This window comes from Adiantum capillus-veneris, chromosome 6, assembly GCF_014529385.1.
Source record: "Adiantum capillus-veneris isolate H3 chromosome 6, ASM1452938v2, whole genome shotgun sequence".
Taxonomy (NCBI): Eukaryota; Viridiplantae; Streptophyta; class Polypodiopsida; order Polypodiales; family Pteridaceae; genus Adiantum; species Adiantum capillus-veneris.
Window position 1 is genome coordinate 167,899,529 of NC_140936.1, and position 143,071 is coordinate 168,042,599.

The window sequence follows — 143,071 nt, forward strand, 5'->3', positions numbered from 1 at the left end:
TACTCGCATCTACCGGAGGAACATTGGGCAGTAACTACAAAAGTTGTGTCCAGGAACCTCCGCTATGAGCACCATTTTCTGACATCGGATCTATTAAAGTACATCACTCTAGAGAAGCTACAAGAGGAGGTTCTTGAGCCAGAACTTCCCTATTCACTACTCAAATGGCTAACAATAGAGAAGAAGAAAGAGTTGCTACCAACTATTGTGCCATATACTAAGGGGACTTATAGAGACGCCGATCTTTTCGAATGGACCATAGAACAGATTAAAGAAGCTAGACAAGAATGAAAAGATAAATTCATGGGGGAGAACAAGCAGGACATCAATGTAAATTCCTTTGCTCCCACCCACATTCAAATTGACCCAACATATTGCCCAATCATTAGGAGGAGAAGGTGGACGGATTTCAAGAAACTACTTGTCTCTCACCCCACATGGCTAAATTACCTAGTTTTTTTTAAAGCATGAGAGGCATTTTTATTCGCCTACATGAGGAAGGCCATCAAAAAAATGATCTGCATGGTTCGAGGAAAGCCAGATATAGCATGCAGATGATGTTGAAGATATGCTACATACTCTCAGCACATGCATCAACACTTTCAACAACACGGAGGCCACCAAAGTCAAATGGACTTCACTCTTGGAGGTCTACAAAGGCCTGCTATTCAGTTTAAATAATACCACCAAGATGAAGGTAATTTATGGATTATCATGTTCCTGCCCAACCACTACATGTAGACCTTTGAGGAGGCCTTCTATATGGGCTACTTTGAGATAGATTCCACAATGTTCATGCCCAGGTGCAAAGATCTTAGATTAAGGTTTGTGGCATACACCCTTCATGAATGAGAAAACCCCTTAACTTGAATCTACAAGCCACAAGAAGAAGACCAATACAACAGATGATGCTGGCTTTTCAACTGTTCGTAGATGAACAAAATCAAAGAAAGCCCTTGCTCAAAGATTGAAGTCTTGTCAGGGACGACAAGGAGCAGGGAGGAGAGACTTTTGAAGCAAGGAGCCTAATCTTGCCAATCCAGACAGGCCTACAAAACCTTTTTTTCTTACTCATTTATTTTCCGCCTAAGCTGGCGTTGTAAATCCTAAACTCAAAAGAGTCAAATTATTTCCAAACCATTTTGTACTTAATGAAGAGGCTAGATTCCAGAACCCATCACATTTTTTTGAAGCAACTATCCCTTTCTATCCAAAAACCCAAGCTTTTACCTTAGGTATATAAGCCAAAATTTGTGATTATTAGGAGATCTGTTTTCATTTTGGAGCGCACGTAGTGAAGAGTGCCCCTACGCTTGCACACTCACTACTTTTTGTATGGGCAAGCAATGCTAATGAAACTTCATGTGTTGCTTCCCCATGCCCTTGGCATCATGTACATGTTCAATGTGCTATGTTTGAGTGTGTGTGTGTGTGTGTGTGTGTGTGTGTGTGTACGACGCATGAGTGATTTTAGCTCTAGTTTTGCCTAATGTGTTTAAGTGCTTTTTGATTGTGTTTTAAGTGAAACTAAGCATGGACATAGGTAAATAGGCCTTAGGAGGAGCCAAACCGCCCCTCATTCATTACTTTTTGTGAATTTGAGAAGTGGCAACAATTACGGTTGCTCACCTACCCGATTGTGACATTTGGAGGTTTTGATGTTGGAAACCTATTGCTTAAAGCCTAGAGACCCCCAATCTCAAGTTTCATGTAATTTGGAGTTTATTTGACCCCTCTACGGCGATTTGAGTGTTATTTAGGCCGCATGGGAGACTTAGACATTTTCCACTTAGTTGCTTCCTTGCTTGAGAGTGACACCTCTCTCCTCAGTCCCTTGCTACTGGGGCATTGCACTCCATGTTTCCATGCACTATTTGGGTCAGCTACGTCCTCGGATTGACATATTTACTTCTCTATAGGTTACATCATCCAATCCCGTCGATAATATTACAGGTTGCTTCATAAATGCCAAGCAGCCCCAACTTACTCTTAGAAAAAAATTCCATGCTCCCTTTAGCTTGGTGAGCTTCAAATTTTCTTTGTACTAGTGCTAATTCCATGATGGTGAAGCTTTTTTCTCATTGGTGTGTGTGTTGGTTTTTTTTTTGGGAGAGAGAGAGAGAGAGAGAGAGAGAGAGAGAGAGAGAGAGAGATGCATGTAGATGAAGTGCACACATGAGTGCATTTGGCGAGAGTCTTGGTGAGACTGAACAAACACTTCACTAATCATGTTCTTGCACACACGGATGATGAACGCTTGCAATAGTTGCAACAAGTGATGGGAGCTTTTGCAAACACTTTTGCAGGTTCAGTGGCATGCAACTGAACTATTGCTTCATATTGGTTAACAAGCTCTCGAATGTGGTGAATGTGTTTGAACGTAGAGAGTGGTCTTTTTTTTTTTGTGGGGGGGGGGGGGGGGGGGTGGACTCATTATGATAAGATAGTTCACCATATGTCACACGTGAAGCCAACATAGGGTGGCCTAGGGTGGTGAATCTCAATCAAGCAGGCTAGTCCCTTTCTTCATAAGAATAAGATATTTTGAAGAGAGGTCCAATGCACAACAACTACCTTGCCATTTTCTAGAGTCGCTAGAGGACAACTTGAGAGGTTGCACGTTAAGGAAAGGAATCAAAAGATGGACTACCGAAGGTAGCATATGTCACATAGTTGAATTAGAATAGATCCCATCACTATTTAGATTTTTCTTCGTGCAATTTCAACCAGTCCTTTTGATGTTTGAATTCCTCTCTTAATCGTCACAAATGTCCTGTGTGTGTGGGTGCTTGGACCCACAAGCCCTTAGTGTTCTTGGCACATACTCCTTAGGTCTAATATAAGGAGGTGCTTCCATGCGGCAAGACACGATTTTTCTCTCTCCCTTACTTGGCACACCACAATATGCACAATGTTTAGTGTGTGTGTTATTGGGTTTCATTGGCCAATTAGGATTTTAGAAATTAAGTTGTTTCAACAATGGATTCTCACATTGGATCTCAAGCAAACGCACTAGTTTAACTTTGAGAATTCCTTCGCAATCATTAGAGATTCTCTCTAAGTGTTTGTCACTGTGTTAAGTCAATCATGCTTAGAGGAAGTGTGTGTGTGTGTGTGTGTGTGTGTGTGTGAGAGAGAGAGAGAGAGAGAGAGAGAGAGAGAGAGAGAGAGGCGGGGAGAAGAGAATCTTCAATCTCAAAGGGTAAATGGTATCAACTAAGAAACGCCGAAATTGGACTTTGTTGATCCATTCCAAGAAAACTTAGGCTTTGCTTAAAGTTGTGGACTTGAGTTCAAGGCGCCATTGCCTGGCGGGTGCATTTTTGTTAGATTGGAAAATTATGTTCTGTTTGTTGTTTTTGCTATATAACCTTACCCTAGTAGGAGCAATCCCGAGACCTTAAAGATCCGTTTTGATAAGTTTTTTTTTTTTTTTGGCAAAGCTCATGACGGTGAGTGAATTATTTTAGCATAACCAAAAGAATACAAATTCTAGTCATGCTCATGCGGAGCCATGACGTCTCCCAAGAACCAAAGATACATCAACTGGTAGGGGAGCCACCCCAAGACAATGAAGAGGGACAAGCATGGACCAAACCTCGACCTCAACAAGGCCTAGTATACTTAACCATAAAAGTCCGTCATTGTGGAAATATTTACCCTATTCCACTCATCAAAGTTCCTCCGTTTCCCAATGGCAACAAAGCTTCCTTGCTTTCTTGTATAATCTCTGTGAACCTAGCTAGTTTCAGGGCGTTCTCGAAAACTCGACAATTTTTGGACTTACAAACATCCTTGAAGTAGCATAATCTAGCAATTTGCATATGGCACTTGAACACCTTCCCACCCAGAAAAAGATCGTTCTTTAAGAACCCTATCATCTAGGTCTTCTGAACCCATTTGCAAATCTTCCCTACCAGGCCACATATGAATGGACACTCCTTGAATAAATGAGAGATATTCGTACTAGCCGTTTTGCATTGCAAGCATCTATCTATACCAATACCTCTGGCTAGAACCTTTACAACAGTAGGTAATCCCTCCACAATATCTTCCAAAGGAAAACCTTCATCCCATGCGGCCAATGAGGGTAACAGATGTTCTTCACGATTGTCACCCATCCTAAATTTGGTCATTGCCTGCCCCACTACTTGTTAAGGGGGGGAACCAATCCGGTAAGGCCATAAGGGTGTTGTACACATCCTTGGTTTGTGGTTTAAGGAAATGTTTGTTCATGGGCCACCGCCATGCTTTCCACTCAAAGTTGGACTCGCACACAGGCAGGAAACACCTGTCTAACCGTTCTAAAGCTCTATTGGCAAGCAATATCTCAGTTCCACTAAGGTGAAACTAGGAGGCTAGGTGGTCTATTCTTTTACAGCTTCTACCACTGTTATCCCAAAATTGATCCAAATATCATAATCCTTTGTTATCAATATTTTTGGCCACTTACCTCCAGAATGGGTTCAGCAAGACACTTCCTGCCTTAGAGGGGACATTGTGTCATAGAATTGTGAAAGTACCTTGTTACCTCTCCCCATTCCAAGGCCTCCATTTCTCTGTTGCATTTTTTAACTAGATCGCTCGTTATGCCCCCAAGGCTAGAACACCTGGGGGCAAACAACTTATCATGCATCTCAAACCCTTTCCACTGGCCACCTTACGAGTACAATATGGCATTGTGCATCATGGCCTTTGTCATAATAGCCTATGCCTAATCTTCCTTCGTCATTGCTACCACAAACTTGGCACACTAAGCCTCCGCATGTGTACTAGGGTTCAGGATCCCAATACCTCCTTGCTCTACAGGTTTGGCAATGGACTCCCATTTCACCCATTGCCAGGGAGTCTAGTCTTTAGTGTTGTTTTTCCATAAGAATCTTTGCACCAGTTTTAAGAACTCTTTCTAGCTGCATTTGAATAACTTTAGCAGTGCACCGTTGAATGCTATCTAAAGGAGCATAAATGAATTGACCACTTTCACTCTGCTCAGGAAAGGGAGAAGCACATACCTCACCTTTGTATCTTGCTCCTTACTCTATCCATGACCCATAGAAATATTTGCTTGAGGGTTATGTCCACACCCAAAGAAGGGGATCCCAGGTGCTGAAATACCTTCCCTTTTGACACTATCTCCCCCGTCCACAATGACGGATTGAACGAGCCATTTTTTGAGAGTAGATTAAATCTTGATTTTTCAATACTACTATACTAATACTATTTTTGCACAATCTCCAAGCCTTCCTCATCACTTGGGGGTAAGCTTGTTGGAAGAGTAGGGAATCATCTGCAAATAGCTTCGCAAGAAGCTATTTGCAAGAAGTTGGTCGCTGTTAGGCAAAGACAACCATTTCCCCTCTAGCTGCACTGTCTTCGAGCAATGTCACAAGAGGATGAGATCCAATGACGAACATTAGAGGAGCAAGCTGGCAACCTTGATTGATTGATCTTTTGACCTCAAATGCCCCCACAATTCTCTCATTGAATAGGAGCTTAGATTGGCTACGAGCACCAAGGGTGCTGATCAAGTGACACATCCGTGGCACAAAGCCCAACGATTTCATGAAATCTTTGATAAACGACCATGTGATCCTGTCATAAGCTTTATCTAAATCCAGTTACATCAAGATACACTCTTGCTTAGTGAATGATGCATACTCTATGCCGACCATTGTTGCCAAAATGTTATCATAGATTGACCTTCCCTTGATAAAGCCATGCTAGTGGGGAGTGATGATTTTTTCTAGGAGAGAAGAGAGCCTAAGAGCTACGGTTTTGGCAATAATTTTATAGGCCACTAACATCATAGTTATGGGACGCCAATGTTTAAGCTGTGAGCAACAAATTTGTTTGGGGATAGGTTTGATGAGGCCCCTTTTAATGCTTAAGCCTAGGACTCCATTGACTAGTGTGCATGGTCTGGCTTCATCCACCTGTAGAGAAAGAGCCTCAAGATGTTCTATGATCTTTCGTAGGTGATCAAGGTTAGTTGATTCATTTCATCAAGGTCCTTAAACTCATTTCCTTTCCCATCGGTGAGTGAGTGGACAAGGCCCATATTTCTCTTGACCTTAAGGGCCTTGAAGAAGTGAGTTTGATTAGTCTCGTTCGGTTGGAGGAAGGTTTCTTTGGATAATATTATGTCCTTCCTCACCTCCTCGAGTTGTTGCTTGGCCAAGTCACACTTAGATTCTAGTCACCTTTTATGCTCAGCTTCAGAGGCTGACCCTTTGTGTTTTTTAGTGGTTAATATCTCTACTTTGTCAGCGAGCTACTTTAGGTGCTCCTCTCGATACTTCTTCCTTCTAGGAACTATAGTTTTGACTCTTTTTTAAATATTATTGGCAAAGATATTTGTAGATAATGGGAACGGCCCTTTTGTAGAGGATGATGGAGGGTTGGATTGGAGGCTTCTAGAAGTAGTAACTATGAATAGTTACCATGGTTATTAATACAATGTGCAGTCAATCAGAACCCAATTGGGAAGACTACAAATATGACCTATTACTTCATTTTTGGAATCCAAACCCCGAGTTCCCAATCCTAAGCATAATATTTTTGTATCTTGAGTCACAAGCATATTTACTTTGTAATTCTCATTAATTTGGAATCCCATTCATCACTAACTCCAATTGTATACGCTTTCCGATTCGAATAATACAATTCCAATTTTAGTTCTCTTTTAAGTTCCAGTTCTGTCTTTCAATATATTTAGTTTGATATGAAGTCTCTGGTCTGATCTGAATTGTCTCTACCTGCTGCCAACATGGAATACCTCTTTGAAAGTGTCCAATTCATTCCATTTTGGCAATCATGGTGGCTTGAGCCAAGTTGATCTCAAAAGACGAACTATCTCCTAGTTGATGTGAGCTATCAAATATCATATATACCACCTAGAAGAGGTACAAGTGGTCGATGGTCAGCTACCAAATTCATGGATGATTCAGGTTGGCTCGAAGAAGTAGATGATCTTGTTCTTGGATAGTCCTTACTATAGTGGTCATGAGGCTCATGGCAATGTTGGCAAGGAGGGCACCCTTCAAGCAGAGGTTATTTGCTGTGGTAATGCCCATATTCCCCGCATTGATAACACAAAATGGGCCGATTGGATGGGCAACTCGGAGGAAGAGGCGGTCTTTGCTCTTGTTGCATGGAGGTGGAGGTGTAGAAGCTTTGAGGGGCTGAGGGAGCATTCACATTATAGAAGCTCTGAGATGGAAAAATGCTTTGCATACCTTGCATAAGAGGGGTTGTCAACAAAGGTGGCATGTGGTTTGGATGGCCGTAGGAGGAAACCATGTTGGATGCAAGTGCTAACCCATATTGGAGAGTAGGACCAAGACTTTGTTGTATTTGTTGTAATTCCTTTAGATAGTAGCAATCCTTGTCCTCATGTCCAGAATTTTCATAGAAGTGGCAATAAGCTCCAAGGGGCATTCGTGTGTGGAGGGTTCCCTGGAGAGTGGCATGAGCTACACTAGACCACAGCCTTAGACTGTTGTTGAGTTCTAAGGTCTTCTAGCTTGCGCTTGATCTTGTCCAAATCCTCTTGATGTGGTGGCTTTTTCTATCAAAGAGAGAAGGATTTCTCCTCCTGAAGAGCTTGTTGTAACTTTAATGCTTCTAGTCCCTGTGTAAAGAAGTCAAGGAGCCAGATGGACTTTCCAAGAGTACAAAAGGTAGTCTCTACCAAAGGGGAGTCGTTGAACGACTTCCTTGCCCCCTCTATCCTAGTAGAAGCATCAACAAACTCCTCCAGAGTGGCTTTAGGTCGGACACTCTCTCGGAGCTTTTGTTGAGAAGTCTTAGGAAGAGCCTTCTCTACCCACTTCTTGACCATAAATTCACATGGCTGCTAGGGAAGCTTGGCAACCAGATACTTTATTCTAGTCACAAGTTTTGAAAAAGTCTCATTTGGATGGAGCATCAGGTTTGCTAACTCATCCATAACTTTCTCTTGGAAGTCACCTAGTATGAAAGCTTCACAGAATTATTGCCTTAGTGTTGCTCAAGTAGTGAAGTGGTTCTCAACAAATAGACTGTACCACTTATCGGCTAAGCCATCCAAGGTTGATGAGAAGAGCACTAGGTAGGCATCTTCTCTATTGAGGCCACGACCCCTGTAGTGGGAGACAAATCTCCTAGCATGGTCATCTGCATCCTCTGTGGAGAGTCCTTTGAAAATAGGAAACTATATATTTACCTTAGCCAGGACGCTTGTGAGCTCCTCCATGGCTACTTGTTCACGAGCATGTTGCTCAAGAGCTTGTTGTAACATAGTGGGCGAGAATTGTACTGGGGAAGGTGACGTGGGAGGTGAAGGATTGTTTGAGGGAATGGAGGTAGACATGCGAGAAGGTAGGAGTAACGGGGCTGGTGGACTTCTACTCGACACTAACAGTTGGCACTTCCGATGGTAGTACATCACATGACGCAGTAGTGGGCTTTGTCAATCTGTAGACTGCCTTGTATGTGTCATGCAGTAATAAGAAGCCCACCCCCAAGATTTGGGCATGAAGACCTTTAACTTATAGAACACTGGTCCAGCCTCCTCTAGACCAAGATGAGTGACTGGACCACTTGGCTAGATGAAGATGAGAGATGACTAGACCAAGACGAGAGGCTAGACAAGCTGGTCAAGGATTAAACCAAGATGGATCATACTAGTTGAAACCAGTGGACTAGCACAGGTAAGAGATTAAACCAGCTAGCTCCTTGACTTGACTCTCGACGGAGTGAGACTTCAGTTGAGGTTCCATTGGGCATGCCAAAAATGAGAGCACCTGTAGCGGGAAAAGTATGTCGTGCTCTCTCTACAGTGGGTTCTCCTTAGTGCAGTATACAAGAAACCTCACTCCAACAAAAATAAAATATCACACTAAAGTGAAATGATGACTCGAAGCACAACAGACTCAAAAATTAGTGGAACCCGACAAGCTCAAAGAACCATACAGACTCTAGCTTGGTAGCAGGCTCAGCTCTAAGCCCAGACTCAAGGGCACAATGGGGGTGTCGAGACGCAAATGTGCAGGGACAGTGTAGACGTGTTGTGCATGAACTCAATAATCAAGACTCAAGACGCTCGAGCATACAAAGTAGATGATGATGATAATGATAAAAGTGGCACGTTGGAACCAACCACACATGTATGTAACACACAGGGCCACCAAAAGCTAGCAAGATATCCCAATCCAGCTAAGCCTTTCTCCAAACTTCCGTGGTGGTGATTTGGCCACGATGTCTACTAGACCACCATCCATATCACTTACCACATGTCACTACCCAGGCATGAGTCCATCCATTGTAAACTCCCGACCAACTGTAACTAATTGCCAGTCCTATTCGTGTGACACTAACTGCCCTTCCTATGCCCAAGACACTGTAGCCTTGCTACAAAAAACCACACAAGTGGGACACTAAGCTTCAAATAGAACTATGGGCTTATAGAATTGCCTACAACGTTACTACTGGCATGACATCTTTTAGAATGGTGTATGGAACAAAGACGGTAGTCCCAATGGAGTTTCTATTCCCAGTCTAAGATGGTGGTTGAATATGGAATGGACTTTAATCGGAATCTGAAGTAGAGATTGGGTGAGTTGTTATAGTTGGATGAAATTAGATAGATGGCCATGCTAGAACAGAAAGTAGTCCCGCAAAGGAGGAAGCACTAGCATGATAGTAAGATTAAGGTAAGAGAGTTCAAGAAGGTGATTTGGTATTGCTTTACCAGTCTAAGTTGGGACCAAAGAAACCAAATTTGAAGATAGCTTGGTCATACCCCAAAGAGATTGGGTGTTCTCCAATGGTACGGTAAGGCTCAAAGATTCTTTGGGATTGCTATTACCAAGAGTATACAATGGGGCCAAGATCAAGTTATACTCTGTGAGGACAGACAAAACCCCAATAGAACCAATACCAGATGTACACTTTGAGTCAAAAGATGAACACTTGGATTTGTTCCATATCATACCAATGGGACTAGTTTCAAATTCAGTGCAGTACCAACCTCTCACTAGTCACAGACAACACTCAGACTGCATTTAGATGTGTGCCAAACCAAACAAGCCAGTTTAGAACCAGTGGGGAAAACCAGTCACATCAATATCACATAACGGTCACCACCAAAAAAAATTTGGCAATCATAGAGAGGATCTCACCAGTAATAACAATTACAACATGCCACTGCATGAGTGACATGTCACAAACAGTGTGCATAATCTTGAGACAGACAAGGTGGGGTGCATTCATGGTGGGGGCCCATCCTCACTTTATTCGCATCCTCTTGTTCCACTTGCATTGCAGCTTGCAAAATTTTTCTCAATCTCACATCAATAAACCTCATCATTACATACACCCACTCCTTCGACAATCGCACAACAGCTCTACCCAAAACTCCTTGGTGCTCCTTGTTCGAGTCATTCACCACCACAAGTGAGTACTCTCTTCTACATAGGATCGGTCACGTTCACTGTGCATGGGAAGAAGAAAATTGTTAGAGAAAATGAAAGACACCTTAGATAGAATGTCGACAAAAACTGAGACCTTGATAGCTTTGATGGTTGAGGCAGTAGGTGTGGCAACGCATAGTAAAATTGGTAAATATGTGTTTCAAGACAAGGATCAAGCTCTGTTGAAGCTATGGAATTTGAGGGTGATAGTGGAAGCAGCCAAGCTAGCCTTTGACAATGTTCCAGGCAGACAAAGGAACAACTGTAGTGAATAAAAGTGAGGAGCGGTATCCGCCATCGGACCCAATATGGGTGCCCAAGATGTTGACTGGCAAGAAGTGCAATTTGGTTCTTGATTTGAATGGCCTGTTGGTGGTTAAATTTTTAGAGTCAAATCATGGTGAATCTCCCCTTGAATATGCAAGGGAAATGATAAAGTATTGTATGCAAGATAGGCGGTATGTATTTTGTCGCAAAGACAACCACCAATTTTTGGATTGGTGCCTCTAGTTTTTCCATGTGTACATATGGAGCACCAACATGTAGTGTAAAGTATTTGCAATATTCGATACATTATTCAAACCATAGCGGACAAGGATGGCAGGTGTTTTTGCACAGGAGCATTGTGGTAAGGTGCCTTGGCTGATACATAATAAGCATGTTTTCTTCAAGAACTTGAGTATTTTTTGGAGGGTCTTAACGTAGCTTGAGCCCAAAAAGATTCTGATCATTGATGACAATAAGTACAAAGTGTTCCAGAACCCTGAAGAAAGTTGCCTTATTACTCCCAAGATAGAGGACCAAACTCTTGTGAACATCGGCAACAGTTTCTGGTAGACACTTTGGCTCCCTGGCTATTTCTATGTTTACAATCAGAGGACCATGTAGCATATACAACTGACAATGGGTTTGATACTGGCCCAGAGGTGTTTTTGGATGTATTTCTTAGCAAGCTAGAAGCAGATCTACGAGAAAGCGATGAGGCCGAGTAGAGGCAGAGATCCGTTAGAGACAAAGGGAGGGTGACAAAGAAGTTGAAAGGCATGAGAGGGTAAGATTAAAGAAGCAGCAACCATTTGAAGTAGAAAGGAAAAATTCAGGAACCAAAGGCTCAGTAAAGCCAAGAGCACAAGCACACTAGGTACTACAAGTACAAGAACCCTAGGTAGCACAAGCATTTTGAAGAGTGGGAGACTCTTCGCATACTTGTAAAATTATATACTATGATGGAAAGTTGTAATATCGTGATAAGATCGCCTTTTCAATGTTCATACCTATTCGGACTTTCATTCTAGATAGTACTGTTTACAAATTTTGTACTATTGTATTTTTTGGGGCCATACATTGTGCTATGTTGGCATACTTTTTGGTCTTGTTAACATTATATGAATGCAATGGTAGCATATTGAGTGCTTCTTTTCATACTCAATAAGCTAGTTGACTTACCCAGTTTGCTAATAGTATAGATAGTTGTAACCATCATAAATAGGGGGTATGATGTCTAGCATATTGTGTTTAGTTAGCATACCCACTTATGCTATTTAGCATACCTACTTATGCTGGTTAGCATAAATACTACTCTATATGCTAGTTAGCATACATGCAACTATGTATGCTAGTTAGCATAGTGGCTATGGTGGCCAACATACCTAGTTACTATACCCAGTTATGCTAGTTAGCATACATGCTAGTTATCTATGGATGCTTGTTAGCATAGTTTGTATGCTAGTTAGCATACTCAATTCTGCTAGTTAGTATACCCAGTTATGCTAGTTAGCATACCCAGTTATTGGTTGTTATAAACATCAAAGCCATATATACCCAGTGTGCACAAGAGACACAGAACCAACTTTATGATAAGACTACATTATCATAAACACCAGACCAATATATATACAGTGTGCACAAGAGACACAAAACCAACTTTATGATAAAACTACATTATTTGTAGCAAGAAGTATATTGAAAGGGAATGCCATTATAGATTTCTTCAAAGATATATGAGGTGATTGTGTACACCTGCCTTCTCCTTGGGATGTGCTCAATAGGTATTTTGATACATCTCAATAGATGTGAAAGTAGGTGGACAATGGGTTGCTTGTGGTCTAGCTTGAAGGTGTATGCATCCAATTTCTTGTAATACAGTCCTTGCACAACATATGAGCTTATGTCAATTACATTGCTCCATTCATCGATGTACCCCTTCCCCACCTTCTCCTTTGTTGCAACACACTTGAAGAGGTAGAAATCCGCATCCTCGACATTGGTTGAAGCAGCTGGATTTATAGCAAAAGTGTCTCCAACACATAGAGCGCTACTCAGTACATCATGATGACCTTTGTATGTGAAGCTATCATAGCCAAAGACTTCGTCTGTCAGAACTTCATTTGTTGGCTTAGAATCTACCAAAACCTCATCAGTTAATGGCAACAGAATATGATAATCCCAAGCATGTAAGTGAGCTTTATTGTTGTAGTGATTCTACCTTCCGTGCATGTATGCATCACAGAAGCATGCCAAGTTTCTTGTTGCAAGGGCAGTTGGATCATGAGGGTTGTGACCATGAAAATCATGCAGAGAGCGAGATTTTTCCACAATGGAACAATTCCACTTGACTTCCCTGTTCACATCCCCCTCTTTAACCTCCCAGAAAACATGGGCACATTCCCTTTCTTTTGAAGGATATGATGTAGGTGCTCCCCACGACAAGTTGGCTTGGAAATAAGCAACCATACCTATTGCACACCACAAAATAGCTCCATGCGGTTTTAGTTGCTCGTGGGTCGAGGTTCTTTTCCCAACTGCTCTTGCACCATCATGCTCCCCCTTGCATTTTCTTGATCCAAAGAAGGACCGGCTTAAGCCAATACTTGTGAGTCCACCATATCTTGCAACAAAATAGAAATGATTGGCTCCCTTGAACTGCGAGGCCTCACCATTGGACCACACCTAATGTTGCTTAGGAGTGGCATCCTCTTGTTGTAACCAGTCACGGTGTAGCATGTTGCACAAACAATGTGTCACTGCACCTTGTCATCTTATATGAAGAAGTGGATTTTTTTGACTACCTCCCCTGCCTTGCGGTAGTACGCCATGTGTAAAAAAATGGTTACTTGACTAGAGTGCCAATGCATTGATTGAATTTCGTTTTGCACCTTGAAAGTGTAATTCTCGAAAAAATCAACAATTGAGTCAACAACATCATCCGAAAACCAAAGGAGACAATCCTTGAATTTTTGTCCTTGCCATTGAGCTACATAGTTATGAGTGATGAAGAGCTTTAACTTGGTTTTCAAGACTCTTACCCGGCTTTGCTATCTCCAAGCAACATAATTCTAACCTCTTGACTCCACATATCTTACAGTCTCCCATCATCTGGAAACCAAAGGAGACAATCCTTGAATTGTTGTCCTTGCCATCGAGCTACATCATTATGAGTGATGAAGAGCTTCAACTTGTTCTATAAGACTCTAACATGGCTTTGCTATCTCCTAACAACATAATTATAACCTCTTGACTCCACATATCTTACAGTCTTCCATCAGGAATTCTCTTCCATGGAAATCTGCATCTACTGGCTTTGGACAGAGAACCGACTCCCACATTTCTGTGACACCTTTGAACGTGTGATGTGAAGCCAAACAACCCTTGCTAATATTCTATCATGTGGCATAGATATTGCATGGACAGTGGCAACCCGCATCATGCAACCGAAAGGCACGAGAGAGCATGTGGTTCAATGAGTCCTTTAAAAAGGACATCTGCACATGGCATTCGCAACAACATGTGCATATATCCTTCAGTTGCCTACAAAAGAATGGCTTTAACATCTCAAATATTCTCATGCCAATCTTGGAATTTGGATACTTTTCTTTGAATCTATGAAAGAGCTCAATCTGTAATATCCAGATTTGATCATCAATATGTTTACTAAGAAAAATGAATCCAAACAAGAATATATAGATTGTTACCTAGGACATCCAGCATGTTCATGAAAACAAAGCAGTGTGTTAAATAGCACATTCAACATCCTAACATGCATGTAATACGGTGTGTTGACTACCATATATAGTGTTTTCATTAGCATAATAGGTATGCTAACTAGCATACTCAGTGTGCCAACAAGCATTTGTAAAAATCATAGCATGTGTGCTAACTAGCATACAAGGTATGCTAACTAGCTCCTTAGGTATGCTAATTGGAATAGCATGTATGCTAACTAGAATGGACAATGTTATGATCATCATAACCATTATTCTAGTTAGCATACTAGCTATGCTAACAAGCATAATCAGTCTGTTGTATGCTAGTTAGCATGTGTGCTAACTAGCATACAAGGTATGCTAACTAGAATGGACAATGTTATGATCATCATAACCATTATTCTAGTTAGCATACTAGCTATGCTAACAAGCATAATCAGTCTGTTGTGTAGCATATGAGATATGCTAAACTACATAGAATGTGTGATAAGAAGAACGGAAAGTATGCTAACTCTAGCATGGACTAGGTACTGACCAGCATTCCCTGAATGCTAAGAAGAATAGTAGGTGTGTTGATTAGCATACCATTTATGTTGTTGATCATACCCAACATGGTAATTAGCATACTAGGTATGCTTGTGCTAACCAAAACCATTATTCTAGTTAGCATACTAGGAAAGGTAGCTTGCATACTCATTATGTTAAACAACATACTTAGCATGCTAATTTGTATACTAGGAATGCTAACTAGTGTAAACATCGTGTTAAAAAGCATATGCAACATGCTGGTGAGCATACTAGGCATGTTAACTAGCATAAATGGTGTTAATTAACATACATATTTTGTTAACTAGTATACGTTGTGTGCTAGGTAGATTGCTAGCCATGCTAAATAACATACTCATTATGCTAAACAACATACCCAACATACTAGGAATGCTAATTAGCATAAACCTTGTGTTAAATAAAAGACTCATCATGCTAGTGAGCATACTAGGTATGCTAACTAGCATAAAGGGTGTTAATTAACATACATAGTGTGTTAGGCAGCATACTTTGTAAGATTACTAGGCATGCTAACTAGCATACTCATTATGCTAAATAGCACACCCGACATACTAGGAATGTTAACTAGCATAAACCTTGTGTTAAACAACGTACTCATAATGCTAGTGAGCATACTAGGTATGTTAACTAGCATAAAGGGTGTTAATTAATGTACTCTATATGCTAGGTAGATTACTAGCCATACTAACTAGCATACTAATTATATTGAACAACATAGACAACATACTAAGAATGTTAACTAGCATAAATGTTGTGTTAAACAGCATGCTTAACAACATACTAGGTATGTTAACTAGCATACTTTGTATGCTAGGTAGATTACTAGGCATGCTAACTAGCATATTGATGACATGCTAACTATCTTACCTTAGCATGTTAACAAGCATTCTGAGTATTATGTATAGTGTGGTTATTAGTATCAGTCTATAGATGAGTATGCTATTAATTAGCATATACAAGTTATTATGCACTAGAGATGCAATACATAAAATACATAAGTTATGGCATAAGTATTTAATCGATCACCTGAGGCTTTTCTAGAAGTGCACATGGTGTTTTATGTAGCTTTTCCTCCCCACTGTCTTTCAACAAACATCCTTCTTGTTGGGTGAAATGGGAGTCTCCTCTCTCCAAAATGTGTAGACCAAAATTCCTAAATTTTAAATGTGATAGGGATATGACGGTGTTTCTTGTGACATGCAGCCAATGAAAACAATCGACTATCGACACTAGGCTTCACCTACCGTGATTTCACCTTGAACAAGGTGCGACGACCGACTTTTAGGACCCTAGAGAATTTTGCAATAGGCATGTTTACCTTTGAATTCAACATCATCTGCAATGTTGCATTATTCAAAAACAACTCCTCATTAGAATGTGACTTCTTGACGGTAGTCAGTGTGTTGTTGACATTGGAGACAATTGCACTCTATACAATAGTCTCCTCCACTAAAGAATGATCATGGATTGCCCGAACAAGCAAATATTGGGCAACAAGATTCTAGATTTTCCACTTTGATTTTGTACTAAAACCTTCAGTCATACTCTTGAAAGGTCTCACAATCTTGAAGCAGATTTTTTTTCTCCTCATCATCGATGGCATGATGTACTCGCTCAGTTTTCATCTGTTTGTTGCTCTCGCTATTTACTCTTTCTTTCTCTCTCATATTTCTTGATAACAAAAAGAGCTGGATACTTAAGTGAATAGCTATCAACAGTTGATGCTATAAATCCAAACATGCCAGGTCCAAACATGCAATGATGTGACCAACTAAATGAACGACTTCATTTATAGTGAGTGGGCTACCCACAAGATTTGCTTACCATCATATTACATCAAGCCTCCATTTCTAGCATTGGACTAGTGGCAATAACATTGTATGCTAGTTCTCAATATTTGTAGGTCTTTGCCAAAGCAAGGAAGAGAGCTCAGCTTTGAGAACTCAAATCCGAGGTAGGATTCTTGATGCAAGGAACAAGCACAACACACACAGAAGAAACTCAACAAACCACCTGCTAGAGAGAGAGAGAGAGAGAGAGAGAGAGAGAGAGAGAGAGAGAGAGAGAGAGAGAGAGACTCCAATACCCCACGTCGTCTTTACTAATTGACAAACCAGGCCACACCCCAAAAGGGAGAGAAAGAATAATATTTTTATGGACATTTTAAATTGAAACTGCACTTGCTCTTTGGTTTTTAGTATATGCAAACAAGCACAAGTAACTAGTATTGTCCATGACAACATTTTTAGTGACACTTTAGCATGCTTATACCGGAATGCAAAAGAGAAGACTACAAAAGCAGCTGCATTAAAAGCATCAAGTGGTGAAGCAGGACATACTAGAAAAATATATATATCATTCTTTAGTACAAATCATGGACAAGGATGGCAATTTGAAACTCAACCTCCAGAATTTGGAACATGTGATTTAATCTATCTAGTCGGATCTACAAGACAAAGCCATGAGTTCAACACAACACTAGTCAATGAAGCCCTATCAGAATATCTGGACAACCATAAAAATAAGGATGATGATTATGAAGAAGACAAGCTAGGGGGGCAACAACCGCCCAGCAGCCGCCCAATGACAACGATGATGATGATGACACCCCATGGTCGGCTACAAGTGAGTCAGCACACCTACTGTAAATCAGGCTTCACATCAGGCAAAGGACGATCATCATGAGGACCAAGCGCCACCTGCAGACGACTCTCAACAACAAACTCCTCCTATGAACCAACAACAAGATGGGCAACATATATCTCAGAGTTAGAAAAAGGATATTAAGGGCAAGACCATCACAATTGAATCTGACTAAAGCCTGACCATACCCATTACATTGAATTGCTCACACTCAATAAGTCCCTGAGGAAGCAAAAGAATCTCCAAATTTAGATATATCTAGATGATGAAACAATTTACTCAGATTTGGAGAGATTTCATATGCTATATGTGGGGGCCAGGCGGATGACACATGATTGGAAATCCATGAGCTATCATAATCAGGCAGTATGTAAATAATTACCTCCACATCCAAGCTGCGTGCAAGTATTAGACAAAGTGTCTGATTGATATGTTACTGCTGATGATGTGGCAGTAAATCCACTTCTGAAGAACTTAGTGACTGACAATTTAAAATCATAATTTAGGATTACAACTGGAAATGCTACTTGGGACTAAACCCACATACCAGTGCATGAAATACATTAGGGTCCAGTTCAAAGAAATGCTCATCTAGATGCAAAGTGCCAAAGGGATACTGGACTAGAGAATAATGCCACAAGCAGTAGAGGGCCTATAACTCAGATGACATTTAGGGAGTAGGAACTCCATCTCCAGAATTTGTTTCATATAGTTCGGATCACCAAAAAGAGGATGCAGCAAGAAAATCAAATGGTGATGAATTTTTTGAAGTTTGTCCCGGATTCCTTAGTGTTGCTCTGTGCCATTCCAACAATAGAAGCATAGATTCCTTGATTCTTTCCAACGCTTTATCCCCCATCGACTCAAGACATTGAATCTATAAAGCCAATTTGTTAGTTCAGCTTTGGCAGACACCCTACCCATGAAACCGAACACCAAAATGTGGAGTTGGCAAGCTCGACAAGTTGCCTCTTAATCAGAGCAAGTGGGACGACGACAGTGAGGACATCCTCCACTTCCACCCTTTGTGGGAGCATTTCTCTAAGAGTTTGATAGGCCATATCCCCTTTGGAAGCATCATGGATCTGTGCCTCCATTTCGTCAAGCGATCTTTTGTTCAAGGAGAGTGCACTTAGAATCTCCGCCAGTTTTTTCTCTATCTATGCTTTATGACCTCTTAGTTCGTCTTTATTAATCTCGGCTAAATCATTTTGATTGCATCCGTCACTGGTCGTTCAGCCAGCCTATTGTGCCTTGTCAGCTTCAACACCTTCTCCACTCTGGCGTGACGACGGGCCCTTGGATAACCCCGTTACTCTCAGGACCGCATCCGCACGCAATGGTTTGGATCTTTTCTCCATCACAAAATCGTGCACGGAGAGTTCAGTGTGATCCACAAACCTAACCCCGCAAGTACTGGAAAAAACATGCTCACTATGTAGATAATTAGCACGCCAACTAATAGCACAAAAGAGAGAGCTAATAAAAGAGCGCTTATTATTGGATAGTAAGCACGCCGAGTAATAATTGAGGGAAGCCCTCGGCGGCCTGAAGGTCTCACGACGCCCTCCCAAGCATGACCTTCTCAGCCCTAAAACGCAACACTAGAGGGGACATGCAATGGACACACTACCTTCTCTGTGAACAACATCACCAGAACGTAGCACACTCCCACTAGGCACCCACTCCCAGACGTGGGAGATCGATCTCTACAGAATCTCAACTTCCCTCGTCACTGTATGACACGACTCCAGCCAAGGGGGATCTATGGTAGGAAAGAGAAGCAAAAATCGCAATGCAATCTCAGTCGTCCGTCGACTCGATGAACTAAGGGGTGAACTCGGGGCAAAAATGGAGCCCCGAGTTCACTCCTAGCTCACCCCCCTAGTTCACCCGCCTCACGAGGTGTGGGTCTAACCCGGGACGTCTCGGTTGCCACACGAATGCCCTACCACCACGCTAGTGCGCGTCGCTGCCCATGTTGGCATGACACATGATCACACCCTAGTTACCCGCCCCTAGTTTACCCTTAGTTCACCCCCAGTTCAAGCATCCCTAGTTTACCCGCCCCTAGTTCACCCCCAGTTCACTGCATGATCCGATGGCTAAAATTAAAGCCGCCTCGCGCCCCCCCCCCCCCCCCCCCCCCCCCCCCCCCTCCCCCCCCAAAAGAAAAATTTGGGCCCTAGATCCCCCCTAAGCCATAGCCGTGCCATATAGTGACGAGGCTCAACCTCCTCCTTTTAAACTTAAGAGATCTACAAGAAGGTTGTCCTCTTCTTATTTATTCTCTCTCTCTCTCTCTCTCTCTCTCTCTCTCTCTCTCATATATGGTTTAACCCACGACAAAGATTAGCACTAAAAATATTAAATTTATTAAACAGCATAAGAAATGTCAAATCATTTAAGATGACTCGCTTTTTGAATAGAGGCTTTAATAAATGAGCACGAGGGTGAAGGAACAAAAAAACCGTTTAATTCTCAATCTATCTAAGCAGTGTGCGACATGTACATCTATGTAAGGGTTTTCTCGAGCTCAATGCTTCAAGTTTGGCATTAAAAAAGAGACCAATGATTTGAAAGATCACCACTTCAAAGTTGCACAACTAAACACTATGGCCTTCGCCATAGATACGTTGACCCCGAATCTACCAAAGGTTTAGCATTGCTCTTGCCTTCTTCAAGAGGCACACGAATACACCACCTAACAACATTACTTCATGCGATAAAGCATTGCAAATCATGCCATTTTTTTCTTTTAGGGTCTTTTGGATTCTGTACATTTGCATCGATGCTTGGATTTTGATTGTTTGACTTGTTAAAGAGAGGATTTTCTTCACGAAAGCTTGAAGAATTCCTTTCTTCTTCGAGAGTTACAAATTGCTTTGATCGTCCTACACATTATAAAAAACCAAAAACCATCAATTGTACCACATAAAAGAAACCATCAACTTGTCTACACAATTTTAAAATACAAAAGTATCAATTAAAACAAAAAAATTGGAGAATATACTCGTTAACCGCTTATCTTGCCTACCTATAGAAGACTATCATTTCCCACATGTTAATATTAAGGGCATACAAAGCCTTACATTGTTGCCATTTGGTCTTTACCTATTTCATAAAAGAAAATTACGTAAAATGAAGGAGGGACAGGGAATTAAAGCATAGATTTGAAGGGCTAAACAGAAAAAAAACCACCCAAAACAACACAACAAAAACAAGGTGAGGAGGTATGAAGGCCTGCTAAGTTAAGGGGAGATGAGGGATAGTAAGTTTAAATATGTGCCCATAATCACATGAAATTTTTGTTATGTTTTAATATAAAATTGCATGACCTATTATTGGACTTGAAAACATTGTAGATAGTTCACCAAACTTCTTGTTTGCTTTGTGGCTCCATCCTCACAACCACCTTGTGGCTCCATCCTAGTCTATACAACCCCCCTCTTTGAGATCCAACATTGCCCATGTGTAGGGGACACACACACACATGTATAGAGAGAGAGAGAGAGAGAGAGAGAGAGAGAGAGAGAGAGAGAGAGAGAGAGGGTCAATTGTCTCGCCAGTGTCCCTGAATCCCTGTGTGCACACACTCACGTACAGTGCCCCTCTTCAACTGCGTCGGCGGATTTTTGAAATATGTGCCCTCTCTCTCACAGAAAAATGGGGTTGAGGTCCAAACCACTGTTTCAAGAATGTCTTACTGGAGGGACGAGTGGAGAACAACTCCTCTTGGACCCTTTCTTGCTACTAGCAGGCTATGGACACTAGGCAAGGTGATAGTGGAGACAGAAAATCTTCAGGAACCTGCGGACGAAGAGGGGCTGAGGGAGGCTAGTGCAGCTAGATAGGGCGGATGGACAGAGGCGAACAACTCGAGCATGTGCTGCATGTGGACCAGCTGGGCGTGGTTGCAAGGGAAGCTATGACGAGGGAGATAAAGGCTCCTTAAAGAGAGTAGTGCGGCACAGCAACCGCCAGCTGAGTGCGGGAGAGCTTAGGGGGAACGATGAAGGGATTTCGAGGAGGAGATTCCAAGTGGCGACATTTCCCACCCTTCCCTCCCTCCCTCCCTCCCTCCCTCCCTCCCTTTCAATTGCTCACGATTCACCATGACTCCTGTCCCGTCTTATCTCCAGTTGATGCAACACAGGTTAGCAGTTGGCTCCCTTCCAAACCTTGCTTCTGTAGTTGGGCTATAGTGTCACTCTACATGAAAAGAGAAGACATTTACACTTGGTCATGGGTTCACACTTGGTGCACTTGACACGTGGCAAGAGTGGTGGTTTAGAGGACACCGTGGCTAGTTCTTCTCCGCCATAGTTTGGGGATAGGTGCAGCTGGTCAGTCAAAGATATTTGAGGTATCCAATGGTTGCCCCTTTTGGGTTGTATATATGCTGACATTTGCTTTAGTCTGGAGACACTGTCCTAGATGGGTTTATGAGTCTTGAGTCTAGCGTGGTGTCGAGTCTACACCACACACCTGCACTCTCCTTGCACAACTTGAGCCTAGACACCCCCATTGTACCCGTGAGTTCTGGGCTTGGAAAAGAGTGTGCTACCATGCCAGAGTCTGTACTGGTTCATTGGAGTCAATCGAGTCTCATGTTGTTCAGGTTTTACTGTTGAGTCCCTTGTTTCTCTCTTGTTCATTGTCTACAGTGTTTTCATTCTGTTGGAGTGAGATTTCATGCACATTGCATCGAGGAGCATTCACAGTAGCGAGCACGATACATTATGCCCCTTTTGGGTTGTATATATGCTGACATTTGCTTTAGTCTGGAGACATTGTCCTAGATGGGTTTATGAGTCTTGAGTCTAGCGTGGTGTCGAGTCTACACCACACACCTGCACTCTCCTTGCATAACTTGAGCCTAGACACCCCCATTGTCCCCGTGAGTTCTGGGCTTGGAAAAGAGTGTGCTACCATGCCAGAGTCTGTACTGGTTCATTGGAGTCAGTCGAGTCTCATGTTGTTCAGGTTTTATTGTTGAGTCCCTTGTTTCTCTCTTGTTCATTGTCTACAGTGTTTTCATTCTGTTGGAGTGAGATTTCATGCACATTGCATCGAGGAGCATTCACAGTAGCGAGCACGATACATTATGCTCGCTACAAGTGCTCTCATTTTTGGCACGCCCGGTGGGACCTCAGCTGAAGTTTTACTTGGTTGCGCCTACAGGTCGAGGAGCTAGCTCATTTAAGCTTGTGTCAGTCTGCTAGTCTGGACTAGAGTAGTCAAGCTTAGTCATAGACCAGCTGGTCTAGTCACTCGTCCTGGTCTAGTCCCTCGTCTTGGTCACTCGCACTGCTCTAGTGGAGTCTGGACCAAGTATATTAAAAGTCTTAGTGCTTAAATCTTGGGTGGGTTTCTGATTACTGCATGACATATACGAGGTAGTCCAAAGATCAACAAAGTCCATTACTGAGTCCTTTGAAGTACTACCATCGAAAGCGCCAACCCTTTGTACCGGCTAGAAGTCCACCAGCCCCCTTACCCCTACCTTCCCACGTAGCTACCTCCACTCCCTCAAGCAGTTCATCACCTCCCAGGTCACCTTCCCCAATACGATTCTCGACCACTGTGTTACAGCAAGCTCTTTAGCAACAGGCTCCTGAACAGGCAGCCATGGAGGAGCTCACAAGCGTCCTGGCTAAGGTGACGGGCTGAACTTAATACGCTGATAGCTTACTTTAGCTGAGGTGAAAAATAATGCTAGGTCAGATTTAAAACTTACATGGCTTGCGAAAAGGGGGCTGTGAAGGACGAGGGCGAGGCCAAGCAGAGACGAGGGCGAGGTCCAGGGCGAACAAGGGCGAGGCCAGCATGGGCGAAGACGAGGGCTAGCATATGGGCGAATCAAGGGCGAGGCCAGCATGGGCGAACCAAGGGCGAGGCCATCAGGTGCGCGGCGAGGCCAGCAAGGGCAAGGGGAAACCAGAAGTCATGGGCGAGGGCGAGGGCGAGGGCGAGGGCATGTGTGAGTACACCAGAAGCATCAAGCAGGTAAATGGACTAGCAACAACATGGGAAGATTAACAAGAATGCAGAGAATAAGGTAATCTAACCCATTGAAAGAATCCGTGGAAGATGAAAATGCGAAGTTAAATTGCTAATGAACATGTAAATGGCACACCACAAGATACCCAAATGAAGAAGAAGAAGAGAACTTAGTGTCATGTGAGGAGTGCTAGAGATCATTAGAAGCTTAACTGAGAACCTCAAAGTGAATCGCAACAAGAGTGATCCAACTTTAATATGACCGACACACAAAGAAAGAGCCATATAACATCTATAACATGCTCACTAGAGCAGCCGAAGGAGAGGGTACATGAGATACTAACACAGAGTGAAGGAGAGAGTTTTACAAAATCTAAAATCATGCCCACTAAAGCAGCAGAAGGAGAGGGTCCAAAGTAGTAGAAGGAGAGGGTGTATGAGATAGTGATGGGGAACATCCAGATCAACATAGAGTTGAGGAGGCGGCGAGTAAGATCACCACTTGATTCGAGAACCTTGACCGTCAGCTTACAGAATGATAGCATTTGATCTTAGACCCATTGACTAAGGGTAGCGGAACTCCTTCTAGGGTGGATAATTGTACTGCCTCTTGGGGTAGAATCTCCTACACCTTGTATGGTCCTTGCCAGGCTAGAACCAACTTCTTTGCTTTTTTCTAATATCGAGCTTGATAAAGTAGCACTAGTGATCCTTGCATGATTTTTGGCTTACGGAGATGGCGATCATGCCATGCTTTGCGACGAAGCTGCTCTGCTTGCAGGGCCAGAGAAGCCAATCTTCGGCTTTCATCCAAAAGGTAGAGACGAGAGAACAGATGCCAACCTCAAGTCCCCATTGGCACCCAAACTGCCTACTCATCCTGAGTTGAATTCGAAGGGTGCTATCGCTTTCAAACCGAAAGCTATTTGAAATGGGGTGTGATTGGTTGTGGCTTTGAAAGAAGTTCGGTATGCCCAAAGGGGGCCGTGGATAGCTTGAGCTCAAGACGCTGGATGGAGATGACATGATTTCCACAGAAGGGCTATCAGAATCTTGTTGGTGCTCTCGGCCTGCTCATTCGCTCTAGGGATAATAGGAACAAGACTTACGATGAAAAATCTTGTAGTTGGCGAGCAAGGTTGAGATCAGTTCATTGACAAAGTGACTTCCCCTATCTCACTGGTGATCTCCAGGGACAACCAAACCTGCACAAAATATTTTTATATAGAAACTTGGCTACAGTATTGCTAGTGCAATCACTTGTCGCCAGTACCTCTGCCCACTTGGTTGCATAATCTGTAGCCACCAGTAGATACTTTCGATTACCTAGTTGGGTGGGGGCAGTAATTGGACCCACAAAATCCATGCCCCATTTCTCAAAGGGTTGCCATGCCATAGAGACCTGCAGAGGACAGTTGGACTACTTGCTTAGTTTGAATCCACAGCGTGGACACACATCACATACTTTCACATAGGCAATTGCATCCCGAAAAACATAGGGCCACCATAGACCACTCTGGAGAATCTTTGGGCAGTGATATGACCAGGGTAATGGCCACCAGTGGGACCACTATGGGCATCCTCCAAAATATACTCAACTTCATGAGGGGAGACACACTGCTTCAGAACACAATCCGGTCCTGACTTGTAGAGCTGGCCTCCAATTAGAGTGAATGGCCTAGACTTCAACAACAGTCGTCTCTTCTGCAGTGGAGACGCATTCTCTGGGTACAAGCCAATAGATAGCAAATGCAAAACATCGCCGTACCATTCCGGAGTGGTATCCACCTTAAAGAGACTGCTATCGGGAAAGTCATCCTCAACCCCTGTAGTGCTTCACTAGTTTAAACGCGAGAGATGGTCAGCAAGGACATGATGTTTGTTGGTCTGAGTATCACCTCGAAATCAAACTCTTGAAATAAGAGTAGCCACCGTCCTACTCGACCTGCAACTTGCGGCTTATTAAGCAGATAATGCAGGGCATGATGATCAGGAATAATTGTGAAGTGGATCCCTAATAAATAATGGCGAAGTTTTTGTAGAGCATACACAGTAGCCAAACCTTCCCTTTTAGTGGTGCTATAGTTGCGCTCTGCTTCGATGAGCAGGCGACTTGCATAGAGAACAAAGCGATCCAGGTTGTACTCCTTACTAGGCTGAGACAGCATAGCACCCACAGCCAGTTGACTGGCACCAATATGCACATGAAAAGGGAGAGACCAATCTGGAGCCACTAGAATAGGTGCTTCAGTGAGGCGTTTTTTGAGGTATGCAAATGCTTCAGCCTCAGGTTTGACCATTAGAAGGGTACACTAACACTAGTGAGTCAGGTCAATGGTTGAGCCACCTGTGCATAGATTCGTATAAACCTGCGATGATAGCCTGTGTGGCCTACAAAGCTTTGAACACCTTTCGGGTTGATGGGAGATGGTAACTTCAAGATGGCCACGATCTTCTCTGGGTCAGTCACTAAACCTTTGGCAGACACCACATGGCTTAGAAGTGTGCCCTCAGTGACTAAAAAATGTCATTTGTTAGGATTGAGCTTTAGGCGTGCCTCTCTGCACTTGAGGAAGACAGCAGAGAGCTGAGCGAGGTGCTCCTCTAGATTTTCCACTAGGGTTGAACATTGAGCACCTGAGAAGGTCGAAAAATCGTCCATGAAGATGTGAAGTTGATCCGTAAGTAAAGGACAAAATATGAGATATACTACTCGATTGAAGGAAGGTGGAGCGTTTTTCAACCCAAACGACATTCTAGTGTAGATAAAAATACCTCAGGGAGTCACGAAAGCCGTTCTAACCTGATCACCAGGATGGATTCCCAACTGATTGTATCCACTGAACCCATCCATGAAACTGTACAATACATGCCCTGCTACATCTTCTAGCACAGCTCAGTGAAAGGTGTGGGAAAACCATTTGGGATAGTTACCTTGTTCAGAGCGCGGTAATCTACGCACACACGGATTTTATTAGACTGCTTCTTAGGCGCTATCACCATGGGTGATAACCACTCATAGTGCTCTACAGGTACAATAATCCCTGCCTCCTGTATTTTTTCTAGCTCTGACTTGACAGCCTCTGCATACTTTGGGTTGAGCTTGTAAGCTCGGCCTCTGATGACAGGCTTAGCCCCTTCAACCAGAGGAATAGTATGGACATCCAATTCTGGTGGGATCCCTTCCAGATCCTTGTAGGACCACGCAAAAACATCTTTAAAAGAGTGTATGAAAGAGACTACCTAATTGAGTAACGCAGGATGCTCCCATAACCAATCTGCTAAGAGGACGTACTGAGGGTTGTCAGGATCGCCCAAGTTGACTTCTTTGACTGGGTCAGGAGGTGTAGCTGGAGAGGGTGCCTCAGAAGATGAAGAGTGAGCTGCCTCTTGGAGCTTCGAGACATCATGGGCTCGTGTTTGATTGATTGGAAACTCCGCATACTCCTCTTGTAACCATCCTGGTGGAAGCTCCTCGAAGGGTAAGTCTTCAGACACAGCAGAGTGCTTTTGAGTGGGCGGGGCGTCAGACCCAAGAGATGTTAGAGGACGAGGTGGAACGTTGGCGAACTCATACAGAGGAGATTTCTTCCCCCTCCGCTGATGTGTTATAGGTTCACCAAGGCCGACGGCTTTAATCAGAGGAACACTTGAATCATGGTCATCAGGGACTAACACACTTGCTTCTTTGACTGACACACTTCCTGCTGTATTACTTGGGTCACTGGTATCAGCCTGAGGAGCCGGGAGAGAGAGTGTTACAGGCACAGGTGAGGCTTGAATAGAGACCACATAGCACGGCATTGATGTGGTAGCTTCCAACCACTGCCAGCAGGTCTTTATTATACCTGTCAGGTGGGATAGGTTGCTCGGGGTCGGGGTTGGATTGTACTGACAACAAGTTGTGATGAACTACTGATCCATACCTCCTTCGAGTCGAATTGGTTGCATGGGGGAGCCAGGAGTATGTATCCACATGCGTCGTTTCCCCAATCATGAAGTGCCTTAGTATGCCGCAACCATGGCCTACCAATAAGCAAAGAAAATCCTCCCTCACTTGGGGAAGACTGACCTCCACAAAATCCAAGCTAAATGTGAAGTGTTGTACCTTCAAAGGCACCTTATCTACTATGCCCACTGGATAGATTGTCCTCTCGTCCGCCTATGTAACAGTGAATGGAGCAAGGCGGGTAGGCTACAGACCTAAAGCCAACATAGTAAACCCTGGCATCAGATTGATCCCATATCCACCATCCACTATGATGCCCAAGAATAGACACAGTGAGACGAGGATTTTTGTAGTCGGTGAGGGGAGCAGTTGGATAAGAAATCATGTAAGACTCTGAAAGCTGTACAAAGAGATGCCCACCACTAGGCCTCACACCCGGGTACAGAGACTAAATGACTGAGAGGGTGTCACTTCTGAGGATTGCATCTAACCGAAGCATCTCATAAAGGGACACTTGTTGAAAGGTGTTCTTTAAGATTGCTTCCGCTGTAGGCTTAGCTCCTTCAATCTAGGCTTTCTCTGGAACTTTGACTTGTTCCAAGTCAGCCGTTGCTGCTAAGAAGGCTCCATCAATGTTCGAAAGCATAGAGACTGGCCTACTCTTAGCACCAATGAAGGGCTCACCAGTTTGGTCAAGTTGTGGAAGTGGAGACGGACGAGATGGACCTGTTGGCAAGCTGAGACGACCAAGAGCTGCTCTTTGTGCCCGAGTGAGTATGCCAGCGGGCTCCCCCACGTGTTGTGGCCGAACTTTATGAGTAGCAGGTGATGGCTGAGGGGTGGTGTTCACTGCGATCAGATTGATCTTCGGGAATGTGAATTCTTGTTGGTTTTGAGTTGGGGCTGAAGATGAGGATGCCCTTTGCTTGGGACAATCCTTACTGTAGTGGTCCTTAGACTCCAGACAATGTCTGCAAGGAGGAGACCCTTCAGGTAAAGGACACTTACTTTGGTAATGCCCATATTCTCCATATCTGTAGCATAAGATGGACCGATTAGACGGACGAAACACGGGACGAGGTGGTCGCTGCTCTTGTTGCGGCACGGAGTTGGAGGCTCAGGTGTAGAAGCTCTGGGGAGCTGAAGGAGCATGGGTATAAAAATTTTGAGACGGAAACGTACTTGACACACATTGGACAGTAGGGGTATTGAGCAAAGGTGGCATGTAATTTTGATGGCCATAGGGGGAAACCATGTTGGATGTTGGTGCTAGCGCTTGTTGGAGAGAAGGACCTAGACTTTGTTGTATTTGTCGCAATCCCTTGATATAGTAGCAATCCTTGTCTTCATGCCCAGACTTTTTGCAGAAGTGGCAATAGGCCCGAAGGGGACAAGCCTGTGGAGGGTGTCCTAGAGAGCGACACGAGCTGCACTATACCATAGCCTTAGTCTCCTACTGAGACCGAAGCTCTTCTAGCTCTCTCTTGATTCGATCCAAAGCCTCGAGATGTGGGGGTTTCTCCTGTCTAAGAGAGATTGATTTCTCCTCTTGAAGAGCGTTTTGTAGTTTTAGGGCTTCAAGTTCTCTACGTAAAGAAGTCAAAGAATCAGATGGACTCTCCAAGAGTACAGAGGCAGTCTCTACCTGAGAAGAGTGGGTAAACAGCTTCCTTGACCCCTCTATCCTAGTAGCAGCCGCAACAAACTCCTCCATGGTGGCATCAGGTCGGAGATTCTCTCTCAGTTTTTGATGAGAAGTCTTTGGAAGAGCCTTCTCTACCCATTCCTTGACCATGAACTCACCTAGTGGTTGAGGAAGCTTGGTGACCGGAGACTTTGATCGGGTCATGAGTTCTACAAAAGTCTCTTTGGGCTGAAGCATCAGGTTGGCCAACTCATCTAGAACCCTTTCTTGGAAGTCCCCTGGTCTGAAAGCTTCAAAAAACTGTTGTCTTAAAGATGACCAAGTTAAAAAGTGATTCTCTGCAAACTGATTGTACCACTTTTCTGCTAAACCATCCAATGTTGATGGAAACAACACCAAATAAGCATCTTCTCTATTAAGACCACGACCTCTACATAGAGATACAAACCTCCTTGCATGGTCGTCTGCATCTTCTGAGGAGAGTCCCTTGAAAGTAGGAAACTTGATGTTTACCTTGGCCAAAACACTGGTCAACGCCTCCATGGCCTCTTGCTCAGGAGCCCGTTGCTCAATAGCTTGCTGCAACAAAATGGGAGAGAGCTTTACTGGGGAAGGTGACCTGGGAGATGTGGAACCGGATGGAGGAATGGATGATGCCGTATGTGGAGGTATGGGTGATGAGGTTGGTGGACTTCTACTAGGTACCAAGGGTTGATGTCTTCTGTTGTAGTACTTCAGAGGACTCAGTAGTGCGCTTTGACGCTCTAATGGCCGCCTTGTATGTGTCATGCAGTGACCACAAACCCAACCAAACTTTGGGCAAGAAGACCTTTAACTAACTGAATGAACACAGGTCTAGACTCTCTAGACCAGGGCAAGTGACTAGACCACCTGGTCCAAGACCAAGGCAAGTGACTAAACTACCTAGCTGGATCAGAGAAGAGAAAGGGCTAGACCAGGGACGAGAACTTGGTTGGACGAGGGCGAGAGAGGACCAGACCAGAAGGGCGAGAAACATTGTCTAGGATGAAAACTGGACCAGACCAGCAGGCTGCACTGGGCAAGGCGAAGTAGGCGAGGCTAGCCCAGCTAGCTCCTCGATTTGCACCTCAACAGAGAGTGAGACTTCAGTTGAGGTCCCACCGGGCATGCCGAAAATGAGAGCACCTATAGCGTGGATAGTGTGTCGTGCTCTCTACAGTGGATACTCCTTAGTGCAATGTGCGTGACTTCTCACTCAAAACAGAATGAAAACAAAGGAAACATAGATAACAGCTGATCAACACAGAGACTCAACAGTAGACCATAACATATGGACTCGACTATCTCAAAGAACTGATATAGACTCTGGCGTGGCAGCACACTCAGCTCCAGCCCAGAACTCATGGATACAATGAGGGTGTCGAGGCTCAGATGTGCAGGGATGGTGCAGACGTGCTGTGTGTATAGACTCGCTACTCTAGACGACGATGTTGGACCCTATATGAAGAAGATAAGTGATGACCCAACAACTACTACTCATATGTACAACCATAAAGAATCACCAATGGCTCCTACTCATATGTACAACCATAAAGAATCACCAACGGCTCAGAAATGTCAGCTATCTAAGTCTATCTCCAAACTGAGTGGTGGTGGTGACCTGGTCACGATGTCCACTAGACCATCGTTCGTATCCCTGGCACGTGTCACTGTCCAGCGAGTCCGTCCAGTGTGAACCAGACCAGACCAATTGTACCAATTGTGCGTCCTATGAAAGTGACTGTAGCCTGCTACACAATGTCCACGGATGAGCTCAAAGTTTAGAACTGAGGCAAAGCGGGTATGAAGTGCGATTGGGCATCATGGCTACTCTTGTTTATCTGGGGTGGTGAGTTCAAGCCCTCTCCGCATTCGACCCTAAAAAGGTGATAGGTTGTGGGCTCTCTAACCACTCTCTGCCACAGTGGACGTGCCTACATAGCTCAACTACTTGGCGCGGCAGTTTGAACCAGCCTAGTGTATGCACCATGTTAGATTTATTATCATGCATGAGAGTAGGAGGTAAGTACTAGCTAATATTTATTCATAAAACGAGCAGAATCTTCGAAGATGCGCGAGCTTGCTAAGCAGTGACGCAGGGGCAAGGGTCACCAGGTGATGGACCAAGCGGTGACGCAGAGGCGGAGGTAGGCAGGTGCGGCAAGGCGACGGGAAGAGGAAAAGGTAGATGGTAATTTATATTTTCGAAGGAAAAAATTACCAAAATACGCCTCTAAAATGAGGAATACCCTTGAAATTTCGAAAATTCCCAAAATACCCTTGTATACAATTTGGTTGGATTTTTCAAGATTTTCTAATCTTCATTCCTTTTTTACAATTGAGATCCATTTTTTGAGTGCTTAGCATATAATTTGTCCCAAATTACCTCGCAAAAAAGGCAATAATGTCTAAAAATAATGAAGCGATTCATCTCCAAAGCCTACATAATCAACTCAAATTCTAGTTTTAGCATCTTATATTGATAGACAATCAATCTTCTTATGAAAAGCTACAATTTTTTATATCTTTGGAGCAATTTAATCTCACAACCAGGGGTACCTTGGGAATTTTGGAAAATTTGAAGGGTATTTTGAAAATTTATGACAAAATATTGGGGGTATTTTGGAAAGTTTTAAAATTTGAGGGGTATCTAGGGAATTTTCCACAAATTAGAGGGGTATTTTGGCAATTTTTCCTTTTTTTAAATAGGTAGACAGAGGGAGCAGCCTGGCGTGCTTGCTTACAAGAGCAGCTAATAGCTACTAACCAACTGTAACCTTTGCATGGCCTACTCACACGACCGGCGTCATTCATTAATTACTTTATCGAACACAAAGGTTACAGTTGGTTAGGTTGCCAACGGCATCACGGGGGTGATAACAGAGTCGCAAGCGTCCACAGTGGCGATACACAGTAGTAAGGTCGCGCTGGCGAGCGACGCGTGCGCACGAGAGAGAGAGAGAGAGAGAGAGAGAGAGAGAGAGAGAGAGAGAGAGAGAGAGAGAGAGAGAGAGAGAGAGGGGGATGGGGGGCGGTTGCTTTCGCTTTTCCATTTTTGGAAAAATGGAAAGTTTGCCCCTTTTCAATTTGAGAGATTGAAAGGGAATTTTGTACTAGCACTCCCTAAGATTCTACAAAATAAAAATAACTCCAGGATGTGGCTGCCCTATTTTTGGGCAAACTTATGAAGGTGTAGGTTCGGATCCGGCTGCCCCTTTTTGTGAGGGTGGTGAATGTGATGAATCCTTCAGAGGGCATGAAGAGAATCTCGAACCTGCCAGTTAGGGAGCATAAATGGGGAGAGAGAGAGAGAGAGAGAGAGAGAGAGAGAGAGAGAGAGAGAGAGATCATTGTGGCCCCTTTTCAGCTTGCTCTGATTTTTGACTGCTTAATATAAGAAGGCTCCGTCCAAGCGAGGGACCCAACATGACTAGTAAATTAAGACACTTGTTTGAAACTTGAGAGTTAGAAAGGGGACTTACCGATCACAATTCTTGGAGTTTGCATACATTGTACATCCCATCGCAAATACAGTTCTGCCAAATACTCGAACACTGTTCGCATATCAAGAAAACACTTTGAGAAGTGGAAATTGATAAATGCATCGATCAGATAGAAGAAACAGGTACCTTCTGCAATGTAGAGATTTTGCTTGGCACATATCCTGTAGAACCGAACTCCAAGGATCTCCGCAAGAGCTTCACTCTCATGTCTGCATTGAGTTTTCACTAGTATGGTGTTATGGCCTTGTTTAGTGTGATCAATGACACTTGTTTAGTGTCCTTGAAATGGCTTCCAATATGCACTAAAAGGGCAAGACTTAACATATCATGCACACGGAGGAAAGCAAGCCATCGTCGTCTAAGATGAAATCTTCTATCATGTTCATTGATAGCTTTAAGGATAACAAAATTGTAATCACTTGGTCCTCATGATCACTTTTGGTCCAATTTTACCTATGCACATGGCAATTGAGATCCAGCTCAGGTTCCAATCTTAAGTATCAAAGTGGAATATGACTTCATATCCACTAAAATTTTATGTATGTCTCACGTGGCATTCTCTTTCACGTGCAAAGAATTCTTGAGAAGCTCCACTCTCACAACATCATCTACTTGAATGGACTAATTATAGAACGTGCATAAACGAGCAGGATCAACAAGCTCTTGGGCCATGTGAACAAATTTCACGCAAAAACAACAATAGGGGAACAACCCAGGATGCAAAGCGATGATGTCGCTCAAATCCAATAAGCAATACCTTTATCTTTAAGGCATTTGGCCAAATTACATAGCACATAATTTCTTCGCGAACATGCATGCAATGTGGCTTATTGAGGGAAACAAAAATTGTGACGGATAAGTGGTATCTTGGCTACATTTTTGTCTGGGTATATCCAAGAGGGCAGGGCAAGGAATGTTTCGATGATTATCGGAGGCCAATGCAAAGCAATGACCTTTTTCCAAATGCAATCACCTATGTTTACCTCTTACATAAGAAGAAAAATTTGCAAGCAAATTTGTGGGCAGACTGCTAATCCAAAAAGCTCTTAGAAGAAGGCATTGTGCTTGGCATTGTTTTTGGCAAAGGGTGCTCTAAAGGTCTACACTATCGAATCTAAAGGACTATCGAATCTAAAGGATGATTGTGGTGTTTTACAATGTGCATCTCTTCCAATAGTTTGGAAACAACCTTGACATGTAAAGTTCAATTTGTTATCTGAAGCCAGTTTACCACATTCACAATTCATGCGGAAAGTGTGTCAATGGGAATAAAAAAAGAATGGAAAACTACCAAAATACCCCTCAAATTTGTAGAACTTCCGAAAATACCGCTGTAATTTAAAAGTTCCCAAAATATCCTTGAAGTTTGGACTAAAATTCCTAAAATGCCCTTGAAAATTTCCAAAATTCCCAATCTACTCCTCACAATAATAGCAAACATGGCGAAATGGTAATCTTTTTACACATTTCTATACAAAGCACTCTATTAAAAAATGGTAATCGTACAAGTTTCTATACAAACCAAAGCACTTTACTCAACAGAATGTGGATTCTCGATGGTATTACGGGCTCCAAAGATAAAATAGCTCCATATTAACGCATGCAAATGCTACCATTTTTGGTTATGTGGGTGATTACCTTTGGCTACCAACTTTGTAAGTATGGGTTCATGCTTTTGTATATTACCAGCAATTGCTTGTAAAAATTAGCACAAGGGTATTTTGGGAATTTTGAAAATTACAAGGGTATTATGGGAATTTCCACAAATTTGAGGGGTATAATTTTTCCAAACAAGAAAAAAACTATACGTGAGGATTGCGAGCAGTTGGCATAGTCCTCCCCAAAGATAATAATCATAAAGGAATGTGTCCCTCTGTTTCAGAAAACCGCCTTCAATGTTGAAATGGCCAATGGTGTTTTGATTGCAAGATATGCTAAAAGTAGCATAATGCTTTGATCAAATTCACTATGAGATTGCAATCTAGGGAATACTGCAGAATAATATGGTGTCTTATTGTCTGCATGTAGGTCGAGTGTGGTCCTCTCTAATGTAGGAGCCTTTAAAGCTCTATTTATAGCATTGTTCGCTGATGATTACTATGAGTGAATAATTATCGATTCTAAAGGATGATCATTGATGGTGGTGTTCTACAATCGCCAGTCTTCTAGGAAATTGACCACGTATTCAGTAGTTTGACAATTAACGTGTTGTGCAATGGGGTTGCTTATAATGGCCACCACCTTTCTCTTGCTTATGAGTACCAGCTTCGTCATCATGGACTCTTGGTTGAGTGTTTGAATAGTTCAATCGCTCTAGACCAAAGAGTGTTAGTGAGTTTCCTCATCATGGACTCTCATGCTTAGATGCTTGAAGTGGAGGCGGCTCCTGGCAACCAAAACGACAGGCATCCTCGGTGGACTAACTGATTCTAATTCTTCCCGCAACGCTTTATAAGCTTGTAGTGGAACAGCTTGATGCACCTACTCTCTGTAAGCAAATGCCAGCAAAGGTGCTGGTCCGTTTCACCCAAGATACCCCAGTCCATTGGCTGTTCATTGGTTCTGACAAGTGCACAGTACTTTGCATGCACACGGACTAATGTGTTCCATAAGGATGTGTTTTTTTCATGTAGCTCATTATCGTGAATCAATATGTATCCTACTGTTTTGGTACAAATCCTTCTCTCACTTTTAATGCTTTCTTGAACACACCACATTTGCCACACATGTCGACCGAAGCAATGCCACGCCAACCACCATGTGTTTTCCCATCACTTCTCGACAAATAATCTCAACATGCATATGTTTACCCACGTCAGCTTCCTCTGTAGCACCACACGCCTTCAAGATGCAAGCATAGATGATTGCGTTTGGAGAAACTTTCGCTGAAAGTAACCACGAGTTTCTTTGGCCTAACCCAGTCATACATACATTGCAAAAAGTGCATTTGAAGAGAAGGCGTACTGAAACAAGAGCATTCTCCAGAGCATCATGCTCTTCAAGAACTTGTTGTGCCTGCAAGAAAGCATGACATTCAGCATACATGTCAACCAGAAGCACTACAATGCACATCATCCCTATTTTAATTGCCCCTGACTCATCATTGTCTTGCATAGTTCCACCTACCCCTGGTTGGGCATATCCAGCAATTGTTGACATTTTTTTAACGGCTCTTCACATGGCATACACACTGACCAAAGCATGCCAAGCATGATACAATCCTTGACTGAAAATCTCATTGTGATTTTGCTGGCCCATGTGTAATGCCAACATGTCTTTTGTTGCCCGCATCTTAATAGAAGCCCTTGATTTGCACACGATCAAAAGAGCAGCACATGTCCTGGCCCTGATCAGTTGTGACACAGAGGGTCGCGCTTTGACAGCTTGTGGCTCCCGTTGTAAGTCCCACAAGTAGATTAACGTGAGGTTGAGAACAGAGTGCCAATTCTTCTCTCCAAATAGAAAGAGCTGCCTTGCGGAGTAACTCTTGCATAAGCAGTCTATCCACCATCCCTTGATCCATATTCATAGGCGGCTTCTTTGGATGCATAAGGTCTCAAGATGCAAGCCAGAGGACGGAGTTGGAGCGCACAAATGGCACATATACGGGCAGGCCTTCAGAACAACGTGAAGCAGGGAAGCAGGGAAATGCTACAAAGAGGATGCAATCATCTAAGAAGCCTGTGTGCTTTGTTAAGCAAGCGAGCAGTCTTGTGAGGTCTATGGGCACTCTCCTTCATCGCTGATTTACCTGAGCGGGTTATAACTGGCTTTTGTGTTCCACAGAGTTTTTGATTCCTCAAAGTAATCAACGTTGTGACAGGCTTCTTCTGAGACCAAAGTATGTGCAGGCAAATTCTTTTGAGGGTTGCTGGCTGAAAGCCACGCGGATCCCAGACCTTCCTTGTTTTCGATCTTGTGACCAACAGCTGCGCATCTGCTCAATAATGCTTTGTGATCTTTGGAAGATAACAATTTCACATAGGGTGTGCGGGACGCTTTTGAAACAAGGGCTAATATAGCAATCAAGAAAAGAAGGGCCCCCTGACAAGCAACAATGGGCCGACTGCATAAGTCAAAATTAGGCCCACCATCCCACATTCTCGGCATGTCAATCTATCCCTAGAGTGCAAAAGGTTTCTCGTTGAGTTTCACCAGGGCTCTGCCATCCGGGAATCAGGAGGGATTCAAACTGCGGCTAGGTAAGAATACTTCTCCTAGTGCATGATCAAGTTTGCCTTGGAAATGATCACACACAAACAAGTTGAAGCCACCCCTTTTTACCGACTTTTATCTGAGAAGGAGAGGGTGTCTTTCACCCACCTGCAGGAGTTATATTAGCAAATACTCAGGGTGCATTCTGACTGCGCAGAGCTATCAATGCCTGCCCGTCTAGGCTTCCCAGCTCTCTTTTGATTGGCGGCTTTTGGCTAGCTCACTAGCTACAGTATTGTGAAGTCATGGGTCCGATTTGCTCCCTACTTTTTGTGATGAAAAGTGTGCGGGAGTGTCTCTCGTCAGAGGGGAGAAGGACGTCCATTGCATTGGTGGGTCCCAAATTCTTTCCTCTGCTTTTTAATGAATGGTGTGATGACACCAAAGTGATACACACCTGCACAGCCTCATCTTCCGGGCAGTCTGAATACCACCTTAGTAGGGACTCAAACATGACCGATCAGGAGCATAGTCCACCTATCCTAATTACATCCACAGCTACTTGCTAGCAGATTGCATCATAGAACAGGTCAGCAAAAGCTCTCGTTTCTCCCTAAACCAGCACAGCGAGTTTCTATCTTCTTCAAAACTGACATGGTGTGTGAGGCAATAAAGATGCAAAGAATGAGAAGGCCCCTTATCATGACAACAAGCTGGTTGCAAAGCGCTTGATATATGTGCAAGCTACTCTAGCCTTGCGATTGGCACGTATGTTCAACAGGGTTGTATCTGAGGGTTTTCTGCCTACTTGGAGTGCAAACACCATTGCACCCTATTTTTAAGTTTTGGGACCCCATGGAGTCCAGCAATTATCACTATCATGGTTGGTCAGAAATTGCCAAAGTCAAATGCACCCATTCTTGAGAATGAGCTTTATTAGTAGATGGGTGGAGATACATGCTCTATCCTCTGCAATGATGGTTCTGAGTGTGAAAAGTGTGATCCAATGCTGAAAGACCATACCTCAAACCCGTCAGGCTTACCTCCAATTTTAGACATTTCAAACAAGGTCAAGTAACCACGTCCAAAACGCGCCTATCAAGCAGGGCTGCCCTCTGTCACCAGCACTGTTTGAAACTTGAATGGCGTATTTGAATGTCATACTATATTAGTTACGGGAGGTAGAGGAACCTTGTTGGCTGGGCTGTATCTTCCACTGTTGGGGGGAGGTAGAGGGGCCTTGTTGGCTGGGCAGTATCTTCCACTGTAGAGGGGAGGTAGAGTGACCTTGTTGGCTGGGAAGCATCTTTTCCTGTTGCTACATGCAGGCAACTTACTTCTCACCGTGGGGAGATGCAGATGGACTACCAGATTATCTAATCCTGTTTGCTTTCCATCAGGATCTTGAAGTGAATGTTGATAAAGCCAAGATTACTATTGTAATAATATCTGCAAGTGGATCGCCTGAGTGAAAACCTAGTTTCATATTTGTGAGGTACTTCATCTTGAGCCAAAGATATAAGGAGGTAAGAATTGTAGAGCATGGCACATGATTTGCAGAATTTCTCAAAAAATGGCATCTTTGTTTGGCAAAAATGGACTATTCGAATTTTGACCAGAATGCCTATGCTTTTAATCCACGTTGACTACACAATAGGAAGCAAGGGAACATATGACATTGGCATCAGAAATCTAATAAGCAGTTTTACATGATTGCCTGAATTTCAATACCTCTCAACAGCAGCTTCATCTAGAAGATCTACTTTAGTTTGAACCAAAACCATAGGTATTCTTCCACACTGTTCCTCAACCTAAAGAACAATGTGCACCTTTAGTGGAAAAACTAAGAGGTTTTGAGAATGAAATGTCATAATTTGTATACCTTCTTCTTCCAACTCTCTATTGATTCAAAGGAAGATCTGTCTGTTGTTGAAAAGCATAGTACAGCAGCCTTGGCACCTACAGCCAGATATCAAGGTTCTTGCTTATCAAAAAATGCATGCAGAAAACGTTAAGATAAACCTTGTGTAATAGCACAGAGCAACATTCAAGTCTTCTGCTTGATGCCATTGCAGTTGTATAAATGATCATAATCCTCAAAGTGAATATGTCTAAAGTGAACCCACACGTCTCCTACCTCTTACTTAGGCTCATTCCCTCTACTGAAGTAAAAAGCTGAGCCTCCAAAACCAATTCCTATAGCTTGACCACAATACGGAAGCTAACACATTTTTCTCATTCCCATGGGGTCACCTGCTGTGTAAGTTGGCATAATAGTGTTCATGGCTTAAGAGTATGTGAAATCTAATGCTTGACTCTCTCTCTCTCTCAACGCGTGGGCATCTGTGCATACCAGCAGGTCTCAGTGCATGGGCAGCCCAACAGGTCTGCGCGTTGTCATCTGTGCATACTCAGCGCGTGAGCAGCCAGCAGGTCTTTCTCAGCGCGTGGGCAGCCAGCAGCAGCAGTGGGTTTGAGGTTCTGTCCAGCGCGCCGGAAATCAGAAATTCTGCAGATTATTGGGGAAAGTGCAGAAATTCAGCAGGTGCATTTTCCAAAAACAGAGAAAAAATTCAGATTTTTCCTGCAGAAATTGTCCCAAAAACAGAACAGAAATTCTCAGATTTTCAAAACTGCAGAAATTGTATTTTTTGCGTATGGAATAAACATGTATACCTGATGGGGGACCACCTAACTATGTATGCATAATGTGGTAAACATAGTGTGGAAAACATACTTGGTGCTGTTGGGCTACTCCCTTGCGTGGTTTGCTTGCAATGGCATCCCGAGTAGTTTCCGAGAGCTCTAGCCCCTTGCAGGCAACGGCATCCCCAGCAATGAAGAAATCAACTTTTATGGCTACCAGCAAGAGGTTAGCAAACATGGAAAAGGAGATGAAGGCGTACAAGACAGAGATGGAAGAGTGGAAGATGGAGAAGGCGATCTTTCTTCAGTGGAAAATCAGTGAGGCCGAGCTTAGAACTGTGGAGAAAATGGAGTTTCGGGCCAAAATTGAAGACCTCAAGAATCAGATTTCAGCAATCAAGAGAGACCTAGCCGAGGCAAGAGCCAACGGTGGATTAGAAGAGGGAGAAATCCAACCCTCAGTGATAGAAGAACTTAGGGTAATCAAAGAACAAATGCAAGCCATCAAGGAAGAAGAGAAATAATAGGAAGCAAAAACGTCTTCATGGACAGATATGATTACCAAAACCCATAAGAAAATGGAGGAAGCGGAGAAGTGAATTTCGGTCGCAAAGAAGGGCAAAGGCATGGAGGTATCAATCCCCACTCCCACCATCATCAACATGACACTTGAGAAGGAACAACGAAGACGTATGAGGGCCTTGCATGTGAGGGTTACCAGCCTCAACGATCGAGACAAAATTGATGAGGAAGTACAGGAACTCATGGTACTAATGGGGATGCAAAAAGCGACACACACAAGAGCATGGAGGGTTGGTAAGGTTGGTAAGAAAAGTGGAGACACGGGGGAAACATCGAGAGGAAGAGCTCTCATACTACGCTTCCCCTCTATTGAGGAGAAGGACTTTTTGAGAAGGAGACCCACTCTCAAAAAGACTCGTATCTTCCTTGGTGACGATCTCACCCTCTCACAGCTTGCCCACATGCAGGAAGTCATGCCAAAGATTAGGGCTGCAAGAGAAAAGGGGAAGACAACTTTTTACAAAGAAGGAAGAGTGGTCATTATGGAGAGACGCCCTACATGACGATGCGAGACCTATGGGACCACACTCAAGATGGTGGTTTGGAACTGTAATGGTTCGTATAGACTTGATGTGGGGGCCTCTGAGGACAGCTTCAGAGACAGAGACATTGTTTTCTACACTGAGACTCATCAGGCCCCAGGACAGTTGATGCTACATATATCAAGATACGGATGGGAGACAACTTGCCGGACATGCACCAGATCTGAGCATGGGACTAGAGGATCAGGAGGTGTAGCAGTTCTTTTCAGAGAGGAGCTCCAGCCACTACTACACATAGTTCGGAGAGATGATCAGGCCAGATACATATGGGTGAGGCTGACGGCAGAGACTGGACGTTTCTTGTGCATCGCCATATGCTATTTTCCTCCCAGCACTTCAGTATATGCCTCACCCAAAGGATAGTCTCCTTACTCTGTACTTGATGATGATATTTGGGAGTTCTCAAGGATGGAGACATCATACTATTGAGGGATTTCAATGCCCGTACAGGCAATTCACAGACGGTTTTCTATGACACCTCAGAGGAGATGCTCAGAGAGCTAGAGCCAGGGGAGATGGGGATGGACAGATGCTCACACGACAAAGAGCATACAGAGTATCGGAGATACCTTAGGGAGATGACGACTACTCACAGTTTAGCCATATTGAATGGCTTACCGACCTTCCATCATCTACAGGTTTTACTTGTTTTCCACACAGACATGGGGCCAATACTGTAGACTATGTTCTGACACATCCGAGCTTTATCTCTCACATTCAAGATTTTACAGTGGGGCCCAGGCCTGTTGGAATAGCAGTAGATCATGCACTTTTGACATTATCAGTCTCCTTTGAATACAATGCATCTCAGGCCTCACGGGGTGGTAGACATCCACGTTATACTTTTACACCAGAGACCGACTCAGTCTATGCAGAAAAGATACGTAGACTTTTATGCACATCAGAGCCAGTATGCACAGTGGAGGAGATCACATCTATGCTCACAGTGACATTACATGGTGCAGTGATAGAGGCATACCCACACACTCAGCTTGGTCAGAGACGTCGTTTTGGGCACATGCCTCAGAACAGCTGGTATGATGAGGAGTGTCGACAGAGGAGAGCTCAGATCCAGCGGGAGCTTGCATTGGGATTGATCACCTATAGACAGTCTCGTATTGCTACAAGACGACTAGTACGACGGAAGAAGCGAGCTTTCTTGGTCCAGATGAAGCAGGATTTATATCAGCTCTTCCTTAGAAGAGATTCAGGAGAGGCTTGGTGTCTATTCCATGAGCAGTCTCCCCCACTAGTGATTACTTCTACGGAGATATGGGGGCAGTATGTAGCATCATTACACACTGTACCTGGACAGCCACCACTACCAGATCCACCACAGCCATGCCCAGCTACGAGCACCTTCTTTACCACTGAGATGGTAAAGGAGGCCATTGGCAGGATGAAGACCAGACGGGTACAAGATTATGAGGGTTTGGTAGCAGAGCACATTATACATGTTGGGGACTTGTTGGCAGAGATGCTTGCACGGTTGTTCAACCGTGTCATGTGCGAGGGCTTTCCTGAGTCTTGGAGATTGTCTACTATTGTACCTATCTTCAAGACAGGAGACCCCACAGTGCCGGGGATCATGGTAGGACACACATTGGCACGGTTGTATGCATCCATCCTTGAGCATAGGCTGAGTAGTTGGGCAGAGATTATGGGCATACGGGCACATGGACAGGCTGGTTTCGGGAGGGATTTCTCCACACTGGATCATGTCTTTACACTCAGAGCTATCATTGAGGAGGGTCGAGCACATGGCAAACGGATATATTGCAGCTTTGTGGACTTCCGCAAAGCTTTTGACACAGTACCGAGGGCCAGATTGATGCACCGACTTATGGAATTGGGGGTACCCACAGAACTGATATGGGTGATTATGGCATTGTACAGTTCAGTTATGGGTCATGTACACACACCAGAGGGGATATCTGACATAGTTCACTCCACTATCGGAGTGAAACAGGGATGCCCATTGTCCTCTATTTTATTTGGTATGTATGTTGATGAGGTCTCTGATTATATTAACAGAGGAGGAGATAGAGGTGCTCAGCTTGCAGGGACATGGATCCCTCTTTTATTGTATGCTGACGATATCGTGTTGATATCAGACTCAGCAGAGGGTATGCAGAGACATTTGGACGTATTGCATAGTATTGCAGGGGATAGTGGATTGTCTGTCAACCTTGGTAAAACCAAGGTCATGGTATTTAATACCACACCATAGTGGGTCAGGAGATCAGCACCTACATTCACATATGGTCAGGGCAGTATGGAGTACATTGATGCATACACATATCTTGGGGTGGTCTTTAGTGGACCGAGGTTCACACTGAAAGTGGGAGCAGACACTAGATTGACTCGTGCCTATGCAGCCCTAGGAGGTTTAGAGAGGATTTGTTCGCAGCAGGAACCACGAACAAAGCTCTGGCTCTTCGACACTTTGGTCGCTTCAGTTATGCACTACGGGGTTCATGTTTGGGAACCATCTGTTGGCAGTGCTGGCTGCCCCACTTATGGAGATTGAGGCACTTACCAGATCAGTATCATTTGTACACAGCTTGTGGGACACCACCAAGGATAGATATGCTAGGCTTGCTCTTGAGTCATCCAGACAACTGGCATTACAAGGAGATACATCATGTTGGTATGCATAGATGAGCTCATGGTTTCAGAGGCATGGTCTGAGCATGGATAGGCTCCCCCCTTTCCAATATTCTCTTGATGCACCATCTTTGGCTCTTACACGGATGGAGATTACTAGACTCATTCGGCAGGATCTTATCCAGCTTGATACCAGGAGGACATGGATAGAGCCATCACGGGAGTTGGGTACGAAGAGGGATTTCTATAGAGAGCATCTTCTTCAACTCACCACAGACGGCTGTCACAGGGCCCAGCTACATGGACACACATCTATCTCATGGCTTACGATGTGCCATAGGCCAGATACGCACATCTTCACACCAGCTTGGGATTGAGATAGGTAGATTCAGAGGCATACCAGCAGACAGGAGGATATGTCAGTTATGCCATGCAGAGCCAGAGACAGAGTTTCACTTCATATGTCACTGCACTGTCTACTATGAGATTCGCGGACACTTTCACTATTTATTCAGAGATGGTTTTGACTCGTTAGATAGAGTCATGAGATATCAGGATCAGAGATGTCTCGGATTATTTCTACTTGAGATACAGAGACATAGAGACTTTCTATTGAGAGGACATAGATAGAGACGGTCACAGAGACGCATTTCAGATTTCTTCAGTCTGAGTACCACAGAGGCAAAGGGGCACCACCACCACAGAGCTCGGTTCCCACCCATACACACACCAGTGGTACTCTCATTGACCGAGCTTTAGAGTTGGGGAGATAGAGACAATCACGACTGAGGAGGGGAGCCACGCAGCACCGACGGAGATTGCGGCAGAGGATCCACAGGATTCTAGCGCGATACCTAGAGTGTCGATCAGGATAGGCTTCATGTTACTGCTATATTGTATCATGGTGACACTTATCCCCACTTTGTACCTTTGTGGCATTATACCATTGCTCAGCTTACCAGCCACCCATAGGAGTCGGTAGCACTCCTATCTCAATTTCTAGTCTGTAGTTTTCTTTGTTTGTACCTAGACTTGGTAATAGACTCACCATTGTAATTAGTTTGGTCTCATAGGTCATTTGGCCTTTTGTAGACGTTAATATATCATTTCATTTCATTTCTCTCTCTCTCTCTCTCTCTCTCTCTCTCTCTCTCTCTCTCTCTCTCTCTCTCTCTCTCTCTCTCTCTCTCTCTCTCTCCCTCCGTGCCTCACGAGATCATTGGAGCGGAGTTAGCAACCCCCCCCTATAGAGATAAGAGGCGTTTACCAGATCAGTCTCCTTTATGCGCAGCTCATGGGATTCTACCAGAAGACAGATATGCCAGATTGGCCCTTGAGTCCTCTAGACAATTAGCTTTACAGGGAGACACATCATGCTGGTACTCTCTCTCTCTCTCTCTCTCTCTCTCTCTCTCTCTCTCTCTCTCTCTCTCTCTCTCTCTCTCTCTCTCTCTCTCTCTCTCTCTCTCTCTCACCTCACGAGATCATTAGAGCAGAGTTAGCAGCCCCCCCATAGAGATAGAGGTGCTTACCAGATCAGTCTCCTTTATGTGTAGCTTATGGGATACTACCAGAGAGATGCCAGATTGGCCCTTGAGTCCTCTAGACAATTAGCTTACAGGGGGACACATCATGCTGGTATGCACAAATGTCATCATGGTTCCAGATACATGGCTTAGCATGGACAGCTTGCCTTCCTTCCAGTACTCCCTCGATGCACGGGTGGAGATTACTAGACTCATTTGCTAGGACCTGACCCAGTTGTGGACACCACGAGGACATGTCTCCAACTCACAGGGGATGGATGGGTTTGTGTCATGTGATTCGACCCACCTATATGGATACACATCTATCTCGTGGGTTACGGTGTGCCATTGGTCAGATACGGACATCCTCACACCAGCTTGAGATTGAGACTAGCACCTAATAGGATATGCCGCCTATGCCATACAGAGCTAGAGATGGAAATGCATTATATATGTCAATGCACACTGTATTACGAGATACGGGGTCGCTTCCACTGTCTATTCAGAGAAGGCTTTGGACCCTTCTCCACTAGAGATGTCTTGGTTTGTATCTACTTGAGTTACACACACACAGAGATAATTTACTGAGGAGATATGGAGAGAGACAACCCCAGAGACAGATTATTGATTTCTTCACGCCAAACACTAGACAGATAGAGGAGCAACCACCACTGCAAGCTGAGCTCATACTCACACACGCAGTAGTCTCATTGACCCAGCATTGGAGCTAGGGAGATAAAGACACCCACGACTAAGGAGAGGAGCTTCATAGCATCGACGAAGACTACAACAAAGGATTCGAGCCATACTATCTCGACATCCAAAGTACAGATGAGGATGGATTCATCACCCATTGTATCTTCCTCTTGTACTGGGCACCCATTGTATCAATCATCACACATACCCCACACAGTTCCAGTTAGTAGAACTTCTAGATTCAATTTAGTATCTCTTTTTTTGTATTCAGTGTCACAAAATGATGACGTCACAGAGCTGTACGAACGGCTCGAAAATTGTGGAGGACTGTTGACGTGGTAGGCTGTACGGACGCCCGCAAAACCCGTTGGTTGCTGATGTGGCATTGTGTACGGATTTCCATGATTTACGCTGGCTGCCTAGAGCGCTAGCTTTTGGGCCTGAGATGTTTTTAGAACCTGAAGATTTTCATGTACTGCTTTTAGAAGGCCATGGGCCTATGAATTGTAACTAGGGCCTCTCTTCCCCCTCAGATTTGCCTAGGAGCACTGAGCAGAGAGGACCCGCACACTTTGTACTTTGCTCAAGCATTAATATAAAAATAAATACCGAAAGAGGTGCCAGACTTTGGGGCCAATACCTCTGGGCAAAGAAATACGACGGGCCGTGTCGTCTCTCTCTCAGCATCGATGGAGGCTTCATCAAAGGATCCGGATCATTCTGGCCCGACATGCACGATGCACGGTCAAACTACTGACCATGGAGGAGATTGATGAGATCCTCCAGCGACAGACCGATGCTGGATCTCTTGTGATCTCTCTTGTGATTTAGCTATCCCAGCTAGCTGCTTAGTTCACACCTAGCAGCTTAGGATTCCATAGCATAATATTTTCATTTTGTCATTTTGTTACTTTTGTTACTCTGACTTTGTATCAGATCCACCACATTGTAACTTTTTTGGTCTCATAGGTCACTTTGGCCTTTTGAAGACGTTAATATAACATTTCATTTCATTTCATCTCTCTCTCTCTCTCTCTCTCTCTCTCTCTCTCTCTCTCTCTCTCTCTCTCTCTCTCTCTCTCTCTCTCTCTATTAAAGTTCAATGATTTTGAAGTTTCAGTTCGCATGTTGCTATAGATTTCACGCTTGGAGTGTCCAAGCCTGTAATAGTGGTATCAGAGCTCAGAAAGATTCTTCTTCTACGGAGGATCCGATCCTTTTTTGCAGCAAATGCAGTTTTTGAAAGAATCTCGAGTCCCGACCCATTACACATGGGTTCTCATGGAGAATCTGACAAAGATAACACCTCTCAGTGGGAGGGCAAAAGAAAGTTGAAATCCGGCACAGAACTAAAGAAAAGAATGCAGATTTGGGCAGATATTTTCGACGGAAAAGTTTGTCAGAGCTGAGTACAAGCGTCAACTGCAGGTTGACACGTGTGTGAAAAGATTGATCAAGTACTCCAAAGACCTAAGATTTGCGAAACATTTGAAGGATTACCCGATTGATGAGATTAACTCGAGATGGCGTGAGGCCATTGATTCTCCTCTTAGGCTGGGAGGAAAGCTGAAAGGTCAGACGAATGCAGAAAAGCGAAAGTTGTACTCGCAAGAACAGCTAGATAGAGCTGTTGACCAGAAGATATGCCAAATAATGAAAGGCTTGAAGCACTCTTGAAAGAAGAGAAAATCGGTGGATTTCCCCGGTTATTTGGGCCGGAAGTCGAGTTTCGAGGCGGCAAGCAGATCCAAGAAGCGTGTTCATTTCGGGGATGACTCAGATTTTTCTTCATCTTCAGAGAGTTCAGACAATTTGTTGTCCTCTAGTTCAGGATAGGATGAGAAAAGGCGGAAGAAGCGGAGAAAAAGCAAGATAAGCAGATTTTTAAGAAAGCCTAGAAGGCATGAAAGTCCATCTAGCAGTTCAGAGGAGGAGAGCTCGTCCTCTTCTGACAGTGACCAGATGAGCAAGAAGACCAAGGAGTTCAAGGAAGGGCGTTAGGCCATAAGGTTTGAGACGTTTCCAAGCTACCAGGACACCCATCGAGCCCTTGAGTTTGTACAACAGTTTGATGTCGCCTTCTTTGGAGGTCGGTTCACGGAACACTCCAAGGTGCGAAGGGCGGCATCTTACTTGAAAGGAACTGCACAGACATGGGTGTCTACTCTGTTGTTACGCAGAGAAGCACCTGCAATGTGGTTAAACTCTAAGAAAATTTTCACGTCAACTTGGATATTAGATGAATATGAAAGAGATGTCATCATGGCTTGGCATCACTTGAGAATGACTAAGAAAGATACATTGGATGACTACTGCCAAAGGTTTTGGGATACTTATCTACCAGTATCTTTGTTTCGAAAGATTACTTTGAGAAGGCAGATTGAGCGGTTTTGATGTGGATTACCAATAGAGATTCGAGATTATTGTCTAAACCAAAAGTCTAACTCTATTCAGAGACTTATGGGACATGCTAAGCAGCAATTTGGAATGCATGCCGGCTCATTGACTTATCCGACGGACAAGATACTATCCACCTCAACAAGGCAAGAGTCTGCTAGTGAGAGAATGAATCAAGGGAACCGGATGGCAGCTCATCACAGGATTCTGGAGAATGAAATGAGGGTTCCAACGAACTAAGAGAACCAGATGCATGTTCCTTAGAGGATTCCGGATAAGAAAAGGGATCAAATGATAGTACGTCTCAGGGTTCCAATGATTAAGACTAACGTGCCGATGGATAGGGAAGGCTAGCTACCCCCAAGTCCCAAGACACAAGGAAAGAAAGGAAAAGGAAATCACCTGGTAGATCAGAGAATTTCCCAAATACAAGTGAGGTGCCAATGGACAGGGAGCCTGAGGAGCAACCTGAAGTGTAAGAAACCAAGGAGATAATGGCTCACATGGAAAGAAAAGAGAAAGGTAAAGTGAATGGCGGTTATTAATCAAGAACTATCCGACATTGGATGCGAAGTGGATGGAGGAGGACCTAGCAGATACTCCTTAGATTTGGAACTTTACCTTGTGGCTTTCAATCTAGCTTCAACTATTTCGAGAGATCCCCCAGATCAGTAGGGTTGAATATGGTGCAGACGGGACTGCACAAGAGGGAAGTCACTCCGCTCCTTTGCAAGCTACCCAGATGGAAAAAATTCACTGATTTTCCTTTGATTTCAGGGATACTGACAGGCTGATAGTATTCTACTTTGACATGGGAATTCCCGAAATGAATCTGATTTTACGTGTGCTCTCTCATGTGATCGGTTTGAGTGTATATTTGAAAGACGAAATGGCTGCAACATTTCGGTCTTGAGATTCCATATGAGATGGACATGATAGCAATAAAAATTAGTCAATCCGGCACCAGTGAGATCCGGTGTGGATCACTGGATCTAGATGTGATTGCTGAAGGATCATGGTCCGAGATCTCGATGGACGTTATGTGATTTGATTTGAATGTGATGTGGATGTTCAGTGACTGTCGTCTTTGTGCAAGTGCTGGATTTGTGTCGTCTAGTGCATCAGTACGAGTCAATATCTACTGAACTAGTTTGTGGCTTGATTTTTGCAGGTGTAATCGAGGGCAATTACAATTCTTTCAAGAGGGGGGTATGTCACAAAATGATGATGTGGCAGGACTGTACGGACGGCCCGAAAATTACGGAGGACTGCTGACATGGCAGGCTGTACGGACGCCCACAAATGTGCTGGCTGCCGACATGGCACTGTGTACGGATTTCCGTGATTTACGTTGGCTGCCTAGAGCGCTAGCTTTTGGGCCTGAGATGTTTTTAGAACCTGAAGGTTTTCATGTACTGCTTTTAAAAGGCCATGGGCCTATCAATTGTAATTAGGCCTCTCTTCCCCCTCAAATTCGCCTAGGAGAACTGAGCAGAGAGGACCAGCCGACTTTGTACTTTGTTCTTGCGTTAATATAAAAATAAATACCGAGAGGGATGGCCTGACTTTGGGGCCAATACCTCCGGGCACGTAACTATGCCAGGCCGTGTCGTCTCTCTCTCTCTCTCTCTCTCTCTCTCTCTCTCTCTCTCTCTCTCTCTCTCTCTCTCTCTCTCTCTCTCTCTCTCTCTCTCTCTCTCTCTCTCTCTCTCTCTCTCTATTAAACTTCAGTGATTTTGAAGTTTCTGTCCGTGTGTTGCTATTGATTTCACGCTTGGAGTGTTCAAGCATGTAACACTCAGACATGGTATCAGATTCACCAATTTGTAACAGATTGGTCTTATAGGTCATTTTGGCCTTTGAAGAGGTTAATATATCATTCCATTTCATTTCATCTCTCTCTCTCTCTCTCTCTCTCTCTCTCTCTCTATATATATATATATATATATATATATATATATATATATATATATATATATATATATATATATATATATATATATATATATATATATATATATATATATATATATATCGACCGGGCGACCGAGCTGGGGAGATCCAGACGCCCGCGACTACGGAGGACTACACAGCACCGACAGAGGCTGCATCAGAGGATTCGGATCACTTTGGCCCGACATGCACGACACCCGGTCAGACTACTGACCATGGAGGAGATTGATGAGATCCACTAGCGACCGATGCTGGATCTCTTTGTGATTTTAGCTATCCCAGCTAGCTGATTAGTTCACACCTTGGAGTTTAGGATTCCATGGTAGTCATTTAGTCATTTTGTCATATTGTCATTGTCATTTTCATTTCATTTTGTTACTTTTGTTACTCGGACTTTGTATCAGATCCACCACATTGTAACTTTTGGGTCTCATAGGTCACTTTGGCCTTTTGAAGACGTTAATATAACATTTCATTTCATTTCATCTCTCTCTCTCTCTCTCTCTCTCTCTCTCTCTCTCTCTCTCTCTCTCTCTCTCTCTCGTGAGGGGCTGAGCATCTGATAGTGGAGCAAATTCTCCCCAAGGGTTTCCTTCGACTTTGGTACAAGCGTGTGCTACATAGGCAACTAGCAGTTCGTAAGATACTACAAAAGTTCCGAGGCTATGCGCGCAGAATTGTGTCCAACCTTACGATTTGTTAAACAATCGTACGCTAAAGCGTATTTTAACATAGGGGGCAGCTTAAGCAGAGGGGGAACTTCAACAAAGAGGCAGATTCAACATTTATGTGTCAAGTTCATGTGCACAGAGGGGGTGCTTAGTTATTGCAAGCAAGGGGGGAGCCTGGTTTGGGAGGTCGCTTGTGTGTGGACACATACTGAGGCTCTTTCTCTCTCTCTAACACACATTTTTGAGCTTTCATTCCTGCACACACTTGCACTAGCTCACACACACTCCCTCATGCTCACATTTGAGAGAGGGAAGTCACTTCAGTCGAACACTCCCATGATATCGAGCAAGAAGGTAGCAAAGGCAACAAGATGAAAAGGGATGAGGTGGAGGCGGCCATCAAGCAAGCCATTTTGGCCCAGAAGAAAGAGACGAATAGTGCTCTCGACATCATCAATACGGCCCTAACCGAGAAGATCACGGCTGTAGAGGCGGAGTGTGCCTCTCTCAAAAGCAAATTGGCAGCACGAGATGAACAAATCGACAAACTAAAGGAGGAGTTGGAAGACATGCACTCCCGGACCAAGCTTGAAAAAGGAGAAATTCAGCCATCCATGGCAGAAAAGCTGAATATCACCATCCAAGCAGAGGAGGAGAAGAAGGCATGGGACACCTCTTCATGGATAGAGGTGCTCACCCGCACCAAGAAGCAAGTAGAGGAAGTAAACCAATGGACCCAAGTGGCCAAAAAAGGTAAATATGAAACGCCCACTCCTGCCTCTATCATCAACATGACAATTGAGGAAGAGCTAAGGAGGAAAGCACGCGCTCTGCATGTACGAGTCACAAGTGTCAAGGACACCTACAATGTGGACAAGGAAGTGAAAAGCCTCTATGTACGTTTGGGAATCATGGAGCCAAAACACACGGAGTATGGAGAGTGGGCAAGAAAGGAGGAGGTGATGCGGGAACCTCCAAGGAACGTGCTCTAATCATTCGTTTTGCTACCATAGAAGAGAGGAAGGACTTCTTCAAAAAGAGGCCTACACTAAAGCAAATAGGCATTTTCTTGGGAGATGATCTTATGTTGTCTCAACTCGCACACATGAAAGAATGGATGCCCGAGATTCTGGCTGCCAGAGAGAAGGGAAAACTCGCCTTCTATAGAGGAGGCAAAGTGATAAGTACTTGATAAACGCACCGCATGACGGTGTGCGACCTATGGGACCAACCTAAAGCTTGCGGTATGGAGCTGCAACGGCTCGTTACAATTGGATGTTGGAGCCTTCAAGGATTCCTTCAGAGGGAGGGACATCATTTTCTATTCATCAGAGACACATCAGAGCCCAGAGAGCACACTCCCGAGGATGACTGGATACAGATGGGAGAGCACATGTAGACAAGTAGCTTGTAATGAGCACATAAAGCAAAGGATCAGGAGGAGTAGCATTGTTATTTAGGAAGGAGTTACACCCTATCATCCAGGTGGTTTGCAGAGATGAGAGTGCCCGCTATATGTGGGTCAGATTTAGAGCGGAGGAGAGGAGAGCAGAGCAGAGACATTGCCATATATTACTTCCCACCTCGCACATCTCATTATGCTTCGCCTAGGAGGTAGTCACCATACATACTAGATGAGGATATTTGGGAGTTCTTGAGGGAAGGAGATGTCATCCTACTTGGGGATTTCAATGCTAGGACAGCAATCATCAAGCATCTTTCTTTGACACTTCCAAGGAGATGTTGAGAGAGCTAGACTCCAAAGAGATGGGGCTCTCCAAGACCTCAGACGATGCTGAGGAATTTAAAGATATCTGATTGAGATGGGCACAGCACATGGATTGGCTATTTTGAATGGCCTTGATAGATACTCCAATTCAGGCATCTTCACTTGCTTCCCTCATGGACATGGTGCTAGCACTATGGATTATGTTTTGGCTCCCACATCACTTATACCACACATTCAAGACTTATCACTCTCGCCCAGACTTGTTCAGTGGCTGTAGATCATGCTCAAATATCTTCTGCAGTAGAGTTTACTTACACTATTGGTGGCTTTTATAATGCAACACATCGCCATCCAAGATACCACTTTTGCAAAGAGACACATGGAGTGTATGTAGAAGAACTGTATAGTCTTCTAGCAGGGAAGAATCCTCATAGACCCTTGTCAGAGCTCACCTAGATATTGACAGAGACGATACACACAGCAACAGTCATAGCTTTTCCCCACTCTCAGCCTAGAAGGAGACCACGGTCTAGGAGCACGCCTCAGAATAGTTGGTATGACAACTCGGATCCTCTGAAAACAGCACCCTGCAACTTATGGGGCCTCAGCTGAAACTCGGTAGCTCAAAAAACAGGGAAGTTACAGTCTCTGAACAAGCCCGAACTGCGATGAGGACCTCCAGTCGCGTGCAGGTCCCCCATCCATCTGGGCGCTGCTGACTAGAGAGGTGTGAGCCACTCAGCTGGTACTGCCTCTGTGATGTCCTGACACATGCTTTGCACCCCTCTCATGCCCTGTAGCTGGATGCTTTGAAGCTCCTCTGACAAGCCTGAGAACTATAACCAGTCACCTAAGGTGCATGCTGGACCCTCTGCCATGGGACCCCAAGAAACATGAGGCCTACTACGAACCAAGTGGCTTCTCTGAGTGCTAACCATGGGGTTCCAAAAAAGGGGCTGTCGCAAACACTCCTCCGTGCAAGTAGGCTGGTGCTGCTCCAGGCCTCTCCTCAAATGCTACTAGGAGCGGAGCAGACTCACAGCAAAACGGTCCTCTAGTCTCTTGCGAACGCCAACTCTGCGCATCTCTTTGAAAATCCATTTGGTCGAAGGTCTCCAAGGGCCTTTTAACCTGAGGCACTCTATCACTAAGCCGTTGAAGCAAAAACTCCTTCCAAGGCTCCTCCCCTAGAAGCAATCCTCTGACAACAAACTTCCCAAGAAGGGCTGGGCTCTGCTCTGGGCTCTGCTCTGCTATGTCGGGTCTATGATCCCCAACCCCCCCTGAGAACAAGGAAGAGTGAGGACCTGCCAGGCCACTTTGGCCCGAGCTATCTCAGTGTCGCGCCCTGACCAAAGGAAATTCCTGATCAGCCTCTCGACCTGGTTGATGCAAGAACTCGAAAAGATCCAATAAGATGTGATGTACCACATAGTAGCCAACAACACCTGGTTGGCCACTACAACTCTTCCTGCCAGAGAAAGTCGTGCGGAGCTCCAACGTAACATCTTCCTCCTAATGGACAGAAGGAGAGGAGCAATCTGTTGCTCAGGAGACTAGTCCAAACCAACCTGACAACCGAAGTACCAAACTGCAGTCCCTCGGGGAATCCATCTAAAACCCTCACCTGGCAGTCAATCAGGCGTAGGAGCACTACCAACTGAGAAAGCCACTGTCTTTCTCCAGTTGATCCGTGCGCCTGATGCACAACAAAAGGTCTCAAGAGCGAGCTCACACCTGTGAAGGTTGGCCTCATGGCCCTCCAAGTACAAAGCTGAATCGTCTGCAAACTCAGCATCCCGTAGCTCGTCGCCCCGAATAGGGAGCGCTAAGCCACGTAGACCAACCTTCTGTGAAGCCAAAAATCTGCTCATCACCTCAGCATAGAACAGAAAGAGGAAGGGGACAAGAGGGCAGCCCTATCTGACCGAACGTGTGAGCATGAAGCGATCACCTCTACGACCTGCCAAAAGTACCTGACTGTGTGCCCGTCTGTAGAGAGCTGACACACCTCTGATCCAGGCATCTGAGAAGCCCATCCTGCGTATAGTGCCCTCCAAAAAGTCCGAGTCAACTCTATCGCAGGCCTTCTCAAAATCGAGAAGAAGTATCACCAGATCCTCACCAAGGAGGTGAGCGAGCGCAGATGCCTCCCAAAACGTAAAGATGTTGTCAAGGATACTACGCTCCTTGAAAAAACTTGTCTATGTCCCATGTATAATGCTCTCTAGAAGCGGCTGAATCCTCAAACTCAGAGCCTTGGCAAGAATTTTGTAGGCTGAGTTGAAGATGGTGATGGGCCGCCACTATCGAATCTCATCGAAGGAGCCACACTCCTTGGGAATGAGGTAAATCAAACCCTCACTCATGCTATCAAGCATCTCTCTTGTGTGCAGGATGTACTGAAAAGCGCTGCAAAAGTCTAAGCCAAGCAAGTCCGAGTACTCTAAGAAAAAGCTGGGAGTCAAACCATCCTCACCTGGACAACTACCAAGAGGAAGTGCTCTGAGGGCCACGTGGAGCTCCTCTAGCTGAAGAGGCAACTCAAGCCTCTGGCGCATCTCCTCAGTCACAAGACAAGGCATCTGTGCCCAAACCTGCTATGTGCATGCATCCTGATGCTCTGACTGAGGCTCTGCTGATAGCACGTCGTAAAAGTCAGTAGCAACTGCTCGCAAGTCCTCTGGCTCTAAAGCAACTGACCCATCAAGCCTCCTCAACAGGCTCACCTTGGCTTGCGTATGTCGGGGTCCCACTGTCTCAAAGAAAGCCCCTCTCACTCTGTCACCCACCTGGGTCCACTGAGATGCCTGTCGATGGAAAGCAAACTCATGATGCCTCTCCTGTGTGCCGACAAGCTCCTGGCGAGCCTGCTGCAACTGCTCCTCCAACCAAAGACTGTCTGAATGCTGCTCCTGCATCCTCTGCAAGGAAGCAATGCCTCGTCGGAGACGCTGCTCCTCCTCTCTCGCTGCAGCCAGGCAGGCCATGGACTCCTGAAGAAAAAGCCGACTAAGCTGAGCAAGTCCAGAGGCTACTCTGTGAGCAGGAGAGTCCATGTCTAAGCCCTTTGTCCAAAGAGCCACCACTCGTCTCTGAGCGCAGAGTCCAGCAAAACCCTCTCAGGGATACGTAGCATCGTGCTCCCCCTCCTCTGTCTATCTATCACTGTGAGGATCACTGGTGCATGGTCCGAAAAAGAAGTCCCAGCCAGAATCCAAATTGTCCCACCCAAGTCACAGAAGTGGTCACTAGTGTAGAAGCGATCTATCCGAGATAGATTCACTCCTCCCACTCTGCAGTCCCCGAACAAGAGAAGGCCAGGCTGTCGGGGGGCCTCACAAAGCTAGAGTGATGCCACACATCTGAAACCCGCAGTCATACATAACCTCTCCCAAGCTGCCAGCTCAACTACATGCACAGTAGTATGGCTACCTCCAATCCTGTCAGAGGGGTCCTCCAGCATGTTGAAGTCACCCCCAATGCACCATTGCTCTGCCTGCGGCACAGACTCAACAATATGAGACCAAAACTTTGCACGTGCACTAGCCACATTGGGCGCATAGATGTTCAGGAAGCCCATGAGGCAACCCTGAACCTGCATAGTAATCCACTAAGCCCTGCCTGGCACAATAATCCCTCTGCCCACAATGGCCTGCTGCAAAGAATCCGCAACAGTCATACATACCCCTCCCTGGATGCCTCTAAGTCCAAAAGCAACTGACCAAAACGTCTCATAGCGACCACGCAAAATCTGACCACACCGTCTAATGCGGCTCTCACAAAGATGATGCTCATGTACCATAAGAATGTCAATCTCACCACCCACAAGGCATCTATGAAGATCCTGACGCAGACGACCCCTTTGACGCTGAAACTTTGGGCCTCCTAATCCCTGCACATTCCATGAGATGATCCTCATGGAGTCAGTGAGAGAAAACAAATGCTGCCACAGCAGCCAACCTCGCTATCTTTGAGGCCGGTTTGGATGGGGAGTAATCCGTATCTTACTCCCCATCTGAACGACCTTTAGACAAGCACGAAAGGAGTGACTCTCCCACCCAGGCCCAAGCCGAGTGTGCATCCCGAAGGGCTACATCCTCTATCCAAGAATCCTCATGTACAAATACATAACAAGGAGGGCTCTAAGTGTCAGCAAACAAATGCACCACACTGTGCCTGCAACCCGCTGCATTCGGAGGGGTCACACTGAACTTGGCAAGAGGCCAAAGTGTCTACACCAGATCTGTCACCCCTAAGTCCCCTGTGTGGTGTGAGAACTCAGTAGCCTAAATCTGGAGCCAGCCAAGAACTGTGTGCTGGGTCCACTCTGTGGAATCCCTACCGCACAATGGAAAGGAGAAGCCCACCGTTGTGTCCAAAGTCTCAATGCCTCTAGCTGCAAGAAAGAGAACGTGGACTCGAAAGCAAGCCTCCTCCAGGTCAAGATAAGAGTCACCCAGGAACTGTGTGAAGCTATAGTCGAAGAAGTCCCAGCATCTGCGAAAATCAAAGCTAGTCAAACCTCTAGGGACTGCTGCAAAAGGAGAAGTCTGTACCAAAAAAGGCAGCCTCAGGTAGGGCTCTCTCTCTCGAGCCACACGGCTCATAGCAAAAGCACTACCAAGAGATCACCTCGCGGCAGACACGTGTCAAGTACCCTGCGTCTGAGGAGGAGTGGAGGAGAGGTCGGGAGAAGAGGCTGGGGGCCCCACCAAGGAGAGAGAAGGGACAGGAGGTGGAGGTGGAGGTGGGGGAGGGGGAGGAGGCGAAGCGGCAGCGTCTGAGCGAGGAGGAGGTGGAGGTGGAGGAACTGAAGTGGACGAGTCCTACTCAAGCGGATCCAGCTGAAGGGGCTCAAAACAGTTCCCAGTCGAAACCCAGTGCTGCTAAGTTGCAGAAGGTCAGTCACCAATGGGAGCAGTGGGGCGAGCCCGCCCCTGTCGGCGGCCAGAGACCTGCTACCAACCGTCAGCTGTCTGATCGTTGGTCTCAGTCGAGGTACTAGCCTGTGCGTCTTGTGTATCTGGCTGTTGGGCGTGCTCAGCCTTGGGAGGCTGTGCATGCGCTGTCGGTCGAGGTCTCCTACGAGGACAGGCCTTTGCCAAATTGGCCATCTGTCTGCAAATGAAACACTGATTTGGAGGCCCGAATACTCCACGCTCTAACGGAACCAACCTCCACTCACCCAGGTAGTAGGATGACCTTTGGGAGAGTGTGGGTGTCTCGAACCAGAACACGTACTATGGGGATGCCGGCCGCCTTGGCAGCTATAGAGGCTGCCATGCGAGGTGTCTCCAGGACAGTCCCAATCGCCTAGCCTATCCTGGAAAGGAGTTGAAGGTACTCCCTCTGCAAGCCAGGGAGGCAGCAAACTGAGATGGGCAAGTCTGCCTCCTCGACAAGAACGTTGGTAGCTGGGTCGAAACCGTGGCACCACTGTCGAAAGTGTGCTCGAACTGCTCGAATGGCCAAGGGGCTCATTGCAATGACCTTGGACGCCATCTCAAGAGTCTCAAACTCTATCTGGTAGTAGCCACGCCCGAGAAACTGAACATCGAGAATCTTGCCCACCTCTGCTAAAAGGCTGGCCTCGAGGAGATCACGCACCTCCCCTCTACTAGGTCCGGTGCCGATGATCTTGCAGATGACGGAGGTCGCTTGAAGGCGCTCCACCTCTGTGGCAAGGCTCGCTTGCTCTGTCGGTGAAAGCAAGTCGGATGGTGGGCTCTGCAGGGTCGGGCGAGGGGGCTTCTAAGGAGTCCCTCTGGGGTGGAGCATAAGCCTCCATCTATGTCTGCTGTTGTGATGGAAAGGGGGGGCGTGAAGACAAATCCCTACGACACCCGGCGAGTAGAGCAGGGCTAAACAGAGCCGGGGGGGGGGGGCTACTAAAGGTGTGCAAAAGGGGGATGGGCGGCAAAGGAGGGATGCAAAAGGCAGGCTGAGGGGGCTGCGGGCTGAGGAGGCTGAGGGGAGGCGGGTAGAGGCAATGGCGGGGTGAGGCAGTGGCAGCAGCAGGAGGGGAGGAGGGAAGCTAGCACGTGTGGGCAGCGGGCGAGGGGGGATGACGCATGTGTGTGCAATGCAGGGCAGGGGCAGCGTGAAACGAAGCAAGGGGGGGATTGGGGGGGCAGTGTACAGCAGCAGCGCCGTGCATCCTTTGAATTCAACTCATGCTGATTATGTTCCCATGCTCAAATATCTTTTGCAGTAGATTTTACTTACACTATTGGTGGATTTTTTAATGACACACATCGCCATCCAAGATACCACTTTTGCAAAGAGACACATGGAGTGTATGTAGGACTGTATAGTCTTCTAGCAGGGAAGAATCCTCATAGACCCTTATCAAAGCTCACCTACTTATTGACAGAGACGATACACACAGCAGCAGTCATAGCTTTTCCCCACTCTCAGCCTAGTGGGAGACCACGGTCTAGGAGCACGCCTCAGAATAGTTGGTAGGATGATGAGTGTCTAGAGACAAGAGCTTGACTACAAAGAGAGGTGGCTTTGGGAGAGATCACACATGAGCAATCGCGTATACTCTTCTGCCGCCTTCTACGGCGAAAGAAGATACCTTTCTTAGCTCAGCTTGAGAGAGATATTTATCAAATACTCTTGAGCCACGACTCTAGGGAGGCTTGGCCACTCTTTAGAGAGCACTCACCCTCTCTAGACATTACTTCTATAGAGACATGGACACAATATGCATCCTCCTATACACAGTAGCACAGCAGTTACAATTGCCAGACCCACCGGAACCGTGTCCTCCCACTTCTACTTTCTTCACAACAAAGATGGTGAGGCGAGCCATTGACAAATTGCACACAGGGAGGGCACAGGATCATGATGGTATACTGGTAGAGCATTTCATATATGCTAGGTGTAATGGGAAGGGCACCACGTGCTGACGGAAAAGAGCAGACGAAACAACTTTAAGCACTTCAAAACAACAGAACGGAAAGAGATGCACGGCACATGAGACACGGAGTGGCGACACTCCACCCAAAGAGAGCACTAGCCCCAAACCCTTGTGCCCCTTTTACTATTTCTTTATATTGCTTCAACTCACTACAAGATCGGTGAATCTGCTCTACATCCGCTCCCGCAAGAATGCCAGAGAGAGAGCACACCCTTCATATTTAAAGGCCCTAGGCTCATCCCAAAACAATACATGAAGAACATACAACTTAAAAGCATCTAGTCTTCAAAAGCAACCAGCACAAATCCAAGAATTCCATACAATTTTCCACGTTAGCAACCAACGGAATTTGTGGCCGTCCGTACAGTGCCATATCAGCATCATAGTCACAAGGGACGCGTCAGGGGACAGGGAACGGGGGACGAGGGACGGGGCTCAAATGGATTTTTAGTGTAAAAAAGAGGGCGGGACGGCAAGTGAAGACGGAAAAGTGGGGACACGAAGCCCAAAAATGGGCGTCCCCTATGACTATGGTCAACATGCATAAATCACTGCAATCTGTACTCCAAGCCACGTCAACATGTCAACGTAAATTGCGGGATAGTCGTACACTCCTTCCACGTCATCAGCTTCATACGATGGGTCCTTCGGGTGTGTGTGTGTGTGTGTGTGTGTGTGTGGACGCGAGCGAGCTGATGAGACCTGCTCTCTGTCCCTGAGCGTCCTTCTGCAGAGTACTCAGCCCATCAACGCGCGGGTGTGTGTGTGTGTGTGTGTGTGTGTGTGTGTGTGTGTGTGTGTGTGTGTGTGTGTGTGTGTGTGTGTGTGAGCGCGATTCACCTGCTGCTTTGCTTGTCCCCTAACCTGCACGGAATTCAGCCCTGCACAGATCCAGTTCCTACACGCATCTCAGTCTTGCGCAAGTTGCCTGTTCGGAGTGCTTTCCGTGTGCAATTTGCAGCATCTGGCAACCAGTGCTAGAGACAGCGTGCTGAATCCAGCCTGCGCAGAGTGTGTTTGATCAGTCCTTCAATAATTCACTCTGCAGTGATTTGGATTACCGTGCTGTTAGCCCTCCTAGTGTGCTTGAGATCAGATTTCTGTAGAACAGAGTTATTTTCATGAGCAGTCTTGTGGTTTGTACAGAGATGATTTTTTTATAAAAAAAACAATAAAAAAGTGAGTGACAGTCTAGGGTGTTTTAAGAACTGCTCTCTAATTAAAGCAGACGTATGTCAGCAGAAAGTGAGGTTTCGCTTGGTCATGGCAGAAGAAGCTGTGTATAAGCGTAGGAAACAGATAGATCTTTCCTCAATGGATGCTACAAGCATCATTAAAGAGTGCTTGTCGGAGGATTTTGCAAATGCTAGAAATGCTTGGGAAGGCCAGCATCCTGAAACTGAAGTGGTTATTACGGTTCAGCAATTGATGGATCCGGTTGCACTGTATGCGTTGAATGCAGTTATTTTGTTTTTCCCCGGCAAGATGCCCTCAGCACAAGATGTAGGTCAATGGGTTGATTTTCTATTGAAAAGACAAGCAGTCCAAGGGGTATATTTTGGAGCACGTGGGTTTTATGAGGTGCTACTGGCAGACATGGATGCTCGTCACGACTGTTGGAAATGTCGCCTTTGTTTTTCAACATGCAAATGACACATGTACTGCCACGGGCGCTTACTAAAGATTATCAGAGTTTGATACGACACAGGTGCCCGGTTTGGGTGGAAATAGTCGGATTTCCGCGGACTTGGAAGCATTTTTTGCCTCTTTTGGCCGTGTAGTTGGGCAAAGTGATTTGCCCCCCAAACCTGGATACTAATTCCAATAGATTTTGCGTGATGTGGGATACAAACAAGCCGACGCCGTCAGGGATTGCGGTTGACTCTGGTGATCCAATGGTAGGCAAAAGGCCATTTAAACTTAAATGGGGGAAGTTTGTAGGTGCATGTTTTAGCTGTGGCAAATTTGGCCATATGCAATCTGAATGCCAAGAGTCTTTGTTTAAATTGCCACCATCTGCTGTTCCTACGTCTGAAATTCGTCTTGCCTCTCCCTCCTCTTCATCCGTGAGGCCGAAGACGGAGGATTCTAATGGAAGTATGCAGGCCAAACAAGGTAAAGAGTCGGTTAAGAGCTTGGCTATTGCGCAACCTGCTGCAAAGGCTGATACAAAAGGAAAAGCCAAATTGGCAGATTGCACTGATGGTTGGCAAACTCCCAAGAAGATTGCAAAACCTCGTGTTTCGCTTGTCTTAAGGAATTATGTACCTATTTTGGATGGGAGAGGTGGTGGAGCTTCCACGTCCGCCTCTCATGGTCATAAGTCGCTAGTTGAAGCGTGGGATAGAGTCGTTCACTCGTACAGAGATATTGTGCTTGGGTCGACATCTGCGTCGTTGCCGATGTATCAAAATCCCCAGCAAGGAACGCATCTGGAATCTGCTTTATTGAATGTTAGTATGGAGGCGGATGTGCCTATGGGCAATCCTACTTGATGATTGTGCCTTGTGGTTCTCTTGTAAATATTGTACAGATACAGTCTCCTCTTAGATGTTTTACGTATAATGTGCGCGGATTGTGAAACCATGACAAGTGGAAGCTAATCTGGCACTATGTACATACAAGTAAAGCAGATATAGTGGTGTTGCAAGAGCATAATCAACACGACTTTGTTGGTCAGTCATCGTATTATGCAGGATTTTGGATTTCTTATGCTGGTACTGGCTCTTTTTCGGGAGTTTTAATGATGGTGCGTCATGAACTGAAGCCGGTTATGGCCCATAATGACCAGGCGGGGCGTTGGATGGTTGTTCAATGTCTTGTGCAAGGCAATATTCAAGAATTTGGTGTATTTACGCTTATACTGCACAAAGATCTCATCTCTGGCAAGGTTTGGTCAAATATCCCCGGCGTTCACATGCTTTTTGGTGCGGGGATTTTAATAATGCGTCGGCAAACTCGGACAATACAACTGGCCATTCACATATGTTGAACTCAGAACGTTCTTCCTGGGATGCTATGATCAGTGACACAGGTGTTTTGGATCTGTGGGCCACTACTCGCTCTTCGGAGCGAGGCTATACTTTTTGCTCATAATGCTCGCTCGGAATATAGAGCTCGATTGGATCAGTGGTATGAGCTGGGTTCTCCGCAATAGGATATGTTTTGCATGTGATATCACGATTGATCGCTCCTTTACTCTGTCCGATCATTTTCCTCTTTGGCTCTTGATCCATATTGAGGCATTGGATGCACATTCCCCGCTTCCCAGTAAGAGATTGCTACATGTATTAATAATGCATACCTCTCGCATAAGTCATTCCAAAACTTGAGTGAAGCGATAATTCCTCCACTTATCTCTCATATGTTTATCGATGTGGATGTGGCTTGTTATCGTTTTGTCATGCGGATCCAAGCAATCATAAAGGATTATGGTTTGTGGTACATGCACCGGTTGAGAGATAAAGTACAGAAAGATAAGGTGACTAGTCAAGCTTTAGAAAATCTTGCAAACACTAGACGGCTTACTCAGTCGGAACAAGATGTATTATGTGCAGCTAAAGCCGCTTTGACACTTAATAACCAGAGGAAACTTGAAAAATGGAAACTCAGATCAAGACAGAATGCTTTAATGGATAAAGGTTGTTCATCGAAGCAGTTTTTTAAGCATTTGCATCATTCAAGGCAATCCGTATCTATCAAAAGGGTTAAGGTTGATAGTGGGCAATTGACGGTCAGTAAAAGTCAATTGGCAGATTTCATGGTGGATCATTTTCAACAGGTTTTTGCCAAGCTTGAAGCGCCTTCAAGTGAGGTTTTGCAAGCCAGACAGCTATTGTTGTCATATGTACATCCTATATTGACAATGAATGATGCAGCTACCCTTGAGGCTGGTTTTACTAAGGATGAGCAGCACGACAGCTTGCTGCACCTTGGCCGTTGGAAATCTCCTCGATGGGACAGTCTTAGGGTTGAATTTTTCCTTCACTTAAACTGCCTTTACTTTTCATGATAAATTATGCATGGACTACACAATCATTGCCGCAATCGTGGAAAGAAGGATTGGTGAAATTGTTGCCCAAGCAGACGATATCTGAATACTTCTCGCATTGGTGTCCAATCACTCTCATGCCGGTGGTTTACAAATTGTTGTCCAAAATGATATCTTCCTGTATCAGCAATTATTTGTTCTTGGGCATACATTTTGCTCAATATGGATTCATTCCTTGCCGGCAAATTATGGATAATATTGCTAATGCTTTCGTTGGGATTGAGTATGCAAAATATATTGGACGGGATGTACTCATCATGCAGGTCGACATAGAAAAAGCTTTTGACACTATTCAGTGGGACGTCATTCCTCAGATCATGACGGCTTTGGGCTTCGGTTCCAGAATGTGTCGGGTGGTCTATTTTCTATATGAGAATAGTCAATCTGCTGGAAATCTTGATGATGAACTGACTCCGTTATGGGACCTTGGTAGATCGGTTAGGCAAGGTTGCCCTTTGAGTGCTATGTTGTATGCTATTGCTACGCATCCTCTGTTGTTGTATCTGGGCTCTTTACTGAGCATCTGCATGGATTAGAACTACCGTCTTGTGATCATTTCGTGGCGCAAGCGTATGCGGATGACTCCATGTTTTGGCCTAAAAATAGACCTAAGGATGTTCAATGCATCATGGACGCGTTACATCTCTATGGCCTAGCTGCAGGTCTGCAAGTGAATTTCCGAAAATCTAAATTGTTATCATTGCGTCAAATGGATTGGCACTCGGTATTATGGTCAGGTGAGATAGTGAAGCCTGATCAAATTGTCAGATATCTTGGATATCCGTTGGCTTGGTCAGTTAACAATGTAAAATTGTTCGATTGGGTTGAGAACAAATTGAGGTCTAAATTGCACTATTGGAAATTATCCACTTGGCCGCTACATGTAAGGCTCAGAATAGTGTAGTCCATATTGGTGGCTTACGTGCAATTCTTCCTGGCTATGTTGCATTGGCCACCCTGTCGTCTTCGGACCTTGATGTCTCTCGGATACTGGAGCACTTTTGGTCTACTTCCTCTCAGAAAAAGGGTCTGTGTTTGCTTGCGATGGATAAGTTATGTACTCCAAAGCGTTGTGGTGGTCTGAATATTCTGCATTTGGGCTCTCATGTTATAGCAAGAAAGGCCACTTTGTTGTTGGTGTTGGTTGAGCAAAAGCAGCCTTGGACGCAAATGTTTGCGTTTCTATGCTCTCATGTGGTTTCTACACCAGCTTTTGGCCATTGGCAGCCGTCGTATTGGGATGTGGTTTTTGGTAAGTTTGAGGCTACAATACCTGGATGCCCCTTTGCTTCCAGTCTTGTAGCGGATTGGAAATTGGTCACACGGGAATTGTTGTGGCATGGTAGAGATGATGCCTGTGGAAACTCACTGCGAACGGAAAGTTTGCATTGGAGTCGGGTTTTTTATCAAACTCTTGTTCAATGCTCTCCTAGACAGGCTTATTTTCTCTCCCAGAAAGGTATCATCAGCATAACTGATGTGACAGATGCTAATGGACAGGTGCTCTCATTTAGACAGGCTTTTATTACCTTTGGGCTTGGGACGCACTATAGGTGCATGTGGGACAACATTAAAAATCTGGTTGACTCCATATCGCCTGTTACACCGTTGGTGATGGAAAACCGAATTTGTGATTGGCGCTATGCTGGTTCTTCGATCTCTTTGATTTCTGCACAGAAAGTGTAATGTCATTTGCAATCGTCCTCCTGGATCCATGAACATTGTGATAAGGTATGGAATATGAACAAGAGTGTTAAATGGTGGCGGAGTAAAGTCATGAAAGTGTGGCATGAGAAATTGCCTCTGAAGAAGCGACTATTTATGTGGAGATGCGTCGGTGGGGTTCTCCCGATTGGCAAATTTCTGCGATCCAAAAGATTGGCCTCTTCGAGATGTGTCCAATCTGGTGTAGCAGTTGAGACCATTCCACATTTACTATGGTCTTGTTCTCATACGCTGCAGTTTGTGGATTGCATCTCTACAACTCTCCGCACGCATTTTCCTGCCATGCATTTCGGTAGATCTTTCTAGATCTTTGGAGTACTTCCGCCATTGCTTCGGCCGTATGCATACTTTTTTGGCTGGGTCAGATTTTGGGCACTTTGGACGGTGTGGAGAGCACGTAATTCCCTCATGTTTCAGCAGATTCGAGTGGACTGTGTTTCCTTCTTCAAGCCATCTCTTCTACAGTCTCTCCGAGTTGCCTATGACTTGGATGAGCTTCCGGTCAGCCATTATGAGCTCTATTTTGACTGTTTCTGATTTCCTGTTTGTAGCATTTCTCATGGGTTTTCCTCGTCTTGAGGTTTCCCATTGGTAGTTCCATCTGAAATTACAAAAAAAAAGTGTGTGTGACTTTGCTTTCTTTAATTTGGGCCCCATCGGAGGGGGTCCCATAAGTTGGGCGAACTTCAAATATTTTGCCCCTCGGCGAGGATCAGTAAGTTGATGAGAACTTCTTCTACTACTACTTCTAGGGTTTAGGTCCCTCGGCCAGGATTTGCAGGTTGACTGAGGTTAGGTCTGGGAAACCCTAACCTGCAGGCCTTGATATTCAGACGTAGCAAAATTAGCCATCACACCCAGACCGCGCTGATCTTTAACGGGCGTCTTGATGCACTCAAATTACATACCCAGGCAATCTCATCCAATTAGGAAATATTTAGTGGTTGGAACTTGGCACATCACAATGCAATATGGTATGCATGTTACAAGACACAGAAACATATAGTCGTCGATGAACACTCCCCCCGCAAACAACCGTCCCAATCCAGGCCATGAGCTTTTCAACGAATCCTTCATCACTCCTCCCGTAAATAACCTAAAGAGGTCCCGGCGATGAATATAGAGCCCTTTTACAACCAAGCTCCCCCCAGATCGCAGCCTGTGTCACTTGGAGGTAGAGTAGCCACTGCTCAGACTTCAATACTCCCCCCATATGGAGAAGGATTTATTGTAGCTTTGTGGATTTCTGCAAAGCCTTTGACACAGTCCCGAGAGCCACGTTGATACAACAATTACATGACTTGGGAGTCGCACAGGGGTATCATGACATTGTATGAGACAATTATAGGGAGAGTACGAACAGCGAGGGTCTTTCACACCCTGTTCACTCTACTATTGGGGTGAAGCATGGATGCCCACTTTCTCCGACTTTGTTTGGATTGTATATTGATGAGATATAATATTGTGCTTATTTCAAACTCTCCAGAGAGTATGCAAAGACATCTAGATGCGTTAAATGCTTTTGCACATGACAATGGGCCCTCCATCAACCTTATCAAAACCAAGGTGATGGTATTCAATACTACAACGTAGTGGGTCAAGAAATCAGCACCTATTTTTACATATGGACAGGAGATAGTGGAGTATGTAAACTCTTATACATATCTTCGTGTTGTATTTAGTGGACCTACTTTCTCTATGAGAGGTCAGATTGACGAGGGGATATGCAACATTAGAAGGACTAGAGAGGCTATGGTCACAGGTGCAGTTTTAGGAGCACGCACTAAGCTATGGCTATTTGACACATTGGTCACTTCCACCATGCTTAATGAAGTGCAGAAATGGGGGCCTGGCCTGGATCATCATAGTAGATCAAGGCGCACATATAATGGATGGAGATCCATGGACGCTGATTCGGGTGAAAGCCTCAATGCCACACGAGATTATCAGAGCTGAGATGAACGCACCACCAATGTAGTGGAGGCTCTTGCTAGATCAATGCCTTTCATTCATAGCACATGGGAGCCATCATGCAACAGATATGCACGACTAGCGCTTGAGCCATCGCAACAATTGGCTAGTGAGGGTGATACTTCATGTTGGTTTGCACAGATTTCATTTTGGTTTGAGCTACATGGATTTAGTATGGACAGGCTGCCACCTTTTCAGTATTCCCTGGATGCACCATCCCTCACCCTCACACATTCAAAGAGTAGCGGGATTATCAGACATGATCTCATTCCGCTGGATACTAGGAGGACTTGGTTGTCTCCATCACACAAGTTGGGGACGAAGATGGCTTTTTATTGAGACCATCTTCTCCGGACGACAGATTATGGGTTTATCTCACGCCCCAAGTATATGGATACCCACCTATCTCATGGCATTAGATGTGTTATTGGTCAGCAACGCACCTCATCTCACCAGTTGGAGATAGAGGCTGGCCGATACAGAGGTATACCCCTAGAGGAGACATTATGCCAGGTTTGCCAAAGAGAGCCAAAGACAGAGGAGCACTATATCTGCCAATGCATAGCATACTATGAGATCTGCGGGCGTTTTGAAAAGAGATGCTACAAAGTTTCCCAATATGTTTAAAGCAAGAAACATTGTTTATTAGACATGATTAAAACCTCAAGTAGCTCCTGACAGCCTTTCAAATTGGTGTTTTGAAGGTTCTTTTGTTTAAAACACAGAGATTATATAAGCATCAAGAACCGTCATTCTTCGTGGTAAGACCACTCGGGCACATCAAGGAGGATTTCACACACTTTGCAAACTCTACGTTGGAGCAACATGTCGACAAGGTCATTTAAAGGTAGACAACTCATACTGCAATGGTGAATCATGGGTTGCACCCAAGAAATAAAATAAACAACTACAGCTACCTGCAAGAGAGCCTCATAAATCTGCAGGTCATTTAAGAATCATAAAAGTAGAAAAAATCAAGGCTGTTAAATTCTTTCTTTGCACAATAGCAAGGTAAGAACACGTCATTGACAGAGATTCTCTCACACTACACAGTATGCTCCTTGCATTGCTGTCAGTGAAACATATAAACACAATTTTTTTGGAAAATATCATTTGGGGTACATTTTGTGTCTTGTTCACTTGATTTTTATAAAAAAGATGCATACATGCATTAACGAGGACGAAAAAAACGTCTGGGTGTAAAAGCCCTTCATGAGTGAGTAGACAATACCTCTGTAATATGCGCGTCATGGAGTTGAATTCTTCTTGTCCTGCGGTATCCCACAGCATCAACTTTACATCCTCTTGCAGATTTTTTACAAATCTGCAGAGATCGATCATAGTGTGTCAAGATTCTTCATGAATCAATAACACTTACTCTGGTAGTCCAAAGATTTTCTTAATTTCTTGAAATCCTATTAAAAGCATTCCACTATCCTTAAACAGTTACTAGAAAAGCATGTCTTTGCAATTGTTAGTATCCTTCCATTGTCAACATATAGATATCCTGAGATCGCTAACAGTATGAGCCAATAAGCACACCTCAAACATTTCTGTAAATTGCATGCAAGATTTAGAATCATATTGCAACTTAATCAATTAAGCCAGGCTGTATAACAGCATAACTTATGTAAGACCACAAATTATTTGTACACTAACCAAAGTAATAGGGAACAAATATTTTGGCCTACCAGAATGCCGGAACGCATTGCCAGGTGGAGACCCCGCCCAAAATGGTTCGGAATGGACTTCTCCCTCTCTCCATTGCCCTCAAGTTCTACATCGCTCTCCCTCTCAACATCTCCCTCAAGCTCTATATCACTCTCCATTTCCCTCAAACTCTACACCTCCATCTCCCTATCTAATCTCCCTCAAGATCTACATAGTACATCTCCCTCCTCATTCTACATCTTCCTCACGCTTTCGTCCCCTTTTCTCATCCATGGCCTCCTCTTCTTGCACTCTAAATGCTTGTAGAGGCAAGAAGAGCGTCACCGAGGATTGAACATGGTGGAAGCACATGAGCCACGAACCTTTATCTGCCGCTGGTGGTCGTTCAGGCTCATAGTCTTGCAAGTGAGGGCACACCACCTTCATGTCAAAGGCCACCAGGTGCTGTTTCGCCCAAATGCGACCGCCGAGAAGAAATCCGAGCTTGAACGGCAGGAAAGGCAAATGTTTTCCAAGACCGCAACCCACCTCGTACACAAGGCCGTAGACCCTAGCACCATGGTAATTCCACTGGCTCTTAGGCAGCTTCAGTGGGTCGTGGCTCCAACATTTTCTCCACCTTGTTCTAGTCATATCCTTCTTTTAATTGTAATTGGTATTAGGTGACAAAGGACTCTACATGCCACTGGGATTCAAAGGAGGAGGAGGAGGAGGTGGATGCTACCGTTGTCCGATTCTTTCACCATGATAACATCCCATCCCTCATGGCTCGGTAAGCTCTCTACATTAACATGGCTGGCAAGCTTACTCTTGATTCGTGAGTGTTCAATGTCCATGCACTAATAATTATTGCTCTTTTCTTGTGGTTGGAACTGGAACAGGTCAGAATACTGGAAAGTTATGGTGAAGAGGATCAGAGAGTATGGCCTAAACTATGTGTCTCCATCTTCAGGGGCCCTCCGTACCACTTTGCTTGAGAGAATGAAGGCCATTGTTGAGCAAGCAATACTCAATGTGCAGCAGCAATGGGGAAAGCATGGCATACCCTTATTGCCGATGGGTGGAGTGACACAAGGGGAGATATATTCATGGAATTCTGGCTTACTCCAAGGATGAGATATACTTTGTGCTATCACATGATGCCACAAAGACCGGAAAATCAACCAAGGTCCTGGCCACCGAGTGGGCGGCCGCCATAGAGACGATCGGTCCCGAGTATGTGGTGGATTTTGTCACAGGCAGCGGGAGATATGATAGAGGCCTCTATCCACATATCACCATGTTATTTTGTATGGCCCATCGTCTCAATAACCTCTTGAAGGATGTTGGAAAGTTGCCCTGGATACAGTTTCTCACTGCAAAAAGAAAAAAAAATATTGAACTTCATAAAGCAACTACAATTCATCCACTCTCAGTACAACAAGGGTTCTACGGCTAAGGTGCTCCTCGAGCATTTGGAGACCACTTTGCCTTCAACTACTTGCTTTTCCATAGGTGGCAACATGTGAGTACGTGTAAACTTGGTGATTCAAGTGAAAAGGGTCTAGGCCTTGTAATATCATAGACTAACTTTCGATTGACATTATATTGGAATTACAAATAATATTGTGCTAGCAACATTTGCAGCCTTGTATTCATCAAACTCAGCTGATTTACATGTCCTTTGGAAAGCGGTATCAGAGCTCAGGGATTGGGAGCACCATTGGAGCTCAGCGGGGAGGCAGCCGGAGAAGCAACAAAAACTGCAGCAAGGCAGGCAGAGAAGCACCACTTCCGATGTTTTGGTAGGCGGATAATCGACCTCTAAGGATGATCGGCTTGTCATGATTCTGTATGGTCATGATCCTTTGCCGTACCACATATTGGCATCTATCTTGTCTTGCCAAGGCATGCCAAGGAGAGCATCACAATTTGAAAGCTTCATGATATGGAAATCAACTGGTCCATTGTACCCTTGGATGGAAATTGGTAAAGATCCAATGAGACGAGTAACTTTCATAGTTACCTAGAACAGGGAATGGAGAACGGCAACGCGCATGAAATGCCATTCCCTGTTTCGGATACTCCCCTTTGAGACACGGAACGAGGATTTGGAACGGAAAGTTGGAATGGGAATGGGGAATGGAGACTTGAAAATGGCCATTCCCTTTACTAGTATCGCCAATAGCTAGTTTTGCTTCAATGTGTAACTCAATTTATCAAAGTCTATCCCAATCCGAAACAAAGTCAGAAGAGATGAAATCCTTAGAAGCTCCATAATAAAAAAAGATCAAAGCAACATGTCCCTGAATTTTTCCTTGTGCTTTGCATAATTCTTTTGATGACCCATGGGTAGATTTACCATAAACATGGAAAACAAGTCCCACGGAAGGTTGGGACTTCGTAGCCGGTGGTTGCGTCACTGTTGTATTATCTGTGGGTTATGGACAATGTAATAAAGTATGTCCTATCTAGAAACATCCAAAACATCTGCCTTTCCTATTGTAAAGTTTTCCTTTGTCAAGGTGTGATACCACACGTTCAAGGTACAAGTGTACATGATTGCCCATATCAGCATCTTGTGTAATACCACACTTCAAGGTGCAAGTGTACATGATTGCCATATCAGCGTCTTCTGTAATACCACACGTTCAAGGTGCAAGTGTACATGATTGCATTTGGAGAGATGCCCTCTCTCTACATCTGCTGAAAACAGCCCAAAGCTTCGTGACCCTGACCCTGTTGGACATATCCTGCAATCAATGCACTCCATGAGACAACATTGCAGACAGGAAGCTCGTCAAGGACCTATTGCGCTCTGTCAAGTCCACCGCACTTGACATACATATTAACTAGCGTGTTGCCTAAGTATCTGTTCTTTTCAAGCAACCCACTGTCACAAATATCATCATGTATCCTATTGTCTCGGTACAAATCCTTCTTCTTAGCACAGTCTTGGAGAATGTCTGCCTCATCGTCACGCCGTGCCTTAGATCTCCCCCTTCGCCTTGCCATGTGCTCGTCTTGCAGTACCTCTACTCCTATCTGTCCATCCACAGAGCAAAAAAGAATCTCCCTTGTGCTGCCTGTGCAGCTATAGCAGATGGGAGACAGGGGACACTGCAAGCATGGCGTTGCTGCCATAGAGAGATAGGAGAGAGGGAACACTGCCGGCATGTGAAGGTGTAGAGCATAGCAAGCCCACCCCCCGTACATGGTGCGCGAGACCCTCTCTGCTGCTCTAGAGCTCCTCCACTCCGTCTCGAACCTGCTCCTCGTGGTCGGATACGAAGCTGCCAAGTTTTGCCAGGGGTCCTCTCTCTCTCTCTCTCTCTCTCTCTCTCTCTCTCTCTCATTGCATCCGTTTGGCTAGTCAGTGCGTAGGCTTGCTCGCGTAAAGCTCAGCCTCAGCACCAGCACGCAACAACAGCCCACTCAGGTCTCATGGCAGCAGGGCAGCAGAGCGTGGGCTCTTAGACAGATGTGTGTGCGAACAGCAAACAGCGTGCGGGTCAGCACCTTAATTACGAGAGCATCAGAACCTTTGATGACGTGGCAACTCTCTCTTTCTCTCTCTAGCATCCAGCCATCAGCCAGCGATACCAGTTGGGAGTTGATCGCCATCAGAACCTAGCAGCCCAGCGTTGAGTTGTTGCAGTTCCAGCGTTGAGAGAATTCAGCCCTAGCGTTGGCAGTAGCAGTACCCTCAGCATAGCAGACAAGCATCATCAGCAGTAGTACCGACAACGTAGCATCAGCATTCAGCAGTCAGACATTGCATCAGCATCTAGCATCATTTTGAGCAAACTGCAGCGCTGATGGCCACTTGTTGCGAAGAGCGCGCGCAAAATGCTCTGGACAGCCAGCTCGTGAAGGTTTCAGTGACGCACAGATGCTGAAAACCGTGCAGGTCTAAAGTTCACGCAAGTCAGAGGGCGAGCAAGAGGCAGTTCGGACAAGGGTGGAGCCCTCTCTCTCTCTCTCTCTCTCTCTCTCTCTCTCTCTCTCTCTAGTAGTAGTAGTAGTAGTATTTTGTTCCACTTCTAGTTCTTTTCTAGTTCTTTTGTACCCAGACATGGTATTAGATTCACTATTTTGTAATTGATTGGTCTCATAGGTCATTTTGGCCTTTTGAAGACGTTAATATAACATTTCATTTCATTTCTGTGTGTGTGTGTGTGTGTGTGTGTGTGTGTGTGTGTGTGTGTGTGTGTGAGGTGCCAGCCAGCCCATTGGGTGGAGCTTTCAACATCAGCCATCGCGTTTAGCCAGTGCGAGTTGGAGCAACAGAACCCCATCAGTACTCAGGAGTGTTACTAAACACGAGCAGAACTAAGGGCCTGTGCAACAGGGGCCGTTATGATGGAGGTCATGAGCGCTTCACCAGTTTGCAAGTCCCGTACGAAGGCAACCTTCATGCTTACAAACGAGCGGATAACACAAGTGGAAAGGGAGAGGAAGGAATGGAAAGCAAAGATGGAAGGATGGCGGAAGGAGAAGGCCAACCTTCTTCAAATGCTCCTCAACGAAGGCATGCAATGGAAGAAGGAGAAAGAGGACCTGTACGCAGAGAAACAAGCACTTAAGGCGGATTCACAAGCACTCAAAGAAGAGGTCTCAGCCCTCAAGCGAGAGCTTGCTGATAGAGCAAGCAATGGACTAGAGGAAGGTGAATTCCAAGCCTCGGTGATAGAGGAAATCAAGGTCATCAAGGAACAGGTACGGATGATCAAAGAGGAAGAGAAACAGAACGTGGCAAACACGTCTTCGTGGGTGGATGTAATCACAAAGACACAGAAGAAGGCGGATAAGGCCGAGAAATGGATAGAAGTTGCTAAGAAAGGGAAAGGGAAAGAAACCACATCTATCCCCACTCCTACAATCATCAACATGACTTTAGAAGAAGAACAACGAAGGAAGACTAGAGCACTGCACATACAAATAACCGGTCTAAAAGACTGAAATGATGTGGAAGGGGAAGTCAAAAAACTTCTCCGCATGATGGGTAGTGAGGCTACTCATACAAAGGCATGGAGGGTAGGGAAGAAGACACAAGGAAATGGGGAGACATCAAAGGAAAGAGCTCTAATCATGCGCCTCCCATCCATGGAGGCAAAGAAGGACTTCTTGAAGAAGCGTCCTACACTAAAGAAAACGGGCATATTCCTTGGAGATGACCTCACACTCTCACAACTTGCTTATCTGAAAGAAGTTATGCCCGAGATAATGACAACTCGAGAGAAGGGGAAAGTGGCCTTCTACAGGGATGGACGAGTGGTTATTCTGGAGAAGCGCCCTGCATGACGGCGCGAGACCTGTGGGACCACACTCAAACTGGCTACATGGAATTGTAATGGATCTTTGCACCTAGATGTAGGGGCCTTTGAGGATAGTTTCACAGGGAGAGACATCATTTTCTACTCTGAGACTCATCAGGCCCCGGGGCAGTCCATGCCCCATGTGAGCGGATACAAATGGGAGACAGCTTGCAGACAGGAGACTCGATCAGAGCACAGAGGACGAGGTTCAGGAGGAGTGGCAGTCTTATTCAGGGAGGAGCTACAATCTCTTATACATATAGCTCGGAGGGATGAGCATGCTAGGTACATGTGGGTGAGACTAAAGGCAAAGACAGGTAGATACCTCTACATCGCTATTTGCTATTTCCCTCCTAGTACGGCAATATATGCATCAGCTAGAGGACAGTCCCCCTTCTCTATTTTGGATGATGATATATGGGAGTTTTCCAGAGATGGCGACATAATTATCTTGGAGGATTTCAATGCTAGGACTGCCCATCACCAGACAGTATTCTATGATACCTCAGAGGAGTTGATGCGGGAGCTTCATATTACAGAAGTGGGCCTGTCTAGATTATCACATGATGAGGAGCACAGATACTTGATTGATATCGGGACTGCACATGGATTGGCCATTTTGAATGGCTTACAGAGATTCCCTGCAGCAGCAGGTGGTTTTACATGCTTTCCACATCGGCATGGCGCTAGTACAGTGGATTATGTTATGGCTCCGCCAGGACTCATTCCGTCCTTTCAGGATTTTATGGTGGGAACTAGGCCGGTTGGGGTAGCAGTCGATCGTGCTATCTTGTCTTTCACTCTATCGTTCCTGTTCAACACAGCTCCATTGGGAGAGGCCTCCACACATACTCGGTATACACATTGGGAGCCAGGACGACCACTAGATGAGCTCACCCAGATTCTGACAGAGACGCTCCATGATGCAGCATCAGAGGCATATCCCCACAACCAGCCTACACGCAGACGATCTGGGAGCATGCCTCAGGACAATTGATATGATGAGGAGTGTAGAGAGACGAGGATCAGATTACAAAGAGAGGTGCTAATGGGTACTACTACACAGACAGTCAGATTATCTTTCGCCGCCTAGTGCAACGAAAGAAGAGGGCTTACCTATCTCAATTAGAGTCTGATTTGTATCAGCTGTTTATGAGTCAGGATTCTAGTGAGGCATGGAGGCCTTTCAATGAGCACACTTCACCGCCAGCCATCACTTCCACAGAGACATGGGGGAATATGATATATCTCTCTATAAAGCATCGGGGCAACCACCTTTGCCTGACCCTCCAGAGGCATGCCCAAAAACATGTACTTTCTTTACTGCTGAGAGGATAAGGAAAGCCATTGACAGGATGAAGACAGGAAGAGCACAGGAGCATGATGGTCTGGTAGCAAAGCACTTTATCCATGCCAGAGATATGCTTGCAGAGCCTCTTGCTATGATGTTTAATAGAGCCATGTATGAGGGTTTTCCTGAGACTTGGAGTATGTCCACAATTGTGCCTATCTTCAAGTCGGGAGATCCTATGCTTCCTGGGAATTACCGCACCATCATGGTTGGTCACACTCTTGCTAGGCTACATGCATCAATTCTTGAGCATGAGTTGAGTGGATGGGGGCAGAGAGAGGGCATACGAGCAGCAAGACGGGCAGGGTTCAGAAGAGGTTTCTCCACTCTTGACCAGATTTTGACACTCACAACCATTATTGAGGAGGGTAGACATCATGGCAGGAGGATATATTGTAGCTTTGTGGATTTCTGCAAAGCCTTTGATACAGTGCCACGAGCCAGACTCATACGCAGATTGCAAGACATGGGGGTGCCCACAGAGCTGATTTGGGGGATCTTAGCTTTATACAAGACAGTGGTAGGACAGGTACGCACTACTCAGGGCATGTCCGACATGGTTCGCTCCACCATTGGGGTGAAGTAGGGTTGTCCCCTATCTCCGACTCTCTTTGGGATATATGTAGATGAGTTTTCAAATTATGTACAGACAGAGGGTGATAGAGGTGCTCAGCTTGCAGGGACATGGATTCCGTTGCTATTATATGCTGATGATATTGTGCTGATCTCAGATTCTCCAGAGGGGATGCAGTGTCATTTGGATGCATTGCATGTATTTGCACGGAACAGTGGATTGTCTGTGAACCTTGGTAAGACCAAAATAATGGTGTTTAACACCACGACAGTGGGTAAGGAGGTCCGCCCCCACTTTTACATATGGTGGAGAGACTGTGGAGTATGCATATACATACACTTATCTTGGGGCGGTTTTCAGTGGTCCAGTATTTTCCCTGAGACGTGCAGCAGATACGTGATTGACCAGAGCCTATGCAGCATTGGGGAGACTTGAGAAGATATGTTCACAGATTCAGTTCCAGGAACCTCGGACAAAGCTTTGGCTCTTTGACACTTTGGTCACTTCGGCCATGCTGTACGGAGTGGAAATATGGGACCCCTAAGTTGATCATCATAGCAGAGCTGGCAGTACTGATGGATGGAGATGTATGGAGAAGCCCTTGGTGTCTATGATTTCTCGGATGATAAGGGCCAAGGCCTTAGTACCACATGACATTGTTAGGGCGGAGCTCGCTGCTCCTCCATTGGTAGTGGAGGCACTCACTCGATCAGTTTCATTTATGCATAGCACCTGGGCTCTCCCTAGAGACAGATGTGCTCGATTAGCACTAGAATCTTCGCGGCAGCTGGCATTGCAGGGAGATAGATCATGTTGGTATGCAGAGATGGCATCTTGGTTTCAGTTACATAGCTTTAGTATGGATCGGCTACCCCCATTTCAGTACTCTTTGGATGCACCCTCCATCTCCCTCGCTAGGACTGAGATTACCAGGCTCGTCAGACAGGACTTGATTCAATTGGATACGAAGAGGACATGGATACAGCCTACACATGAGCTACGTACGAAGATGACTTTCTATAGAGAGCATCTTCTCCAGCTCACGGAGGATGGTTTGTGATCAGACCAGGATACATGGATACTCATCTAACCCACGGGATACGATGTGCTATTGGTCAGATACGCACATCCTCACATCAGCTAGAGATCGAGACAAGCAGATTTAGAGTACCTGCTGAGTCAGAATTTTTCAGGTGTGCCAGATAGAGCCCGAGATAGAGCTACATTACATACGTCACTGCCCAATATACTATGAGATACGAGGCCGCTTTCACTGTCTATTCAGAGAGGGTTTTGGGCCACTTTCTAAAGTCATGAGATAACAGGATCAGAGATGCCTCGGATTATACTTACTGGAGATTCACAAACACAGAGAGGACCTCTTGAAGAGGGGCACAATGAGAGAGATCCAACGACAGCGGAAGATTACAGATTTCTTTCAGTCACAGACAGAGGAGTTCGAGCAGCCCCCACAGCAGAACAACACCAGAGGCACCAGAAGCATACTGCTTGATCGGGTGATAGAGTTGGGGCGGTCCCGTCGCCCAAGGATGAGGGGGCCCTCTCGACATCGACGCAGATTGCGATAGAGGATCCATACCATACTGGCGCGACATAGGAGCCGTCCCGACAGAGTGCCTACCTTGGAGGACATTGAAACTCTATAGCCTTTTGGATACTGATGTATATGTATATGATGCATCGATTGTCAGAGAGCTCCATTGTATCAGCTCACCCTTTGTATTCCCTTTGTATCACCCTTCACCCCACCCCTACCCACTATTTTCTTTTCAGTTCTTTGTACTTTTTGTACCCAGACCTGGTATTAGATTCACCACATGTAATCTTTAGGTCTCATAAGTCATTTTGGCCTTTTGAAGATGTTAATATTACATTTCATTTCATTCTCTCGTTGTTGCCATGTTGCAGAGCTCACTTGCTGGAGGAAGGATTTTGCGCCACGTGCCTGGGAGAGGGGCCGGAATTCCTTCCCCCATTATGTATAGTATAGATGGGCTTATTCCATAAAAGCATCAGCGTGGCTGTACTGCCACATCAGCAATCCGCAGGCTGCCACATCATAAAGTTCGTACAAAGTGCCACATAAGCATGCAGCCATGTTCTTAGTCCGTACAAGGTGCCACATCAGCATCGACCACCTCAGCAAGTAGTCCGTGTTCTCCCTCTGCCTCCATACGGTAGAGTACTTCGACATCATCATTCACTGACACAGGTCAGAAAACTGAGATAAATTTATTTGTTTCTTGAAGAGCAAGTCACATCCAGCCAGGTATTTTTATTTTTTCCACTGTATTGCTTATCTGCATGGTATTCAAACTTTTTCAAGCAGGATCTTGATAGGATTCACCCTTGTCAACGTCTAAGACCAAGAGACCAGGTCCTTCATGTTTTAAAACCCAAGTCGTTCTAACTAATACAAAAGAAGGCACTTTCTCTTCACGCAAAAACAAAATCAAGGAAAAGTGTTGGAAAGATCAACTTGATGAATTACAAAACTAGCAACATGCTTCCACAGACACAACACTCACATGTGCTTTTCAAGAAAGTCCACTCCAATTGTTTTCTTATAGTCTTCTATAAACTGACTTTTACAGAACTGCCGAATCAGGCTGGTCTTCCCCACACTTCCATTCCCCACTATTACCACCTTCACTTCTCCTAGAATAAGAACAAGAGAAAAATTGACCAAATCTTTACTTCATTCAACAAAGAAGAAGCAAACAATAATATTCTCTCAACTAATCACCAAGCAGCATGAAAAATTGAAAACTCAAAACTTGAAGCATCTACCTATTCATAGGTTTTGTAAAAATAAGCCTGTTCCTCTCTCTCCTCTCTCTCTCTCTCTCTCTCTCTCTCTCTCTCTCTAGATCAGTATCTTTCCTTCATAGCACATGGGAGCTACCACGCAACAGATATGCACGACTAGCGCTTGAGTCATCGCGACAACTGGCCAGTGAGGGTGATAGTTTATGTTGGTTTGCAGAGCTATCATCTTGGTTTAAGCTACATGGATTTAGTATGGACAGGCTGCCCCTTTTTCAGTATTCCTTGGATGCACCCACCCTCACCCTCACACATTCAGAGATTAGCAAGATTATCAGACATGATCTCAGTCAGCTGGATACTAGAAGGAATTGGCTGTCTCCGTCACATGAGTTGGGGACGACAATGGCTTTTTATCGAGACCATCTTCTCCAGACGGCAGATGATGGGTTCATCTCACGCCCCAAGTATATGGACACCGACCTATCTCATGGCATTAGATGTGTTATTGGTCAGCTATGCACCTCATCTCACCAGTTGGAGATAGGGACTTGCCGATACAGAGATATACCCCCAAAGGAGAGGTTATGCCAGGTTTGCCAAAGAGAGCCAAAGTCAGAGGAGTACTATATCTGCCAATGCACAGCATACTACGAGATCCGCGGGCATTTTCATTGCTTATTCAAGAGGGGGCTTTGGCCCCGTATCCCGCATCATGGATTACTATGATCAGAGGTGCCTAGGTATCTTCTTGATGGAGATCCATAGACTCAAGAGACTACCCTTAGGAGCAAAAGGCCTACACATAGAGGATCCATACAAAGCCAGATCACTACTTTTTACAGAGGGATGGATTACTCCGGATGGCCAACCACAGGTTACCCAGTCACACCCTCATCGGGGCATTCTTCTTGATCAAACCATCCAGCTTGGCCGCTCACGACACCCGCGGATGCAAGAATCTTCACACCGTAGACGAGGTCTACATTGGAGGCTACAGAGCATTATTGAGCGACAATGGTGGAATCTTAACAAAGACAAGATACGGAAGGAGGAGAAGGGAGAACTTGATGATGAAATTAAAGCGCTTAGGAGATTTCAGTCCTTGATAGGGAGCTAGTTGAGGCAAGGGCAAATGACGGACTTGAAGAAGGAGAGAGTGGATGGAGATAGATAATGCCACACACGAGAAAGCTTGGAGAGTTGGCAAGGAGTGGAGGCATAGAGGAAACAAGGGGGAAGTTCTTGAGAAAGAGGCCCACTCTCAAGAAGATCGACATCTTTCTTGGCAACGATCTCACCCTTTCACAACTTGCACACATGATGGAAATCATGCCAGAGATTAAGGCCACAAGAGAAAAGGGAAAGATAGCCTTCTATATAGAAGGAAGGGTGGTAATTGTAGAAAGACGCCCTACATGACGGTGCAAGACCTATGGGACCTAACTAAGGATGGCAGCTTGGAACTGCAATGGATCTCTCAGACTAGATGTGGGTGCCTTCGAGGACAGTTTCAGAGCGAAATATCGTTTTCTACTTAGACTCACCAGGCCCCGGGTCAGCTGATGCCACATGTGACTGGATACAAATGGGAGACAGATCATCCAACCAGTAGAGACAAGATCAGGGCACAGGAGTAGAGAGTTCGGCCGTGTAGAAGTTCTTTTTAGAGAGGAGTTACAGCCGTTCTTGCATATCATTCGGAGGGATGAGCAGGCCAGGTATATGTGGGTGAGATTGAGGTCCGAGACAGGCAGTTTTCTATACATTGTCATATACTATTTTTCTCCTAGTATGTCAGCCTACGGTGCACCGCAATGACAATCCTTTTTCAGTGCTAGATGATGGACAGATGCTCACAAAATGTGGAGGTTACAGGGTATGGGAGACACTTGACAAATATGGGTACTGCATATGGGCTAGCAACAGCCGGCTTTACTTGCTTTCCACATAGGCATGAGGTTAGCACAATGGATTATATTATGGCTCAAGCGAGTTTTGTCTCTTGTATTGAGAACTTCACGTTTGGGCCATGGCCCATCCGTGTAGCAGTGAATCATGCCCTTTTGACAATGACCATCTCCTTTCAGTTCAGTACAGCACACATACCACAGGCAACAGCACCTACTTTTACTCTGTGTACATAGATGGGATCTACAGACACATGCACAAAGGAACCAAGGCGACCTCTAGAAGATCTCACTTATATATTGAGAGAGACATTGCAGGATCCAGCAGCAGAGGCATACCCGACACTAAGCCTCGGCAGAGACGACGTTCTTGGAGCATACCCCAGAACAGTTGGTATGATGAAGAGTGCAGAGAGACGAGAGCCCGGCTTCAGAGAAAGGTACTTCTGGGAGTCATCACTCACAAGCGGGCGTTTCTAGCTCGACTAGAGTAGGATTTATACCACTTATTTTTGGCATGGCGACTCTTCCATAGGCACTCTCCCCCTCCATCCATCACTTCTGGGGTCAGTATGCATCATCCTTATACACAGATTCGGGGCAGACACCTCTTCCAAATCCTCTAGAGCCATAAGTTTTAGCTCAGCCCTAATCATCACCTAGACCTTCTCATATATGTGCTCATATTTGGTCTTGGACACCTTCACTGCCCCTCAACGAGATCGGTGATGAACAACTTTCCCTAAGCCTTTGCCGTCAGAAAGTTTGCTTTGCCTTCGGTGGAGTTTTGAAAAGTCTTCCGCCTTCGTGCTCTATTGATTCGTCCATTCAAACTAAATACTGAGAAGAGAGAGAGAGAGAGAGAGAGAGAGAGAGAGAGAGAGAGAGATTTTTAACGTCTATAAAAAGGCCGAAGTTGGCCTATGAGACAAATCAAAGTACATGGTGTCCTTGTGTGTATCCATAAAGGATAAAAGGTACAAAAGTAAAAGTAAGCTATCCTGTGTAATGATTGGGGGAGGAGGTAAGTGATACAAGGGTACTGGGGGAAAGATGCAACCCTATATGCTGGGGTAAATCATGAGATGCTATCCTATCTCTAGCTCCATCCAGTCCCATAGTCAGGGTGTAATACATAATGCATGGGCAGATAGGGTATGAACAATCTGCGTAAGATGGCGGTTGGATCTGCAAAAGCTCGAATGCATCGCTCCTCCAAAGATCTATAGTAGTGCTCTTGGATCTTCTGAATCTCTCTCTGGTGTAGGCAAGGTGTCCTCCGTCCATGGGTGCGTGGGCGTCTGCGAGCTTGGACCTCCTCAGCCTGCTGTAGAGTCACTCCTCTCTGGATGGTCGGAGGTGATGGTGCTACTATGGTCCTCTGAAAAAAGTCCGTGAGTTGTGCTTGGTGCTCTTCTTTCACACCTGATGCTGCCTAGAGGAGGGAGTCCCGATGCTGCTGTGCCTCTATGAGGAAGCAGCCGAACTATCGTCGTCGGTCTCTGGACTCAAAAATCTGATGTAGAGTGGGCTGATCTGCAAACAAGGTCAGATATCTGCCTCTAATCTCCTCATATGCTCTACATCTGCATACATAATGCTCCTTGCTCTCAATCTCGCTTGTGCAAAGTCTACATATCCTCTTTGCTCTTGGGACGTGTGCAGCTCTCCCTGCCTCAATCTCTAGCTGGTGCGATGATACTCTGAGCTGTCTAATGGCAACCCGTGCTCTATGTGGCATGTAGACATCCATGTATCTCGGTCTCTAGATGAACCCATCTGCTAGAATGGTCAGGAAGTGGTCTCTTTAGTGTTGTCTCTTCGTGGGAAGAGACTCTCTGGGTGTGATTCATGTCTCCCTGATGTATAGCTGCCAGAGATCCTGTATGAGAACTCGATTCCTCTCGGTGTGTGAGAGGCGTATGTGAGGGGAGTCAAGATCATACTGAAAAGGAGGCAGATCCGTGATGTCCAAGCCATGGGATGTAAACCACTCTATGACCTGTGAGTACCATGCCCTCGTGTCCCCCTCCTGATGCAGCTGTATCGATGCCTCAAAAGCTCTGCGGATGAGTCTGTATGGTGGGAGCTCTCGATGCGCTGGATGAAACAAACTGTCTAAAAGAGAGCCTCTACTAGCATCGGTGGTGCAGCTAGCTCTGCTATGATTTTGTCATGTGGTATTGAGGGTTTGCTGTGGAGCAAACGAGAGATCATGATGATCTGTGGGCGCTCTATCTGTGACCATAGAGATGTTGATAACCTTGGTGCCCATACTGCGGCTGCATACATCATGGCAGGTGTGACTAGAGTGTCAAAAAGCCACCCTTGGTGCGGGGCTCCTGGAAGTGGGCCTGATGGCATTTGCGCTCCAAGGTGGCCAACGCTAGCGGCATATCCTCGTGTAAGCCGGCGGTCTCGGGCTGCCTGGGCCATGGAAAATCTGCCAATGGTGCCAGTGAAAGTCACCCCCAGGTATACATATAAATCAACCAGATCGAACTGCCCGCCTACTGCTGTGAGTACTGCTCTGCTCCGAACTGTCCTAGAGGTGTGGAAGAGCATGACCTTGGTCTTGCCAAGGTTCACTGTGAGCCCTCAATGTGTGCCGAAATCATCCAAGGCTTATAGGTGGCTCTATAGTCCCTCCTGTGTCTCAGAAACTAGAATGATATCATCAGCATAGAGCATAATATGGACTGGTATACCTGCCAAGTCTGATCCCGCTCCGCCTGCTCGTAGAATGTAATCTGATATCTCGTCGATGTAGAGACGTCAAGGAGAGGGGGCATCCTTGCTTCACACCAATGGTGTTAGCAATGGAATCCGATAGTTCACATGGGCATCGCACTCTACCAAAGACCTGTGCATACAAAGAATGGCCCATATCATCTCAGATGGTATCTGTAGCTCCTGAAGGCGTTGAAAGAGTCTCTCTCTAGGGATAGTGTCAAAAGCCTTGCGAATCCACAAAGCAGCAATAGAGTTTCCTCTTCCATGCTTTCACTCCATCGATCAGGCAGCGAAGCACGAAGATGTGGTTGATAGTTGAGAATGCATCGAAAGCCCGCCTGTCCTGGTGCGCGTATCCCTGATGCCTTTGCATGTGTGCTAAGCTCTGCCTCAAGAACTGCCCCATACAATTTGGCCAATGTGTGACCAATCATGATAGTCCTGTAGTTCCCGGGTTCAGGGTGTCACTAGATTTTTGGATAGGCACGATGGTGTGCATAGTCCACTCCTCTGGTAGTCCCTCAACCAGAGCGCGGTTGAAGAGACGTGCTATCCAGGGGGAGAGAGTGTCTGCTGCATATATCAGGTGCTCACTCTGGAGTCCAGTGTGATCTGCTGAGTGGCCATGCTGAAGGCGTTGGATGGCCCTCTCCACCATGCTAGATGTGAAGAAAGTCGGGGTAGTAGGTCGAGGATCAGATGGTGCTGGGATCAATGGCTGCCCAAGTATTTGGTATAAGCACTCGGCATAATCATGCCAGATCTGGGGGTCCTCCGGGGGGGGGGGCGTGGCTCTTTCAGAATCCTCCATGCTGTGGTGCAGTCTGTACTCATGAGAAGGTGGTATAACTCATGCTCCTGCACCTCCTCGAAGGCCCGCCGTTTACGACGTGTGATAACCTTCATCTGTCGCCTGCCTAGCTCTCGGTGATCTCCTCTAAGGCTCATTGAGCCCGTAGCTGTCTAGATCTCTGCACTCCCCGTCGTACCATCGGTTCTGGGGCATCGTCCCAGAGGGTGGGGGTCGGCCACTATGGGTAATGTGTGGAAAGCAGCTGAGGGCTGAGGTGTGTAAGACTGCGGAGAGCTAGCTAGTGAGTGTACAGAGTGGTGTGTCTGGATCGAGGGTGTAGATCCCCTCATATATATGTGATGCGTAAACTCTAGCTAGCTCATGTGTGTGAAGTGTATAGTGGTGTGTGGTATGGATGTAGGTGGTGTATGTGAGATGGGTGAGCTAGTGAGAGATAGGGCGAGATATGCATGGTCAGCCCCAATAGGTAGTGGTGAGATGGTGAGGGATGTGAGCAAATGGGTTGCCCCTTTGAAGCCGATGATGTAATCCATTGTGCTACCTTCGCTGGCTATTGATGGCAATATACAAGTCAGGTCGCCGGATGATGGCCATTGCGCCATCCCATTATATATACCTTCATAAGTTCATAATAGTCTGAACTCACGAATTATAAGAGGGAATAAAGCACTCATAAATCTATAGAAGCAATGAACCACGAAAAGAAAAGAAAAACAAAAACAAACAAACAGAACAAACTAAATCACTTTGTTTCCTACAAAACAAAACATTATTAACTTAAAAATGTTTTTAGAAAAGGTATGTGTAAAATAAGTTGACGCAACTTACTTGAGTTAAAACAGGTACTCAACTTTAAGCAAAAAAGGATAAGACATCTTAAAATCTGAATCCTAAAAATCAAACTTCACACAACAACTTCTAACGGAACACATTCTTAAGTCCTCAGGTAAGCTAAATACAAAATCGAAAAATGAATACTACTACAAACCTACGAAGAGCAAAGAACCAAACTTGACAATATGTGATCTCAACTTCGCTGCTTGTCCAAACAGGAAAATTAAGATTATCACCTTTATCATGCATAGCTTGGACAACAGCTATGACATCCCTACTCACGTCGTCAGTGCCCAAGAGTAGGTGCAGGTTTATATAGAGGTCATTCATGCTTTGAACATACTCTACAAAACCAATGAGCTGAGTTTCTATCACCCTCCGGAGGTGATGGGCATACTCACATGATAAAGGCTAGCAATTCGTCAAGCTATAGTAAAAATACTAGAAGCGCTAAAGATCAAAACAACAACATAAGGTGTTATTAAGTCAAACAATAAGTGGGCTTTTTAGCTCCCCACTTCTATTGAATTTACTACTAATTATCTTGAACATTCCAAAGGAAGAAACATTAAAAATAAACTTACTACGATGCAAAAATGAACGAACGTTTTTCATGATTCTTTTGAATGAGTATCCTTTTTCAACTAGTAAAGAAATAAGATGGCAAGATTGAACAACAAAAGCAGATTTACTAGAACAAAGACGAGAAAATCTAAATAGTTGAGAGCAAATGACACCATACTTAGCTAAAAAAGAAATGTTCGAAGAAATGTGAGGCATACGGATGATTTTTAGGTTGGCATATTCTAGTTCAAGGTGCTTATCATAGATATCTACTTCTAATCCCAAGGGAGTCTGAAAAATCTTAAGGTCTAAAAAGGCACAACAATCACTATTTGTGGTACAGTTAAGTTCACAAAACTCCTTGGGATAAATTCCTCCGCCTACAGAACTCGAATTCAAGTACATAAAATCTTGAAAAGAAGGAACGTCGGGGACAAAAAGATCATCTACAAAGCGTTTTACATTGCATAACTTGTGCAAAAATATTGGGCAAGTGTTAGCGAGGACAAGACGCTCCATAAAATCAAACTCATAAGTAAAAAGATAGAAATTAGCAAGAAAAACAACACAATTGGTGCCCATAGGGATACCAATTGTTTGCTTGAAAAGAGAGTCGCCGATGGTTATATATAAATTGTCCAAAAGAAAATCTAACCAAGATATGATGTCAATGTCATCTACAATCCTGGTAAATCTCTTTCTTGCTTTGTCTACATCTACATTCTTACTTTTCAGCCATAAGAAGTCAAAGTTCAAGGCTGACTTTTCTACTAGCAATGCCTTGTACCTATCCTTCTCAAGCTTGTACGCAAAAACTATTGAAATAAGAGACTTGACTCTAAATTTAAGGTCCTCCAAATTTAGCTTCGTGTATAGCGTTGTAAAGTCAAAAGTTTGGAGACATAAAGGAGAAGATTTCTCCATAAGGCTTCTTGAAGAGTTCAAAAACTTTAAAACGGGAATCACACCTACTGAATCATTTAAAATCCAACTTGAATCGGTAGGTACGTCTGCTTCCTTTAGCATATTTTTCCACAATTCATTTACGCTAGGTAAAATGGCTTTGAAACAATAACTAAGCCATTTGGAAACCTCAGTCAAAGAGGTGTTACAAGAAGCAACTATAAATCTAGGCTTTATAGGGTTCTTGTGGAACTTCCAAACGGTATATAAAAAAGGTAATTTACGCTGACACTTGAAACCAAAAGACTTACAAAAGTCTTGATGTTTCAAGATAACCTCTTGCATTGAAAGATCACAATCAATGTAAGTCTGAGAGTTTACTTCACCTAACAAGCATTCTAAATAGAAGTTTTTGCACGTAACAACGAAGTTATTAGGGTACTTATCTACATAAGAGATTACAAAATCACGATGAAATTTCCTAAGAGCATCACGATCAGAAGAAGATAATCTATTCCTTCCTAAAGAAACGTTCCGAGAGCAAGATGGTAATTTCAAAGAAGCTTTCTTGAGGACTACAGACTTCCAATGGGTAAAAATACCTTGAACTCCTAAAGACTCCTCAAACTTTACTACGAAACTAGAAATTCCTTTATAAATAACGAGACAGTGCTGTGATCCCAAGCGAAGTAGGTGTCTCCCATATGGTGTGAGTGTGGTGGTATCTCTGGATATCCTCTCTACCCCTGTGTCCTCCATGGTGGAGAGTAGGTCTCGGTCATCGAAGTCGTAAATATCACACTGTCTACTCTATGTCATGGCGTTGAAATCCTCTGTGAGGAAGACTTCACCCAGTCTAGAGTACTTCATGATCTCCTCCCTAAGACATGCATTGGTGAGTGTGAATCATCCTCCTCCTCTCCTCCGTGTGTGTGGACCTCCTCTGTCTCTCCTCCATCTATTTGTGCAAACCTAGAGCCGCTAGGCGCAAAGTAGCATATGGCGATGTAGAGGATGTGCTCCTCAGATAGCTCAATCCGTATCCACATGTAGCATGCCTCTGGATCACATGCTACTATCTGTATATTGCTATGAAGTGAACGGCGGTAGAGGACTGCTACTCTGCCAGATCCTCTGGAGGTGTTGTGCCGTGTACACTTCCTGTGTTTAGTGTAACAAACTTGGACACTCCAAGTCAAGAATCAACCGCGACAGCACCAAATAACCACTTCAAAACAATTCACAGATCACAATAGATTTGCACTGGCCCGGCGGAGTTCCGTGCCTAGAGATATTGGCCCCAAAGACTGGCGCCCCTTTCGGTATTTCTTTTTGTATTAATCAATCATCAAAGTACAAGAGAGCGGTTAGGGTTTCACTCTCAGACTCTGCGTCCAGATGCTCTGAGAAGTGAGGCCCTCACCACTAATTTAAAGGTTACAAGGGATGCCCAAAAGCAGAGCCCCAAAAGCTTTTAAAATCAAAAGCATCAGTTCTCTCTCTCTCTTAGAGAGTCTTTTCTCTTTTTTTTTTTTTTTTAAAAAAAGCAAAAGCAAAATTCGCGTCGCTCATCATTTTCCAAAAAAAAAAAAAAAAAAAAAAATTAATAATCCGCCTCCGCGATTTCCGGAATTTAGGGTTTTTGGCAAAAATTAGGGTTTGCAAGAATTTTAGGGTTTCTGGCAGAAATTAGGGTTTCTGCTGTCCGCCCCGTCATCACTTTGTGACATACCCCCCTCTTGAAAGCATTGTAATCGACCGCGATTACGCCTGCAAAACGGACAAAAGCCATAAACCGTCTTAGCAGACACTGACTGTTAGTACCTACGTACTAGGAACACACATCTAGCACATGTACAAAATCGACAGTCACATCACACGACATCACAGGACATCACCAGACATCACAGGACATCACATGACATTCAACATTCATTCGGATCTTAGACCATGATTTATCGGCAATGTAGCTAGCAATCACATCTAGGTCCAATCGGGACCTCATCGATGTCCGATTGACTAACCCCTATTGCAACCATGTCTATTCGAGATCAATCAGACCAAAATGCTGCAGTCATTTCGGCTATCAGTTCCTGCACTCACAAGAAGTCAAGAACAAATCAGTATCATAATCAGGAATTCCATTTCATAAAGTCATCCAGCAGAATACTGTCAGCTCTCAGTATCCCTGAAGCTCAAAGAGACATCAGTGACTTTAGTATCAAAATCGAGGCATCTGTTGACAAAGGAGTGGAGCGACTCCCCTCTTGTGCATCCCACTACACCAGATCTTCGGCCAAGCTGAGTTTCTGGGTTCCGTTTGGAGTAGACTATGCTAAACCAAAACATCGAGGTAAAGTTTCACAATCCGAGGAGTATCTGCTAGGTCCTCCTCCTCCATCCACTTCGCATCAAATGCAGGAAAGTTCTTGAACTTAACCAAGAACCGCCTTCGGACTTTACCTTTCTTCGTATCATTATGTGCCAAAATCTGTTCAGGAACAAGGATCTCCTCGTTTTCTTCCACTTCGGGTTGCTCATCAGGCTCCCCATCATCAGGCACATCACCCTTAACAGGGTTCAAGAGACTCACATGCAATGCATTATGAATCCTCCAAGTATCTGGCAGGTCCAATCGGAAGGAGACATCATTTATCTTGTCAGTAATCTGGAAAGGTCCGTAGTATCACATACTAAGCTTTGGAAAAAGCCTCTCCTTTCCCTTTTTTTTTTCTTAGGCGTGCCTTCTCAAAAGTAAGAGCACCCAATCATCCTCCTTCAGTTTCCAGTCGCGACGATGGCGATCCGCTGCCTTTTTCTGTCGTTCTTGAGACTTCTGTAAAGTCTCGTGAACCTTGGCAAAAGCCGTATCCAAATCTCGCGAATATTCATCCGCTTCAAATTTCTAATCTTTCGTGCTCAGGAAGGATGGAACCTTCGCAGCAGTTTCAACAATCTCTCATGGCGTCTTCCCCGTCGAAGAGTGTATCGTGTTATTGTAGGCAAATTCCACCAAAGGTAAGTTCTTTTCCCATTGAGTCTTCTGATGCGAGATACAAGACTTCAATAAATCTAAAATCACTGAATTGGCAATCTCAAATTGCCCGTCAGTCTGCAAGTGGAACGATGACGAGAACTGCAACCGCGTCCCAATGTTCTCCCAAATTGCCTTCCAAAACAAACTCATAAATCTGGGGTCTCTGTCGGAGACAATCGTCTCAGGCGTGCCATGTAATCGGAAAATCATCGTGATCATTCTGTATTCTCGGGAGATAAAAAAAAATGAAATCCATTTCAATATTTTCCCAGGGGCGGGTGGGTGGGTATGGGTAAAGGCTGTAACAATCCCTGTGCCTTATGCCTGTCAAACTTGACCTTCTAGCATACCAAGCAACTGCGCACAAACTCTTCCACATCCTTCTTCAGTCTCCGCCAAAAGAAATCTCTCTCTACCCCTTTCATGGTGGTAGCAATGCTGCGGTGACCCGTAAAAGGTGGACAGTGGCAATCAGTCATAACCTTTTCCCTCAACGGCTGTGTAACGCACAACATAGTCTTTTTCATCAAGTAGCCTTCCCGAAGGGAGTATCCAGCTACTGTCTCCCCATCCCGTATCCGTGTGAAAATATCTGCAAAATCTGTATCTGTGGCACACTGATCGACCATATCCTCGAAGCTCCTATGATGTATCGCGGAAATAGCCAGAACCAACGGTTTCCGAGACAAAGCATCTGCCACCACATTCTTCTGTCCCTGCACATGGACAATCTGGAAGTGAAACTATGACAAGATGTTCGCCCACCGCATCTGCTTTTCCGAAAGCTGCTTCTGTGACAAGAAGTAGCGCAAACTCTGATGGTCTGTAAAGACAATAAAATCCGCTCCGAGTAGGTAATGCCGCCACTGAGTAAGAGCATGGATAACCGCCAAAAGCTCTTTCTCATAAATCTGTGCTGTCATCTCCGGCCTAGAGAACAAACGGCTCTCGTAAGCTATGACATGGCCTTCTTGCATCAAGACCGCACCCAGACTACGACCACAAGCATCACAATATACTTCGAATGACTTCTGCAAGTCCGGCAAAGTCAAACTAGGTCCCGTAGTCAATTTCTCTTTCAATGTCTGAAAGGCAGTCACCTCTGTGGGTCCCCACGAAAAAGGTACTCCTGTCTGTGTCAAGATATGCAAAGGGGAAGCAACCTCTGCAAACTTTCGTATGAACCGCCTGTAGTATGAACATAGTCCCAAGAAGCTTCTAACTTCATGGACATTCCTCAAATCGGGCCAATCACGGATAGTCTCTATCTTGGCCGGGTCCATTTGCACTCCTGTTGTGTTGCTGACACAATGTGTCCCAAAAAGTGTATCCATGGTAGGAAAAAATTCACTTTTCTTTGCATTAATCACTAGCGTGTGATCTCGTAATGCCTAAAAGACTTGAAGCAGATGATCTCTGTGTTCTGCCTCATTCTTCGAGAAAACAATGATGTCGTCAAAGAAAGTGCCAACAAATAGCCTGTACTCTCGAAAAATCCTGTCCATCATCCGGTTAAATGTCGCAGGAGCATTGGTTAAGCCAAAAGGCATCACCAAAAACTCAAATAACCCAAAAGTCGTCCGAAAAGCTGTCTTGTAGACATCTCCTGGCGCTATCCTGATCTGATGATATCCACTCTTCAAGTCAATCCTGCTAAAGCACGAGGATCCCTGTAACCTGTCGAGTATATCATCGATCCTAGGAATCGGAAATCTGTTCTTGATGGTGATTTCGTTGAGAGTGCTATAATCGATGCACATTCTCCAAGATCTGTCTTTCTTCAAAATCAACAACACTAGAGAGCAATACAGTGAAGTACTAAGCTGGACAAGACCCTTTTCCAAGAGGTCTTTCACTGAGTTCATAATCTTTTCATTCTGTACTCGGCTCACACAATAAGGTGGCCGATTCCGTGGTGTGCTTCCAGATATCAGATCAATGGTATGATCTTCAGGCCCTCTCAAAAGCAATCGGCATGAGCGTGGAGAAAAAAATCTTGGCGTTCTTTTCTTCAGGTCAAAACATATTCAACTTTTATCCATGGTTCAGTTCTCCCAAAAGAATGAGTAAGAAAACTGAAGTTCATCAAGTACAATCTCTAAGCCCTTCATTTATCAAAGTCGCTTTCTCGGCCCGGTAGTCAACCACGGCGTAGTTCTTGTGGTACCAAGGGATCCCGAGTAGAACGTCACTCACGTGCCCTGAACACCCCTGTCATTGCAAACGAAGTTTGCCAATGCTCGGTGTAATGGCAACATCCCATCCGGGTGCCAGTCGAACTACCTCCGCCAGTGGCGTCAGTCTGTCGGGCGCAGTTCCAAATCGAGCCGCCAATTCCAAGTGAAAAGAAGTTGGCCTTGGCTCCTTCAAAAGAGCTTCTACATCCTTCACTTTGCCCCAAAAAAAAAAACGGCAAAGTTTGTACTTTCATTCATTTGATTCGGTGCAAGTCCCACGCCATGTGGTACCAGTTCTGCTTTTCTATCTGCCTTTTCTGCCACATTCCTCAGCTGCTCTCGAACTCTCAGACCTGTCGTCGTCTTTATCATTCTGTTCTTTCTGTGCCTTATCAGGGCACTTTGCGGAAATATGTCCATGTTTCCCGCATCCAAAGCACTTCCCCTCTCTGATGAAGCGAGCTCTCTCCTCAGGAGTAAGCTTGGGTCGTGCATCCTTTTTTTTTCTCTGGGTTGCTCTTTTTCATTCTACTTTCATTCCCAGAAGTCTGTTTGGCTCGTTGTGTCATGGCCTCATCTGTGGGGTAAGTCAGACTGCCAGAGTGAATGGCAAAGCCCCGCTTCGCATGACTCATCAACTCCTGAATAGAAGCTGACTTCTGTTCCAAGCAGTGATCTCGGATCTCTGTAGGTAGACCCAAGGTAAACCGCTCAATTTGTTCTCTGAACGAGATCTTCTTGAATGAAGAGGCGGGTAGAAAAGAGCTCCAGAATCTTTCACAATAAGAATTCACTGTATCGCTCTTGGTCATCCGGAGATGGTTCCAAGCAGCTCGTATATCTCGCTCAAACTCTTGAGTCAACCAAGAAGAAATAAAAAGCCTCTTGAATTTCAGCCATGTAACTGGCACAGTCTTGCTTAATAGAAGCGTGGACCACCAAGTAGGAGCATTCCCCTCAGAGTAAGAGGCAGCTCTCCGAATCTTGGAGTGCTCTGAATAGCGTCCTCCCGCGAAAGCGATGTCAAACTGCTGTATAAGAGACAAAGCCTTCGAAGCATCTGAGTATCCTGAAAAGTATCAAACTTGATCGAGTGGCCACCTTCCTTAAACTCTCGGACTTTCTTGCTGTTATCTTCGAGAAAGTCATACTGGTTGGCTTTGTAAAAATTCTTCTTGTTCGCATAAAACTTTCCGTCATCGGAATCTGAGCTGTCTGTAGACGAGTCCTCAGTAGAACTGTAAGTCTCTGGGCGAGATGTAGCCTTCTTTGCCTTTTTCTTGCCCGTTCCGAAGCTTTGTGTCTTGCTTCGCTTTTTGCTTTTTTTCTGTCTTCTTCGCTCTAATCCGAGGAGCTAGAAGAACTGTCAGAAGAAGAAGAAGAAGAACTGGGTACTCCTTCAAATCGAACACGCTTCTTCCGTTTCTTTGCTTTGTCGAATGTCGACTGACGACCCAAATATCCCGGGAAGTCAGTACCTTTGTTCTGCTTTTTGCCGTGCTTTTTGCCTTTCTTTTGCACGTCGAAAAGCTGAGCAATCCGTGCATCAACCACGTTCTCCAGTTCCTTCTCCGTATATTTCTTGGAGGTAGAAGGTTTCTTGAGAGCGGGTTTCGGGAGTGGTGTTGTGGTTCTCTGCCACTCCATCTATACCTCTTTCAAAGAGGTCTGGTTCATATATTTTACCATCTTCAGGTCCTTGGCAAAATTGAGCATCATCTTTGTTGCATCGCCAATCAATTGACGACGCTCCATCTCTGTTTGCTCCGCCTGAGTAGGCTGAGGCGGGCCATACTCTCTGTCTGAATCTTCGTTGTGATCCCAGCCCGCATCTCCAGATGCAGAGGGAGTCGACTGATCATTGCCTGAAGCCATAGGTGCCGCGGAAAAAAAAAATTCGGGGATCGTATTTCCCGTAGAAGAGAAATCGGCCGTGCTCTGATACCACTGTAACAAACTTGGACACTCCAAGTCAAGAATCAACCGCGACAGCACCAAATAACCACTTCAAAACAATTCACAGATCACAATAGATTTGCACTGGCCCGGCGGAGTTCCGTGCCTAGAGATATTGGCCCCAAAGACTGGCGCCCCTTTCGGTATTTCTTTTTGTATTAATCAATCATCAAAGTACAAGAGAGCGGTTAGGGTTTCACTCTCAGACTCTGCGTCCAGATGCTCTGAGAAGTGAGGCCCTCACCACTAATTTAAAGGTTACAAGGGATGCCCAAAAGCAGAGCCCCAAAAGCTTTTAAAATCAAAAGCATCAGTTCTCTCTCTCTCTTAGAGAGTCTTTTCTCTTTTTTTTTTATAAAAAAAAAAAGCAAAAGCAAAATTCGCGTCGCTCATCATTTTCCAAAAAAAAAAAAAAAAAAAAAAATTAATAATCCGCCTCCGCGATTTCCGGAATTTAGGGTTTTTGGCAAAAATTAGGGTTTGCAGGAATTTTAGGGTTTCTGTTGTCCGCCACGTCATCACTTTGTGACATTTAGACTCCCACTGATAGTCCTGTACTCGAGGTAGACCTCTCTCTAAGCTCTCCTGTCTCTGTGAGTAGAATGATGTCTCTACCATGCATCACCTCTTCCAGTCTCCCTAGGTGTGTCCATAGAGAACCGTTGCAGTTCCAAACTGCCATAGCCATATGTATCTCCTCGTAGAGTGTCCCATAGGTCGCGAGTCCCTATGCTACAGCCTTGCCATCAATGATGACTCGGCCATATCTGTATGAGCCCCTCTTCCCCTCCTTGCGAGCTTGGTGTACTCTAGGCATGCATGCGCGTCGGTGTGCCACTTGCATTGGTGTGAGATCGTCGTCTAGGTAGATAGGTGGTCCATCAAGCCCTCTCGAGATCACCCTCTTGCAAAGGAAAGTAGACCGTGCTTCTTCGGAGAAGTGTAGGATGAGGGCCCTCTTCCTTGTAAGATCTTTACCCACTCTCCAAGCTTTGAGGAAGGGGGTTATTCCTCTTCCTTGTATCCGAGTTTCTTGCATAAAGCCTTTCCATCAAGCTCGGGGTTGAGGCCTTCTTTTTCCAAAATGCACGTGACACGAATGTTGAGGCGTCGGGCTTGTCTCATCTTCTCTTCCTCAAGGGTAGTGTGCACAATGAGGACTTCCTCCTTTTGTGTCTCCTCTCTTGCCTCCTTCTTGATGTTCTTCTTGACTACTTCGACCCACCCATTTTTAGTAGCTTCCAATTTGTCCTCGATGCTAGCAGTCAAAGCTTTGGTGAGTTCTTCTCTAAGGGCTTCCTTCGTGTCCGTGTGCATCTCGCCTTCTTCGGGGCTAAGGGATGCAACCGAGGCTTTGAGGAGCTCGATTTGCTCCCTCATGTCTTCTCTTTCTTTGGCCTATTCCTCTTGTTTCTTCTGCCATTCTTCCTTCTCTTGCTCCTTCTCCATCTCCCATCTCTCCTTCTCTTTCTCCCACTCTTTGATATAGGTCTCCCCTTCCTTCTCGAGTTTGGAGATCCGGTGGATAATGGTGTTTAGAGTGGTATCCGATGACTTCTTGTATTCCTTGATCTTGTCGTCGAGTTTGCTCATCTCCTTCCCCATTTCTTTCTTGCTCACTCCCTTCGTCATTGTTGAAATCTTCTCGATGAGATGTCTTCGTTCACTTCATTGTGTATGTGTGCGTGTGAGTGTGTAGGTGCATGTGGGAGTGTATGTATATGTGTATGAGTGGGTGTGGCTAAATGTGGATGTGGATTGTGGTGTATATGTGTGTGTGAGTGAATGTGGCTAGATGTGGATGTGAAAATGAGAATAAATGTGGCTGTGATTGTGTGGATATGTATGTGGCTGAATGTGAGTGTGAATGTGTGTGTGGGTGTGTGTGTGTGTGTGTGTGTGTGAGAGAGAGAGAGAGGTGTGTGTGTGTGTGTGTGTGCACGAACAGTAAACCTTGCGTGTGCTCAGCTTGCTTCTCTGCGCGAACTTGAATCCCTGCACGTGCACAGCCTGCGCGAGTCTATACCCTGCTCGAACTCTGCCTGTGCAGACTCAGCTTGTGCAACCTGCAGCTCTGTGTGACCCTGCAATTCTGTGTGCAGATAGTCTAAGCGGCTTGTACCCCTGCGAGAAGACAACCTACAGAAGTCAGCCCTGTGTGCAATCAGCCTGCGTGATCAGGTGGAGTCCTCGCCAATAGGTCGTTGCTGTCCGTCATCTGCCTGACTTGCTGCCTCAACAGCATCACGCAATTGACAGCTATTGCCAGCTTACAGTAATCCAGGCATACGTTTTGCAGATGTATGAGCTCTGTGGGAGATGTACAGAACTTTGAGGTCTCTGTAAATAGTCGTGGTTTGGTTAATGCATGCCAGAGTTCCAGTGTGTCTTCAAGCGTCGTAAAGCCATGGACAGCGTTTCAAAGAACGTTTCTGAAATCAAAAGTTGTTTGTATGAAGACTTCGAAAGGCTCGTAAAGCTTGGAACGGTCAGAAACCTACCCTTGAGGTGCGTATTCCTGTACAGAATCTGATGGATCCGGTAGCACAATATGCCATGAATGCGGTCATTTTGTTTTTCCCTGGCAAAATGCCCATTGCGCACTATGTTGGACAGTGGGTTGATTTCCTTCTAAAACGCCAGGCTGTCAGAGGAGTTTATTTCGGTGCTCGGGGTTTCTATGAGGTACTTTTGGCAGATACTGAGGCTAGAAACCTTCTACTGGAGATGTCCCCCCTTTTTTTTGGCACACACATGACTCATGTTTTGCCTTGGGCACTTACAAAGGACTATCAAAGTCTTATTCGTCACAAATGTCCTGTGTGGGTGGAAATTGTTGACTTCCCACGCACATGGAGGCATTTTCTTCCGTTATTGGTTGCTCAACTTGGCAAGGTGATTTGCCTCCGAAATTGGATGTGAACACCAACAAGTTTTTCATTCTGTGGGATACGGATAAGCATACCCCGGATGGAATTATGGTGGACTCAGGGGATCCTTGGGTGGGCAAGCGCCCTTTCAAACTCAAATGGGGAAAATTTGCTAACTCCTGTTTTCGATTTGGCAAATTTGGTCACATGCAATCTGAATGTCCTGAACCAATTTTGCAGCCCCCTCTTTCGGCTGTTCCTTCCTCTTCCCCTGCCCCTATAGGCAGATCTGTTGGTGACGCTAAATTGAATGGTGCCCCTGCTATGAAGGTGACTTCTAATGCAAATTAAGGGAAAAACAAAAATCCACCATCTGCTGATGTTGGGAATGTAAATGCAGGGAAAGGCAAAAATGTTGGGCCAAGTGATGTTGGTTCGTGGGTGGTACCTTAAAAGACAGTGAAAATTCGTACTCCACCTTCTTCCCGTAGTTATGTTCCTCTAGTTAACGCCAATAAGAGTGTATCATTTAAGCAACTTCCCTACAATGACAATCGCACATTGATTGACGCTTGGGAAAAAGCGATGCACTCTTATAAGGATGTACTTTTGGGTGAGGCTTCCACCTCTTAGGCGATTTCTATGGACAAGATTCCTGCTTTGACTCAACGGTCTGGTTCTGCCATGGATGTCGTGGATGGAGATGTCCATATGGGCATCCCAACTTGATCCTATGTTTTTTTGCCGTTGTAAATATGGTTTCCGATGCATAGTTGTATTAAATACATTTCATACAATGTGCGTGGGTTATGTAACCTTGATAAATGGCGACTGACCTGGCACTATGTACATACATGTAAGGCGGATATCGTTGTTTTGCAAGAACACAATCAGCATAACTTTGCTGGTCAGTGTTCTTATTTTGCAGGTTATTGGATTGCATATGCTGGTTTGCAAGATTACTCAGGTTTAGTGATGCTGGTTCGGCATGAGCTTCAGCCGGTTCTCTTGTATAATGATCTGCACGACCGCTGGATGGTGATTCAATGCTTGTTGAACGGTCAGGTGTATGAATTTGGCGGCATTTATGTGTATACATCGTCTGGACAAAGGGCTGCTCATTGGCGAGACATCTCTTCTCGTTCATGGACTTCAAATGCATTCCTTTGCGGTGATTTTAATAATACCCCTGACATGGCTGATAGTACCACTGGTAACTCACATATGTTGTCTGCGGAAAGGCAAGAATGGGATAATCTCTTTGCTTCTACTCAGATGATTGATATATGGCGGCATTTGCATCCAAATGCCTTTGTTTTTACTTTTTAGCATGTTGCCCACTCTTCGTATAAAGCGCGGTTGCATAGATGGTATATGCTTCATGTGCAACAATATGAGGAATTTGTATGTGAGGTCAACATTGATTACACCTTACAGTTATAGGATCACTACCCTGTTTTACTGAATGTGAGTTTTGGGCAGACTCTTTGTGACCGGGCTCTTCCGAGAAAACGTCTGCTACTTATTAACAATGCTCATCTCATTCATGAGGTTTTTCGTGACATGATTTCTGAGGTTATTCCCCCTCTGCTTGCTCATATGCATCTTGATCTTGACGCTGCCTGGTATCACTTTGTTATGAGGGTGCAAAGTGTTATTTGTGACTATGGCACGCATTACATGCAGTGCACTCGAGGGGATGTCAAAGATGCCAAGCAAGCTTGTCAATGGCTGCAAGCGTTAGCTGACTTACGGCCTCTGTCTAATTCTGAGATGTCGAAGTTATGTGAAGCTTCTGTGTGTATTCAGCGTAATGACAAGTGAAAGCTTGCTAAATGGCAGACGCGTGCCCGTCAACAGGCTTTCATGGATAAAGGATGTGCTTCGAAGCAATTCTTTAAGCATTTGCATCATACAAGACTCCTACAGGCAACCAAGCGGGTTATGCTTTCCTCGGGTGTTTGGACTTCTTCAAAACAACAACTTGCAGATGCCATGGTTTTGCATTATCGACAGGTGTTTGCTGCTGCTTCTCAGGCATCTTCGGTTACTTGCCATGCGCGTCAATTTGATGCTTTCTTTTGTTACTCCGATCGTATCCCCGCATGATGCATGCGTCCTTGAGGACCCCTTTACTGCTTCCGAATTGCATAGTGCCTTGCTTGCTTTGGGCGGTTGGCGGTCTCCCGGCTGGGATGGGCTTACTGTGGAACTTTTCCTCTCCTTCTGGGAAGCTCTTGAACAACCGCTGCTTTTTATGACAAATGCGGCATGGGAGAAACAGGATTTGCCTCTCTCTTGGAAAGAAGGTTTACTTAAATTGCTGCCTAAGCAAGCGCTTTGTGAGCGATTCTCTCATTGGCGTATGATCACCTTGATGCCGGTGGTTTATAAGATATTGACTAAGATGTTGGTGCACCGCATAAAGGACCATCTTTTTGCAAGACTCCATCAGGCTCAATACGGTTTCATTCCACATCGTCAAATTATGGATAATCTGGCTAATGTTATGATTGGCATGGAGTATGCTAAGTACACTCAACAGGATGTGTTGGTTATGCAAGTTGACATTGAAAAGGCCTTTTGAGACTGTGCAGTGGGACTTCATTGCCGCCACAACGAGGTGCCTAGGGTTTGGCCCTAAATTAGCCAATGTGGCTTATTTTTTGTATGCATGTAGCACGTCTTTAGGGATCTTGGAAGGTGAATTGACTAAATCTTGGCCTCTTGGTTGTTCGGTCAGGTAGGGCTGCCCCCTTAGTGCTCTGTTGTATGCTATTGCCACTCACCCGCTGTTGACTTATCTCGATCACTTGACCTCTGTTGAGCGTCTTCATGGTCTGCGATTACCTTCGGGCCGCACATTCATTGGTCAAGCTTACGCTGGTGATTCGTTGTTTATGCCTCGTAATCAGCAGGCGGATGTCAAAGTGATTATGGAAGCCTTGGAACTTTTTGGCGTTGCGGCTGGACTCAAAGTCAATTTTTGTAAATCGAAGCTTCTGCCTCTTCGTTCTTGTGATTGGCATAGTCTCTTGTGGACAGGTGAGATTGTGTCTTCGAATGTAATCACTAGGCATTTGGGTTATCCAATTGGCTGGAATGTCACTCACTCTCAGAAAGTAAATTGAGTTATGCAACGTTTGAATGCCAAATTGCATTACTGGAAGCTACCCACTTGGCCCTTGCATGTTCGTCTGCAAATGGTTCAGAGTATCTTGTTGGCATATGTCCAATTCTTCTTGCCACTGATGGATTGGCCTTGACGATGTCTTGATTCTCTTATGTTGGACATTATGTCCCATTTGTGGCGGACTCATGCTCTGAAAACAGGTTTACGCTTGATGTCGATGGAGAAGCTTTGTACTCCTAAACGTCTTGGTGGACTTAATATTTTGGATTTGCACGGGCATGTTTTTGCGAGAAAAGCTATGTTGTTGCCTACTCTTGTGCAACAAGTTCAGCCTTGGACTCTGATGTTTGCATACCTCGGTCAGCATGTTGTTACTTCTGCTCTTGGCCATTGGCAACCATCTATCTGGGAGTTGGTTTTTGGCAAAATGGAAGGGCACGTTCCTGGATGTCCTCTTGCTTCTACTTTGGTATCTGCCTGGAAAAAGGTTACGATTCATTTATCGTGGAATCCTTGACAGGAAGGTGATTCGATTCGTTTGGAAAGTCTCCATTGGAGCCGGGCCTTCTCTCTTACTTTAATCGACCGTTCTCCTCGTCAGGCTTACTTTCTCTCTGGTCGTGGCATTGGTGTGGTTGAGGATGTGGTCGATGAGGCTGGATATACTTTTGACTTTTCCTTTGCCGCTCATCGTTTTGGATTGGGCATGCATTACCGTCAGTTTTGGAGAGAGCTTCAAAACATGCTGCTCGGCCTTTTGTCTGTTTCACCGTTGTCTAATGGTGACCGCATGTCTGATTGGGCCCTTCGGGAAACGCCTTTTCGAGATATTTCTGCAGGTCGAATTTATGCTCTTCTTCTACCACAACCATGGTTTGATGGTCATTGTAATGCCCTTTGGCGAATGCACAAATCTGACCTCTGGTGGAGGAGGCTCCTCTCTGCCTTGTGGAAAAGCCATTTGCCCTTGAAAGAGTGCCTATTTCTTTGGTGTTGTTTGCTTGGAGTGCTTCCCAATGGCACTTTTCTTCGCGCATGTCGTATTTGCCCTTCTTACTGCGTTCGTTGCTCGACTGCAAAAGAGGATATTTGCCACTTGTTGTGGGATTCCTGCGTTACTAGAGACTTTCTTCGCCGTGTATCGGCTTGTTTACGGCTCCGTTTTCCTTGGGTGGTCTTTCATAAAAGGTTCTTGGTGTTTGGCATTTTCTCACCGACATTATAGCGGTTTGCGGTTTGCGGTTTTCTTTATGTGGGTCAGATACTGGCTTTTTGGACATTGTGGAGCCAGCGTAATGCTTCCATGTTCCATCGTTCTCATGCAGACCCACTCCCAATCTTCAAGCTTTCTCTTAGGCAATCCTTACGGTTTGCTTTGGAAGTTGGTGACATCACCATAGAGATGCATCAGCTTTCTTATGAATGTTTCTAGCTACTCTCTACAGTTAGGTAGTTCTGTGTTCTTCCTCTTGTACATGATCCTTTCAGTGGGTTTTCCTTGCTTTGAGGTTTCCCACTAGTAAATTAATCAAATCGATTTACAAAAAAGTGTGTGATTGGGGGCAGCGAGCCTGGTGCAGTTGGCAATGCTGCAACAGTGAATGGCAGCGGCGGCAGGTGCTACAGCATTGGCAATGTGCGATGGCAACAGGTCAGCCACAGCGGGTGCAGCAGTAGTGGCACGCGCACGGGGGGGGGGGGGGGGGGCAGCAGTGGGTGAAACAGCAGCAGCCCGGGTGAAACATGGGTGGCGCGTGAGCAGCTACAGGGGGTGCAGGAGCTACGCGGTGGGGCAGGGCTGGCGAGGACGGTGGCGGGCAGGCATGGCGAAGCGTTTCACAACAGCTGAGAGAGAGAGAGAGAGAGAGAGAGAGAGAGGAAGAAGAAGAAGAGAGTTTTAACATCGTAAAAAACTGTCCCAAGAGACCTTAAAGATCTAGCGCGCGCGCGCACACACACACACACACACACACACACACACACACAGAGAGAGAGAGAGAGAGAGAGAGAGAGAGAGAGAGAGAGAGAGAGAGAGAGAGAGAGAGAGAGAGAGAGATTTGATTCAATTTGGTATTAACGTCCGCGGGGGGCCAGAAATGACCCATAGGACCTCAAAGTGATACATAGTCTCCCCTCACGGGGGTGTATGGTGTGGTGTGTGTTATTCTCTTTTTGTGTTCCTATGAGTGTCTTTTGATGCTCAAGTATGCGGGTGAGGTATGTTCCGAGAGCTGTAGGGGAGGGGTCTGTCTTGGATAATAGGTCCACAAAGGTAGAACAACCGCTTAGAAGTGGTTGAAAATTAGCCCGGATGTGAGCGTATTCTGGGCATTCCAATGTCACATGTGCTTCATCTTCGGGAGCTTGCATTGTACATGATGTGCATATCCGTTTAGAAGCATCAATTTTCAGCCAGCCCTCTGTTTCTATTTTGAGCATATATGACCTTGTGCGCATCAAAGAGATGGCTCTTCGTGCCATGTGGGGCATGGGTGTTCGTATGTGGGCCTGGGCTTCCATTGGGTTTGTGCTATAGCCTTCACAATACTTTGTGTTGACATGCTTGCAATAGTATTCAAACTTCGAGCGGTGTTGCGTTGTCTTCCACTTGGTGTGGAGGCTATTTAGTAATGCAATGTCAAAATTCAGCATGTGTTCTCCCTCCTTGCCCTCCTCAATAAGCATGTCCACATATGCCTCTACATTCCATTTAGCGAACCATTTCTTAATGTCCTGTATGAGGCTGGATGACAGAAATTTTCTTTTTTTTGTCTTTTGTGGCGCACATCCCGTTTCCCATGCAATGCGGGGGATTCGAGTAGTAGGCATCGCTTTGACCTTTATGATATACGTGTACATTGTTTGCAATGCTTTCATTTCTAGTGGTCTCTTGCCTGTCTCCAAGAGTAGCACGGAGTATGGTGTCGTCTTTTTGACCCCCATGTGTCGACATAAAAACTTTTTCTGAATTTTTTCAATTTCATTCCATGTGTGGGCTGAAATGCTTGCTCCCCAAATTTCCACTCCGTAGAGGATGGCTTGCACCACGCATGTCTCAAAAATGGTCGCTTTTATCTCCCATCTTTTTTATGCTCCTTTGTGTGCACATGTTTTCAAATTGATAGTACTTGGCATGGCCGATGTCAATTCTATTATGTGCGCATTGTCCCCAAGCATAGTTTCACGGGATGTCAATCCCCAAGTACTTGAAATTGTCGACTTTCTCAATTTGTTTCCCTTAATACATGAGGGGGGCGTGGATATCCATCTTACGAGTCTTTACAATCATGAACTTTGTTTTGTCTACATTGATTGAGAGACCCACATTTTCACAAAAAGCATGTAACGCATCGACCAATTTATGTAGAGCTGTATGTCATGGGCGAAAAGAGCCACATCGTCTACATAGATGAGCATGAGAAGTGTAAGTATCCCGATGGTTGGTTCATTCCCTTCTAGTTGAGGGAGGAAGCTTTCTATTTGATCAATGCACAATCCAAAAAGAGTAGGGAAGAGAGGGCATCCTTGTTTGACCCCCATGTTGCTCGAGAAATCTTTGGACAGCCCTTCGTGCGTTTTTAGTTGACATATGACTCTGTCATAGAGACGTGCTACTGCACTCCTAAGATGCATTGGTACTTTTATGCATTCCATCCTTTTCCATATACCCATTCTCGGGACCGTGTCAAAGGCTTTGGTGAAATCTACAAAGCAACAGTATAATGTTTTTCCCTTTAGCCGACTCTCTTCCATTAATACCCTGAGTGAAACAAGGTGATCAATGGTGCTATGTTTTGGTTGGAAACCTGCTTGTTCTTTTGCTCGTTTTCCATTTGTCTCCGCCCATGTGCTTATGCTTTGTTCTAAGATGCTTCCCAAAAGCTTTGCCATGCAAGATCCTACCATAACGGTACGGTAGTTGGTAGGCTGATTTACATCCCCTTTTTTGTAAAGTGCTTTGATCCAGTTCTTTTGCCAATCCTCAGGTAGCCCTTGAACAATGGCTTGGTTTAGCATTCTATGTATCCACTCTCTGGCTCTCATACCTGACCATTTAAGCATTTCTAATTTCAAGTGCAGTATGTCCGGAGCTTTCCCATTTGCAAGTTTCTGTATGCCTTTTTTAACCGTTTCGAAATCAAAGTGGTCTTGGGCATGGAGATCAGTTTGCATGTGTGGCATTTCTTCCGCATTATTATGCACATATAGTTGTTCCACATATATGTACATGTCATCTGAGCTTATGTCCCCCATAATGTCATGTCTTCGTCCTTTTATTTTCAGCCATTCCTCTTTGGGATTTTTCTTGATGTTGGCTATGGCTTGTGTCTCTGTGCGTAGCTCATAGTTTCTTCTTTTCCGCCTCTTGAGATTTGTGTAGTCTTTTGATAGAGTTTCCCATTCCGTGTTCGTCGTTGACAGTGCCCGCAATTGTTTTTTTACATAATTGCACTCTTCATCAAACCATGGGTTATGCGGTAGCCCTTTAACATGATTTCCTCGCCGATGCGTTTTTCCCATTGTTTGTTCCACGGCGTCACATAGAGCTTGTTTGAAAATTGGCCATGTTTTTTCAATGTGTGATGGCATGGGTACATGAGCAAGTGCATTGTCTAGATGTTCTGCATACATTCTTTTCTTGTCCACTTGCATTTTGTATGTCCATGATCGGGCATGGGGCTGTTTTTGTGCTTTTTGAGTGGGAACTTGTAGCCATACATGGATTGGGGTGTGGTCCGAATTGGAAGACCTCTTCCCAATTGTAAAATTACTTACAATATGGGATGCCTCATATGCAATCAATACATAATCAATAACACTCATGCCTTTGTTGGCCGTGTAGCATGTGCATTCTCCCGATTTTTCAAACTTACTTGTTCCATTGACGGCGATTAGTTGTAAGGATGTCATCATACTGAGCAATGCAATACCTTGCGGGTTTGTAATGAGATCTTTCGAACATCTCTCCCATGTGGGATCTAGTATCTCATTATGTTCAAGCATTGGAGGTGTCATGAGATCCACCATTTGCATTTGCGCATGTGCTATGCGAGCATTCATGTCCCCAATAAGCATAATCATCCCTTCTTGTGCATAGGCATGGATATCGGCATACAGATCCTCGAAAGGGTAATTCTTCTCTACATTGAAGGCACCACAGAATGGTGACTCTATATGGGGGATGTAGCACCCGGCAATGAACATAGGTTTAGGTTTTGTGTCAAACTTGATCCATATGTACCGGATATGAGCATCTCTCTTGCAAATTGTGATCATTTTTCTGAGTTCCTCTCGGTATATCACCGCGACGACTCCTTGTCCCCTCATTTTTGTACATGGCATCCGTAGAGAGAGTGTGTGTGTGTGTGTGTGTGTGTGTGTGTGTGTGTGTGTGTGTGAGAGAGAGAGAGAGAGAGAGAGAGAAACAAGAAAAGAAGAAAAGAAAATCTATTAACATCCTGTGGAGGCCAAAGCTGACCTATAGGACAAAACTGATACATCTTTGGTTACATTCCACTTCGGGTATCATAAAAGGAAAATGAGTGCATGTGCAAAACATAACCTCATTGCTCTCATGACTCATGAGAGCTAGGTTTACAATGGTAAGAAATCACCGTGTGCATACTGTGTCTACATCTATAGAAGATCTAAGTCCATGTCTTTGTGGGAATGGATGGATTCTTGAAGTCTCGGATAATAGCTTTTCCTCCTCTATACACTGCCCATTTTCCTTGCTTCCTTGCTTCTCTGACTTTAGCCAACTCTTTGGCTCTATTTTTGAGTTGAAGGGGTGTCAATTCATCTGAGATCCATACCGATGTACCTTACAATGATTTAGTCTGCTTCATTACCTTGATCTTCTCATGTAGGTTGTAGTAGCAAACCTTTGTCTGCTTCCCTTTAGCTTCAATATGAGTTGGGTCACCAAGATCCACAAAGGGCACCACTTTACTTAATCTTTCCTTAAGTATGTCTACATCTAGGATGTAGCCTTCTAAATGTTCATCTAGTAAAGTGCCCACCGACAAATCATCTGGTAAACCACCAATTCTGACATATCCCTCCAAGCTTTTTTCCCTCTCATTTTCCTTCAAAATTGATAGCACTTCTTTAACAAAAGTCTTAGATTGTACCTTTGAAGTATTATGGTCTTGTTGTGCTGCTTCCAATGTCTCTTCTTGGGTTTTCTCTTGAATTTGTTGTTTGGTCACAACATTTCGTACTCTTCTAGATTGGATATCCGGGCTTCTTTGGTGATCAACTCCGACTTCAAGCTGGTTTACCTCCTGTTGTAACCTCTTCAACTCGTTCATGATAAAGGTTTCCCATGGCGACTGTGGTTTGAGAGTGGGTGGGATGGGTGGGATACTTGAGGCCACGGTTGCCGCAAAAGTCTTCTTGGGTGGGGCCATGTTAGTGTGAGTTGGGGGGTGTTGTATATGTCCACCCCACAAGGGCCCCCACTCCCCATTGGGGGAGGCAAAAGAAAACGGGACCCCCCCCCCCCCCCCCCCTTTTCTGCTTCTTCCTCTTCTGTAGCTGCTGAGTGGCGGGCTGAAGCCTGAGGCTGGCGAGGGAAAAAAGGGAAAAACGTTGGCGCTGGCGAGAGGAGAGTGGCGAGGGAAAAAAGGGAAAAACGCTAGCGCTGGCGAGGGGAGAGTGGCGGCTTGAAGCCTGAGGCTGGCGAGGGAAAAACGCTGGAGAGAGAGAGAGAGAGAGAGAGAGAGAGAGAGAGAGAGAGAGAGAGAGAGAGAGAGAGAGAGAAGCTGGCCCCTTGCTTGAGGTTGCCCCTTTGCTTGAAACTGCCATTGTGCTTATTAGGAAACAGCCCCTTGGGTTATGATTTAATAAAATAGTACGCTAGTCATGACCTCCTCTTGAAGTTTGTCAAGCTACTCGACACGCTCGCTTAAATCTGTCACAGTGAGCAGTTTGTGCCTGAGCTGTTGTGTGTGCTATTGCTGAAGCAACCTGCTGTTGTGCGCGCGCGCGCGAGAGAGAGAGAGAGAGAGAGAGAGAGAGAGAGAGAGAGAGAGAGAGAGAGAGAGAAGAAGAAGAAGAGAATTTTCACGTCCTAGGAAACTATCCCGAGAGACCTTAAAGATCTATCCGATAAGGAGAGTTGAACTCAAGGCATGTTATTCAAGAGGGAAATGGCATAACCAATCTACCACCCTTGGGTGATAGAAAGGTTATTATACCATTTTCCTCTTTTTATAAGCGCACACACCCCCCCACACACACACGAGAATAAAAGAATTTTAACGTCGTAGAAAACTATCCCAAGAGACCTTAAAGATGTATCCGACGAGAAGAGTTGAACTCAAGACATGTTATTCAAGAGGGAAATGGCATAATCAATCTACCACACTTGGGTGATAGAAAGGTTATACCATTTTCCTCTTTTTATAAGCGCACACACACACACCCGATAAGAAGAGAATTTTAACGTCGAAGGGAACTATCCCAAGAGACCTTAAAGATTTATCCGACGACGAGAGTTGAACTCAAGAGATGTTATTCAAGAGGGAAATGGCATAACCAATCTACCACACTTGGGTGCTAGAAAGGTTATACCATTTTCCTCCTTTTATAAGTGCGCGCACACACACACACACACCTGAGAAGAAGAGAATTTTAACGTCGTAGGAAACTATCCAAGAGACCTCAATGGTCTTTTGACGAGGAGAGTTGAACTCAAGACATGTTATTCAAGACGGAAATGGCAAAACCAATCTACCACACTTCGGTGATAGAAAGGTTATACCATTTTCATCTTTTTATTAGTCCACACACACCCGGAAGGAAAAAAATTTAATGTCGTAGGAAACTATACCAAGAGACCTTTAAGATCAATCCAAGGAGGAGAATTGAACTCAAGACATGTTATTCAAGAGGGAAATGGCATAACCAATCTACCACACTTGGGTGATAGAAAGGTTATACCATTTTCCTCTTTTTATAAGCGCGTGCGCGCACACGCACACCCGAGAACAAGAGAATTTTAACATCGTAGGAAACTATCCCAAGAGACCTTAAAGATCTATCCGACGAGGAGAGTTGAACTCAAGACATGTTATTCAAGAGGGAAATGGCATAACCAATCTACAACACTTGGGTGATAGAAAGGTTATACCATTTTATAAGCGCGCGCGCACGCACGTGTACACCCAAGAAGAAGAGAATTTTAATGTTGAAAGGAAACTATCCCAAAAGACCTTAAAGATCTATCCAACGAGAGAGTTGAACTCAAAAGACATGTTATTCAAGAGGGAAATGGCATAACCAATCTACCACACTTGGGAGAAAGGTTATAACAATTTCCTCTTTTTATAAGCGCACACAGACACACACACACACGCGAGAAGAACTGAATTTTAACGTCGTAGGAAACTATCCCAAGAAACCTTAAAGATCTATCCGACGAGGAGAGTTGAACTCAAGACATGTCATTCAAGAGGGAAATGACATCATAACCAATCTACCACACTTGGGTGATAGAAAGGTTATACCATTGTCCTCTTTTTATAAGCGAGCAATAACACACACACACACCCACACACCGGAGAAGAAGAAAATTTTAATGTCATAGGAAACAATCCCAAGAGACCTTAAAGATCTATTCGACAAGGAAAGTTGAACTCAAGACATGTTATTAAGGAGGAAAATGGCATAACCAATCTACCACACTTGGCACCAATTTCTCTTTGATATTTTTGGGTATTGATGGGCTGACAGTATTTTGCGGAATGACTTTATGAATTGTGTGCACTGAATTGGAAATTTCCTTGATTGAACTGAAAACATGTGCTCTTTCATGTGTGAATTGTTACAGACATGTAGAGAAAGATGAAATGTCTGCAACATTTTGTCTGATGAACGATTTAAACTTAGTGCATCTAGACATCTGTTAAAGGTCGGTGAGATTTGGATGTGATCGCTAAGTGAATGAAGAATGAATGAGATTTGAACTTGGTGCGTCTCGACATCTGTTAGAGATCGATGAGATCTGGATGTGATGCCTAAGTGAATGAAATTCTAGTGCATCGAGATGTCTATCTAGATGAGATGACTAGATACTCTTCTGTGTGCATCAAGAGTTCCGGAAGGATAAGATGGTTGCACGATGATCTAGGTTCATCAAGAGTCTAGACGGAATGAGATGGCTAGATTGAGTGAATGTCCTCGATTGCATACCATTAATACATGCCACTCATGATCTTGTGTTGTTAGCACTCTTTCATCATCGCATGTATCCGCAAGAAAGGTCGTAACACATTGAGATACAAATGACTTAATGAGACCTTCATACTTTTGTCATTTCCATCTATTACACTAAATTCATATATACATTTGATGTGCTAGCTCTATCATTACCCCTCCTTTGCACACGTTGGGTTGGGGCATAATTAGGATGTAACCCAAAGGCTTCAAGGTAAAGCTGCAATACATTTGGTGACTCTGACAGTTCATGCTCTTCCATCCACTTTGCATCCATAGGTGGATGGTTCTTGAACTTCACCAAGTAGCGCCTTGCATCCTGTCCTTTCACTGTTTTGTCCTTATGTGCCAAAACTTGCTCAGGTACCAGGATCTCATCAAGTTCCTCAACTTCTGGCTGATCCTCATTTGGCATATCACCCACGAAGGGTCTTAAAAGACTCACGTGAAACGCATTATGAATCTTCCACCTCTCGGGCAATTCAGCCTATAAGCCACATTGTTGATCTTATCAAGCACTTGAAAAGGCCCATAGTAACGCATGTTGAGCTTAGGAAACAGCCGTTCCTTGCCCTTCATCTTCTTTAACCTTGCCTTCTCAAACCTTAACAGAACCCAATCACCAGGTAACAACAACAATTCACGACGGTGACGGTCAGCAACCTTTTTGTGCTTTGCCTCAGTCTTCTCCAAGGCAACTTTAATTTTCTTGTACATTTCATCCATGCTCTCAACATATCGATCTGCCTCAAAGATCTTGTCCTTTGTATGCAAAATGGGAGGAACCTTTTTGCCGCCTTCAACAATCTCAAAAAGTGCCTTGCCAGTCAACGAATGCACCGTATTGTTGTACGCATACTCAAGCATAGGGAAATATTGTTCCCACTTGCCCTTATTATCTGACATAAAGCATTTCAGCAGATCCAAGACAGTAGAATTAGCCTCTTCTGACTGTCCATCAGTTTGTGAATGAAACGAAGACGAGAACTTGAGCGTAGTGCCCATGTTCTCAAACAATCCTCTCCAAAACAAACTTGTCATGCGAGGATCACGATCACTGACATGAGACCGCAGTGCGTGCTGGCTCAAACTACACAAAGTCTCAGTAGAGGCTCCACAGGTAGCAGAGTGTTGTTTTCAAAGGATATGTGTAGTGGGCATCTGTGGGAGGACTTGTGTCATAGATCCTGACCCAAGCAGATCTTGAGAGTTGAGACAGGCCACTGGCGGCTTAGGGCTTGGGAGAGCTTCCCTTTGACATGAATGCAGTGGGACCCTGGAGAGTGGTTTTGGAGAGACCCCTTCTCTTCAGCCGATCACCCTGGGATGCCCTTCTTTCAACACATTGTTCGATTGGGGCAACACATACTAGCAGCACGGAGAGAGGCTCGTCCTGCTGCAGCACTTCATTGGCAGGAGGAGGGTCTCACAGCTGAGTTCTTATCAGGTTTTTGGGAGCTGTTGTGGGACTCCAGACAACCGAGGCGAGTCACTTTGTGCCAGTGGCTAGTTGCACACAGAGCTACAGCAGTGGGGAGCTGGCTAGTACATAGTGGCTTGTCGGCAGCCTGTGCAACTTGTGACCATCCTTTGGAGAGTTAGCATCACCGTCTGTGGGACTGCCCCATGGCACAGCAGGTTTGGCTTCGGGTACTTCGACTGATGCCAACTCTTTCCACAACATGACAGTACACTTGGGGTGGTGTAGCCGAGTCCACCCTCACGGGCCCTGTGCTCCATTTTGAGCTAGCCTCCACCAGCAAGATGATAGTGATCGAGGGGGGGTCGACCTACACTTCAGCCTACACAGAGCTTACCCACCAGGAGTGGTGCAGTGAGAGAGGTCTGTTGGGAGCTCGTTTGTGGCCTGACACTTTGGTTCATGTGGCGGGCTCGTTGCTTCCGCACCTTTGAGGCTCGCCTTGTTCACACTGGACGGACTCTCGCCTGGGCACTGACACTTTGCAGTGATACGGGTGGTGGTCTAGTGGACACCATGGCCAGATCACCACCACCGCAGTTTGGAGATAGGCTTAGCTGGATTGGGATATTTTGCTAGCTGTCGGTGGCTCTTTATGATATACATGTGTGGTTGGTTCCAGTGTGGTCCACGAGATCATCATGCGCTTTCTATGGTCTAGAGTCTTGAGTCTTGAGTCTTGAGTCCAGCACCACACACTTGCACTCTCCCCGCACATTGGAGCCTCGACACCACCATTGTACCTGTGAGTCCTGGGGTTAGAGCTGAGTGTGCTGCCAGCCAAAGTCTGTATGGTTCTATTAGTTGTCGAGTACCAGTGAGTTTTGAGTCTGCTATTGTGCTTTGAGTTGTTGTTCCATCGTTGTGCGATGTTTTCTTTCTATTGAGTGAGGTTTCACAAACACTGCTCTGAGGAGCACCCACTGTAGAGAGCACGACACACTTTCTTGCCACAGAATCTAAGTTTTTCAAGTCTCACAAAAACCGTTTTGCAGAGAACCTTTCCGTCAAGCTTCCTTCAAAGTGACCTGAGGAGCATAGATTGATTTGGTTTTGGGAAATCCAGCTCCTAACAAACTCCCATATTATAGTTAGCCAAGCACAACATGAAGAGATCATGAGTGAAGTGAGTGAGCTTGTGGCCAAGGAATTGATTGAGTTGAGTTCAACTCCCTTTGATTCATTAGTATTGTTTGTGCAAAAGAAAGACAGATCTTGTCATGGGGGTAAATACTTTAAGGAAAGTTTATCCATGGGTATCGATGTTTGCCATTTCTTAAGTAATGAGATCACACATTTCTATTTAACGATCTTCAGAGAGAGGTATCTATCTAAGTGTTTGTCTGATTTGTTTGAATTAGAGTCAGAACGTTTGCATTCATTTGGCTATTTTATAAAAACAATTTGTCAAAATATTCGCCCAAAATTTCTGAACTTTTGTGGTTTTAAGAGATAAATTCGCCAAAATTACACTATGAAGTGCCATATTTGTCAAAATTTTCAAACGACTCATCCCAAATCCCAGACATATACTTTATGGATAAGATATATTCACCAACCCTTCCAACTCTTCTACACTTACAAACTCTTGAAGGGCTCTTACTTTTTACCCTCGGACTCGCATCCATTTGTGGCCCTATCTCTTCGGGCTTCGCTCCCAACTCTGCCACCTAGTGAAATAAAGTTGTCCTTGGCCCCATCGTTGAGGAAAATCAGTCCCTCCTGATCTCGTACTTTGCCCCACGCTTTGCAAAGCTCAATACTCTCATCATCATGTGACATCCCCTATAAATATGACACAAGTCTTACATTGATCTTTGGCTTCTTTGCCTTCTCTTCTCCGGCTGTCTTTGATGTCTCAGGTTTGTCTGGTGATTTTCCTTCTTAGTCGGGCACTTGGCCAAAATATGTCCCATTTCTCCACAAGTGTAGCACTTCACCTGCTTGTACCATTTTGCCTTCTATTCAAGTGTCAATTGTGCCTTGCTCAACCGCTTCCACTTGACTAACTTCTTTGTTTTCGTCTTACCCTCCTACTCTTTGTTTTGCAACTTCTCCTCAAACTCCTCGTCCACAAAAGTCAATGATCCCATGAGAAAAGCATAACTGTCTTGTTGCATGAGCCATCTGTTAAAGTTTCATCTCTACTGCTTTTTGGTTTTTGACATTCTTCTATGGCTAGTAGTTGTTCCAGGCCACCCACTGCATTGCATGTAGGCTGCTCAAGTTTCTAGGCATGCACTCTACATGCAATGCAGTGGAGCTAGAAGGTTCAAGCCAAGCAATCTACATGCAATGCATTGGAGGCTTTTGAGGCACTAGCACAAGCAAGAGAGAGAAGATCATGCTATGGAAAGATGCACGGTGGTTTATGAGAAATTTCCTGGATATAGGGCTGCTACCACCCTTCTAGCATGACTCTAACTCGCCCTCTATCCATCTCTCACAAAGCAAGAGGAATCAGGTCCTTTGATGATATTTGCAAATGTATATTCGAGAGACATGGATTACATCCACACAACCTCTTCCATTGAAGATACAGTACTATAAAATCAATTCTTGACTATCCTAGTAAATAGTTTCATACAAGGTCAAGCTACATGGATGTATGCATGCCACACAGTGTTCGAGTGGCAATAGGACAGCTAGTTGTCTCCACGTACTACATAGCATAGGTAGAGAACGCGAAACACTATAAATGCAAATGCACAGTTTATGAGAGCATACAAAATTGATACAGCACACTCCAAGAGCTGATGGCATAAGAGACCAATAAATTAGGCGGACATAGAGACACACATCGTAGTCGCCCACTATCTCTAATAGAGGACAATCCCAGCTCACTCACTTCTTTTAGAGGACAACCACTACATCCCCTTTCACCAACGGGATGAGAGAGGAGTCTCACTCCAATGGGCAAAGATTGACTGAGCCCACAAGCGAACTCAAGAGCCAGGATACCGAGCCACGATACATCAGAGGAAGATTAGAGATTTCTAAGTATGGCCCCAAATGGCCAGACAAGAGGGGAGAGTAGGCTTTTTAGGAACCTACTTCTATTCTTTGAGAACCATTCACTCCATATCCTCCCACGCATGATATCTTATACCCACATCTTGGTACTTAGAGCCCCATCCCAGCTGAGACTTGCAAGGCTTGTAGGGATGTAATCACTCAACCTTAGGTGCCACACGGAGTATTTGCAGCAGCTATGGCGGCTCGATGATGCTTTGTAGCCCCTACAATTTTTTCAAAAATAGGAAAAACTTGTAGCGCTTCGCAGCACATTGTGCAAAGTAACAGGTAGCCACAGTCAATATCCGAATGCTGAGTCTCTTTTTACCTGCAGATTCCAGTCATGGTGATTTCTTACAAGCATGCTCAGCAAGCTCTATTGGCCCTGTAAGCTTCTGGCGTGACCGGGCTGTTACTAGATGGAGCTAGCTAGATGCATGCATATCATGATCTAGTGTCTAGCCCTAGTTTTTAGAGCTCCATACATCCCAGTGATTCCCTCACCCATTTCTGTACTATTCCGACTTGTCAGATTATCTTGTAGTACTTCTATTTTATACATTTTGTCCTCCTTTGCTTTGGGATAGCCAGAAAGCACACCCATGTAAAATTTACGTCTCATTAGTACATCTCATTCTCGAGAAGAGGTAAAGCGATATTCTCTCTCTCTCTCTCTCTCTCTCTCTCTCTCTCTCTCTCTCTCTCTCTCTCTCTCTCTCTCTCTCTCTCTCTCTCTCTCTCTCTACAAATCCCATGCAGCTGCTAGCTAGCTTGGCACTAAAAACATGCCAATGCGGTGAGGCAATTTGAAGAAGAAGAGTGAGGAGACTAACTTTGAAAGTCCTCTTCTCGCATGGAAAGCATGGTGGAGAAGATGATCGTCGCTTTTGTCACTCGTTGCTCAACAAAGCAGTTGGCCTGCAATTTGAAGAGTGAGGAAAACTTTGAAAGTCCTCTTCTCGCATGGAAAGCATGGTGGAGAAGATGATCGTCGCTTTTGTCACTCGTTGCTCAACAAAGCAGTTGGAACCTGGCACTAACGAATCACTGTTGTTTATTTTAGGAGTGTAATTTGTGGAAATTCCCAAAATACCCCTCAAATTTTAAAAATTCCCTATGTATCTGGCCAAAAAATCCCAAAATGCCCTTCAATTTTCCCCAGTTCTCCTTACTAGATAGAACTAGGAAATTTTTTTCTGACCCACCAAAGGGCCCACAGAAGGGGGAGGTGTTTATCCCTTCCAATTATTAGCCATGTTACATAGTCGGAAAAGGGACACATACCATCGGGCAAGAGCCACGCGTAGGCATCACCATGGCCACCTAATTGATGCACCACGTGCTGGGAACGACGGAGAGAACTCGTAGCAATCAGCTAGGAACCTCCTCCTCAAGTGACCCACCCCAGGAGGAGGATGCACTCGAGTGTGCAAGGGCAAGAGCCCTAGCAACGTGAACACCAAGTGAGCACAAGGTGTCCCTCTAGAGTGTGACCCATCGAGGGATTTGACCGCGCGACCCGTAGGTTGAGAGGCCAAACCCTTACCATTAGACCAACCGTTTGGGGACGATAGAACTACGACTTTAGATGGTATTAAGGCCTCTTCATCATTTACTTGTGATTTCATCGGTGAATAATGTCAGAGAATATAATATTTACTTTTAGATTCATTGAAAATTAACTATGAAAGGTTTTCCTTAAGAGAGGGATGGCAAGGAGAACATCGGTTGTGCCGGGCTGATTTCTTTACACAAATACAAATTAAAAACACTTTAACCATGTACATAATTCAAAGAGAATAACCAATTAAGATTGACAACTCAATGAGGACAAGATTTGTTTGGAGTCGGTCCCCCCCTCCAAAAGGACTTGCTTGAATCAAGAAGATGGTGTTCTTCAAGATTCCATAGTATAACCCTCCTTCCCAAACCCTAAACACCCCAACGGGGAGAAAGGAACTGCAAGAATAGAGGAAGATGAATGTGGAGAGAATTATTTTTCAAGCAAGAGAATTGATATTCCATGTACACTTGCCCATGGGCAAGCTCTTAGCGTAGCTTAGTAATAGAATACTAGAGATGGAGAAAAACAAACTTTTATTGGCTTGGATTTGCATCCATAGCCAAGAGCTTGAGACAGAGTCTGTCTCTAGAGCTCCCATGAGAGAGAGAGAGAGAGAGAGAGAGAGAGAGAGAGAGAGAGAGAGAGAGAGAGCTTGCTTTGCCAATCTTGGACACTTGAGAGAGTGTGTGAGAGGAGAAAGAGCCTCAAAAATGCAACGAGCCTTCTCTTATATAGCTATGCAAGAGTGCAACTAGTTTTAAGTTAGAATGCTTCACACTTGACCAATGAGGTGGGAACACATCCTAATGCAACGCAAGCATATTCCAACACTTTTCCCTCTTGCCTTGCATGCTAGAACTTTGTCTGTCATAATAATCAATATATAATTCTCCTAAATGATTTTCTCATGTTAAACTGATCATTTAATATGGGGAAGTGCCAGGGGAGAAAAAGCTAGAATATTGGTTAAGCTAGCAGACCGGCCGCAGTAGGGATCCAAAGGAGGGAAATTAGGGATCCAAAGGGGGGGCAATCTGCAAAAGAGCTATGTGCAACAATGGGCTTAAAAGACCTTAAGGTTAAGCCCATTAAGACTTCCAAAATGCTAAGGTTCCAAAATTCAAAGGTTGTGTCCAAAGGTCAAACATTGGGGGAATTGGATGCTTTGTGTGTCTCCCAAAAGTCTTTATCAATCCCTATATAGGAGGGGGCGAGCCTTGCAAGTAGGGGATGAGAGAGAAACTCACTCACACACACACACACACACACAAGCTCCCTTTACACAAAGGGAATGAGGGACACATGTCAGCTTCCTAGCCTAGATGCCCACAAGGTGTACCCAATTCCTATTGGATGGCCTTGGCGGTGGACCAATGAGAATTAGGCTAGAGTAAATCTAGTTTAATTAATTTAAAAACACTTAATAAAAGAACCAATGGGAATTAAGCTCTCTAGAATACTATTGGACAATCTCCCAAGGTGTCCAATGAGCATTCAGCAGCCCAATGGCTTGCCTGATTCCTATTGACCAGGAGGCAAAGGGGTCCAATGAGAGTTTAGTTGCATTTATTAATTACCTAAAGGTCTCACAAAAAGAGGAAAGGGGGACACATGTCAGAAGGCTATCACTTATGATGCTTAATTACCATTGGCTAAGCCTAGGGAGGTCCAATAGGATGCTAGCAAGAGCAAATAGCAAGGGGGGTCGACCAAGAAAGAGAGGGGGCTGATTTTTCAAAGGCATTATCACATACACACTCACACTAGCTCATGTGTGAAGAAAAGAAGACTCTCTCTCCTTCTCAAGCTTTAATGGAAAGCTTACCACCTACTCCAAGCTTGTGAGAAGGGAGGCCTACACCAACAAATCTTGGCTTTGTGATGCAAATCCAACCAAGAGCCAAGCTTCAATGCATACTCATCTCCTCTACTATGCTAATTACTAAGGTAAGCTATGCTAATATGAGTGATTATGTGAGGAGATGTACATCTTTCTCGTAAGAATACTCCTTCTTCCTCTCAATCTACTCTCATACCCTGCTAGCTCTCACCATCTTGGAAGGTGTGTGAGTCTTGGGTCTGAGACCGTGAGGGAATTGATGTTGTGTTTGATAAGTGTTTTGCGTAGTGCATGAAGTTTCCATCTTCATTGCACTATCTAGCATTGAAGGAACACAAGAAATTGTATTGTAAAATGTCTCTCTTGATGGGAGAAACCATAATACAAAGCCTTTTGGAGGGGGGACCGGCTCCATGCAAATCCGGTCCTCAACTATTGTCAATTGCTTAATTCTCTCTCTTTTGAAGTATTGTTCATGCTATCTAACTAGGTGTTATGCTTTTTGTTGCTCTCTCCACCCAAGCACTCTTGTTATTCTCATTAGGAAGCTACTCTAATGAAATGCTAACTATGTTCATGCTATTTTCCGCTACACACAAGTTACTAGACCATTAAATGCTACATTGGTATCAGAGCACAAGGTTTCTCTTTTCTTGCTCAAGAAGGGAGGTCCTCAAGCTAGCTATAAATGGTTGGTACTATTAATTGCATGTGAGTAAGTAGAATAGGGATTTTTCAACCTTGCAGTGCGCCTCCCTTTGTGCAATTAACTGGGCATCACCATCGAGAGCTATGGTCTTAATAGTGGAGTCCTACAGGGCTTGCCTACGGCTTAACCACTATTGAGCTATTAGAAGCTTGACAGGAGCCGGTGCTGTTTTGGTGTTGAACGACCCTCTCTTCTATTCCTTGCAATTAATGGTATTCGAGCCACGGGTACAGTAGCTTGAGTGCTTTTTCTAAAGGGGTAAATAGGAGTAGCAACTAGGGCTTGAAGTGCCAAAGTACACCTAAAAAGTTTACACCTAAAAGTTGTTAGAATGGCTGACAATAGTAAAGAGAGTGAAATTAATGTTGACAGCTTTGATTTTTCTAATGAGCAAGCTATTAATGATGCCCTGATGCTTGTTAGCTATCTTGTTTCTAGGCTTCAACAAGCTATGGGTTGTTGGGGTGTAGGCCAGGTGGCCGTGGGAAACCACCCCTGTTTATGCTTTCACCTAAATGAATATAGGGAGAGAAAGGGAGAGAGTTGATCACTCTCTCACTTTCCTCTCCACTAACCCAAACACCCTGCTATGTACTATGCTTCATCCCCTTCCCCATTCTCTTCTTCCCCTCTCTTGCACACACTCTGTACACGCACTACACGCGCTCAACAATTGGTATTAGAGCTCAAGGCACCGGTCTTGAGCCCGGGCTACCCGACGCATGAAGCAACCCTGAGAAAAGGAGAAAGCAAGGCCAAAGCAAGCAGCAGGTTCGTGAGTTGAAGAGCAGGCAGTCGGCATCTCAGAAATTGAGTATCAAGGCCTTGAATCGGGCTTAACCTGTGAGCAACAAGGGAACACAACCAAAGAATTGAAATCAGAAGCAAGCATTGCAGTCGACAAAGGCTTGAACCATCCGAGAAGCACCGAGTTTCTTAGCAGGTGAATCAGCAGCAGCAAATAAGCCAAGAGCTTGAAATCGAGCCTATTGGGGGAAATCGAGAATCGGCTCTGCAGATAGTAAGCAAGGCAGATTCAAGCAGTCCATTGAACCAAGGCTTGGAAGGCTTGGGCAAGGGAGCAAGGTGCTTGCAGACTCGAGAGCAAAGAGGCAAGTCATTCTCGGGCAAGCGTGGAAAGAGTGCAGCAGAGCCTTTTCAAGGCTTAGAGCGAGGGGGGAGATTTGAATCGAGCTCGACACTTAGCCAATTGAGGCAGCGCTAGAATCGGGCAGCGAGTGAGGAGGTAGCGTTGAATACACCCGACATAGCTATTCTCTAGTGGTGTGGACACACACACACACACACACACACACACACAATGTAGCAAGCCTTGCAGCACGTCCACACACACACCCCTCATTGTTGTCAGAGCTCGTCTGAGTCTGCACCTCGTCATTCTTTTCCAGTAAAAGAATTTATTTATTTTTACAAAAAAAAAAAAACAAATGGGCGAGCTTGACACCGAGCTTGCGAGCGAGCCCAAGCAACACACAGAGCGAGCGAGTGAGTGAGAGACAAAGACCAGGGTCTCATCATCAACATCAGCGATTCTCCGATTTTGACATCGACTTCTTCGACATCGTCACCCGACTTTGATGTCCGCACACCGAGTCCGATGAGCTTGAGAGCAATCTTGACATATCGGCTTCGAGCATTAGCGTTTTACGGCTACTCGGCTAGCCACTTCCGCCCGGCGGCGAAAAGCGACATCGACATCGACACCGCTCATGCGCATCGGCTCGATACTGCTGATTGCGGCGGATCTCCGACATCCGACCCAGACACCAGAGTTTTCCTAGACGAGCGCGTTCCCCCGATCGACGACCGTGCTTGCAACATGCGCGGGTGAGGTACCTCTATCATAGATGAGTGACACCCGACATCGGCATTGAGCGCACCGATTGCACTATACGACACAGTTTACAGATACGACACCTTTGACGGATATTCAACTAGCATATTTCTGCCCGGCGGCGGCAGAAATCAGCACAAAGCGACACCGACATGCAGGTTACAGGTTACAGGGGGTTTTCAGCCCATTCACTCACAGATTCTCCAGGTTACCAAACACAACGCTTTCACAAGGCGATTTGGAAGTCACTTCGAAGCAGATTCTCTACGGACAGATGCGTTGACAGATGCATTTTGTTGTGAGCACACCTAGTGGTACTGAGCTCTTTTGAGAGCAAATATCCCTGAAGGGATCACTTTCACTGCATGCAGCAGTTCTTGGCACCCGTTTGAGCGCAGTTTTACTCATGTAGGTTGAGTTGCGGACACTGCCCATTGTACTACGTGTGGAGCCATTTTTGGTTATTTTGGCTCGATAGCGTGAGGTTTTCTTTGAGTTGGGGTGTGCTCAAATGTTGAGACACTTTCAGTGATACAGGTAGCTGGAGTTCCCCTTTACGGTACCCTTGCCATATGATATGTATCTGGATGGTTATTTATGCTTTTGACACCGAGTTGGCACTCACATAGCAGTGGTTTTGTGCAGCAGATGCCCAGTTAGTGCAGTTGGTACATTTATATGCATTTTGAGTTGAGTTTTGACTCCTCATACAAAGGAGACTCTGCCGGATTTCTTTCCCGCGAGTCGTGACTTTCATTGTTGGCACTTTTGAGTCTATTTCGGTTGAGATTTTACTCCTGATACAAAGGTTACTCTGCCCAAATTTCTACAGCTTCTCACCATAGTTTGGCACCTCTCAAACCGTCTTATCAGCGATGGCTTCTTCTTCAGAAAAGGAGGAGTATTTCATTCGGAAGTTCGATGGCAACAACTTCACCATGTGGAAAGAGCGCATGAAAGATGTTTTGATAAACAAACGCCTCTCAGAACCGTTGAAAGAGCGCGCAGAGGATGATGATTATACACAAGCTCAATGGGAGCTTTTGGATGCAAAATCCATGGCTACGATACGTCTACATCTAGCCGAGTCAGTCTTCTTCATTATCATAGGGAAGAAAACAACCAGGAACTTTGGGATAGCTTATGTTCAGCATGGGAGAGCAAAAGTGCATCCAACAAAGTTTTTCTCATGAAAAAGCTTATGAAGCTCAACATGAAAGAAGGTAGCACAGTTTCCGGTCACTTAAATGATTTCAACTCCTTGTTTAGTCAGCTGACATCTCAGGGCTTTAAGGAGTTTGACGATGAACTCAAGTCTATCTTCTTGTTATGCTCTCTACCCAGTTCATGGGATATCTTTTGCACAGCCATTAGCAATTCAGCTCTGAATGGCAAGTTAGAGTTCAATGCTGTCACAGATGCGTTGCTCACTGAAGAGATTCGTCGTAAATCTCTCGATAATGCTAGTCATGGAGATGCATATATGGCTGGCACTTCAACAAAGGCAAGAGGCCGTGACAGGAACAAATACAAAAGCAAAAGTAGAGAGTGAAATCCTCGTAGTCCAAGCAGACACACAGAAACCAAAGTAGAGACTGCAATGCTAGAAATGTCGAGTGTTACTATTCCCACAAGAAGGGGTCATTACAAAAAGGATTGTCGCAGTTTCCTAAGAGATCAAAAAAACATGCAAAAGGATAATTTTGGCAAAAGCAAAAGTACTGTAAAGATTGAGGAGCTCAATATTGTTGAGTCTCCCATACCTACCACTGCAGTAGAGGATGCTCCTCCTCCAGTGATGCTCATTATGCCCATAGAGATTCATGCCGAGGTGACAGCAGATGCCTCAGATGTTCTCATTTTCACCTCAGATCTCACTCCAGATGCTTTGGTTGCACAGGATGAGGGTTATGCACAGAATGGGATCCTTGATTTTGGTGCAAGTTTTCATGTCACACCGCATAGAGAGTGGTTTTCCTCTTATGCATCCATGCATGGAATAGTCAAGCTTGGTGATTCCTATGAGCTTGACATTATTGGCATTGGTGATGTGAAACTTCAGATGCATAATGGCACTACTTGTGTGTTGCAGAATGTCAGAAATGTGCCCAAGCTTACGAGAAAAGCTTGCTTTCTATAGGGCAATTAGATGATCTTGGCTATACTACAGTTTTTGGTAATCGTTCTTGGATGATCTGCAAGAACAACCTTATCATGATGAAAGGTAATAAAAACGGATCCCTGTACTCTTTGTTTGCTTCGAGTGTCAACGAACACTCTATCTATGTTGCCGAGCTGCCGTCTCCTGACTTGTGGCATAGCCGGCTAGGTCATATTAGCCAAAAGGGAATGAAAACACTTCAGCGTTTTGGCTACTTACCTATGTTAGATTACACGGAATTTCCATTGTGTGAGCATTGTCTATATGGCAAACAAACTAGATTGATATCTTCACCATTGAATAAGAAACTAGGCGAACCTCTAGACTTGGTGCACATTGATTTGTGTGGTCCAATGCCACATAAAACTCTAGGGGGGGCGAACTACTTTCTCACATTCATAGATGATTCTACCAGAAAGGTGTGGGTGTATCTCCTTAAGCGTAAGGAAGAAGTCTTTTCGACATTTCAAAAATTCCTTGCCATGGTTGAGAATGAATCAGGAACAAAGCTCAAAGTTTTTCGCATGAACAATGGTGGAGAATACGTCTCCACAGAGTTCAAGGATTTTTGCAATAGAAGAGGCATTTTGCAGCAGTTTACTGCTCCATACACACCTGCACAAAATGGAATAGCTGAAAGAATGAATCGTACGATTTAAGAGCGAGTTGTCTCTATGATGTCTATGGCAAAGCTTACTCTAGAGTTTTGGGGGGAGGTGGTTCTGACAGCAGTGCACATCATCAACAGGTCACCTAGTTCTTCTTTGAATTTCAAAATTCCAGAGGAATTATGGACTGGCAAAAGGCCAAGCTATGAGCATTTACGTGTATTTGGATGTGAGGCATATGCACATGTGCCCAAAGAACTTTGTCGAAAGTTAGATCCCAAATCACACAAATGTATTTTTATTGGCTATGGTGCAAACAGAGAGATGGGATATCGTCTCTGGCACCCAGAATCAAACAAAGTCATTCGTAGCTCACATGTGATTTTCAATGAATCAAAAATGCACAAGAAGCCCATCAAAGATGTTGAGTACAGACGTGTTCGTTTTGAGGATGTAGCCTCAGAACCAACTCAGTTCAGTAGTGTTGCACCTACTCCTCAAGTGTAAGATACTACTATTGCTCCGGAGAGAGCAGAGTCCAGCAGTCAAGCACTGAGACGCTCTGAGAGAGTATCACATGCGCCCGAGCGGTTTGAGCCGGGTATACACCACATTTTGGTCACCGACAGTGGAGAACCAACCTGCTACAAAGAAGCTATACAAATGGATGATAACGTTAAGTGGGAGCAGGCTATGCAATCAAAATACAATTCGATTGTGGCTAATGAGACATGGGATTTGGTTGAATTACCAAAAGGCAAAAATGCTTTACCTTGCAAGTGGGTATACAAGAAGAAGTATACAGCGGAAGATCCCGAGCCTTGTATCTTTCTCTCCAGTAGTCAAGATGACTACACTTCGCACCGTGCTTGGCTTGGTTGCTATCCAGGACATGGAACTTGTCCAAATGGATGTGAACACAACATTTCCTCACGGGGATCTAGATGAAGATGTCTACATGAAACAACCAGAGGGATTTGTATGTGAAACCCAAAAACCAACGAGAACATAATTGGTTTGTAGACTTAAAAAGGCACTCTTTGGCCTCAAGCAAGGTTCAAGGCAATGGTATCGAAAATTCGACAAATTCATGCAGTCTCAGGGTTACATAAGAAGTCAAGAGAATCACTGCTTATACACAAAAAGATTAAATGATGGTTCTTTAATCATCTTGATCTTGTATGTAGATGATATGCTTATCGCAGGCAAATCAATTGATGAGATCAATCAGTTGAAAAAGATGCTAAACACTCAGTTTTCCATGAAGGATTTGGGAGATGCCAATCACTTTCTTGGTATGCACATCAAGAGAGACAGACAACGTGGAATTCTTGAATTATCTCAAGAAAAGTACATTCACAAAGTCTTGCAACGTTTTAGTATGCAAGGGGGGAAGTCAATGAGTACCTCAATGCAAGCATACTCCAAACTTAGCAAGGAAGACTCTCCCAAGACAGTGGCTGAGAAAGAGGAAATGGCGAATGTACCATATTCTTCAGCAGTTGGCAGTTTGATGTACGCTATGGTAGCGACAAGACCAGACATTGCACATGCAGTGGGAGTGGTTAATAGGTACATGGCAAACCTTGGCAAGAAGCATTGGGAAGCAGTGAAGAAAATACTCAGATATTTGAAAGGTACAGCTAGCAATTGTTTACGCTTCGAAAACAGTGATGCATCTATTGTAGGTTACACGGATGCGGATTATGCGGGTTGCGTGGATCGTAGAAGATCCACATCTGGCTATGTGTTCATGTTTGCTGGAGCAGCCATCTCTTGGAGATCGTGTCTCCAAGATTACACGTCTTCATCTACCACTGAGGCAGAATATGTTTCTATGTCTGACGCCAGCAAGGAAGCCATATGGTTGGCTCGTCTAGTGGGATATTTGGGCATTCACGAGGTTCCAATACTACATTGTGATAGTCAGAGTGCCATTGCTTTGGCAAAGAATCCGGTGTTTCACTCAAAGTCGAAACACATAGAGGTCAGATACCATGTCATACAAGATGCATTGGCTGGCAAGCGTATCGAGCTTGTCAAGGTTCACATTGACAACAACCCCGCAGATTCTTTCACAAAGAGCCTAGCCTCAGAGCGATTTACACATTGTATAGAACTTATGGGTGTAGGATGAAGCCTCGGCAATGCTTCATCAACTTTCTATAGAATAACTATACTAATGCCACTATTGGCCACCGTGACCTTCAAGTGGGAGGTTGTTGGGGTGTAGGCCAGGTGGCCGTGGGAAACCGCCCCTATTTATACTTTCACCTAAATGAATATAGGGAGAGAAAGGGAGAGAGCTGATCACTCTCTCACTTTCCTCTCCACTAACCCAAACTCCCTGCTGTGTACTGTGCTTCATCCCCTTCCCCATTCTCTTCTTCCCCTCTCTTGCACACACTCCGTACACGCACTACATGCGTTCAACATGGGCAATCCATCCCTCCAAAGTGAAGTGCAATGGCAGCTTCGTTCTCATGGGATTCTCCAAGCTCCTCACCATGATGAGAGAGCACCTAGGAAACCTCCTTGCGAGACTTCCAAAAGAGGTCTCTCTTCGATTTGGGAAGAAGAAGAGGATCCCTATGAAGGGCTGAGAAATTTGCTCCTTGACGACGCATCTCCTTTTCAAAGGAGAATTCAAGAGCCTCCACCGAAGGAACGAGAAAGAAGTGAGTCTCCTGCCACCTCGACGGAGATGGCTCCACGAAGACGACAAGCTAAACGCTCTCCATCACCTCCAAAACGGAGAAGACCATTGCATACTTCTTCGCACCATACTTCAAAGACGGATGACAAAAAGCAAGAGAAGAAAAAGGCGAGAAATAGGACACCCTCTTCTCCATCTTCTTCATCCTCTTCCTCTTATGAAAGTGATGGTGAAGACAAAGAAGATCAAGGAAAGAAAAAGGCGAGAAAGAGGTCACCCTCTTCTCCATCTTCCTCAAATTCTTCATCTTCTGAAGAAAGTGATGGTGCAACCTTTGAACCATAAAAAAGAAGACGCCATAGGAAATCCGATGCCGCATGGAAGAGGTCGTCCAAGCTCAAGAAATTCAAAGAGGGAGGGAAGAGAATCTCTTTCCTTACCTATGATGGCACTTTTGGTGCTACGGACAAAGTCTTGGCCTTTATCCAACAATTTGATGTGGCGTTCGGAGATGAGGGATTCATGGAGTCCTCTAAGCTATGCCATGTAGCTATGCACTTTCAAAAGTCCGCCAGACAATGGTGGTCTAGCCTACGGGCCAACGGTGAAGCTCCACGAACATGGAAAGCTTTAAGAGCTTCTATTATGAAGCAGTTTTTGGCCACCGATGCCAAAGACAAAGTACTCACCGAATGGCGAAGCATGAGGATGTAATCCTAGGGGCACTATGGTTTGATCGCATGGTTGCCAATGTTAAATTCCCCAAAAGTAGAATCTCCTTTAAGTTCAGGGAAAAAGGTATGTATATAGATGCTAAGGAAATGGGTAACACTATACCCATTCTACATACACAAGCTTTCAACAAGTCAATAAAGAGCTCTATTTCCGTGTACATGATTTTTGTTAAAGATTCTCAAAATGAACCTAATGTTTTAGTAAAAGAAAATATACACAACCAAAAGGAATTAGAGTTATCCAATTTTATCAAGGTGTTTCAAGATGTCTTTATTGACGACATCCCTTGTGAGTTACCTCCTAAACGAGGTAATGATGACCATGCAATTGAACTTCTTCCAGGAAGTTCACCGCCTAACAAACCTCCTTATAGAGTTTCTCAAGCTCAACAAGAGGAGATTATGCGGCAAGTGCATGAGTTAGTTGTTGAGATGGGCATGGTTAGGCCTAGCTCATCTCCATTTTTTTCTCCTGTGCTACTAGTGCAAAAGAAAGACGGTACATATCGTATGTGTGTCGACTATAGAGCACTAAATAGGATCACTATAAAAAATAGGTTCCCCGTTCCACGGGTAGAAGACCTATTTGATAAGCTACAAAGGTCCACCTACTTCAGTAGGATTGACCTAAAAAGTGGCTATCATCAAATAAGGATAGTTGATCAAGACATTGTAAAGACCGCATTTCGCACTACGTTTGGTCTTTACGAATACATTCTCATGCCTTTTGGCTTGACCAATGCACCAGCCACATTCAACCGTTTGATGGAGAAGCTATTCAGGCCTCACCGAAACTTTACTGGAGTGTTCTTTGATGATATCATCATCTACTCTAATTCATTAGACGAACACAGGCAACACCTTTAGGTAATATTTCAAGTTCTAAGAGAGAATAAACTTTATGTTAATCGAAAGAAAAGTGAATTTTTCTTACAAGAGATTCAGTATTTAGGTCACATTATCTCTCAAGATGGCATCCAAATGGATCCATCAAAGTTAGAGGTAATAAAAGGATGGCCTAAACCAAGAATCTTCATGAATTAAGAAGCTTTATAGGTATGTGCGCATACTATAGACGCTTCACAGAAAATTTTTCACTAATAGCAGGACCATTACATGACCTAACAAAGAAAAACATTAGGTACACATGGTTTGCCAAGGAGAACAATGCTTTCAAAAAGCTTAAAGAAGAGCTTATCTCTCAACCTGTGCTTACACTACCGGATCTCTCAAAGCCATTTGAGGTCCAATGTGACGCTTGTGGTGATTTCCTTGGAGCTGTTTTGCTTCAAGAAGGGCATGCCATAGGCTATGAAAGTCAAAGGCTCGACCCGTTGAGCAAGCTCTAGGCATATATGAAAAGGAACTCTTCGCAGTTCTACATGCCTTAGATTCATGGAAGCACTATTTATTGGGGACTCCTTTCATTCTGCAAACAGATCACCAAAGTCTTAAGTACTTCATGATGCAGACCAAGCTCTCTGACAAACAAATGCTATCTGATTAGGTGTTATGCTTTTTGTTGCTCTCTCCACCCAAGCACTCTTGTTATTCTCATTAGGAAGCTATTCTAATGAAATGCTCACTATGTTCATGCTATTTTCCGCTACACACAAGTTACTAGACCATTAAATGTTACATTGTCCCCCCCTCCCCCTAGACTCATCTTGGTAAGTGCAGACACCACACACTCACATACACTTGTTTAAGCTCATACAAAGCAAGCATGTGCTACCTTGGACATGTGGCCTAGTAAAGCTTAGTAAACAAAGACTAGAGTCAACTTACTAAATGAAGAAGGCATGATCTAACCTTAGTCCTTAGCTTTTCCTTTCATTTATAATAAAAATCATAAGTTTACCTTTTAATTAATTCAGTCGGATGCAAGACCTTTGCACAAACCTTGGAGGCTTATGAAGCTGGCAAGGCTACAACATACCTACTAATTTAGGACCTGCTAAATAAGGATAAACTTTGGAAAAAATAAAACTTATCCTTTGGGCTTTAAGACCTTAGAGAAGTGCTTTTGGAGGTGCCGCAAATCTGCTCTCAAAACCTACTAAATTTAGATATTTTTTGGCAAGTTAGAATTTCACCATAAGGCTTCCTAGACTTCATATTTGGAGTCTAAAGAGATAGTATAATGACTTGAGCCTAGCATATTCACTTTCTATCTTTAGACTCCTATATTTCTCTTGATCATCTCCTTTGTCATGTACCTTTGATCAAGGATGCCCGAGATACAATTATCCTTTGATCAAGGATGCCCGAGATACAAGGATCATCCTTTGATCAAAGGTACAATTATCCTTTGATCAAGGATGCCCGAGATACAATTATCCTTCCTTGACATGTACCTATGACTGAGATAATCAGTTAGCGATTACCCTTGCTCTTTTATGGACTTTCCCCTTTTGACCAAGACTTGTCCAGGTTGGTCCACTAATTAGAAGGTTAGAAATCAATATTCATGACATTACCTCTCCCTTGAAATCATATTCGCCCTCGACTATGGGGTGGAAAAATAAATTCATAGTTAGTCTTGTTGCTTTGGGTAGAGGATCCCATGTTACCCGTCATCCTTCCACAATGGTGAGACTATGTCCAGTTGGTGCTTGAAAGACTTAGTTGTAGCAAGCATGTATTTACTTAGCCCTAATCATCTTTTGTAGTAAATTGGAAAGGTTTACTAGATGTTTGAGAGACAAAGTTACCGCAAGATTGATTTATGGTATGCATACACTTAAAACTTATGAACATTTGAAAGAAATCTTAGAGTCAAAACAAGACAAAATTCTTCATAAAATATATATCGTTCAGACCTAATTATTACCTTTGAGAGGAGACTTTGTTAAGTATTTAAAGGTTTACATTATCCGTTTGTTGAATGTCTTGCATCCACCTTGCATTTTCAAAAGGATAATAATTTAACAAGATATCTTCGGATAGTCTTATCACTTCTTAAAACTTGGGTGGCTTGCCCTTATAAGGTTTCAAGTGGCTCACATGAAAGGCATTATGAATGAGCCAAGTACTTGGTAACTTTAACTTATAAGTTTTTTCATTGATAGGCTTAAGAATTTGAAATGGGCCATAATATCTTTTTGCTAACTTAGCATAATATTTTTGGTCACATGTTTTGGTCGTCCTTGTATTTCCTTGCCCGTAGTATGACTTAAGCGTTATTTTGGAAACTTGAGCATAGCTTGAATCCCTCTATGCCCCGCATAAAGTGGAACGTGAGATTCGTACGTAACCTTTTCACGTAAATTATGTGTAACGCATAGCCTATTGCCAAAGAGAAGATGACCATCTTGGACATTGAATGGTTCCTCTTTTTTCCCTAGTGCAATAGATGATATAATATCTTTGAATTCTGGATCTGTATTATACTCATTTATCATAGAGGATAGATCATTGTGAGTAGCTATTGATACAACATTCACCCTTGGTCTTCGTGAAAGTACATCAACCACTTGGTTGTGCTTACCAGCTATGTGAGCAATATGAAAATTAAAATGTGAGAGAGTATTTATCTACCTCATTTGATTATCACTTAATTTAGTTTGCATCAAAAAGTATTTAAGACTATGATGATCTGTGCACAAAATAAATGGAGTGCCTATGAGATAATGCTTCCAAGCATCTAGGGCATGTAAGATAGCTAAAAGCTCTTTTTCATAAATGCCTAGATTCTTTTCTTGGTTATCCAATATCCTAATTTCGTTTGCTATGGGATGCCCTTCTTGACATAAAATATCTCCAAGGCATTGTCCACAAGAATCACTTTGGACCTCAAAAGGATTTGAAAGGTTTGGTAATATTAGAACGGGTTGAGAGATAAGCTTTGCTTTTAAATTTTCAAAAGCTTCATTCTCTTTTGCAGTCCAGGGTCCATTTAAATCCCTGCTTAAGAGATAATATGACCTAAATGATGAGTCTCTTTTAAGAAAAACTCACTTTTCTTTTGCTTAATGTAAAGCTTATTATCTCTCAGAAGTGGAAATATTATCTGAAGATGCTTCTTATGTTCCTCAATACCCTTCAAGTAGATGATAATGTCATCTAAGAACTTTGATGAGGTCTAAAGAGCCTTTCCATTATTCAATTAAAGGTATTCGGGGCATCGGTAAGTCCAAAAAGGATTGCCAAGAATTCATATAGGCCAAAAGTTGTTCAAAAGTTCATCTTATGAAAATCTTGAGGCAATGTCCAATAAAGATTTTTTGAAGAAAAACTTGCCTTCCTCCAAAAAGTGAAAAGGAAGGGTGAAGCTACTTCCTTGAATTTGAAGCTTTCCTTTTCCTTCTAGTTTTCCTTTCAACACAAGTATGCTATCTTTCCTTGTTATACAGAACAAGGGTCAATAGCTTGATGGTAAAGTGTTGGCCTCTTACGCTCATGGAATGGGTTCAACCCTCCTTCATGCAAGGGTTAAGCGGGCCTTCCTACGCTTGTAGCCAATGGCGCCAACAGAAGCCTTCAGAGCATCGGTGTTGTCAAGTTGCCGGCCGAGTTTGCCTTGGTCGCTTGTTGGTGGGGCAGTCGCGGTCGGTTGTCATTGTTTGTGCGCACAGGAAACTGTGCATGTCTTCTTTTTGCTGCACATTGTCCGACCGTGCCAGTGGCCTTGCTCGTAGGACCCATGCCCTTACATTGTATACCATTGTTTGTGCCTCTACTGGTTCAACAAACTCACCTATTGTTACATGAGCATCCCTAACAAAATACTTGTCATTGGGAGGGTTGATTATACTATCATACTCTTGAGATTTTGGGCAACTATAGCAAGGCAATAGTCCTCTCCCATTGTTTGTGCCTCTACTGGTTCAACAAACTCACTTGTTGTTACATGAGCATCCATAACAAAATACTTGTCATTGGTTGGGTTGATTATACTATCCTACTCTTGATATTTTGGGCAACTATAGCAAGGCAATAGTCCTCTCCCAAGTCAAACAATTCCATGATGTCATGAAGCATTACATAATGATTATCACCGATGGGGAGGGTAGGGAGGCTATTTGTTGGCAAAGCTCCCTCTAAAAGATGTACAGCTCCCTCATCATACTCTTGGGATTTTGGGCAACTATAGCAAGGCAATATTCCTCTCCCAAGTCAAACAATTCCATGATGTCATTAAGCATTACATAATGATTCTCACCGATGGGGAGGGTAGGGAGGCTATTTGTTGGCAAAGCTCCCTTTAAAAGATGTACAGCCTTTGATACACGTAAAGCACCACTTGGTGGCACCACCAAAGCCTGACTACTCTTGGTCTCCTCCATTGTGTCCTTGTGGTTGTCTAGATTTACATTCAAGATAAGTATGAACCCAACATAGTATGCCGCCACATGGCACTTCCAACTATGCACAAGACATTTGATGTCATTCCTATGCAAATGCACCAATAGCTTGAAACTAATTCTAAAAAAAATATCTTACTTAGAATTCTCTGAGTTGATGTCCATATTATGCACATGTTGAGAATCCTCAAACTCAAACGTGCAACTGTCTATCTATTGTTGGTAGCTCTGAAGCAATTCTACAAGGAAATGTCCTACAGAAGCCACGCACTCTTGCATAGAGGAGACAAGGTTAAAAATTGGATTAATATTTTTCTAATGCTATTGAAGGCCAATTTAATAAATAAAATAGAAGAGCTTGTCCTTGGGTGCCTCATTAGAGCAAGGCAGCTCCTCTGTCGAGATAGCCTAGAGCTTCCCTAATTAACATAAGCTCAACACAACAAAGGAGAGCAATGGATAAGACCGACATGCACACAAAAAAAGAAGAGAGTTTCATTAGGGTTTGTTTTGGCCTTTAAAGGCATTCACATATGATGGCCATCCATGCTAGGTTGATCCCCAACAATTGCTCCCTTTAGCCAAACTTAGCATAATCATCATCACCAGTGGGCAAAAACAACAACCTTTTGAGATGCAAGTTGAGTGACAGTGAGGTGGTAGTGGGCAATACCCTTTGAAATGCCACCATAGTTGGAATTTCTTACCGTTTTGAGATGCATTAGTGTTAGCACGTCACTGCGACGGACGTCTGCAGCATAGCTTTTTGGTACTAACATAATGCCAATACTCAAGGAAGTGACTCGGATGGGGCACGGAGACTCTTTGAGATCATCAATCTCAAGAAGTGAACCTTAACAAGCTAACGCAACAACTCAATAAGCAAACCAACACTCAATGACCAGGGAAATCTGCCTATGTCCTTTCTCACAGCTCCAGGTCATCACGCCATTTCGGCACTCGAACGGACTCGAAATGCAATGAAACTTTAGGAGGATGTATAGGACACATAGGGGCACTATCCTACCAAGTCTGGTCACAATCCAACAAGGTACCAAAATGACGATCCATCATGAAAAAGGTCCTAAAAATTGCAACAAATCAGTCCAGAAAGGTCGCCCTATGGTCTGAGAACACTCTCCTACGATCAAAACGACTAAAAATAATGATTTAAGCATTCAAATCTACAATTAAGACTCACAAATGTGTAGTCGCAAACCACAACAAAACTGACAATGCTTACACATAATTGAAAGAGCAAAGAGAGAGCAACACAATGCAAGTTTCAAAACTTAAAACGGATTACCCAATCATTAGCTGTGATGATTACAAGTTGGAGCTTTGCAGTCGCTTGAGCGTACGTACAACAAAGCTCTTTTCTTTCTAAAAATAAGCCTCCTTTCACATTAAGGTTATTGACCTTTATACCTAGAGCATTCTAAATGGCCAGTGGCCGACTCACATGGACCTTTACAAATATCATTACAGCATTACAACTTAGGGAATTGATCCACTACTCTGGAATTGGGATTACACAGAGTATTACTATTCTAGCTCGGAAAAATAATAAACTACAAATGTGGTGTCCGACTACGTGTCTGGCCACATGGATGCTCGTTCGATCTGTCTCTTAACATTTCCCCCTTCCTAATTTTTGTCGTCCCTTGACACGACCTTGTGTAGTCTTGTCATAGGGTTGTCTTCAGCTTCGTCCTCAAGGTTGGTTTTCAGCTTGGGAAGTGCGTTGTCGTTGATGACGCTCCCCCCTTCCTTGAGTGATTCATATTTGCAATGTTGTTGATACGTGATTTGAGCTTTGATTGTCGAGGCATCTTTTTGTCTTGTTGTGCATTCGCCTCTGTGTTGCCAATCTTAGCCGCCGTGCAAAGGGATTTTCATGTTTTTGAGTTTGCAGAACTGAACATCTTTTTTGGCGTGGACTTTATGATGGGTTTGCTTTCCATGTCCATAGGTCACCAATGTTGAAGCACCGTGTTATCTACTTTTGATTGTTGTTGATGACTCTCTTGCGGAATTTGTCATTGCTTGTCGTTGTAGGCCATTCTTTGACTTGCCATTGTTTGACGGAGATTTGTTGTTGACCTTGGAGATAAAAGATTCTCTTGATAAGCATATGGAGACCTGCAGTTTCTGATCCAAGTCATTGTCGACGATTGATTTGGGTAGCTATTTCTTTATTGTTGATGTAAAAGGAATATATACAAGAAGTTGATGATGATGGTTTCTAGATTAGGGTCTAAAACCTGGATGACCAAAGGGGAAAAACCCGGTGGAAAAAAGTGCCTTTGGTATACGCTCTTAGTAGAGTTGAGCATTTGGACTTGAATTACCTGTCGTGTAAGGTGAGTGCTTGGGAGAAATAAAAAAAGAGTGCCTAATGCACGTTCCAATTATGGGACACTCTATACGCACACAAAAATTTATCAAACAAAAGCATGCAATGTAAGAGATGGAGATGATGGGTGCTTCAAGAAACAAATGTAGTAAGTGTGACATAAATGGACGTCTCAATAGCTTCCACATTTCCAAGAAGGGTTTTCAATGTAGAAGCTTCTCCACTCATACCTCACTGTGCTTAGTGCACGAGTGTCTTTTGGACTTCTTCCTTCACTTACCACTATACTACAACGACTGCGACTCTTATGCTCACCTATACCACCATGAGCGGAACAACGTAATTATGCTCAACTCTTCTAGCTTGAACAATACCTAGAATAGCTAAGACGCTTAAACCACATAGAATATTACATGAAGGCTTGGGACTAACGCCTCGCTCATTTAGTGGCTTAGCTGCTCGACTCTGACTATCATGCCATGTATTTTTAATGGCGACTTGGACGTACCTGTTCAACGCCTGAAACCCAATTCCATAAGTTTTGGAAATTTAGGCCTCTTCCATTGTGTTGGTCTTTGGATGCCACCATTCTGTCAAGAAGGTTAGCAAATTTCGGCTCCTTCTGACTTGCTTTTCATATGTTCACATTGCTTTGTGAAACAAGTCCTTTAGCTCTTGTAGGGTTTAATGTAGCCTTTGCGTTATCTTCCATGAGAAGCGGTTGTCAAGATGTGTGGATTCTCTGTGCTTGAGATTCCACAAGTGATTATGGAACCCACCTTGTTTTTGGTCCTTGTGTGGCCATCTTTGGTGTTTTACCTTCTTCTAAAATTTGATGGACACTAGGCTTTGGTATCCAAACTTGATGATTTTCATTGTAAAAGCCTTGCTTTTGGAGTTGATGACGAGGTATCCATCTAGAGATTGGAGCAACCTTGGTTGCAATTGGCTTTTGTTGGATGTTGGTTGTCTTTTCTTGCTTCGGCGTAGAAGCTTGTGTTGCATGATTTCTCTTGGATGTTCCAGATTGAGCTACAATTTTTGGTAACCATATTTGAGTGTTACCTTCATAAAATCCTTGTGCTTCGAGTAGCTTGATTGGAATCATCCGTTGCTTCACCTATTTGTGTTTTTAGCTTGGGTAGCTTGTTTGAGGTCTGACTTTGGCACCCATAGTTGTCATATTGCCCGCTTGGAAGGTCTTTTCTTCTGTCTTTTATTATTGTCATTTTGCTTGTGTGAGTTGTTTGTATTACGTTGATAGCTTGGCTCGCTCCTTGTAGAACTTCTTTCTTAAAGTGAGTACATCCAGGCTATTACTTGAGGCTTTTTGGCCCAAACATTAATGTTTCCTTGGAAATAGCCTTAAGTAGTGATTGACTCATTTGATGCTACCCACCTTGTCACCTTTTGTTGTTGATGCTGAACTTGTTTTTCATGTACCCAAATTGGGTCTTTGACTTTGATGTGCTCTTTGGATACCAACACTTGGTTGACATTATTTGGCTTCTTCTGGATACTTTTTTGTGATGGAAACTTTGTTGGTAGACTTTTTGCTTTGGTTTCCATTGCAGTGTTGATGGTGTGGCTCTTGATGTAGAAGCTTCATTGGAAGTTTTCATTGAAGGTAAATTCGTCTTGCGAGGTTGATATACTTGAGTGTTTACCTTTGCTTTACCTTTTTCCGCGATGGTTGGTTGTTGCTTGTTTGCATGTATCTGAATTTCTTTTTGGACTTTTGATGGTGTTGTTGTTGAAACTTTTGGTTGTTGTTGAAAGAAGATGTTCCTCAAGCTTTTTATCAGGATCAAACTCTCTTTGGTATGATGGGATTCAATTATGTGGAAACTATCCTTGTACTCCTCGGTACTCAATTTACAGCTTTTGAAGAAATTATTCAAGACAACATTGATAGACACACAGATTACTCATTACATGGTGCTCTCAAAACAATTTTTGTGATTACAATTTTTGTCGGTGTCTGTTCTAACCAACTTTTCTTCATCTGCAGTATTCCATTTTTAACCATTTACCATACATCATTCAACAGTGCAGAAACCAATGCCTATGGAATACCCAAGGCTTAGAAAAGTCTCATTACATGGCGAGGAATGCCTACTTCAAACACACTCAGTATGGTGGCTCTCGAGACAAGGCAAATACTCTGAAAGAGCTTTTCCAAAGGTTTTATCGTAGAATCCTTCACCGCATGTAGCAGAAGAAAGTATTGGTGTCCTCAGTAAAATCACACGTAATTAGAAAATTACAACAAAGCAAAATTGGATGGTCTGAGATTTTTAACAAATCTAGTGCTTGAGAAGGCCAAAGAAAAAGGAGAGAGACAATGGAATATGTCAATTATAGGTGGAGCAAGAGACTGAGTGCTTGACACAATATATACTTCAACAAAATCTGAGAAAATTAGACAAACGGTAACATGTTTCAGACAATATGTACAATCACAAGTTGTGTTTCAACTTGTTGATATTTTAGACATATGTTATGGCACAATGCCCCTGTATCTTAACATCAGGTGTTTTCTTTGTCCTAAGGATAGTGTCATTGCTGTGTGAGTGTAGTAATATGAGGCATGGCCACCTATATACCCAAGAATGTATCCAAAACAGTCCATCCCAAACTTTTTTTTGACAAGAATGACTTTGTTCATGTTGTTTGGAAGCATCGGTCCACCGAGGAAGCGGGATAGTGTCTTTAGGGCAAACATTGCGAGAGTACCTTCTTGCGACATTCCATTGTGAAATACCAGTATTGGTGCCTCACAGATTTTTCTAGATATTGTGAAACAGTTGCATCTTTGTCATGGTACTCTTGAGTGCGACAACGGAGGAAGTTATCCTTTTCAGCACTACAATATTGCAAACAGAATTAAGTGTCAAATTCAGAGAAAGACATGGGAGAGAGGGAGGGGGGATGGGGATAACCATGAAACTTCCATCTTGCATCCAAAGTTTGTCCTTCCATAGGTCCACTGAGCGAGTCGACCTCTGTGATGGTGGTCACTTGTACCATTCCTCTATTTCTTCATTGCTTGTTGAGGGCTTCAAACTATTCCTGATTGCTTGAAAAGTAGCCTCATCAGGGAGTGTCTCCTTATACTTTTTTGTTTTCTAGAAACATAGTTTGGGGCACTCTAGTGGGTTTCTAGAGGTTTCCATTGCCTTGTTATCAATGTTGTCTTTGGAGACAAAGCCACTCCTCTCCTTGTGGAATTTGGAGAGGTTGCCTAGTGCAAAGACTTCCCTTAGACAAAAAATACTTTCAATGTCATGGAGAAAAATGTATATCCTGTCATCAAATCTAAATTTTGGCACACCAAGAAGCATCAATTCAGCTTTTTTCTCATTGAATCAAGACACATCCAAGGGTAGCTTGATTTCTGATGTTTTCATAGACATTATTTTGCATTGATCAACCTCCTTTTCTTCAACCTCAAAATTAATGGCTTCCTCTATCTCTTCCACTTCATTATAGTCCTTTTCATCATCCTCTTGTTCATCTACATGTATATCTTGTTCCTCCATGACTTCATCATGGTTTTTCATAAGACTAGCATGTACTGTATTCAAATAGAAGAGAAATTCAAAGGATCCTTGGATAGGCTTGCACTCCTTTTTGTGCATAGGGCACCATAAGTGTCTATATGACAATGAAAATATATTTTATTTTTTGTATGAACCTCCTTTGCGATCACAATCTTTGAAGTGAACAACAACCTTGTCATCAAGACTGACCCTAGCCTTTTGCACCTCTAACTCAAAACTCTATCTTTCATTCTTTATGAAATCGGCGTGCTGCAAGAAGATCATCAACATTAAAGCTGGCATTAAACATTCCAGATACCTTATGAAATTTCTCATTAAATCCTACAGATATTGCAAAGTGAAACAACCTTTCATTGATGATTGCAGGTTCTTCCACAATAGCTATCTCTTTTTTCATCTTGTCTTTTGTAATGATTGCAGGTTCTTCCACAACAGTTATCTCTTTTTTCATCTTGTCTTTTGCACTTTGTAGGTGGCCCATAGACAATGCTTGAAGAAAAATCCACCTTTTTCTCTTTAGTGAGTTGAGTAGAAGAACCTTGGGGGTTGCATTATCCTCCTGATTTCTGTTGTCCTCCTGACTTGCAAAAGGTTCTGAGTCCACCTCTGTAGCATCAGAGCCTACATCTGAGTTCATGAAAACCTCCTTTGTTACCTTAGCAACAATCTTTGAAGACTCACTGAGGTCAATGTTTCTTTTCATTGAACCTATTAACAACTGCAATGAAGAGGAAGGTGCTTGCCTGCTGCCCAAACGAACACTTTGGAACTACTTTCGGTCTCTTTCTTCTAGAGCTCATGCCTGGAAATAAGGGTAATTAAGAACCACCAAAAACAAAAAAGCAAAGGTGTATGGATTGAGCTATATCTAGATAATTCTATATAAGGCATCCTGCTTTAAATACACATACACAAAAACACACAGTGAGAGTAGCTTTTTTTGGCACTATAAAAGATGGGAGAGACATATATACATATATATTTATACATATATGTGCACACACACACACACACATATTGTTCTACTTGGTTGTATGGGATCACTCTCTCTCTCTCTCTCTCTCTCTCTCTCACACACACACACACACACACACACACACACACACACACACACACACACACACACACACACACACACACACACACGCCCACGCATGCACATGTGTGCACGCACAGTGAGAGAAATGCTTTATTTTCTGTAATGTCAAAGAAACAAGCAAAGTAGGGTTTTTTTTGCACATGGCACGTGGGCATGAATGCACTCAACATGCTGCCCTCTAATCGTGCCGTTGGCAGGAACATGAGGAAAAAAAAAAGCAAAGGTCTATGGATGTACCTATATTTATATAATACAATGAGGGAAATCAAGCCAAGTAGGGTGTTTTCTACAAATGGTGTGCGGGCATGCATGAACTCAACATTCCACCCACTATGCACGTTGCTATTGGCAAGAAAATGAGACTACTTCCAAATATATGGTTGAAAGGAAAATGCAAACAAATGTATGTGTGACAAGAAGTACCTTTTCCTGGTCTTGGCATCATTGAATAGACTTGGTCTCTCTTGTGTGTGTGTGTGTGTGTGTGTGTGTGTGTGTGTGTGTGTGTGTGTGTGTGTGTGTGTGTGTGAATCTCTCTCTCTCTCTCTCTCTCTCTCTCTCTCTCTCTCTCTCTCTCTCTCTCTCTCTCTCTCTCTCTCTCTCTCTTTCTCTTTCTCACAATCTCCCTACCTCTCTTTCTTTGAATCTCTGTGTCTCTCTTTCTCTCTCTCGACCTCTACCTGTGTCTCTCTCCTTCTGAATCTCTATCCTCTAACTGTGTCTCTCTCCCTCTAAATCTCTCTCTCTCTCTCTCTCTCTCTCTCTCTCTCTCTCTCTCTCTCTCTATCACACACACACACACACACACACACACAATAAATGATTTGACCGTTTTCACCGTGCACTCTATTATATTGAGTTAAAATCTTACACATGTCATGATGATAATATGGTCATTAAATGAATCTACAACTCCAATCATACGGGACTTTTGTTATTTGGTCTCACGGTCCACATATGCATGGAGAGAGAGATAGATAGATAGATAGATAGATAGAGAGATAGAGATAGAGAGAGAGAGAGAGAGAGAGAGAGAGAGAGAGAGAGAGAGAGAGAGAGAGAGATCAAATTTTCCGATAAGGTTTCTTATCAACAACCATTAAAGAGACACACAACCTATTTTTTCAAATATATCAAGATATCACGTACTGTTTTGTCATGAGACGAAAACATTTTGTATCCCCCTCAAATAGATCCAACTATTATCAAGGATAATCTTTCGTTTGGTCTCATCCGGCATGGTGCATACAATTGTCCGTTCTCCCAAGCGAGGAGCTCCTTGATTACCCACTCTATGTGCTCCATAGACCATAACTCCGGACATGCCAAAGTGAATTGTGAAGAAATCTTCGATAGCAATGGCAAGAGAAGGAGGTGTCTCTAACTTCTCTTTGGGAATTCCACAAATAACAATGTTCTTGGAACGTCGTTCTTGTTCCTTCAACTCCTCTACATCCACATTCTCAACATTCTTTGTGTGAAACATAGTTTGCATGAGTGAGGAATCAGGAACCACATTGTTACCACGTACATCAGCCCAAGACTTGTTTGTGCATATATTTTTCATTTCGCATACATCTCGGCTCATGGTGTCAAATTTGTCCTCTTTCAATACATGGTCATGCTCTACTTTGCTCATGCGCTCCTTCAAAGCATTCAAGTCCACAAGAGAGCATTTACATTCCTTGACTTCCTCTTCAAGTTGTATCAAACATGTTGTTTGCATCTCAAGTGTCCTCTTGAGATTCTCATTCTCAACCACAAGTACCCTTAGTATACCATTCTCCATTGCAAGTGCCCGTAAGTCTTCGCCTTGTTTGTTTACAATCTCTTGCAATGATACCAAGTATGCCATGATCATGGTTTCCGATGTCGTTGGTTGGGTGTTTGTGTTGCTATCTCCACACTTAAGAGGTTTTGGATCATTTTCCATAATGATTGTGGACCTTGTTGAAAAAGAAGAATCCTGGCGAGTGCCGGAAGACATTGTATGTAAAATAAGAGATGAGAGTCAACTTTCCTGAACTTGTTCACTTCAGATTTCACAAATAAACTTATAGGACATAAATTAGAAATCTTCACCAATTTTGTGGGTACAGAGTTGCTTAGGAACTTCTGCACATCCCTAAACAACTTTCTCTGAAGTGCTTCACTCATTGTCGTGTCCGGGACTGGCCAGTCCATGGAGTTCAAATTGGTAGGGAGAGGGAGTTTAACCAACGTACGTTTTTTATTTCTATGGTTGAGCTTGTAGAAGTGCTTATAGAAGAAAATGCCCTCATCTACAAGGCCTTGCTAGATCTTCCAGCATACTAAAACATCAATGTGAGTGTGGATTATAGATATAAGCCCTACAATACACTCCACTGGATCCCATTCATCATATGAAGAAGGATAGACATCTGCAAGTGTAATTCCCAAATGTAAGAGACCCCTCAACCACTAAATAGAATGTAAAAGACCTCCATAGAATAGAACTCTTGAGAACATTGAATTATACATTTACATAGCTCTTCAAAAGGAAACAAAAGTAAGACATCAAGGTCTAAAAGGAAGACTACAAAAAGGAAGGTCTTGAAAGCACTTAAAGTTGCATTGTGGGTGATGCACCATTGAGACATTGTCGCCATTTGCAATCATGTCAGAGTTAGTGTAGACATGCTGAACTAAAACCTCCTTCACTGTCTTCTTTCCGACCTCCACTTTGAAATCTAGTACTCGTGCTTTCCATGTTGAACAAAATAGATTTGTTGTAGAGGATCTTTTCCACCTTCTTGGTTGCATGAGAACCCATTAACCTTTGCATATCGTCTGCTCCTGCCATTGACTATCTATTGTAATAGAGTTTGAGATGGATATAGAGTAGATGTTGCTGCTTGGCCTCCTTGGTAGACTAATGGTCAGGCTAGTTGGAGAGAGAGTACAACAACCCCTAGAGCTTTTATGTTGGGAAGAAGAAGAAGAAGCCATGGTTCTTTCTAAGTGGGAGAAGAGAGGCTCGTCTTGCTTGTAATAGAGGGAAGATAAGTTTGAATACTATTTTTCAGTACCTTTTTGTGGCAGGACTATGATAGCTTTTTGTAGCTATCTTTTAGTACCTTCAAGGCTATTAGATCCACATATGGATACTGCAACCCCTAAAAATAAGAAGTTACCTCATGTTTAATCAATTGTTTTTAGTATTTCTTCATTTGTTCATCTATTTTCTACGTTACGTTGCCTTGTTGCTCATTGGATGCGCTTCCTTTTCTCCCTCTTCAATATGGCCCTCTAAAAGATCTCCGAAATCTCCTAGTGAGTTTTAATTTCACATTCTAATGTTCATTAAAAGAATCTATAGAGATGCTTGTCTAGATCGATCGATTTTTTTGTTAAAAAAAGCTTTAATTTCACTATTCCAATGTTCATTATAAAAAGAAATTAAAGTTCACTACAAAAATTCTAGTTGTTCACTTTGTGTCCTTGCTCGGCCTCGCATGACTCCAACCCTTCACCTTTAATTTCATCCCTTTACTCAAAGGGCATCTACAAATATTCTCCTCAATTAACCACTTAAGAAACATTTGTGGAACCTACTCACAAGAGACAAGTGACCCATTGTTAGAGGGGATCAAGCATCAATCATAATGGTCCAACAACTAGAGAATTTTTAGGATCCTATGCAAGCCAAGCTCAGGGATAATCAACCAAGTGTTGGAGAGAGAGAGAGAGAGAGAGAGAGAGAGAGAGAGAGAGAGAGAGAGAGAGAGATCTAGTAAGAGTAAGATCTCAAGGCAAGGTGGGTCTAAGCAGTCTAGGATGCTAGGCAACATGGGCCTACCTTTGAAACTAAGAGAGAGGGAGTAAGAGTAAGACTCAAGCTAGTAAGAATAAGATCTCATGGCGGAATGGGTCTAGGTAGTCTAGGATGTTAGGCAACATGGGCCTACCTAGGAAATTAAGCCCTCTGATTTCTTCCTCTACAAAAGGAGACACAAGTTTCAATTAGGATCTTGTTGATTAGATACCATACCCAGACACGATCTTGTTTGGATTATATATAAATAAGATTTTAGTAATTTGTCTACCTCCCAACTTGCAATGCTTCTAGGGAGCCTAGCACACCCAAGCATGATGACGGGTTACTGTTGTTCAATTGCAGGAATCTATGGTGCCTCTAGATGCCAAGGGTTTTCCATGAATAAAAAAATTGATGCTTGGTTGAATCACCCATTCCCCACTTATCATTACCAGTCATGGAACTTGATAACATTATTAACAAGTACATGATTATTGTGCAAACGTCATTTTTCCTAATTGCAATCCAAGCCTAAGTTTGAAAAGTCTTTAGGCATACATTCCAGTATAGTACACTCCAACTTTGACTCCATTTCTAAGTTAACACCTTGAAACCACAATTTGAAGATTCGAACCTATAGATTCTCTATCTCTCTCTTGTATTGATTTTTTATCTCTCTCTGGTGGAATACACTTGGGTCAAGTTACTTTCCCCCAAATTCACTAAGACAAATATACTTGGATTAAGGATTTTAGTCTGGAGAATCTCTCTCTCTCTCTCTCTCTCTCTCTCTCTCTCTCTCTCTCTCTCTCTCTCTCTCCGGTATCGATTTTTCCATGCTCTTATACTCATGTTCTTCAATTGGATAATCTTGGTCTAAGACTTTTAGTTCCCTCGCATTATTCTTACGGAATTTCGAAAGACTAGATAACCATGGACTAGGAGATTTATGCCATGATGGTATGCCACATAGCAATGTAACATTATTAAATGCATTGAACTCAAGGACGGCTCTAGACCACCAAAACAAGTTGAGGCAAGAGCATGAGAGCAATGCATCAACAATAACACCACCATTGGCCATTGAAGGATGTAACGAAAATATTGCTAACTTGCAATCGTCCTCCTCTCAATGTGTTGTGGATAACGTGTCCACTCGTGTGTTTCAAAAATTACTTGAGAATATTTTCTATAGCTAGATAATTGTGAAGGAGAGAATAAGAATCGATATTTATTTGTATACTTATCCTTGCTAGTAGCAAAAGATGTTTTCAAAACCGTGCATTTGGGATTCTTAATGGTGGGTCATACACATGAGGATATAGATGCAATGTTTAGCAAGTTCTTAGAGAGATTGCGAAGAGGAATAACATTCACTTTTCCACATTTGATGGAACATTTAAAAAAATGTGAAAGCTCAACTCTAACACCATTTTTGATGATGCAAATTCCTGACGTAAAATCCTTTGTTAAAGGGTACATGTGTGATGGACAAGATACTCTTGTTGGACACTCTAAGCCACTTCACTTTTGTTTCTTTATCCAAGGCGAAATCCCAGTAATGCAGTAT

General features: G+C 44.2%; 2 protein-coding genes and 1 pseudogene across 2 annotated transcripts; all 3 read right to left on the bottom strand.

The window, feature by feature from the left end:
- Positions 1-17,640: 17,640 nt before the first annotated feature.
- On the bottom strand, positions 17,641-39,804 carry LOC147456675 (uncharacterized). The gene is made up of 8 exons (XM_086515101.1): positions 39,658-39,804; positions 39,274-39,307; positions 38,803-38,879; positions 38,652-38,731; positions 32,892-32,974; positions 32,745-32,816; positions 20,426-20,538; positions 17,641-17,730 (listed from the first exon to the last, which is right to left on the bottom strand). The coding sequence occupies exons 1-8, from the start codon at positions 39,802-39,804 to the stop codon at positions 17,641-17,643; spliced, it is 696 nt and encodes a 231-aa protein (XP_086371227.1).
- Positions 39,805-67,857: 28,053 nt separating this feature from the next.
- On the bottom strand, positions 67,858-114,314 carry LOC147456676 (uncharacterized). Its single transcript, XM_086513876.1, has 4 exons — positions 114,106-114,314; positions 78,387-78,516; positions 68,176-68,268; positions 67,858-67,882 (listed from the first exon to the last, which is right to left on the bottom strand). Exons 1-4 carry the CDS (start codon positions 114,134-114,136, stop codon positions 67,858-67,860), a joined length of 279 nt encoding a protein of 92 aa, XP_086370002.1. The 5' UTR covers positions 114,137-114,314.
- LOC147456677 (uncharacterized) lies at positions 94,280-94,932 on the bottom strand (annotated as a pseudogene).
- Positions 114,315-143,071: the final 28,757 nt, after the last annotated feature.

Excerpts from the sequence above, each read along its gene's own strand:
- LOC147456675 (XM_086515101.1), bottom strand. The coding sequence starts at position 39,804 with ATGTTTGCTAACCTCTTGCTGGTAGCCATAAAAGTTGATTTCTTCATT. Across the intron at positions 38,880-39,273 it reads CCATGCACTGAGACCTGCTG|GTGCCAAGGCTGCTGTACTA; the intron begins GTATGCACAGAT and ends ATCTGGCTGTAG. Across the intron at positions 17,731-20,425 it reads ATCCAAGCATCGATGCAAAT|GAGGAGTTTGTTGTTGAGAG; the intron begins GTACAGAATCCA and ends GTTGGTTCATAG.
- LOC147456676 (XM_086513876.1), bottom strand. The coding sequence starts at position 114,136 with ATGCTTTCCATGCGAGAAGAGGACTTTCAAA. Across the intron at positions 78,517-114,105 it reads GCGAGAAGAGGACTTTCAAA|GAGAAGTGAAGGTGGTAATA; the intron begins GTTAGTCTCCTC and ends TTCTTATTCTAG. Across the intron at positions 68,269-78,386 it reads GACTTTCTTGAAAAGCACAT|ATTTGTAAAAAATCTGCAAG; the intron begins GTGAGTGTTGTG and ends CGATCTCTGCAG.